A 144,179-nucleotide genomic window follows, 5' to 3' on the forward strand; every position below is an offset into this window, starting at 1 on the left:
TATTTTGCCCCTACATATCCTATTTTGGGTCACCTCTGTAAAGGGTTAGAGAAGAAGTTAAGTCACCTTACTAGATGACTTCTCTCATCTTGGACACTGAGCAGTTGTGATTTCTATTTCCGTGAAGACTAGAAGAGATTTAGCACATTGTAATGACAGAGTAAATACTGCTTACAGTGTTTTTACTTGCTCCCAAGTTTTCTACTTATTTGAGCAAAAGCCACTTTAAATTTTCACCTGAGATTTTTGGAGCATCTGTTTCAATAGAATCCAGTATTATTAATGGGATTTACGCTCTGGCTCTCCCAATAGGATGCTTGAGGAATTAGTGCTCGAGGAATATGTTTGCAATTTTTTTTAATAATCATTTTTAAAAGTTAGGCGAACTGATAACATTAGAATATGTTTATATCATTAAATAAGTAATGCATCTACTTCATAAAAACAGTACAGATTAAATTCCTTTTTTGCCTCAGTTTTTCCACCTTCCTTTTCTTCTTTTATTCTCTTTGATGTCTGCAGCTGTTGTCTGCCAAATAAGGCCAGCAGCTGCCTGCAGTGCTGCTGTTTTATCAGCTGCTAAAGGTCTACCCATTCACCAGGCAGCCAGTTCTCTCTGTCCCTCTGCAGAAAGTGCATGTTTATCAGCTTGGTGTCACAGCCTTCGAGCTGACAATCCGGTCTTGTCACAAGCTCTCAACCTGGAAGTACTCAGCAGCTAGTCTGCTCGTGTTGAATTCCTTGTTAAACAAAGTGTCCAAAGTGTCGGAAGAATGATATCAACCACATTACGCTGCTATAACCAAATGACAATATTTCTCTTTATTTTAGCTCCTTAGTATCGTCTTTGGCTGAGTAGGAAAGAACACAAATTGCCTGAGCCTGGGGAACCTTGTTTCAACATTTTTTATTGGAAGAATATATGGCTTGCGAAAGATAAAATGTATTTCAAATATCAAATCTCTCCCTATGCTGAGCGTAAATGCTGCCTTGATGTATGCCTTGTACATAGAAGCACAGCAGAATTGTACAGCAGAATTTGACCAGGTAAATTTAACATAATAGGATGATAAATACCACAAGGGCAAAGGATTTTCTAAACATCAAATGCTACAGAACAGCTGATTTCTGTGTTTAGATTTAGTCCTAGATAGCCTGGTTATAGGGGTATACAGTAATGAACTCACCAAGGAGTATCTTTATGTTATAGTAGTGATCTAAAGTGTACTGTGTTTAGAATAATGGCTGTTCAGTGATGTACTGGGAAGGATTTATTTGAATGTAAGTTTACCTTAATGTTCTTAGCCTTTTTATCTTTTTGTTCTTTTTTCCTTTCAAATATTTGGACCATATTTTTTAGCTTAGAATATATTTGGGAAAATGTTCAAAGTACTAGTATTATTTAAAGTAGTAATAGTTTCAAATTCTGCATTACAACAAAAGTCAGTTTTCTGCTGAATTCTGGGGGAGGCTTTAATGATGTTAATAAAAGCTTTTTATTTAATAGTGTTTACAAATGCAGAGCACGTTGTACACCTGGAACTTTTGCAGGTAACTGGGACATAGCTGTATGGTAGTGACCCACTGTCATGGCTTTGTCTTTACTGCTCTTACTAGAGAACAATCAGAGTCACACAAATTGCCACACAATCTTGTGCACCATAATTTTTTCAGCAGCTCTACACAATAAAAGAACTTTCTATTGCTGTGCAAAATGACCACTCACAGTGGAGGAAACTGAGTATTTTTCAGTGAAATGGACCCCTATCAAACTTTTCTCAGTTTCAGTAAAATTGGACAGCAAAAATGACAGTGAAAGACCTTCTCTGCAACAGAAAGATAGTAGCCCAGTAGTAAGTGCTTATCAGGTTGTAATGTGAGGTATTCAATCAGATATGGATTTTTCAGAAAGGCCAAGGAGTTTTAGCACTCAATTAGCACTGGTTAACAGAGTATGCTTCCCCATGATGTATCACAGTCATTCATCCTTCATTCTTAACTTTTGGGTTCACCTGCCCCTGCAAATGGTTTGTGGAAAAGCAAAGTTCAGGGGATATTTCCATTACACATTTTGCAAAAGCTCAGAGAAGGAACATTGAGACAGAAGTGTCCAAAACTGAATTCCTGGGTGGTCCAGGCACTTGTCTGGGGCGTGAATGATATGAGTTCAAACTTTTGGCATATTTTACCAGAGCAAAAAACTGACTTTCGGTTTCTTCCATTACCAGCCGAGTGAGCAAATTGCTGGGATGTTGGCTCTTCTGGGTACTTCTGAAGGTCTTTTCTCACCTTCTCTTTGAAAGGTTTTGTATCAATATAAGTAAAACAAAAAATTGACTTGCTAAAACTCTTTTCTGCCAAGCTCTAATTATCAGGGTTTGTTCACAGCTCGAGCCATTCTTTTCATATACTATGATGTGAAAATAATATGTAGTCTACATCCAGAAAAGTCTCCTTTATAATAGTCAATACATCACTGTAACTCTGTGCTGTTTCACAAAAATTAGATTTTTGGGTTGAAGATAAATTTTGAAGTTTACAATAGCTCTTATTACTAAGGAAGGAAGCAAAACAGCTGCAACTTCATTCCTCGAATAAAATCAAATCTTTCTGGAAGACTGCAAAAATTTATTGAACAAAGCCACTCGCATTTCCTCTTTCCCAGTAATGGCATTAGCTTAGTCCATATGACCTCTCTGCCAGGTTCCTGCAAGTCTACTTTCTGATTCAGTTTCTTCTCAGACAGCTGCCCCATCTCCTCTCCATCTTTTTCCAGGGACTCTCCTGTTCCCCTTCATGTTGAGCCCCACAGTCACCATGTCTTGGGATATCATAAAGGAGTGTTTTTAGGGGCAATTTAGGTAAAGATTGCTGGGGGTCTGTTTATATATTTTGTTGTAGATGGGTATGTTTTTTTTTTTCTTTATCTGTCTTTCTAGAAGTGAGTAGATACTGGCATAACATCTTAAAAACTTAACAACTGGCTTAACAACTGGCTTGATGTTTTTCTCTAGTCAGAATGAAATCATTGCCATGTATAAAACAGTTTCACTTACGATCAGGCTTCCTGGCTATCCGGTGGCCCTATAAAAGCCTGTTTATGCAGCTCAAGTCAGTCAGAAATGTATTGCCTGAACCCCTGTTTGTCAGAGAAAGCAAAGAAGATTATTGTCAAAATCAAAAGGCTTCACAAAATCAGTTACTTCCCCTTGAGCGTTTTCTTGAAAGGGGAGAAACAGAAGAAATTGACAGTTTCAATATATGCAGGATAAGATGCTTATATTTTTCCTTCTTAGATACCTCCTTTTCATCATTTTTTACTTTATATTTACACATCTGTGGTGGAACTGATTCCCTACTGATACTGGGCAGGAAAGTAGTAAGGAAAGCCAGGACCTGTGCACCTCGTTAGCCTAATGAGGAAGGGCTGTGAAGTAAAACAGAAGGCGATTGGCTCAAAGAAGGTGCCATTTTTGAGCCTGGTCAGAAAGAAATGATTTCTGAGCCTGTGCAGCTTGGGGTTTGAGGGCAGTGTGGTGTGTGGGAGGATGCCCCAGAGGACGGACGGATGGACTGACTGACTGGCTGTGAGTGAGGGGGGCTGTGCTGTGGGGAGGGGAAGGTGCTGGGAGGAGGGTGGGCCTGTGCTCCCCTGGCTCCAGAGGCTCTGTGGAGTGGAGTGGGCTGCTTGTTGGCACTGGGCACATCCTCCAATTTCAGATTAAAGCACAGAGGTTTTATCTTTTTATCAAGAGAAGGAATTCTCGGACAAAACAAACACTGCCTAAGACTAAAAAGATGTGAAATTTTGGTTGCTTGTTCTTAATCAAATGAAAATCATTGCCTACACAAGCTCTTAGAGTATGTGGAGTGTTGTCTGGATTTTTATCCTGTAGAAAGTACCTATATGCTAAAGAAAAATCAGCTTGTTCTTCTATAGACACATTTTATGTAGGCACCATGCTGCCCAGGGTGAAAAGAGGGCTTGCTAGAGCACTCCCATGTGCTGGATATTTGCAGTCTGAGTGTTTAGGGAAGTGTGAACAGAGGAATAGGAAATGCTTTTTGTTTTTTTTTCCAAAGTCTTTACACACTAAATACCCCTCCTCTTGTGAGGAAGGATGTACTGCAGTATCACCCTCGATTGCATGGGGATTGCACGTCCAGTAAGTTAATGCATAAGAGTTATCCTGGGTTTGCCAGTGACTTACTGCATGGAGCCTTACTTGGGCAAGTGTCTTCCCTTCTCTGTCTCTTTCTCTTTCTTCCAGTGACCTAACCGTAAAGCACTGTTCACAGTGTATATTGTAGTCTAACACAAGCTCACGCTACCCTTTCAGGAGGGTTTATACCTTTGCCTTAGGCCTGCGTTAACATCATCATTTGGCTTTTTTCAGCTCTGTGCACTGAGGGGGGTGAGCTTCCCTCTGCCTATAGTATATAGCTTAAAAATACCTGTGTGTTAAAGCACTATGCAGTCCTGGCTGGTGCCTTGAGGTTATACTGAAATATAAGCAAGAATTAATCACTAGTGCAACTCACAAACATCAAAAGGTGAGTCTTGTACCATGAAGAGGAGGAGAGCATGTATTCCTGACAACAAACACTTTATTTGGGTATTAATGGCACTACTAAAAAATACAAAGGCAGCTGGGGCATGGAGGGGAAAAGTTGTAAAATAGGACTGTCCCTGAAGTAAGACCAGACATTCAGCTGTTACAAACTGGCAATGATCCACTGGCTTCAGCACAGCTATGCTGATCATGCCAGCTGAAAAACTGACCCTGAATATTATCAAAGTTTTCTTGGAGGTGACAGGAAAAGAAATCCTTTACAATTTCCTCTTTAAGAACTTAGGATTTCCTTTTTTCTAACTGCAAACTTCTGAACAATTCAGAATGAAATGTGGAGCGTAGAGACAGGCAACACCACACTGACTGTATTTGATTAGGGTAATCCTTTTTTTCCTTCTATGTGGTTACTACAGCCAAGCAATTATTTATCATACTATCAGTTGCTTGAAGCACTGTAGACTACAGGTTAAGTATTCTTATGTCAATGTGAGCTTCTGCTTGAAGTTTTCATTGAAATCTAATGAGTTTCATCTTCAAAAGAAATATTAATGAGCTCGAAGTATCTACTCTTCTGTTTGATTGTTGTACTTCATACACTTCACATTCTGCAGATCAAAACCACCTATTTTTCTTTTTTTTTTGACCTGAAAATACTGTTGACAAGCTCTTTCCGGAGCCCTCTTTTTCTGTCCACTTTTTATTACAGTCAAATCCATGTAAGATATAAATCCAGAAATATGCAACACATGCACTCTGAAGACTCATAACAGATATTGGTGTTACTACTGAAGAAGTTAATGTGGGCCAGCCACTGTTACTTTGATTAGCCTGAAAACAGATATGTTGCAGATGCCAATGTCTGTAACAGTCAACCCCCCCCATGAAGTTAGTGGTGGCACCAATATTGTGGTACACATGCTTGATACAAGAGCCCATTGATTTCTTCTAGACTACATGTAGAAAAAGCACACAAAAGAGTATTCCTTGCTTTGCCTATATGTGTAGGCAGCTACATATATATTGTTGTCCTATCTTCACTTTCTCACATCCGTGTGCCTGCCAGGTATATGTCTTAGGTGCCATTCATTCAGTCCAACTGGCATCTTCACATGGTCTTCTTAACTTTTTGGTATGAGCATCCTTCTTTCACTCATGTCATCAATATAAATATTGAATGCTATGGTCTGGATGAACTCAGTACAGATAGACAACTTTGTACGTGGATGGGTATCACAGTTTTTCTAAGAAGCTGTAACTCTAGACTTGAATTCAAAGTTCTGTCAATATTTAGAATGTAAATGAAACATGGGAGTGACCCATGATTGGCTGCCAGCAATTGTAAGGGTTGGAGCTTTCTGAAATATCTAGACTTAACAGTTAAATTTCCAGTATTATTAACACGTAGTACTTGATTTGTTCTGTTCGGTTCACCCTTACTTTAGAGAGAATTATTTCCTTCTTTGTTTCCTACAAAATTGTATAGTACTTAACAGTGTATTATCTTTCATCAAAATGTGAAATGTTGTACTGAAGCATGTGAGACTGGTAAGTCAGTGGCATTGCACAATATATCAGATGGCTATAGACTGACTGGTTCTTTAACCAGATCTATAGATATCATTAAAATCCTTTCTTTGATTTTTTTTCTTTCCTATCACACTTAGCAGATTGTTTACTAGATCATAATCCAGAAAGTCATATGACACTGCTCCAATAGCAATAGCTAGCAGACAATTGAAATGTTGACCTCCATTCATTAATAAAGGTGGGCCAGATCTTTTAAGTTGTTGAGTGCCATATGTGATATACCAGGAGCAGAACTTATTGTGGTTGACTTATTTTTTTTTTCCTCGCAGTTGTGACCATAAGGAAGCATTAAGAGTCTACGTAGTCCGCTAGACCAAGCTTTACCCTGGTACCTCGAGAGCGACCAAACCCAAGCACCACATCCAGGTACAAGCTATTAACATATATTAGCAAAAAGTCCAGTATTAATATTGCCACACATTTTTTGTTACTGCATAAAACTTTCTTGGGAGAATGCAAAGGAAGGACACAATCTGGTATTTGTTTTATCATGTGAAACTAGGGATGCTGGACAAAAACGCACAGCATTTAAAATGCTTTTTTTAAATGCAATGCATTTAAAGAAGGTGTAAAGTGTATCTGCTGTGGAAGATTAGACTGGATGTATGTTGCATTCAAGAACAGTTGCAGGTCCTTGAAATTCTTCAAATTCTATGTGTTGTTCAGAATAGGGATTAAATCTATTTTCAGGATTCCTGAAGTACAGCAATGAGACACAATCTTACTGTAGATCTATTATTTTTAGAAAATAAATAACGAATCAACACTTGCTCTCATCTCCTTATCTGATGGTCCAGCTTTAGAGCTTGGTTACTAGTTATCATGGAATTTTAAAAATTGCCCTTTTTGAGCTACTAATTTACCATCAGCCATCCAAAGACAGATTGGTAGGATATAAATGAAATGCTATAATTATACAAGGGAGTGGGTCACTGACCTTTGGATTGCAATATCTTGTCTCTTTTGTCCTTTCCTTATACCACCCAGTCTATAGGATAAAATTGCATCTTTTTCTTTGGTTGTCTCAAGAATGAGGTGGTATTGGAAACTAGTGAGGCATAGCACAATGTAGGTGTTCATAGCTTGCAGTAATTTACCCATTTTCATTTTGTTTGATTTTATTAACACCTGGGTCTCCAGGGAACACAGGGAGGAGGGGAAGAAAGGAGAGAATACTTCATCTATAATCTAATGATCAGCACTTACGCTTTCCCCCCCAGCCCTGCTGTTGTGTCAAGTGTCAAGATACCTCATAGCCAAACAATTTATAATACAAAGTGTATATATATATATAAAGGAAGAGGTATAGATGGTAGAAAGCTGTATGTCATGACATACATACATATGTGGAGGATGGCAAGAGAGTCATTAAAAATACGAATTTTTTTTTTTAATGTAGTGGCTGATTATCAGTTGGTGTAATTGGCACACATCAATGGAAGTACTCAGAAATATACCATCTAAGGAATTAGTTGCTTCATAGAAATTAGTCAGAATTCTTGATAGGAGTAGCATAAAATTCTTGGATAGTGTTTGGGGCCAAAGAAAAAAGCATGTAAGAGAATAGGATTTTGTGATTTGCTGAGAAATTGCAGAATCTGGGAATTTCTCTCTTGAGTATCTCTGAGGGTGCTGGTGTTCTAGTCAGTAGAATGCAAAGATTTGCTGTCAAGTTGGACAAAACACACTGAGATTTGAGAAAATGCAGTAAGGTTTGGTTATAAAGCTGATTTAAACTTAATCAGATAAATTCAAAAGCAAACTTTCAAAGTCGGAAGAAAAAAGAAGAGTTTTAGTAATGGTATTTCCTTTTCTCCCCATGTGTTTTTTAATTGTTAGAAGACTTTTTCAGTATACTATGAACCTAGCATGGTTGGCCTAACTCTCATCATTATTGTGGTTTTTTTTTTAATTATAAAATGAAATAAATCAGTCCAGATTTCTGTGGGAGTATTCCTGTTTGCTCATAAGTGTGATTAATTGGTTTTGTTTTTTAACAAAGCTACTTCTTGTTTTGTTATCAAATAATTCAAATGAGAAATCTCTATATTCAGGTAAACACCCTACATTTAACAAAGCCTTTCTTAAAAATCCTATTTGCTTTTCATTCTTGAATATGGTTCCCTCTGTGTGTTGTATTCATCAGACTGGTATCAGTACCCATTTGAAAAATTTGGAAAGGCATAAAATAGTTCCATCTTATAGTCTCTTTTAATAGGGACTTAATATCTGCAGTATCTGACTGCTGTAATCAAATTCTTATAATTAGATACTCTGATTCTTCAGATTTGAATTCTATGTTCACAATCTGGATGGCAGCTTTTGTTCTTTCTTTGCTTCTGCTTGATTTATGTATGTAGGAATCTGGGAGGGGGGACTGAAAGAGAGAAAAGGAAGGGTAAGAATTGTTTCCAGTAACTTGCCAAAAATACACAGATAATTCCTGACTGTCACCTGTCTTGTCCTAGGGGAAACTGAAGTAACACAATTTTGAAGATAATGATACTTCCACAGTTTAAAGTGTGGAGAGAACAAATTGGGCCCACTGCCTAGCTCTCATTTCTGCTTGTGTATACACATCCTCATTATTTGTTCTCTTTAGGTACAAGAATAAAAAATTGTAACAGTAACAATTTTGGTATTTAGCAAAACAAAATATTGTTGAGGTGAGTGTCTCACTCTGCAAGTACCATTTTTTCATCTTAATAAGACTACTCAGGATGTAAAGTACTACATTGAAAAAAGCATACTTAAGTCAAAGGCATAGAGCAAGGACCTAAATAGTTGGATAGGTTCCAAGAGAAAGGTGACTTTAAAACATATATGTAAATTGAAAAGCCTGTATTCTATTCTGAATGACTTGTCTTTCATGGGCTTGACCTTACAGGTTTTCAGCAAAATATGTAAGGGTGTGCTGCGCAGTGTGGTGATCCCTGAGCTAACATGGGATAAACCACCTCCTCAGTCAGAAGCAGGGTAGCAAGATGATAGTGTACCTATACTATATTCAGTTTGATTAGTTTTCTGGAGCCTGAGCTAGTGTTTCTCAGTACATTATTGCAGTCTAGAGATGGCAGCTTATTCTGAGTTAGCACAAGGATTTATATACCATGGCAATACATCAGAAAGGTAAACATTGTCTAAAATTGAAAAGATAAATGATATTTTTCCTTAAAACATTACAAGAAACAGCCAGCTGTAATGAAGTTTGCGGAATTAAATTCAAACTTGCAAACTTTCTCAACTGAGCGAGAGGGAGTATGGTCGGAATGAAAGATAAGTTTGCACAGCAGTAAAATGAAAACTGAAGACATGCTGAAATGGTTGCTTGGATTTGCTATGATTGCCAATACTCTCAAGGGCAGCTTTTTTTTCATTCTGAAATGTCTAGTTGTGTAGCAGGCAGTGGGAGCTGCAGCTATGGCAGTGCTATATTGCTTACTACTCATGCTTTAGTGTTGTAGGGGCACACTTCTGGGAAAAATGAAAGTTGGTCAGCAGCTGCATGAACAGGCGAACTCTGATGTTGGCTCCCTCCCTCGTCTTGATCTCAGTCTATCATCTGTCACATGTTGCTGCTGTATAAATGTGTGACATGAAATGAAGTCGGTGGGGAGAGTCAGGGCCTGCTGTTCACTAAAGAGCCAGAGCCACGTGGCGTGCAGGTGGGCAAGATCCCTGACTATGTAGGAGGGAGGCAAGCATATTAATAGATTCAAGGATTTACGTCCACTTTTGTATGTGCACATACCATTACTTTTTGCATATTGATAATCCTGTCTGTTTTGTTCCTCTAAATTCCATCACCTCTACAGACAGTGAAGCTGTCTTTTCTTTCTGCAAGTGAAATGCTTAACACCACAGGTTCCTTCTGTTTGTGGATACTGGTCTAAAAAGTATTTCATACATACTGTTCCAGCCATCTGTGTGGTAAGTGTATTTGAATGGAGGGCACTTTAAACTCTCACAGAATCATACCTCAGTCCATCTAGATGACTTGCATAAAACTGCAATCTGCCTCTGGTGAGGAACTGGTTATAATAAAATGTTACACTTCTGGGTTTTGTCTCCTCCTTTCCCTACTGCATATTTCTTTGAAACAAGTCAAGATTCCTAGTAAACTTCAATCAGAGGACTATCAGGAGTGTTCAGAATCTAACAACCTCAAAGCTAACGGTTACTGCATAGTGACAGGAGACAAACTGAATCTATAAATAGGTCAGCAATGGTACCTCTCTGACCCAAACCGCTTTTTGATGAGTGAGGGGACATGCTGGAAAACAGCTCCTCCTCTAGGGATGAGGTGAAATAACCCTGAGCTCATCTTCTGGGCAATGGTCTCCTCAGGATATTAAGAAAAGCATAAGGCGTGACACCTAACCAGAACCGTAAGCCTGTTTTCTCTAGCACCTTGTGATTCTAATCAAACATCAGAGCCAGTTGGCTTATGTTTTTGGGGGGTGCTGGCAATGAGGTTCGCAGGGAACAAAACTGTTTACTTTTGTATGATAGCTTTTTTATTATTCCTTTAAAAATTCCTAATGGGAGAAACACAGAAACTGGAAGCTTTGAAGGTGTTGCAAGAAACAAACGGGTGCACGACGCCCAGATTGACTGATGCTGATGGCTTGTGGCCTTTTTTACTCACACCATTATCAATAATGCTATGACTGATCATGCTAATGTCTACCTAATAACCTAAGTATAGCAGCTTGTATGAGGACTGATAACAGATGATGATACCTCACAGTAGGTAGTCTAGAAGCAAGGACAGATTCCTATTTGCATGGCTTGGCAGTAACATTCAACATGATGCTCTAGCTGTCCTTCTGTATCCATTCTCTATTTCTACCACTGTCATTTCTTCTTTCCAAATCCTGAGTCTTAGCATGTTAGAAGAGCAGCTTTGGAGAGTATTTGCTTAACTTCTACTTTTTCATTTTTAAATTGCTCTCTATTTGCTCCTATTTACCACCCTCCTTTAATCTAATTAAGTGTCAAACTGATGACCTTTTGTAAGCATAATGCTCACATGCTTTCCATTCTTTATGCATTTGAGGTGAACGCTACACTAGAATTAGAAATATAGGAAGTCCATATGCATCTGGTACATCTGAAGTCATGGTATGTCAGCAACGTAAGCACAGGACAATTCTAAAGATCTAATTTGAAGATTAAAATAGTGAGAAAACTGGAACTTACATGAAAAGGATTGGTTGGGTAGTGCTCTTGGAATTCTGTCCAAGAAAGGGCTTTCTGAAGCTGTTCCTTAGAAGTCATTGATAATTACATTGTCTTGTACCAAGTTATCTGGTGTACATGGAAACTTTATTTTGGCATTAGACTCTATATATGCTTTCCACTAGCATAGTTAATTCTTTTCAGCCCTATGAACAGATGACGATTTGGGAGGGCTTATGTTTCTTTGGCATTAATGCTTGATCTATTGTATACTTGGGACCAAATCATTTGCTTAAGTCTTTTTCTCCTCCTTATGCATTTCTCCTTACCACTTTGATCTACTCTGAATCACACAGATTAGATCAAATATCCAGCTCAGTTACTTCATTTATCTGTGCAATTGCAGCAAACATTTGCACACATGACCATTTAGTTTTCCATCTAGACGCAGGTATGCAATATTGCAATCTTTATATGCACATTTTTTAGCTGTGGCTCTTCCTGTGATTGTGTATGCGAGTAACTTTTGCCTGAGAAAGTGTCTATTTTAACTGTAAAACTGGCCACCTAAACATAAATATGTACATGTGCAATTTTACCTCTTGCTTATGGTAAAAAGCTGCTGCTTCTTCCCCCAGGGCTTCACTAAATGCTGTGTTGATCAGAAGAGGCACAGTAAGGCTCAGACAGACATGAGTGACATGCCAAACTAAGCATGAACTTTGACCTTCTTCCACACCTGTATTTTTTTGTGCATCAGCAACATGCTGCCAGCATTTTAACCCGTAATTCCCACAATATCTTCCTTTTGCTTATGATGAATAGTATTTCCCAGGATTTGTTTGTTCAGCTAAGTCAGGGACCCCATTATTTCCCTCAGACAAAGAAATGGAATGAAATGGGATGAAGTCTGTTCAGACTGACATCAGCAAAGCATCTGAACTAAAAGTTTCCTTACAAGGAGGGGCAGAAAGCATCGTTTGAATTTACTTTTGGCTACATCGAGGGTCCTTCGTTCTAAAAGTTTATAATTTGTTCTTTAAAAGGTCAGAGAGTTTGGTGCTAAAATAAGTCAATGTTCAAATTTTATATAAACCCAGTAGAAAGTTTTAGCCTCTCTTCTTCCAGGAACAGTCATCGTTTCTATACCCTCCCCAAATTTGGACATCACACAGCCACTTAATACTGTAGTTTAAAACACAATAAGAATAATTTAGTCAGATAGGGTGCAATTATCTGTGTCTTATATTTGATCAGGACACTAGGATTAACATCCTGATGAATAGAGAAAGGGCGATTGAGCCAGTAGTGGCTACAGAATTTCAAAATTCAAAACTCTGATTTTATATCTTATCTGAATGTATTAGCTGCAGCAGAAAAAAATCCTCACACTACATAGGGAAAGCCTTCTATTCTAATCCTGAGGGAGAAACTCCATATACCACATCGTCAGTACCGATTTCTGCAGCAGGCGTCTTTTTCGAAGTGTTGCGCAACCTTGCCTGAACACGTGAGATCTGATGCACCTTGGTGTGTGTCCTAACCAAAATGCTGATTTTGGCAGGGCATTTACTTTCTTGCAAGAGGCCTAGCTGCCACTAATATGTTAAAAGGGACATCATTAAATCACTATATATAAACCCTACAATTATGGTTCATGAAAGATTTTTAAAAAAACATTTTAACTTATCAGTTTGTTTTAACCTATTTCTCAGAAACTGATAGGCAACATATTCCAAGGAATTTAATTGGATGCTGTTTCTAAACTCACTGTACCTAAACTGGATTGCTTCCAAGACTGCTATTATTATGCTAAACTGAACAATGAGAACCCAGTTTTACTGACAATTATGATTATAATGTACATGATGCATGGATAGTTTTCTTGTATAAATTTTTGGTTTGCTGTGCCATGGGAGGATAACCTAAGCTGCCACTTATCCCACTGCAATACTGTAGAAATGTAGTTTTCTTTGATAGCTGGTTGCAATAACTAACTATTTGTACAATATTTTGCTGATAAGAACTCCTTTTTGAGTGACTTTGAGTTCTAGGTAATTTAACCTCTCGCTTATTCAGAAGCTCAGTGCTACAAATACCATTCTTCAAGAAATAATGCCCTGGTAGTTACTTACTGGGGACACGCAGAAAGTTCCAGTACCCAGTCAGCAAGCACCCGTCTCCCCCAGGAAAGAAGTTCGGTTGTCTGTCTAGCTGATCAGCCAAATATGGTGCTCAGTCTACCGTGCTAACTGCTTTCTCATTTGAGGCATTCCATGTACCACAAGCTCTACTCAGCTTATAAAAATGCTTACCCTCTAAACTCCCTTTAGAAGATATTTACAAGTTCTCTTTATTTCACCCTTGCTACCACAGACTACATTTTTCAGTCTAGATTTTTGGTCTGCGTCAACCATTTTCATGGGTTGACCTATCACTGAATTGGTCTGCTTCCTTGACTGGGTGCTTATAATCCATCCCACCCAGCTTCATCTTTGAATAAGTCGAACAGTCTAATCCACACTGTTCATCTAGTCCTTCTCTACTCAACAGTCAACGGAGAGAAAAAGATTCCTCTCCAGAGGACATTTCAGATGTTTTATTTTTTCATTCCCTGGAAAAAATAAGTAGGCTAAGAGATTAGCATAAGGAAGTCCCTCATCAACAATACTTCTATATTCTGATTAATAATGGAGATCATAGAAAGTAGATATGCAGATTTTTAGCTAGTTTGGTTGGTTTCCAAAATAGTTACCTAATCTGGAAGAAAAATTTCAGAGCAGCAAAGCTGGTGGCCAAGCTCCTATTTCATAGTTAATGGATATGGAATAAAAATACCTATGCTTTCCTCAAAAATGCTAAGAAGCAAGGTACTTGTTGCTCCGTTGAATGGTTGAATGCAGGTTGAATGGTTATAGAATTGTTAGATCCTTGAAATTTGCATGCAAGAAAAGAGTTTTCATGGCCCATTTTTAGGCACCTGTTGTAGGCAAACCTAAATATAAAGAGTGTGTAGGCCAGGGACAGTCTGGTCTGAGATAACACGCATACAGTTAAAGGGATGTACTATTGAACTGTAACTTTCAAATATTAAAGAACTGCCCTGACTATAAAGGTCAACTAGAACTGTCTGTAATGAAACAAAGTGTTCCAAGAGAGACAAAACAGGTGACGCTTCTGATATAACTGGTAAATTAAAATGATCACAGCAGACTCTTTCTTGGACTTCAGTTAATGCATTTAAGTGATAAAAACATAAATGCAAATTAATAAATATTTTCTAGCATTGACAAGTTTTAGCTGGTTTTCAGCTGGTTTTTCATCTGCACTTGAATTGGCTGTTTTGTCTATATGCATCAGCACAATGACTAATCTTCAAGCTACTACCCCAACTGCTCAAAGTACTCAAAACTGAGAATAAAGATTTTACTGATGGCTACTTGTGGTTGTATTTTAGGGGTTGCTCACCACTGAAATAGCTTAAACATCTTGTTTGTCACTATATCTCAGTCAAGGAAGAAAACCTTCCTGCTAGAACAAGAACACATAGCTAGCATTTTAGTTATTTTGTTCCCACTGCGTTAACTTCCTGTAACAGCATGAAAACCTGAAATGGGCCTTTGAAGCCACAAATCTAAAAGCTGACATTCAAACTAGCCTTAGTTCACCAAAAATGTAGATTTTTCCCTTAATACACACCATAAATATTTTCATATGACAAACATTTTGTGTACCCAACTATCTTTGCTCAACTAAACAACATGTGTCCTTTATGTGCAAAGTAATCTCTTCATTATTCCTGTCCTTAAGTAGCCTTTCTTATAAAACAACAGTTTTTTGTCTCTAAGGGCTCTGTGTAACAAAACTGCTTGCTTTTTCCTTTTCTTTTAACAAGTTACTAAAGAACAAAATAAGCCCTGTTGAAGTGTATTCATTCTACCACTGCTTTCTTTCAAAAAGTAACAGAACTCAATGGAGATGGGGAGGCAACATGTGAACTGCCTTGGTATAAATAACAGAAACTAAAATGTATCTTTTTAAAAATGATTGTGCATATTAACTGCAAAACTTTATTTTTGCAGGATTTCAAAAGCAATTTGTTTATATATCTCAGTCACAGTGACAAAGAATTGACAGGCACGGATAGTATTGAAACATCCTTAGAAAATCATTACTGGTTTTTGAAAATGTAGGTAATATCTATGTAGCATGTTGTGAAATAATCCTCCCAAATTTAGGCTTATCATGAGAATCCACTTATTTCCTGATCATATTTGAATACCTAAATCTACACAATTCCAAATTAATTTAATACCTTTCTTCTGAAGGGTATTTATCAAACAGTTATGTTTTCAATCTGTGCAGAGTCAAGATACTTGAAAGGCTTACTCCAATATAATGTTTGGTGTTTTTGCGATTGGAGAAAATCCTGAAGAGACATACCAAACAAACGTTAGTGGAAGCTGCTCGTTCTGAGGGCTAGCGCTGACAACTGTTACATATTGATCATTATATATTTATGCAGCTTGATTTCTTTTGAACCAGAAGTGATTGCAAAGACATAGAAATTTCCTCACATTCTTTATTCTCCTTAGTGGGTTTGGAGACCCACACCCACAGAGTGCATCAGTGAGATGGCAAGGATCTCTATTTATAAATGCAGTAAATGCACATACATTTGAGGCAGCAAAACAGCAAGTTGCTTAACTCAGTTTTAAGAACTTGCATAGTTATTAACTGCTTGCATCCTAAGAGCTGCATATGTTTGACAGATGTTGATTCAGCAAGGTTTTTGAAGGTTTCAGCATATAAAAGATGGGGGAAAAAAGTCATTGCTATGAACTGAATAATATTGACAGAACAACTGCATCTTTTCCAGCTGCTGTCAAGACTGGCCTTTACACAGAGAAAGTAAGTTGTTAGGCCTCTTAAGAAGAAAGTTCACTGAAAGATTTATAACAAAATAATCTGTACGTATTTAGAACAACAACAACAAAAAACCTTAGCTTACCACTCATGTCTCTGCTGGGCTGCTAAATAAGGACAAACAAATCATTTCCTAGTATCAGATGTTCTCCTTCTTGCAATATTTTTTTATTGTGTTCAGTAGAAGCCCCTTAGTGCAGTACAATAAAGTAAAGAGAACAAAGATGAGATTATAGTCAACTTTGGAAGTCTATTTGCAGAAAGGAGATTTCTGGCAGATGAAATGTCATAAATTTTGACACTTTATATAATGACAAACCTTCCTTCCAATGGAAGTGTCTCTTCCTAGGCATAATGGCAGTATTTCAATTTTAGCATGTTACAAATAAATTGAGATATTTACCCTGAGAAGCACAGAGCATAACTGAGGCACCTGAGTGAGGAAGCTTATTCACCTAAGTAGCACCTACACAGGTTGGCCGATTACACAGAGAACCTCCATCAACTGTACAGAAAGCCTTGAGACAAAAGCTACCAAATTTGGCTTCCCAGTACTGCACACCAAATTTCCTCCTTGAGGAGGAGACTCTTAGGAGAGACATGCAATAAATAAGAGCAAGCTGTAGTTACTGAAACAAATTTGCAGTCTATCATCCAATATAACACACTACTGAACCCAGATTTTCAAATGACCTAGCAGAGATCTCTGCAGGAGACACTGCAATGTGAACCTTTCAAGAGCTCAGTGGCTGGTGCCCTGAAATCCGCCTGGCAGGCAATGACCCACTAGGATGGCACAAAGCTTTCCATCAACCTAGTCAGACAAAAAATTTGCTCCCCTCTCCTTTTTTGCTCCCCAAAGTAATGTTTACATATAAGTGATCGCTTACTCAGCCAGCTGTTTTGGCTGAGCAAGCTGGAAGTTTCTTATGGCATCTTGCTTTCTCAAAGCGAAATGTTTCTGTTCCTCCCTTCACGTTGGTAGTGTTCTGCCTAGTCGCTGATCTGCTTAAGTAGCCCAGCGTAGCCATGACTAACAAGCCATTTTTATTTACAGCACCAGCTTCAGAGGAAAGACTCATGGGACTATCAAGGGGTTTGAACACTGAACAAAACACAAACACTCAACCATTTTTAAACAAATAGTCTTTCTTGCTTTAAAAAAGTTTGAAGCACTGTGCTGCAGCCTGCTCTGAAAGGCCCTTCTCTGACATGCTGAGTTGTTTTTTTTCACTGTAAGCAACCACGTCCTACCTAGCAGCTAGAGTAATCAATAAACTGGATCCTGATTACTGAAAGTGCTGATTTAAGTGGGTGAGAGAAAGAGAGAGAGAGAGAGAAAGAGTGGGTTTTGTTCCATGGCATTTGTAGCTTTTGAGTGTATTTTGCATGTGTAAAAAGGAATGAACTCATTCCAAACACCTTTGCGATTCTTAGTGATACTTTAGAATCCTGATTTCCTTTCGAATATTAAGCTTGCTATCTGCCTCACCAAATCCATCATTGCTGGCATATTTTGGCATATTTTACTGGTCAGTCATATAGAAATCTTCTAGCCTCATTTGTACGTCCTACAGTATCACATCAGCCCCAAATCAGCTTTCCTTATTCACTTGCATAATACTATTGAAATCAAAGGTATATAAAAAGAAGCAGGTTTGAGCATTTTTTTAAGGCTGTTTCTTCTACTCACTGAGTAAAAGGTCACTCTTTAAGCCCGCTGACCTCCCATATATACCCATTGCCAGAGTCTAAATAGGTAAGCTCACCCTGTTGGCTATGTATATCAAATGCTCCTGTTAAAGCCAATGGAAGGTTGAGGAGAGCAAACTTTTTTTTCTAAAGGTTATTTTGTTTTTATTTTTAAAGGCCTCTTTTTTTTAGATGAGGAAAATGTTAATTCTGTGAACTAAAATTATCACTAATATCAGAGAAAATTGGGGTTTGTGATCTCAAAAACAATTTGTTAGAACTCTGTTAATATCTACGCAACAGGCTTCTTTTTGTTGCTTTAATGCTCTGTTAGGCTATATTCTTTAAGGCATAGAATTTATCGAAGAAAAATTGGTTGATAGAATAGGGTACAAGTGCAGCACTTCACACATACTGTTGCCCAACAGAGTAGTTTGCACTGAGACTGAGCCTGTAATGTGCACTGAAGTTCTTCACATGTCAGCTGGGTGTTAAAGCATGTGTTTTATGAGCACGGTACATTAATTGATAGATATGAGGTAGCAATCAAAATGTAAATAGAAATTGGTTTACATTAATGCCTAAGTTTACTGTATAGATATATTACACTTGCTTTTAGGAAGCTGGATTCAATTTCAAAGCATATCTTTAATTCATGATTTTTTAAAATGAATTCCATTTGTGGCTTAAAAAATATTATGATTAAAAAATTATGCTTTCTCTGAGTTGAATCAACTTCATAATTTCACATTATTCCTCTATTGAAAGCTGGACCAAAAAGGAGTCCTCTTATTTGTTCCAGAAGCATTGCTACCTTTTTAAATGTAAAATAATATTCAGTTGACCAATTACTTTCAGCATGACAGCTGCACCTTCAGTAGATTCTAATAAACCCAATTTACATTAAAAGCCATATTTTATTATTATTATTGGTATACGCTTCACATATTTAAAGGACTATATGCTGAAGCACATGTTGTAATGTACCGTTTCTAGTTATGCATTTATGGGAGGTATGTGATAGCTATACAGTAGGATAAAAGTTTTAAGCTGCTCTGCCTTCCACTAACAGTAAATAAAGGAAAGGGGAGGTCTACCCATAGGGATGATTTTTACCCTTATCCTTCTGTTAAACTGTTCTATAAGTGTCATTCTTTTGGGTTTATAAAATGAAGCCATTTGTAGCATCCCGAGGTGACATGATAATGGCAGTGTCTGTTGTGTGTGATGAAGAAGGGTACAAGCTTGTTCTTTCTCACAGCAGTGATAGTTTAACATGAGCAGTCTCCACACAGGGATGAGTGAGTGAGTGGCCAATTCTCATCCCTGATGGAAAGTTCTCCTGGGGATAGCTTTTATGTGGTGACCTACAAACCTCCCATTCAGGAGGCAATTAGGTGACTATCTGGATTATGCCCTTTTATTCTAGGATTGCATTCAGTTAATAACCCATCTACTAACATGTGAGAGATGCATACTGTTTCCCCTCATTTGCAGCCTGTATTAGGTCTGTTATTCAAAACCAAATATTTACATTCAAATCAATGCGTGAACCTTAAATACATTAATGGAACTATGACTGCAGGCAGGTTTCTTTCATTTTTTGGAACTGAACTGACTACTATCAAAATACTGACAAAATTGTAAACTTGTCTCAAAAGTCTTGTGGGAAAACTCTAAATAACAAAATGCTTAATTATTTTGTAGCTAGGCATACTGTTACTAATGGCTGCATTTAGTGATGGAGGCTATAAACTGTAAATCATACCAGTGTTTCCCATGGCAGAGCAAGCTGCAATAGTGATCTGACAGTGGCCTTTGACCTCTCTAAGGAAGGCATAGTGGGAAGTATGTGAGGACATTATGCTTGATTAGTCTCTCCCTAGTTTGCCTGGGTAGGAAGATAATTGAAAACACAATGGACTTGGGAAATTGAAGGTTCTGAAATGCGCTTTGCAAACACATGCAATTTTAAATCTATAACATGTCATCTATATCAGCAGTGGACATTGTCTTCATTACATAAATACAATTCTTCTGCTAATACAGTGCAAATAGGGGTTAGGCAGCATCTGCAGCTATTGTAATCCACACTTCAAAGAGCAGTATCCATTTTATATTCTTAAGGTCTGAGAATTAAATAGAAGCTTTAAACATAAGAACTGATTGTCTAGTTTATTTCACATTCTCTAATTTGTATCATTCAACAAATAAAGTTGAATTTTATCCACTAAGTAAGCTTATAGAAAAATTAGCAGTGTAGCTTATACTTGAAGACAATTGGAGATTGGGGGGCAGAAGGAATTCGGTTTAGCTATTTTAATACACTGCCTCTGTAAGCTGGGACCAAGACTATTATTCTGGATGTTTTCTGGTCTGTTGAGTCCTAATGTAGCTAATCTCCAACAGATAGTGCTGCCCAGGGTTCCTGTAAAACAATCATCAGCAAACATATTTATTAACCTTTGTTATTTAGTTTTCTGCAAAGTGCAGGCCACCCTGCTGAACAGTCTACAGCATTTATTTACAATGCTGACTCCTATTAGATATCATTAGGTACACAATAATTATAATAATTATGTGCATTGCTTAGGCTACCCTGCTAAATAACAACCACTTTTATTCAGAAGTCATAATTGCAGCATCTAGACTTAAAATGAAATCTAATTAGGTGTCAGTTCACCCCTTCACACATAATCTATATCCATTGTATAGCTATGAAATTTGTCCAGCAAAGATTAATTCATTTAGACTGAAAAGTACCATTTGTATGGTCCATCAGGTAAAAGTTATAAAATAGTAAATATTTTGTAAAAACAGTTTGAACTATTGCAATATAACTTTAGGGGGGTTGTATGGCTCTTTTTTTTTTAAGGGGATACAATGCTTTTTCATGAGCATATTTCAGTGGTAAGTGCATTGTATTCAAGATAGGCTACAATAGCTGCATTAAAGAACTTAATAATTCTGTAACTGGATAGCAGGATATAGCCTTAAACTTAACAGTTCCAAGTTTTGCAGATTTGAATCTGATCTTAGTGCTAAGCTATAGTTGTCTTTGTGTGAAATTAAGGAAGCCTGCAATCTTAAGTCAAGGAAAAATGGAAACACAAACTTATGAAGTGAAGGAAGTGTGGAAGTGAACTAATCTTTAAAACTATATGATGATTCATTTACTAAACCTAGTTTCTTTCTAAGGGGAGAGTTAGGAGTTTGCTCATACATTGTCAACATTAAACCATTTCCCTGGCACATGACCCCATCTGCAGATCCATCTAATCTTTTTTCAGGGCAATAGCTGTCACTGTCCTTATTCAACCTGTGACCATGGAGCATTTTTTATAAATAAGGAGTATTATACACTGTATAAGGAGTCCAATGAATTGATTGCAGTACAAGTTTAAAAACCTTGCATGCACCCAAGAAGGTGAACAAAGTAACTGTAGTGGTGAAGGGAATAAACATAAGGAACAGATTCAGTTCTGAATATTTAACAGGTTAGAAGCAGCATGGATCAGGATGATCAACAGATTGCTTTCTTTCTCCAGACATTTTGGTGAAGGGGGCAGGTTCTTTAAAAAAGGCTGTAAATGAATCTGCTTGAATACCCACTGCAAGGTGTTCAGTGCAGGATCTTTGTCAGGTAGACTAAATGTGACTGGGAACAGTAATTAGTGCAGTAAAAACTGTGCTTGTATATTTGGAAACTGCCAACTCTACTGTTTAGTAGGAGTTGGACTAAATGGAGCATTAAGGAGACGGTCCAGTGCGGGAAGGGGGTAGGTGTATTCATACCAATCCTGAGGTTGTCTCCACTCTGACATCCATCTTTTAGGGTCTTCTGTGAGGGCAAGAAGTGGCCTGTGGTGACCTTAGTCTCGCCTGGAGTTCCTCAATCTTAATTTATTCCATTCCCACTTAAAGGCCACCTAAAGGCCACCTGATACTTCCCAACACTTAGCTGCTTTCACCTCGCCCTTTCGTATTCCCAAGCCATTTCTTCCTCTTTCCCAAGAGTCCCTGTGCTCCTTTCAGATCTATCTACCTTTCTGCCATGAATTTCCACCTACTTCATGTAACTAAGTTTGAAGTTATGAACTTGGAAAACCTCTCTTCAGGGACTGTCTCGGTTTGGCAGTCTCTAGACCCTGCAGGTGCTGCAGTGACATTTCCTAAGTACTAAGACTTTGACTGGCTGCCTTGATTGCTCTGCTCAGTTGTGTGCTGTGTATGTCATCTTTGGGTAGCTCCCTGCTCAGTAGAGTGATGTTTTATTTTTCCCCTGAGGCCTAACACTTCCCTTCACCGCTTCCACTGTATCGTACATTTTCCTGGGGTTTCTGTGGGGTTAGTCACCTGCAAGTTGTGTGTGAAGCTGTTTGGTACTGGATTAGGCCAATGGTTTCCCCAATTGCCTGACACAGTATTGACCTCTGTGCCATCACTACAAAACTTTTACCAGTTTAATTCTAGCTTGTGGCCATTAATTCTAGTCTTGTAATGTCTGTACTACCCTTCTCTGGAGTAATAACCTATCCTTCCTTACCCCATGAGAGAGTGGTGCTGAGGAGGCATTTGATTGTAATGAACTGCAGCATCAGTAATAGACCTTACAATGGCCTAGACAAGTTGGTCGGTCTGTGGGCAGTGCTGAATACATACCTCCTGGGAAACCATTTAAGTATCTATTATTTTCACTGAAATTATTGTCGTGTATGGTAGTGATATCTGATTTAGCTTTAAACTGTATCGTTTGATTTCTGTTAGGGATCCAGCTGATCTAAAAAATTTACTTACTTTTGTTGCAGCAACATAGACAAAGCCCCATATGAATGTGTATTCATACATACACACACATATCTGCATATATATGTATATGTATATGTGTGTGTGTTCCCTGAGAGACTGCCTTCTAAAGTTTTCAGCTGGAATTTTAGAATCTTTCACCTTGGATTATCACTGAAACAATGACATCAACCTTTTGTGTAAGATACTCATTTCTGTGCTTTAGACTGGTCTGTCAATTCTCCCATCTTTTTGTGATTCTGAGCATGCATAGCTCTTTAATGCATGTGCATATCCACAGGCATTTCATTTATCTCAGTTGTACTGATTGAGACATATTCATCTAGGAAAAGATGGGTGACAGGTATTGACAGGCACAAGATATTAGGAAGGGTGCAAAAGTAAATCTGCTTCAGGAGCTTTGGAATAGTTAACTAATGAACTTTGTATTCCTTGAAAGTTCAGCTTACATATACTCTGCAATGCAATGTTCTGCACTGATACATTTGTTCTTGCAGCACAAGAAATACTTTCTTTTTCATAATTCCCAGATTGATGAATCAGGAGTTACATGCATTTGGAATGATCTGAAAATGTTATATGGACTGTGAGATAAATGAATATTGTGGGTTGGGGCGAAACAAATTCTTATGATAGTTATAACAGTCAGATTTAGCCATCCCTATGTGAGTAAGGTGGACACTCAGTTTTTAAGACCACATGAAAATCTCTGGCATTTACAGATCTTTAAAATGTACTGCTCTGAACCCTTAGTTACGTTATTGTGGACAATGACTCTCCAGTTACAGTTACATGGCTGGAACAGGTCACCCAGGGATGTTGTGGAATCTCCATCCTTGCAGGTTTTCAAGTCATCCACGCAAAGTCATGTCTGTCTGGTCTAGTGCTGACAACAGTTCTTCTCTGAATAGAAGCTTGGACTAACTAACCTCCAGTGTTTCCTCCCAGCCAACACTTCTGTTATTCTGTGATTGTCTGGCAAATTATAATAGTAATTTGGGCTGGAGAATAACTCTTGTAAATTAACTTGAAAGCTTTAAACCTGCATACAACTGTTTTGGCATTCTAATACCTCTTGGATTTTATAAGATAAACTAGTTGGGACCAGAATATGAAAAGAGGTCTAAATATTGGCCATGAAGTATCAGAATTAGAGTTTCTGCATGCTAAGAAGTTTGGAAAATCTGCAGTAATGACTTAACCTTTGTGGGCTTTTTATTCCAGTGCTAGCTTTTGTTGGTTGTGTTTTGGGGTTGCTTCTTGTTTGTTTGCTTGGTTTGGGACTTCCAGTCAAGAAAGGGTCAGGACTGTACTGATTTCAAAAGTACAAAGGGAGATCCTTGAGAAAAGGAAAAGGATCTAGAGAGAAATATGTTTGATACAGGCAATATCATGTTATATGTTCATTCTTAAATTACATTCTAATTAATGGGCTTGTCAGCAGGGAAACTGATTAAGTGTCATTTATACATTATTATGCAATATTAAGTACACAGATAAGAAGCAGTTCTGAATTTCTCTTAAACAATTAAGGATTGTAATTGCTTGTTAATAATAAATTTGATCATAGTTGTTACTGAACCCTAGTGGTAAGACTTGCATGATTGAGAAATTACAACAGCTAGCTGATAATAACTTATTTAGGAAAGTCTGAATGGATGAAAAGGAAGAGGATAGCAATCTATTTTTACAGGTTTACTTGTTTCAGTGTCACTCGTAGTTTGGAAATGTTTGTTCTCGTGTAGAAGAAGATCAGTGTTATCGCAGGCAAATTTTATGATAGAAATTCATAGGTGTCTTCTATAAAAAAATAGAACCAAGTAGATAGTCAAGCACATGAATGAATATGAGTGGAAATAAATGTCGTCAGGATTAGAAACTTAAATAGCATTGGTACATAATAATGATACAAATAATAAAGATCTAAATTAGATAAGGATTTTCTGTTTTTAATAGGAATGTTCATAGGTTAACTGCTTGAATTATTTTATTAAATACTTAGAAATCACAGGCAAGGAAGCAATGGGATTTGTAGGTGTGATTCATTACTCTTGTTTGGAGAGAAAGTGAGAGCAACTATTAAAATGCATGTAAAAGTATGTAACAAAATTATTTTATATAAAAATAAGACCAAAGAAAGGATAGATTTGTGTTGATGACTAGAAACTAGGAACTGTAGAAAAATGCTTAAGGGTATCAAAAGGTACAAGAAGAAATTTATTTCCAGTAGGGTTAAAAACAGTTCAAAGCTTTTATTTGTAAAGCATCAAGAATGAAAGAACATCAGCTAGTGGTATTACTATACTATGTGGAAACAATAAAATTGAGCATAATAGTAAATAATGGTAGAAATGTTCAATAAACATATCTTCTGGAAAAGCTGCTTCATGTATGTGCGTCATATGGTACTGATGATGAAATATTTTCACTCTAGTTTACCTAAGAGAAATCTAGGGGGTTCTTTTATGTCTCTGCATTGAGGAAAAAGGTTTTCTAAGGAATCTTTAGTCTACAAGCAACAAATTCAGTGACTGGAATCTCAGATTAGACAAGTTTAGGAGATGGAAAATGCAGGTTTCCAAAGTGGGGATGATGAACCCTGGTTTCATGGGTTCTCTAGCACTAAAAACAGTGAGAGCAGAATGTGAATATTTTAAAATGTCCTAGTTCAACCCTAGCTAAGGGCGTTCACCTGCCTCTGATCTCTGCTGTGCAGGTGATCAAAATTTTTCACTAAGGCCGTAAGTTAAAGGCTATGCCTTTGTGCTTGAGAGGAGTTAAGAAGAGATCTGAAAGTACAAGCTTGTTCTGTGAAAAGGCATCACACTTGCAGGCCAGATTTTCTAAAGTGCCTCAGTACCTTTTTCGCTAGGGTAATTGTGCCATTAGCTTGCTGGAAGAGTCTTCGAAGGCTCACTGATTTCAGTAGAAGCTTGTGCAGACTCAGGGAGACACCCGGAAGGATCTAGGAACAGTGTCTGCAATTGCAGATGCCAGTGCTCTGCAGCCGTATATGTGACTGTGAAAGCCTTTGCATGGACAAATCCATACAGTGGCACAAACCTGAGACGGTTTTATTTGTTATTTACAGTTGGGATTTTTGCTGAGCATGGATACCCTCCTCCTTCTCCTCCCCCAAATTTTCTTGTCCACTGAATTTTGATCTCTTATCTTTGAATCACAAGGCTCTTCTGTATGGTTTGAGACTCATAGGTGGTTGCACAGAGCAGAGTGAACCTGATATAGCTGGCATGGCTATAATCAGTATGAGAGGCTGCTGATTCAGCAGGAGGCAGTTACAAAAGCACTTACGAGGGAAACCACAGCATTAGGCAATGCTGTCTAAAACAAGAAAAAGGAAGGATTGAAACAATCTGTAAAAAAAATACAGAGCCTGACACTAGTCTTGCTTGCAACTGGAATAAGTCAGGCTGCTGAGATGAGCAGTGATAACAATAGTGTAAATAAGGCCAGAATCAGGTCCAACTTGTAGCTGGTAAGGTGCCATTGAGGCTAAAACAAAGGTGGTAAAACACCCTTGGGAGAGAGTTTTCATTCCTTTCACTACCAGCATAAATTAAGATGGGTTTTCTACAGCTAAATTCACTGGCAATTCTTAGTAGAAAAAATACCTGAGTAAATCCCAGCTATACTCTCCTGCATGCATAAAAAGAGCACTGCTATCAGCCTCCTTGTCTTTAGCCATATTCTGGTAGTCTTACTCAGTAAATATTGTGCTGCTTGACTTAAGCCAGCGGGAGCAGAAGGTGGCACTTTCTGGAGATGAGTCCTGCCCAAGCAGCCCCTGTGCACTTCCTCTGACAAATGCTGAAAAGAAGAAACTGCAAAACTGGGGGGGGGGGGTTGGTCCTTTTGATATATTGTTTCTGTATTATGAAACTCTGACCATGACTGGGGTATGTATCAAAATAATTCAGTTTTAATAAAGGAAAGTAAGGGATAAAGTGTCTGGGGACTGCAAAATGTCATTAACAGGACATCAATAAATACATGATAAGCCTGGAAGCTTGGAGAGGCAGCGCTCTCCTTTTCATCTTATTTCTATGCCATTGTCTCTATAAAAGATTTGGGACTTAAGTTTTAAAATAAGAGTTTTTTTAAATATGTATGTTAAGAGTAGAAATCCAATGAGAATGTTTTTAGAAATCTACAAAATCTTTTGTGTTCATTTGTTAAATCAGTCTAAGCTTTTGTAGTTCACTTGATTACAGGGGGTAACATAAATACTAGAGCAGGTCCTGTCACAGGGAGCTTTGCCTTCATTTTAGCAGTAGTATCATCTTGGAGTGAATAACTTTTAGTCCCATATGCTGCACTGCCCCAGAGTTGCATCAGTCCCGGGAACTTTTTTTGAACTGTGTCTGGAATTTATTGAATACATTTTTGAATACTCCTTCACTAAATGATATGATCCTTTTACGGAATGAAGAGTACAAAGGTAGTATATTTATCCTTTTATTTTTGCATTAATTGAATGTGTATAGTGATGGCTTAAAGAATGACTTTTTCTACAAGTAGAGTTAAAATGCTTGCTTTAAGCATTAAAAAGGGAGAGGGAAATTACTCAAACTGGGTTAAAAACTATAATCGATATCATCACCACCACCATACTCTGTTATATAAGATACAGTGAAATATGGTCAAAAAGAGAAAATGAGCTTGATTTTAAGGAACTGTCCCTGACATCTGGCACTGATGTATTTCATATTAGTGAAGTACAGATCTTGCTCACAGTATTCGTAAGGTCACTGTATTTAGATATATTTCTTTTTGTAGAGTTATTGTGGAAGAGTACTCTGATCATTAAATACCTAATAGGGATGTGATGATACTAAACTAAAATGATAACAAAATAATCTCAGTTTCTTTTATTTTCTGTCCAGCTCTCTATGTATTAAACCAACAACAGAAGCAACTCACACTGAAATGTGGTTGTTGCTGAAACAGTTAAAAAATACAGTAGCAATCATACCTCATAGAAAACATGTCCAAAAAAGCATATTAATTTGGATGTCTGCACTGTGACAGTTCTGTTCCTGCTCATGTCATTAATTAAAAATGGCCTGATTTTTTTCTTCTGTTCTTTAGTATGCTGTGACCATAGGCGGTGAAAGGTGCCTACAGGAACTCAGGCACTGTGCAAATCCATCTTTTTTTGCAAGCTATATGCCTGAGATCTTATGTGCTTAAGCTTACAAACATTTTTGAAGTTGATGTAAATCATCCCAGGGGACATATGCTGAGATATATGTCCCTCACTTAAAACCCTTGGTGATCCACAAACCACACATGTTTTAGACCTGAACAATTATAGCTTTTGGGAAATCTGATGCTTTTTCCCTTTTAAAGGTATGTAACTAATCAGTATCATTGTTTCCCACAACAGTGACTCAGAGCAGATGAAATATATCCACGTTTGTTCCTCTCTTCTACACACACAGTGTGTCAGTCCTCAAGATATCACAATATTTACAAGCTCATGCTCTGTTAAGTGGACCATGCTGCCACATAGTGGAAGTCTGATACACTCTGTCTTCATCCGTCGTGTTAAGTTGCATAAATATAAGGATAAAATAATGGGGTTTGTTCATTTGTGTAATAATTAACAGCACATTTACACTCTGAGCATATCACTGTTGATGTTTACTATTTGATCAAGTATGATGGATGCCTTGTGGTTGCAAATTCAGATTAGCATAATTTCATCACCAAGGGACCCATGAAAAGGTTCAATTATAGAGCAATCTCATTAATACCAGGGCTTGTTAAACTAATAGAAATAGACATCCCAACAGCTCTGATACGTATACATGTGCTTGGAATATAATTAATGGAAAAGGAACCCATACCTGAAACAAGCTTGAATGATATGATTACGTGGTGTACTAGAGTGACTGAGATAAACGCTGTTACAGTATAGAGAATGTTTTCATAGAAGTGCTCAGAGAAAAATTGTCAGCAAAAATCTAGGCAAACCTTTCTTGCAAAATGTTAACAAAGGTTTATTCTTCATGTGTGAGTGGTGCATACTGTCTGTTTTTACCTGTGGATGAAAAACTGTTTAGCTCATGCTTTCCATTTATAGGGGTAGCTTGAGAAGCATCCCCTACCCCTTTAGCTTGATTTTTAAGCAGCCATTTTTCAATACTTGAAATGTGCGAATTCATCTCCAAACATGAATTGTGGTAAGACAGTTTGTAAAAGTTCTTTTTATTGTAGCTGTGAATGTGGGTGGGCAGCCAGCTGTTTCTTTGGGGGAGCACAATTCAAATTTTCCAGAATGGAAAATAAAGAACTACTGCAACTGGCACCTGTCATTCATGCTTAACAGGAAGGAGTTTGAAGTCCAAGCAACAATCTTACTTGTGCAGGTTTTCTAGTGACAGACAAACTCTTTCCCTCAGTTTCCTCATCATTTAATGGAGAAAAACTGGAGCTGTGTGGGAATCTCTTATTCCAAAGTTAATTTTTCTGTGTCAGCACAACTTGAGATCTTATGCAATGTTTCATGAAAAAATAGTTTGTATGATTGTTGTGCTAGTATTTACTTATAAATACACCTGATTTACACCCTGTGATATATCACCATATCAGACAGATGAGGATGATGATGTAGAGATATTCTTTTTTGAATGGTTCTCTACTTTGAACAGACCAGAGTTCCCATTGCACAGCTGAGTACTTAGCCCTAGCTCTCTTCCTCTTGTTTGAACTGAGAACCTATTCCCCCGGTTAATGATTAGGATGCTAAATGTTTTTATATAAAAAAAATTCATTGACAAATCAGAGTATTTTGGCCAAATATTTTATTTCAAAAATGCTTCACTGGTGCTAATAATACCTGTCTTCTTAGGAGAGGTGGCAGTGTCAGTGCACTAAAAGCTGAATGGCCAGTCTCATGAGCTCTGTGCTCCCAAAGGCTTCCCTCTGTATGCAGCACTCCTAACAGTATGGAAGGAGAGGTCCATCACTTGCATGGTGCTCTTTGTCAGCAGCAGATTGGGGCATATGCAATAGGAAAGGATGTTGAAACTGGTCGGGACAGGTTAGATGTAAGTTACTGTCTTTTCCATACTATCATGTTAGATGAAGCAGATCCCTCATCTTCTAATCTCTCTGAGACTTGATAACAGTGAAGGGCAATTGGAACCAGCTTGATTGTTATCTCTTGCTCCAATGTAGATGATGTCCAAATGAGCAAGTTTTCCTTTGAGAACTGGTTATGATCTTGTGTATTCAGGAAGGCTTGTTCAGAATTCACTAAAGTGTAAACTTGTTAGTTCCATCCAAAGAAGCCCCATGAGCCCATTCTTATTTGACTTGGTTTATATTACTTAGTAAGAGGTTTCCAAAAAAACCCATGAAAAGCTACTTTCAAGCAAGAATAAGAGTGTCAACACAGTCAGGCATCTAAGAAAACTTTCTCTTTCAGGCAAAGCCTTGTGACACAAGAACATTGGCTCTCAATAGAGGAAAAACTTCCAGATTTTGACACAATCCTTTCCATTATTTTTCCAATCCAAATGGCCTCTGTTCAGCCTTTCTAGAAAGCCAAAACTGTTGTCTGCCCAAGAGAACCATGACTAAATGTCATTGAGCTTGAACCTGTGTGAAAGGCAGTGTTGGATAATCCTCATGAACGCAAGGCTGTGAGCTTTGAGCTCTGCCACTGCTCTTCATGTGTGCCGCGTAAAGCTTTGTTCATTATTTTCCCTATCTTCTAGTAATGCTGATGATTCAGGGCCTTATGCTGATGCCTTTGCTTATGGAATGTAGCAGTTTGTGCACTATTTAAAATAAAAAAAGAAAAAGAACAAGAAAACGATGTGTAAGTTTAGGAATAACCACTTTTTAATACTAGGAAATAGTTCTTTGTATCCTAGGCTGCAGTAGGACTGACTCTTTTCAATGGGATTTTTTTCTTTGCTGACTTCACTGACCTAAATTAGCTGTGGATCATGCACTTTGTATATTATCTGTTCTTCCTAGGATCGTGTCCTTAATCAGTTAGCAGTCATAAAGATCATGAATGTCTGTAGAATGTTGTAGAAAGGGTAAAATGTAGCAGAGTATGGAAATAAGTATTGTAAGCACGGACAACATCTGAGGCAAGAACTTTTTGGCAACCATAACTAGCTCCAGTAAAATGAGTCCTGTTCAGAATACAATAACTCTCTAACAATTCATTGTTGAATCCCTCGTTTCCTTCCTAAACCTAATTTTTGTTTAAATTAATTTTTATGCTGATGTGTATATGCTCTGATTCCATCACATGATCTTATTAAATCTACAATGCTGCATTTTTTATCACTTCTGCTATTTGATTTTTCTGCAATTTTAAGCAAAATAACACAATTCCAAAAATACTTGAAAGCTGATGAATGACTCATACTGTAATTCATTGAACACCATAAAATATTCAGTGACTCAGAGTCCTAGCATAAACCAAGGGTCCAAAAAAGACTCTATTGTTCACAATACAGGGGTACAAAATCAAAAGACTTCTAAATCAGGTATTTGGAGCTATTTCTGCTTTTGCGGTTGTCACTTGTCAAAATTCCAGCTAATCCCTGTGTGGATTTTTAAAACAGTGTAATGGAACCTAATAATTTTATAATAAGAAACAGTCTGTTTGCTAGATTAATTTCAATTTGTAATGTTGATTAGTTTCATGCAAGAGTGTAATGATCTGGAGTGGAGGAAAATATGACACTGGAACACTGGAAATGGTTTTCAAAGCATAAAGCAGCTGTGTTATATAGTTCTACCACTTAGAATTACAATAGCAGTCTAGCTCACTTTCTGAATGATTGAGCTTTTATGGTTTGTGCACCAAAAGCTTTTATTCTCTAGGGCGAACTGATCCCTGGATATTTTCGCCCTTCTCTTTGCTCAGTCTTTGCATAACTGCCTCATACACATTGCTACCAATTTCTTTCCATACAAAGATGTTTTTCTTGGGCAGACTTTCCCCCCACTGTTACCAAATAAGTCAGTTTCTGTCCATGACCTTGACTGATTAAAAATAAAAAGTGAAATTCTCTCTTATTAAAGAATCTAGCTAGATCGTGTTCCCTAAACATATCTTAGATACTTGTTTTCTTTCTGAATGCTTTTGCATAGTGTTTGCCAGCTGTTTAAAAGCTGGTGTAGACTTATCCTAGAGGTAGCCACACTTTATCTGTAAGTCATTCTCTGAGTGTGTTTCTTAATGATGAACACTTCTCAGTACCGTGGCTTAAAAGGTCCCAGTCACCTTTAGAAGCCATTTTCTGTTGAAAAATCATGTGGTTGAAGTTCAGGAAACCTTTGCATGAACACCTGTGAGTGGAGAGAAGGTTCTTCCCTTGTTTTGTCTTCCTTTGCACAATCAGCAACGATTCTGAGTGACATGGCGGTTTGTGATTCTCTCGTCATTGTCGCCTGTGACTCCAGGCACTGTGCAATTACCCTCTCATTGCCACACTTTTGCCCTCTGTGGTTTGTTTTGTCTTTTACTGGTTGCAAAGAATGTTCCATGTTGAGCATCAGAAACATTTGCAATAGATATATTTAATTTCTAATGAGACTTAGCACCAAAAATCGACTTTCTGTGTGGTAGAATGGATCAAAATTATTGTTAAACCACTAACCTTTCTGTCAAAGCAGTGACTTCCCGTGTTTCTACAGAAGTCCAATGGCCATGGGTGTGGCAAAATGGGTAGATTAGGAAATGACTTAGGAATATGCTGATCTAGAGCTACGAATATTCTAGAAACAGCATTTGCTCAGGTTTATTTCCTGTCTGAAAATGGCACTCCTATAGGGATTGTGCACAGTAATGTCAGTTACATATATGAGTATCTTTATTAAATTTCATGATTCATGAGCTGCTTTTCATCTAATACCATTTTACACTAGCATACATCTCCTGATGTGACTAGACCAACATCCGTGTAATGGTGCCATAACGGAAACGAGAGCCAGTCTGCCATTTCTGACAATTGTAAACTTACTTTCAAACACAGCCATTTGAGGTGTGATCATTCCTCTATGTAGCTTTGATGGATAATGTCCTTTTTGAAATAGCATTGTCACACGACTTAGTAAGTGCAGTGACAGTTAAGCTAGGGTGTAGGTGGTAATTGCGTTTGGTCTGGGCTGAAGTTTTGTTAATGTTATGACAAGGGTTTTGAGAATCATCTGACTGTTCTCCCTTGGAAATACCTTTGGAGAAGAATAGGTGAATCCAAGTATCTTTCTATGAGTACTGAACAAAAGTGGGATTTGAGAATTTCATTGGTGGACTGAGTTTCTGTTTAAAGGTAGTCTCTGGAGCAGATAGAAAATGGTAAATATGAGGGTAAGTGAGTATCACAGGAAACAGTAGAACTATAATACTGTATTACTGCACCCAGTAGAGTTAGAAATGTCAGTCTAATACAACAGACATATTTCTTATGTGTAGATTTTTAAAATAAAAAATCAGCAGCCTTGTTCAGATGACTTTTAAATGAATCCATAAGCATCGATACATTCCCTGCCAAGGTGCAATATCTGGGGCTCATTGTTATTAAGGTTTCAACAACATTTGTATTAACAAGTCACCTTTGTATCGTAAAAAGGCAGAGGGTTGATAGGCATTAAAAAAACAGCTGCATCATAGCGAGCAGCCAAGAGCACAATGGGTGTCAATAGGAGGTAAAACTACTCCCGCTGAGACAAGTGAAGAAGAAAAATGAAACAGGAGGATTTGTTCCAGCAGCCCTGTCTAATTGTTTATTCCCTTCTCATTCCATCCTAGTCACTCAAGGGCTACGGCTTCTGTCATGTAAAAAACAAAAAACAAAGCTTGGACTGCTCGGGGTTTGTTTCACTGTAAATGAGTGGAATTTGGGTGCTGGGGAGCTGTGGGCAGGGTGACGGCGTGTTACCTTTTCCTGATTAGTTACAAGGCATTCACTTCCGATAAGTGCTGTGTGAGTGTATGACCTCATAAGTGGCTCCAACCAACACTAATAGTCTACTTCAGAGAGGAGATTAGGTTCCACTAATGGTGTCACAGCATGAAATAAGATGTAACATATTAACTGGGGGAGAGGGAACAGGAGGTGGGAGAGAAGTGAGGAAAAAAAACTTGGAAAGGAAAAGAGCAACTTAAAGGGACAAAAGCACCCAGTGATATTGTGGGAAATCTGCAGCTCCAGGATATAAACGGATTTTGCAGGCTTCTTGTGGGCGAAAGGAAATTTTAACACAATATGGGTACTAGCTTTCCTTCACTGGAAGAGATGCAAATGAAACACAGGAGTTTGGCTATCCTGAGTATGCTTGTCCAGTGCAGGAAAACTCATGCACACCTCTGTCATAGCTGAGCTCCACTGAGTTACACTAGTAGGAATATTTCCAATGTAGATGGGATTTTTCCTGTAAAGTGTTTGGTAATTCACAGAGCTCAACAAAACTACAATGCTGAGAGAAAATGAAGCTTCTAGTAGCAGCAGACTAAAACATTTTTACTGGGAAGTCTCATTCAAACGCAAGTTGACTTGGGCCTTCTCTCCTCAGAGGCATCAGTCTTTCCCCTCATCAGGGTTATATGAGAAGCTGTCAAAATGTAAACTGTCTGATCACTGGTAGCATTGAAGCTACTGTGCTTCCCTGGACGAACAAGTCAGGCATTTCCTATAATCCCAAACAAAACTGTTGAAGTCAAAGGCTTGCTGTCAGGTGAAATGTACCTGGTAAATTGTATTATATTAATCACTGTTATTTTATCCACTTGAGCTGGAAGAAGTGGAGCAACTTTTAATAAATTTTTCAACAATGTTTTGTTCAAATATTCTTTTTAGGGTCTAAAATTAGTAAAAGCTGGTGGCAAAATTTCTACTCTGATTTACAAGTTTTTTAAATTTTGGCGCTGTGGGCACTGACCACATTCTGTAGTTGGCTGAGGGTAGATGGTTGGCTCATGCATGTGAAAAATATTTTGGCCCTTGTTATTTTTCAGATTTTGCCATACATGGCAAATGGGGTCTAGCACATGAACAGATGGGAAAAACTACTGCTCCAAGACTACATATACATGCTCACTTTCAAGTCTGTGACACTCCCATTAGAAGCTGGTTTGTTTAACAGAAATCTTGAAACACTGTAAAGAATTTTTTAACCTACAAAATGTATATGTGGTTTTGCAATCCAAGCACAATGTACAGTCCAGATATAGTTTAACAGTTTTTTACTGTAGTTTACAAGGTGAGAGCATGTGATGAAGAACACTGGCTTTGAGTAATAGAACACTGGGCTTGTCTCTAGAAGATATATTATATCTACTCTTGAAGAAGTAGCAGTGCAGTTTTGCTACAGATCTGGGGAAGATCAAGAGTGATCTGGTCCTTCAGCAGCTGATATTTTGGGGAAGGTGAAAAGTAGAAATGTTAAACTGAAGCATAGATGCCAATATCTGTCCCCTTCTCCCATATACATACACACATACATACAAAACTGTATGTTGACAAATAATTTAATCAGATGACAAATAGATTTTTTAAAAGAGCACCTTAAGAGCATTTTGGGGTTGGGTCTGAGACAGAGCGGATGACCTAAATGCATCCTATGCCAGCATGCACCTACTGAAAACATTCATCTCTTCATAGAGGTAAATAGTTGCAGCTTTGGTTGTTTTTGACGTAGTGGTAAGATAAAATTCAGATGTACCCTATTTGGAGAGGGTACTAGTCAGCCAGGCTCCTAAGTCCAGAGAATTCACTGTTGCCTGCACAAAAAGTTGAAGAGTAGTTGTCAAATTTTCATTAGAAAAGTGCCTTCTCCTGCAGGATGATGTACCTGGTTATTTCCAGCTCGATTAAAGAATCTGTGGTTGTCTGCAGTTAATACTATGGAGAAGCTGCGTGCACTTAACTGTAGACTTGGTTGCTGCTAATGGAACACAGGGCAAGATCCAAAAAGGAGAGAGGTGCCTAAATCTCCATAAAATTTCACCTAATTTAGTCATTCAATATCTCATATTTCTCTAAGGTTTCACTTGTAAAGCTACTAAAAGATACAGTTGTACATGCCTAGAATAGCTGCCATCTTGTCTGAGCTGTGTATTTTAATGTGTCCCATACCCAGACTTGTTAGGATTCACAGACCTGGCTGACACAGGCCTAAATTTCCTGAGAAGCACGTGTTGCTAGGTGTACTCAGAGAAATACAGAAATAAATGCAGAACTTCAGCTTGTTTCATTTTATCTCACAAGTCACAAGGTGTGAGCAAGAAGGAGAATACACTGAGCTCAGTGATGCAGTCCTTTGGGAGCAGAGAATTTTCGATTTGTGCACTGTAGTCCCAGTACCACCTAGGTTACTTATCTACTCACTCTTCAGAGGAAAAAAAAGAAAAGCAGAATTGGTTCCTGCAGCAGAGCCAGAACTAAGACCCAGAGATCATCCTGCAGAGTGGCACCTCTGACTGTCTCACTCCAGCCTTCCTCTAAGGGAGGGATGTATGCAAACACCCTCGAGCCAAGGAGGGGAGGGAGTATGTCACTTCATGGATGAGCGCCTCAGCCACTGGACTGCAGTATGAAACACAGTCAAGAGCACAATCTGCTCTGGCAGCTGTCCTTGCAGAAGTGAGTTCTCTCTCCATCTAATCATAATGCTGAGTTCATAAGAGAGACCGGCTTTCAGGCATGTCTCATCTTCAGCACTGCCTGTAGACTGGTTTAGCTGGCTGTAGTTTAGGGCAGTTAGTGCACTGTGTTGCAGGCATAGCAGTCTGAGTCTTGGTGCCGTTTGATAAGGTATCTGCTACTCAGCAGTAGTTTCTCTGGATAGATTTCTGTTGTAGGTGAGGATGCTTCTCAAAGTTCTCTGCTGACTTGAATAGAGATGTTTTGCAGTCTAAAGGCAGTGAATTTGGTCATCTCTACACTTATTGTACTGGTGTTCATATACTAGCTTTCTTGACAAGGTACCACTGCATAGTTAGAGCAGAGACTAAGGATGGGGATCTCAGCCCTCACTGATTTGCTGCATGACCTTGAGCAGCACATTTAAATGCTGTGGTTCACTGCCTCCTTTACTAAATTGTGATAATGTTCCATAGTTCCTGAAATGTTATGAAATACAATTTTATATGAGATGTATTAATTCATATTTTATGATATGAACTATACTATAGACATTTGCCACATTTTCCACATTATTTTCAGTCTCAGGAAGGCATTGCAAGAGCAGTGTGGGGAAGCCCACACCTAATTCTACTGATACAGATTTTTGCCACCTTTACCTCTCTTTGGGATATTGAAACTCCATTCACTATATCTGCTGCAGGTTAAGAACTGATCACTGCTCCCAAGACTATTTGAAACACTCTGGCCACTGACCTTAGTTGTTACCACCCTCATTTCCCAATATGCCACAGATTTGTACTTACAATCTCTCTGGGAGCTCTTGAAGCTGCAGGAGGCTGGACATGACATTGGCTCTGATCCCAGTGCCCTCACACATGACCCCAATCAGCTTCACTACAATTCTCATGATACCCACAGGGTTTCCAGATGGAAAGAGAAAAATAAATGTTATCAGCAAAATGCAAATGGAAAAGGCTTTTTTTTTTTTTTTTTTTTAACCATAGACAGTCTCTACTTTGATGCTAATATGCAGAGGTTATTAATTCATCTTTTTGCATCAGAATATCTCACTTTATTAGAGCAAGGGAAATATAACAGGCTTACTTTGATTGTCAGATTCTTTTTTCCCCCCCTTTTAGATGGGAAATAATGCTAAAAGGGCTCATCTTTTATTATAAATACAGCTTATGCTTCTCATCAGAACTGACAGTTTATGATATGGAAAGAATTAGTCATAAAATCTATGGCTAACCTGTGCCTAATAGTAAACATTTGTTTCAACTAAGCTAAAATGACAGTTGTAGTTATAAGTGACTCCAAGTCTCAAGTCAAGTAACAGTGAATGATATTTTCTCCCTAGAAACAGCCACATGAGGCTACAGAGGCATCTTTTAATAAAATAGGAAAGGGTATTTCATAATTTTTAACTGTCTTTTACAACAACTTCTGCAGAAATCAATTGGCCATATTCTGTGTTTGCATTCACAAGTATGAGTTGTCATCCTGCCTTAAGGGTGTAGATGTGCCTGGACTTCCTCTGTAATCAGCCATGACTGAAGAGAAACTTTTTGAATGAAGCTATAAAAAAACCTTTGGTTTCTCACAAAATGTTACAGTAACTTAAAGCACTTCGAGCTTTGGAGGAATTTTGATTTACTTTTTTTTTTTTTTTTTTTGTTATATGATCTTTAGAGGCAGGTGAGACCACAAGTAAAATGTAATTAAATTTATTCATTATAATACCATTTTCCTGTTTCCTTTGATGTGGAAATATATACCATGGTAATTCTAATAAAATATGCTTTCAAAATGGGCAGGTATTTGCCATACCCTGAAATAATATCATGTGAAGTGTCTAGTTATTGCTCACCTACAATCATTAGGCAATGTCTTCATCTCATGAAAACATTTGAATATAGTCATTTCTGCATTTACAAAAAGTGATGTTTTTTCCCTGTCTCTTTCCCCTCACAGAACATCTCACTTCTGTAGTATCTTATTAAAAGATGGAAACTGCCTTATATTGAACAAGTTGAGCACAGTAAAACCAGTATAACTTCACAGGAATAAGTGAGCAGGGTGGCAATTCACACCTTCTCTGCAAAAAGGCAACTTTATTAAATGGCAAACAGGAAAATTTGGATAGTGCTGTATTGCACTGATAGCCCCTGCACCTGAGTCTTCTGTGTTTTAATGAAATATAAAATTCATCCTTGTGCAGAGAATCAGCAAAAGACCAATTGGAGTGAAGTAGCATATCTGCCCTACATCATACACCAGCCTGGTCATTAGCAAGACAGGTTTCTCATCAGCACAGGTCCCATCCCTCCTGTGATAGGACCCCTTTGAGGGGATCATGAGGATGTCTTTTCTCCATGCCAATTCAATTCTTACCTTGCCTGCTAGAATTACCAAAAATGCCTTGAATTACTAAACACTGTGACGAATTGTTAATCTAATTAACCACAATTTTTTTAATCAGCTAAGCTAACATCAAACATGCCTTGTAAATGTACTAACAGCACCTTCAGAACAAATTTGTTTTATAGGTAGCAATTAAAATAAATATTTAATCTGTCGTCGCACAAATCGTGGCTGGCTGAGCACAGTACAACTGTATTAATCATCTCAAAACCATGATGTAAGTAACTAATCAGCTCAAAAACTAAAGCTGCTTCAGCTTCCCTATAAATTATGTAGTAGCAATCTCACTAACATCTTACCAGCCGCTCTGTTCCCTCCTTACCGACTAGTGACTGTTGTGGACACAATGAGAGAGAGTCTCTTCAGGATACAAATGATATAGGACACTGGTGAAGACTTTCTTTGATTCACTGCTTTTCACAAGTTCCATTAAAAATAACAATTTTTGGAGCTGTTAACAAAGCAGAGCTTCTCGATGGTCACTCTGTTTGTTGTGTGCAATTTTGGTAGGATAAACAAATAAACAAACAAGGTGGGCGGCAATTGAAATTGGATGCTTAGAAAGGAGGTGCATGTCTTCGCTGGCACAACCCAACATCTTTATATGCAAGTAGGCATTCACTTCTACTAAAGCAAAGGCTTATTGTTATGTATGTCTATTCGCGAGAGAACTTGAAGTTTTGGCCTGTTGCTTCATTAGAATAATCTCTGCTGAGGGAATCTATCTTGGTTATATGAATCTTCAGCAGAATTCCAATTTTGTGGTTGTAACTATGCCATCCTGAGACAAAGCTGTATGCCAACTAGGCAATTTACTGAGTAAATATTTAGTGCCTGAGTTCACACATAGCTGTCCATATATGTAATTTGTTCATGCAAGTTCTTCTGTTAAGTAAGACTAAGGTATAAAAGCTTTTAGAATTAGGGCCTGAAATGAACATTTCCTCCCTGTTCCTACTCCTCCCAGCCCCAAACAAGTGACACATGAAATAAGCAATGTGCTGAACTATAGAAAACTATCATCACCTCACTTTTTTAATAACCACCAGGTATTTTTACTGCCAGATACATGCTGGGCTTTTGATGACATTTATATGACATACAATGGCCAGTGAGATTAATCACAGATCTGTATTCTTTAAAGATACCCGTGAGGATAGACTTCTGTGCCTGCTCTCGATGTAAAGATGGTTTTCTCAACTGCAGCTCACCACACTGCATGTTCTTGCAAACCTTTCACTTTTAACATGTCTGCTTAATAAAAATGCTTTCCCTGACAGTGAAAAATTGGACCTATCAATGTGTTACCAGTCCACGTTTCCATTGCGACCATCTAGACTTCAGAGAGCCACTAGACTCAGTGAGAGGCAATGATGCTATTACAGCCTGACAAGGGCATATTGAGATACTTGGGCATATATATCACAAATTCTCTTATAATTTTATCTTTTAGAATGGGCATTGCAGTAGAATAATTAGAAAGTGATGGCTAACAGGGCATAACAGGGAAGAGTTTGAGAGCTCAGAGAAAGAGCAGAAATTAAGAATAAGTGACCAAAAGATAGATGTGTGTGCTTCCAATCAGGATAAAAGAAGCAACAAGTAAATGCACTGCCAAAACCAAACAGATTATATTTCAAGCGGTGTTTTTAAAAGACAAAAAAAAGTAAATCACTCTTACTTTCAGATGTGGCAACCCTTAATAGCTCTGCCAGGGATGTCAGCAGTGCTACCATTTAACTGTTACAGTTATATGGTTCATCTCAAACACTTTGCAAGCTGTCCTAGCCTACTGTTCTAGCCAAAAACAACTATCCCAGTGGTGAAAGCGGCAGTCCCAAGGAATGGGCAAATACTGTTCTGCACAGCATCCTGCTTAAGTGGGAGCTGTCTAGTCACTGCTGCTGAAACAAACTATGCACTTGCAGGAAGTGCCCCGGGCTCCTTCGTGCCTGTGCAATAGAGATGAGCTTCAGCACATTAAGATCTCACTGAGGAAACTTGCATGGAGTGCTAGACAGAAACACTAAATATAGTCCTTGGGCATGTGCGGAAGCCACAGCAAGATAAGGCTATCTGCTCGTCCTACTCCTTCACAGAGGGTATGGCTTTACTGCAGTCCAAATATCAAACATTTGAATTTGGGAAATATATTGGAGGATTGAGGCTTTTGTGTCAGTGCAGAATGGGGGAGGGGAGGAGGAGGAATCAGAAGATCAGAAGAGCATTAAGTCAACAGAATCCACCTCTGTTTTGCCTCCGCTGAACTGCCACTGGTTTGGGTGCATGCCTGGCATACAGAAGATGCAGATTCAGAACTGAGCAGTGCAGGGAACTGCATATGCATCTCCAAACAGTTGCTTATATCACCAGAGACTTGACTGTTCCAGTGTGAGCCTGACTCATGTCGTGCCCCAAGAATCAGGAACGCAATCCTTTGCCAGCAGCAGCTCATGACACTGGCTTCCCTATGCTGACCAGGTACATGGGAGGGGGCACCCGTTCTCTGCACAGTCCTCGCCCACATGCTGCAGAATCCAGAATCTCCCTGGCCTAGAGCACTAGGTAACAGTATTGGCAAAGTTTGTGTCCTGCTTTGACTGCATAGCCTAAATCATTACCTGACACACAAGTTATAATATAGCAATGATATATTCAGAGTTGTCTCAGTCTTTTAAAATGCAAATTAATAGTCAAGTGATAATCAGATGCATTTGACCCTGCATGAGAATAGCCAAATATTGAGTCTGTTCTTCCAAAGCTGGAGATCTGCTGTGTACATTACAATACCATTTAACAGTGCACACACAATAGTCATATAGCTTAGCCAAGCAACACTGCTGAGTCAACTGTGCACTATAAGGCCTTGCTTCCTTTCTCATGGCTCTCTTGCCTTTGAAGTTAAGCTGCAGCAGGCTCAGCTGTGCTCAGCAGGAGGGCTGAAGGTTTGAATATTCAGATTTCATCTCTGTTTATAGAGTGGCCCTTTGAGATGTAGGAATTCTGTTACAATGTCCAGTTTCTGGGGGAAGGGTTGCTGAGGTTGTTAATGTGTCTCAAGGAGCTTCAGCCATTATGCTAACCACTGCAGGCCCCTTCTGCTCCTGGCAGACGTTAATGGCCGCATGGAGCCAGCAGCATAAGATCAGGTACCTCTAACAGACCTTTTTGATGGCTCCTCTGATTCTACTTCTGGTTGTTCCGTAGTGGCTGCATGCTGCAACAGGCAATATTTAGTCTGCTTAATTTAATTAGGGTTGGTTTAAAGTTCATTTCAGTGCACTGTTGCTCTCTGCAGTAGCTGACTCACTTGCACATGAAGTCTGCTTAGTTTCCACAAGGAAGAAAGGTGTGAAACAATAATTTAACATGGAGACCATGGATTTCCTAAGCTCCAGGTGCTCCTTAGCCACATGCAACATTCTTATGTAGACGTGTGTAATAGCCCAATTAAAGAGTGCCCAGGAAGGGAAAGCTGATGAGTATCTGCCTGAGCCATCCTTTCAGTTGAAGTCCAGACAACCAGAAAAGAACTATTATAATCCTACCAAATGATTTGGGAAGGACACGTTTCAGTCTCATAAAGCAGATGCCTGGAAACTCTTCTATAATCCAGAAGACTGCTGCATGGCTCTGTGAGATATGCAACAGTAGATGGGACTAAGATTGGGGTTGCTGCTTCTTATAGAAGATGTGCTGTGTAGCTCTATTATAGCAAAGTATGCAGTGATAAAAGAATGCATTGCTGTCCTGTTTGCCTCATGAAGGCCCCCCCCCATCCCTTTTCCAATTACAGAAGAAATTAGCAGCTTTCAAGTACTATCTGACAGTTAGTGGAGAGCTGTGTATGCAGCCAGAGGAGAGGCAGGCTTGCCAAGCTGCTTGTTTGCTGTCAGCAGAGAATGTCACTTGCTGGAGTTTAGCTAGGGTGGTCCTGGGACTCTCTTCTGTCTCTGGCCCCCGTGGCACGTCACAGTCCTCCCCACAGTTGTTCATGCCCATTTTCCTTCTCTTGTCGGCAGTTGTTTCCTATGACTGGACCAGCTGTTCTAGCACTGGATAATTCAAGGGTATATGCTGGGTAATTAAGGGGTAATATGCTACTTATTATTTAAGGCTGTGCTATATGTTTAAAGCTGCCAGCTTAGACTTCTCCCAGTAGAGTCAGCAGAGGTTCATAAACAAGTGAACAGACTTAGGCTACCTCATCATACCCATCTACCTGTAAATTGTGGGTACTACCCATAAGGAAGTGCTGCACAGGACTACATATAGCTACAGTGCTATATAGAGCAATTTAATGTATTTGCATAGAGCTGTGGGTGTTTCCTTGTTTCTGTGCATTTTCTTTGCCTCTTTTGTCCTACGCAAAATAACTAAGCAGCCTAACATAGAAGTCACAATATAGGTGTCATTTACTGAACATTACAGTACTGTACCTTCAGTCTCTGACAGAGGGGACTCAGTATTGAGCCAACGGTGAATCAAAGCACCTGCTATTAAAGTCAACACATTTAAGCAGGATCCCATTGATCCGCTGTTTGGGTTTCTTAATATTCATAAAAACACATTTCTTGAGGCAGCAGGGGTATCAGTGAAAGGAAGGACAACTAACATCCGCATCTTCTCCATGTGATTGGAGTATTTGCATCAAATACTTTATTATGAAGGCTGGAGAACAAGAAAAGCACATTCAGCGTCATATGTTATGGCACAGTCCCTCTCTGGTGGAGCAAACAATGGGACCATTATACAAGCTGACATATTTTTTGTTTCTAATATATTCTGCTTCTTTGTGTCTGTGTGTACTTAAATAGCAGGCACAGATGTACTGTTTCCAAAGGTCTTTGACTTGTCATGAGAATACTGTCTTTACCAGTAAAATAAATTGATTACTAGTGACAATGTTAACTATTATACAAAGAACCCAGCTCTGGTGGCCTTTGTTGGATTTGAAAGAAAAGGTGATTATTTCTTCCTTATGACAGTTTGAAAGGTTTGCCATGTGGATATGGAAAGATTTTACTCATGAATATGCAGAAGTATGGCAGCAGGCTGGGTAGCCAGATCTTCAAATTGACCGTTGGCTGTGATTGAGTGAGAAGACGAGGAAAAACCATGAGACAAACACAAAATGTACAAAACCAGCATGGGAGATGGTTGCTAAAATAGTCAATTGTGAGGGTATTGTGAAATACCAGATTTTTTTGTGTAATATCAGATTGATGACATGATTACAGGAAAAACAGTGCCAACTGGGAAGAGGCACAGCACATCAGGTTCATGGTATGGCCACCAAATTCTTTAATAATATTTGTGCCTAGGGATTATTACTTTATTCTATATTCTTTAAGCACTCTGAGCAGTGACATCAGGAAACTAACCTGTGACATTTCAAGACAATATACCTTTCTTACCAACAGCATGTGTTGCTATTTTTCTGGGAAGCATTATAGTTGTAGAAAAAAAACTCCACAACCCATACAGGGAGTACAGCATGTTATAAAGCAAAGAAATTAATGAAGAGTAAAAACAAAAACAAAAACAAAAACAAAAACAAACTACTTGTTATATTAGAATGGCTTTTCACAAGTTTTTTCTTTTGAAACATAGAAAATTAGAAAACACTCATTTAGAGTGAAAATTGCACTAGAACCTTTGCATTTGTGCAGGTTGCTGCTCTGAAATGTATTCAGAAAGTTCTCTTTCTATAGATCTCATGTAAAAATAATTTGGGTTCTTTTCCAATCTAATTTAAACTGCTACAAATATTTTGTGTAATGAGATTGGAAACTATCCATTTGCTCCCCTTAGAAAATGCTCAGAGTTCTCCCTTGATTGCAGTTCAGATCATGCTGCTAAACACCAATTTAGAACACAAATCAGGCTGCTTGTTGATTGCAGTTCAATTCATGCTGCTAAATACCAGTTCTCTGATCAGCAAGATGCTGTTCTATAGGCTATGACCTGGGCCTCCCAAAGCCGTTGTTGCATTATTTTCACATAGGTTACATTACTAAATTAGATCCACCCTATCAAATCATAATTAAGGATATGGTGTTTACTTGATCACACAGCAAACCTGCCCTTTTTCATTCAAGAGGGTTTTGGTATGAGGTATGACAGCTATGCATTCCTTTGGCACATGTAAACTGCCCTTATTTTAAATCATTTACTCTTGAGCAAATGTCTATGACATCATTAATGCATTTAATTTCCTCTTGGTTAGAAGACTTCTTCCTGGATGAATTCCTTCTCAGGTTACTTAATGTTTTTTGATTTCCCTCGCTATCTTATTGCTACTAGTTGTCACAATTGTTCTTTGGGTCAGGGTGGAAGAAAGAGGGACATGCTCTTTCCTGAAATCTTAGCCCCCATTTCAACATCTCAATGATGAGGCATGTTTCTTCTCCTTTTGACCATTAAATCCCTCTGGGTGTTGCATGGTCACACCTACCCCATTTCACATCAGCACTCTGGGATCTGATTCCTATCATTGCCCCAGCACAGTTTGTCCCTTCCTTGTTTACTGTACAATGCCTCCTTCCTCAGCATCTTTGTAAGCAATTAGTAGCATTCTGTGTGAGTGCTCTGCAACTCTTGCTTGTGGCATACTCGCCTCTGAAAATGAGTTTGCCAGGGAAATTTGCCCCTGGTCCACCACAGAAATTTCCAGGAGAGAACATGGCATATTTCCCATATTCATTCTGTGATTATTGGGTGGAATGTGGTAAATAGCAGAAGTTGCTAGTCGTGGTTGGTTTCTTCTTGTCAGAAATACGTTGTACCTGACCAAATGACCACAGTCAGATATATTTCACTTTCACAGCCTCTTCCACCTTCTGGTAAGACAAGAATCGATAAATCGGAGCATGTTAGTTCTGCAGAGTCTCAGAATTATTTCAACAAGACCTACCACTTTCCCTAAAACAGTGTAAAGCTTGATTTTTGAAAATGTCGAGAATATATGCTCCCAATGGACAAATACTGAGGTTATGATTCTTTGCTCCCTTTGAAACAAATTCTTAGTCTATAAAAGGTTTGTTACATGTAGTAGATGTTCTTGAAAAACCTCTGTACATTTCAATCTAGAAAAACATCCAGAAATAAAACTTTATGAGGGTATTTCATTACTTACTCATATGTGCAGCACCAGTCATGGGGTCCCCCAAATACTTGCCACCTTCTGGAAAAGGTTTGATTACAAAGTTTCTAAAAGGGTGGGGGGGGGGGGCAGGTTATGCGTATAACTTACCTAATTCACAGACTGTCTTGTATTGTCACTCCTCTCACCTCCCACTTCCATGTTGCTTTTAAAACTTCATATGAATTCTGTTGCTTTTTATGGGCCACAGAAGTATCCCCATATATTTTGGGAAGATTGGAGGACTGCTTCTTCCAGTTGTCTTCATCATCACCCTCTGCTGCTTGCAGTTTCCCAACCTTCCTTAGGTGTTTCTCAACTTGATTCTTTTCTGACTTATAAATTTAAGTCAGCCAAATGCTTTCCCATGCTTCTGCCCTATTCCTAATCTGACGTCATATCTATGTCCGCTCTACTTCTGCTGACAGATGCTCTTGATCACATGGGCCAAAATCCTTTTGCTTAAAGTAGCCCATTAAACCCAGTTAATGCATAATTTATCATAAATAACAGCAATTAAAAAGGAATAGATATCCACCCAAAGCAAGAAAGTAAAAAATCTCTGATACATCCTCTCTGCACTACTCTGCTGCTTAATAAACCTGCTTTATTCTGTATGTTTTTGAATTGGTCAGAATTTATTATACAGAATATAAGAAGTGTCTTACTGAAATCCCACAGAGACTTGGATGGGACAGAACCTGAACTGCATGAAAAATGGAATATGGTATTAAAGGAGCATGAGACCAAGTTTGCTTTGTCATAGCAATTTCTAATCAGGGCTTATGTGTCATTTGGTTGTGTTAGTAATGAAAGTATTCTCATATGAAATAAGAGGAAGCATAAAATGTTCATTCAAAAGCATCCAGCAGGTGCATATACTGCATTAATATAAAGACTGATATACCTAATCAGGGGTTCACAATTCAAACCAGCAGGCCTAACAGCTTCTGAGATATAAGTAAATGAAAATTCATGATTCTGTATTGTGCCCAAGAGCCAACTTTACTGCTATTGCTATATAATTATTTATAGCTGCAAACTATCAAATGGAATTGCTTACCACCACCTTACTATATGTGGTAATTGATGTGAAGTGAGGCATTGCGTCCCCTGCTGACCCTAGCATACTGAAAGTCAGATGGATTATATCTAACTCAATTATGATTGATATTATCAAAATCTCTGAAGCACAACATGGTATAACAGGCTTTGTAAGTGTATCTATTGATTGTTTCTGTGTGTGTGTGTGTGTGTGTGTGTGTGTGTGCGCGCGCGCACGCATGTGGGTGTGTGTGGGTGTGTGTGGGTGTGCGCGTGTATGCATGTGTTTTCCAAGGTTATTGCAATGGAGCTGTCTCTAGGGAAAAAAGAGCAGTATTGTTAACAATTTCCATGTGTAAATATGTATTTCTGATGGCTTAACTCACCCTCATTGCCTCATAGGAATTGCTAGAATTTCTACCAGAAATGCCTAGTTTCAGTGGCTAAGAACCTTGTGACAAGAAAATTTGCCAGTGTGTTTGGTGGGATTCAAAAGCCAAAGCATTATGTGATTTGTACAGCTGTGATTAGAGTAGAACAAGTGCTCCTGTGTTCCAGTTCTTGATTTTGCTGCTGCTGGCACAGCAGCAGCTATGCTGTGTGCAAGCATCTAGCCTTACATCCTGTCTCCTGCAGATGTTTACGAAAAAGAGCATAAGGCTGGAGCAACCAAAGTGAAGCTTTCCCCATTGTATTCTCACCGTTTCCAGCAATCTGGAGTTCAGGGAGTGCTGTTTCCATTTACATTTTAGTGTTTAATAGTCCTTGATGGACATTTTTGGCCTGAATTTTCTCCAGTCACCTTCTGAACCCAGACACAATTTTAACATCCGAATCTGGTATGGAAGTCTGTTTCAATTAAATAACAACTGGGTAAAGAGAGGATGCTTTTAATTTCTATAAACCTGCCACCTGATAATTTTACTGGTTGGTCCTTATTTAATGTATTATGAGAAATGTTAACTATTTATTCCCAGTTCACCTTTTCCATGTTAAGGCATGTTTTTATAGACCCTCTCAAATCCTCCCTCAAACTTTCCTTTGCTAAGCAAAAGAATCCTGTCTATGTAATTTTTCAGAAACCATTCCAAAACTTTGTGTGTGCTTGCTGCTTTTCTCTATTCTGTGATATCATGTTTGAGATGGAACAACCACAAAGTGTTCAAGAACTGGGGGGTGCTGCGTATTATGTTTCCTCCATTCCTTGCCTAACATTTCCTAAGCCATTTTGACAACCTCTAAGCACCTGAGTTAATGTTTACTGACCATACTGACTCTGTCACTTTGCTAAGTGATAATAAATAATTTAGAGCCCCTTACTGTGTTTCTGGTTTGGTGTATTGTTTTCTCCTCCCTTCCCTCCACCTGTGCAATGGTTTCTTTTATCAGCATCCTATCTCTCCTTTAGCATCTTTTTCTTTTATCACTTTAGTGACCAGCATGCAGGATGGATGAATTTGTATGCTGGAAAAGAGCTTTTATTACTTTGCCTTTTTTCTGATTTCGTTTTAATATTTGTGGTGGCCTGGATGCAACATAACTCATTCAATATGGCCATGGAAGTCTACAAGGCATCTCTCTGGCTTATTCTGTAAAGTGGTTTTGCCAGTTGGCACACAAAGACTGAATTCTTGCAACATTATAAAGCTGCAACAACTGAAGGTCCAATTGCTGTGCAGGTGGAAGTTTGTTACTATTGTCCTCCAGGTATTTGGCAGCTGATAGGAAGACCTACAGGCAAGTTTTTAGTCAAGTTAAAAGGGGAAATCAGATGGCTTCATAGAAAATAATTAAAATTCCAGGTACTGATATTTTAGAGATTTTCATTAATCTAAATGAAAGTTCTTGTTATTCTCATTAGTAATATGTACATTCAATTTCCTTACAGAGTTTCCGAATGTTCCTCCTCCTCTTCTCAACCTCTCAGGACTTTCCCAGGACTGCACAAAGCAGCCAGGGAGCTGACCTAACTGACCTAGTTGTTGCATAAAGACAACATCTGGGCTACAGGAAGTTGGCTTTGTAATGTTACCCTGCTCCCTCTAAGAATATCCTTAGGAGATTGGGAATGTGTCCCAATCCAGGTATTGCCAACTGTCAGACATCTCTTTTGGGTCAGTTATAAATACAAGTAGTACTTAGCTATTTGTAGCTGTTTTATTATTAAAGTAGGTGAAAGTTTCCGTTGCTCTCCCATTCTACCAGACTGGCCATACACCAAACCTGTTGGACAGATAAAAATATCTGGGTCAATGCAAGCTCTTAGGTCCATGGAATTTCAAGACCACAGATCAGTTCAGATTAACTGTCAAAATATGAGATGACATAGAAAAATAATTTATTAATTTTCTCTGGAGTTATTTTGTTAATAGTAATAAGATAATCTCACTATCCTTTAATTATTACTTGACTGTATTTGTATGTATAAATAGGAGGAGTTGAAGAGGTTGCATTATAAGCAGTACCTCCAAATTGCCTCTTTCCATAGCCATCACTATTTAGTGACTTAAAGAAAAAAGCACCAGTGTTAGAAGAGTCAGTATCCATTGATGTACATTTTCCTGATACGTCTGGTTATAATAGAATACCAATCTGAAGACCGATGCTTATTTTATGCTCCTGTCCTTAGAGAAGGGATATGCTACTAACTTGATTGCTGTTACATTTTAAAGCTAAACTGAATAGTATTTACTTGGGCTGTATCCTCAATGCCTTCTGGGTTCTCTTATCTCCTCCACCAGGTCCTGCACTTTTCCTTTTCCCTTTTTTAAGGAAAAATGCCATTGTTCATTTTGCACTTTTAAATAATATCACCTAACCTAGGAAGCGGATGGAGTTTCATTTCTCAACTTCTGTCATTCAGGACAAAATTTTCCATCTTTGAATGAGCCAACAAAGGCAAGATGTCTGTACAGCACTTTATTTTCAACCCCAATGGCATCTAGCAAGTAGGTATCTAGCCATGGGATTCTCAAGTACTTTAGACCAGGTAACTTTCATGCTTCTATGGCATATGACATGGAGTGCACATGCTAGTGGCTGACCCAGTGTTTAACAGTGATTCACCACTGGAAATAGTCTTTGAAATTCATAAATTCAAGGCAAGCCTGTTTTACGGGGACTGATAGTGCTGTATTAGTTGCTGGAAGTTAATGAGGTCCTGTGTTTGAGTACAACCAGATTAAAATGAAAAACGAACCACATTACATTCTGTTTCAACAATTATTATCAGTTGGTTGTAATATAAATATGCAAATTTTTCAGCTTGAACTTTAACATCCTCTGTAGAGACCATTCATCTCTTTAAAGTATTAATTTAAGTTGTAAAAGGATCCATACATCACTGCATGTCATTTTGAAAACAAATATTAATCAATTTTACACTCTGAATTGCCACTGTGCAAGTGTAATGTCCATTATTTTGGAGCAAGTCAGTGGCAAGAAATTTACATATTCATCCTTGCCTTAAGAAATCATATGATAATACAAGTACAACAGAAGAAATTCAAAAGACTTAAGACCTTATCATCGTCTATTCAATGGCAAAAAGCCTGCCTTTGCATTCTCAATGCATTGGTATGCAGATTAGGAATATATGTCTCATTCCTATCAGTTTAACCTTGAAAGCTGGTGACAGCTGAAGTGTAGTCATAAGTTTTCTCTCCCACCAAAAAAAAAATAGAAAGAGAAAAGGTAACAAAATGAGTGTAAAGGATATAGTAGTTTCAAGTTTTATGATAAGCTTTTTGATACTGTTTCTGATCACTTACTTAAGTAGACTGTACTTTATAAGTACATAGCTTCAAAGTATGTTACCTCTAGATTTAACTAGAGTCATAGTTGCAATATCATCTTTGCTACTAAATTTGAGTTTGCATTTGTAATATGACAGAGCTAAATCTGTTTTTTATTAGGATGATATTGTAGCAAATACTTGAAGGTGTTTGCTTTATAAATATTTTGAAAGACACCAAATTTTGTATCAACTCCCTCCTACAGAAGGGAGACATTCTGGCTTCCCACTGAAGGCAGGCCGTCCCATCCAAAGACTATGCTCAAAGCCTTCTGTCTTTCTTAAATAAGGAGGCAGTGACTGTGATTGACTTGTTCCTCTGTTTCTTATGAGGGAATCAGAGTTAAAATATGAGGACAGAAGACAGGGAAAGTTAAACCTTGCTAATATTTTTCCGCTACAAGTGTATATCCACCCTTCAACAGCAACTGCTGTTTCTCTGATTCTTGAGTCTGTCGATGATGAAGATGAATCCCAGCTAATTCCAATCAGATCACTGTTTCCGCTTGAGAAAAGCAAGTAGCTATTCTGGTTGGAACTGGAGGTGCCAAAAATGCCATTACTGAGCTCCAAGAAGACTGACTGAGAAAAGAATAGCAGTGCAGGTATCCCCCCTCATAACTACCTCATCTTTGTTAATTATGCAAAACCAAACTCTCTTTAATATTATTGGCCTAGCAGAGGTTATACATAAGCTCCCTCTAGTGGATTATTAAGCAAGAATTTAAAAGAATACATATCTTTTCTCCAAATATTTTCTGTCACTGAATGTGAACATGAGAATAATACAAACACTATCCTGTTCCCGTGTAGCTATCTGTTGTTATCTGTGTCCTCCTGCTTTCTACCACAGGAAAGTCTGCGAAGGATTGCTGGCCATAAACCTGCAGTTGTAAAGTGAGATGACTGCACCATTTCTTGGCTGGGCTTGGGCTTGTCGTTCTCCATCACTCCTTGGCTGGGTCAGTTTGATTGCTGCTTCAGAATCCTGATGTTTCTTAATCATCTCCCTTTGTTTTCTGGTTAAGTGACTGAGTGAATAATTTACCGCACATTCTCTGTCAATCCAATATGCTGTGAAAGGACAGTTGAAACAATACACATGCTCTTACTTTCATAAATTTGTCATTACAGCATGATCCGATCGTTTGCACTTATCCTGTTTTTGCATAGATTAATTCTGTATTCTTGGGGTGGGGGGAGTGCTCAGTTATAGTTCTCTGTCTTTCTATTTCCCTGGGTGTTTACTTACGCCAAAACTGCAAGGGAAATGCACAGCACTTGTGTTCCTTCTTTGCACAGTTCATGCAGGTCTGAGGAAAATCATAAAGAGTGCTTGTGCAATTGCCCAGATAAAAACACAACAGTGCATCAGATATGTCAACTGGATTTAGGATTATAACAGACATGTAAGCAATTATGGTATTTGCTAGTTCAAAATACTCACATGAATGAACCCACATTATCTTCTGAAAAGCATAATAATATGTAATTGCAGTAACAATTCCTCTTCCATTATCTCCTAGACATCAACAGTGCGTATGTTCTATAATATCCCACACAATTGATAGCGGGCAGGCTCCTCTGTAAGAGAAATGCTCCCAGATGTGATAATGTCCCAACGCTGTGGCCGCTACCTAATATTAAGGAATTACAGTAGAAATGTTTCAATAACAAAGTAGAAGCACTTCAGTTTTTATGTGGCATAGATTGCCACAGACATTGCCAAGCAGTTTTATAGAGTTCTAAATCTTCATTCAATGCCCCTTTACATCATTTGAATGAAGATTTAAACCTCAATAAAACTTTCTGAGTGCTTGTGGCCATCTTTGCTGTATACTAATCAAAGTGGGGTACAAGCAGATGAATGCACTGTAGCACACCTAATGATGAACACTATATCTAGTGACATTTTCCTTTGTAAGATGAGTTGTCTTAAAGGCTCTTTTCATGGATGGTGCTGCAGTGCACTTAGAAACAGGCATTTATATCCAGCTTTTATACAACCCTTTAAAAAGATTGCTTGTTTTTTTTTCCCCTCTCATGTTTATTTGCCCCATAACTGTTTTGAATTAATTTCTTCTAAGGAAGATATTTGGAAGAGAATAATAAGAAAGGAATGAAAGCTAATATTTACAGGGAAAGATCTTCCAGAGCATTCTAGATCCATTTCCTTGTTTGCTTATCAACCTACAACAGTTAAGATACTACAGTGCAGTGAGTTTTGGCATTGAAATAGAAGTGTAAATGAAATTCAAACTCTAGTTAAGATATTGGCTGGGAAATTCAACACATGCCAGTGCACAAATGCTCACACAAGATATGATTGAGTGGAATCTGAAAGAAACTGTACTGTGAAAATATGCTGTTGATTGATAAAGTGCATGTATTCTTTCAGAATACAATCACTTGTTCCATAAACAATCTTTAAAAAAAAAAAAAGAAAAAGAGAGAGAGAGAGAGCGCTAGTAAGTGAATTCTGAAGTGGATTTGGTGTTTGGATTCTCTTGTGTCTGAAGAGGAAGGTTTGGGGCCAGCGTGCAGCTCTGGGACCATACAAACTTCCACAAACGCAAAGGAAAGCAGAAGTTCCCAAAGCAATTTCCCTCTTTGAAGATTAGGCTCCCATCATATATTATTTCTTTACTTTTCTTTTGGGGTTTTCTGTACAGCAAGATCTTTTAATGATGGATTTTGCAATGCCTCATCTGTCTGTGAAATGACTTCCTTTAAACAATTACCTGAAAAGAGGTTTCTGTCTGGACACAAATAATTTTATATTAAGGCTTTTCATTCAGAGCTGTCTCTGTCATGTACATTTCTGTGATATCTTAAAAACATCATTCTTCCTACTGAAAACAAACAGTGAAAAGCAAAGCTTCTTTGGTAGGGCTACTAACAATGTAGTGAGGGGACTACCTTCAATGAAGCATACAGATGTTTCTGTCTAGTCCTTAAAAGATAGAAAATAAAGACTATAAGAAGTGTGAGCATCTTATTTATAGTAATTGATGCTGCCAGTAGATTTTAGAAAATCAAACTCTGATTTTTCTTTTCCTTGCTCTTTAATGAGAATTTGACAGAAGACCAAATGTTGAAACTGCTTAGCTCCTCTCCCCTTCAAAGTCAAGCTGGTTCTGCAAAAGCCAACTTCTAAGCTGCAGGGTGAACATGTTAGCCACTAGGGTACTCTAAGGTGGGATCTCTCAATACCCTGTTCGAGCTGTTCCACTTCTTACAAAACATCTCAGGATGTTTTAAGCCAAATAGAGACCAAGGTTGATTCTATGGCCTCGTGTTGAGGGAAGTCATCCCATTTCCAGTTCCTGTGTCAACATGTGTAATACTGGATTAGCTGCATAGAAGAGGGACCACCTCAGAGTGGGAGATGTCCATCCAAATTCTCTTGCCAGAAACACCCTGGGTGCTCACTTTCTGGGTGCATGCCTCCATTGTGGAAGAAAGGCCAGCAGTAGCACATCCTTCTTCTGACTGATTTCTAGCTTAAAACGTTAGTGTGTGACCTTAGGTCAAATTTATGGTTTCAGATTGACTGAAACTATATTGTTCAGCAGATAGATAAACTGTTTGCCCACAAGGTTTGCCTCACTGGCCTACTAATGTTCCTGAATGCCACAGGAGGAGCCGCTTTTCTAACCATGCTCCCATCCAAGGAGCCTGACTATTGCCCACTTCCCAGTCCCAGCTGTCTGTCAGTCCTGCCTCTCCTGCCAACAGAGCACTCTCACCTAAAAGAACTGTTAAGGGAATCTCAAAGAGATATTGGAACAATGTCTCAGATTTGCCGCAGTGATGAGCCAGAAGCCTAGGGGCTGAAAGTGTTTCAAATTGTGTTCTCGGTGTGGTATTAGGGAGAAATTACAGTATTTTATCGCTTGTGTTGGTTCCCATTAAAACCTGGCAAGAGAATGTCCAGCATTGCCCACTGAGGTGAAAAGTTTTGGAGGAAAATCCCATTATGTAAAGAAAAGGTTGGTGGCAGCAGCTGCACACAGCTGAAGAAAAGAGAACCAAAAATATAAAATACGCGGTTTGTGATGAAAGATCTTGGTTGCAGACTTTTAGAGCATGTTGCAAAAAATCCAGAATCAAAACAATCCCCCAGAATAAATCAAGACAAGCCCAGACTCCCACAGACTTCTTCTAGGGGCAAGAGCTTGGATGAACAAGTGAAGGTCTTGATTGCCAAAGCACCACAGCCTCATTGAAATCTATGGCATTATCTCAACCTTCACCAATGGAAAATCAGGCCTGAGGATTCTGTGTAAATATTTTCGGCTAAAAGATTAGAAAGCAGAACTCAGATCTCATTCTAAACCCAAAAGGGAAGCATACTTTTCTGCTGAGTTTAACATCATTTCCAGATGATTGATACCAAGCAGTAGGTTAGGAGGATGATGTTTTAAGCAATATTGTCCTTTCTTTTCCCTTGTATTTCTTGATAAGTAACATATTACCTATATTAAGGTAAACTGAATCTATTAGACAATTACCTAAGGGAATTGTGAAACTGGGGTCTGCATTATAAAGCAAGTGAAGTTATGACAGCTGTGACCCCAGAGGAATCAAGGCTGAATAAAGACTGTCTCCATAGCAGACAAATGATGATAAAGTGATCCTTTTAGCCAACAGTCAATGGAACCTGACAAGGCCAAACCTCCAACTAATGAACAGCCCAACCTTTGCTACCAGGGAGATGTACTGAAAGTTTAATCTCAATAAGGATCAAAATACATTTGCCCAAACATTTTTAACAAAAGAGTGGCATGTATCATTAAATGGTCGCAAAGTTAGATGAGTGAGAAGGAAAACAGGAGAGGGCGGGAGGGTGTATATTCCTACTGTATCACAGGTGCACAATATTGTCTTGATAGAACAATATCTTATTTTTCTTCTAAAATTGAATTTCAGATGGTACCTACGTCACACAGACCTAATAATACAGAAAGCAATTGTCTCAATGATTCCTATTAAATCTGTGCATTTCCAGATCCGTATAGAGTAATGTCAGTAACAGAACAATGTCAGGCTGACGGACGAAGCGCAGCGTTAAAGAAAAAAATCATGCACACAATAGGCCAGCTGCACATTAATAAATATGTAATGTTTGATTAAAAATATGGATCGTATTTTTCCCCCCAATTGCTGACTACCCCTAAGGCAGAAGATGTGATCTGGCTCCCACTGATGGGTTTATTTCTTGCTTGCTTTGAAAATACAAACTAAAATGTTTTCCTGTCCCAGCTGTTTCCCATTGTTCATGTTTATCAGCTCAAAGGGTGAACGGAGGAATAAAAAATACGCTCGCATTTCAAATGTGCCAGTCAGTCAATCTATTGTTAAAAGAAGAAAGCCTAATTGTCTGTGCTGGCAAACTTCTTTTTGGTGAATGTCCAGTTTTTAAGAAAAGCTATTCAGCTGTGCCATTTGTTTAATACATGCATAAAAAAGCACATAAAATCACAAGTTTTCTGTGGGATGGGATGGGATGGGGGGGTGGGGGAAAGCATATCTATAAGTTATAGCCTTGAAACACTCAAGGGATGGCTTAAATAATAGTCCATGTACTGCTTTTTTGATTCTTCATTGGACTGAATAAGTGGCTAAAAGGAAATTTCATAGAATAAGACCTAACGATGTCCTAAAACTGATATTGGCCCACTTTCCTAAGCCTTATACTTAACTTTGCACCTCTGAGAGGCAGCACTCAGTTCAAATAACTTCATCAATGCAGTGATTAAAGTCTTTCCTGGTTATATTAACAGGAATTTTGTCTTTTCTACTACTGTTCTTCATTTCTTCCCAAAATGTAGTCCTTCAGAGCCTCATCCTAACAAATAGTGGGAAGCAGATGAGGCAGAGAGCAGGGGCAACACACACACTTTTCTTTGTAGGAGAATCTTCTATTTATTTCCTACCTTTGTAATAAGTAAACAGCTACATCCTCTCTTTGACTTCAGCTCCAACTCGCATTGGCAGTGGTACTCTTCCAGCTTTCGAAACAAGCTGGAACGAACTGGAACAGACACTCATTTTATGCTATGAAAATGAGCAAAACATTAAGTCATGGGCTACCGTATTGCCCAGTATTGCTTTACCCCATCTTCTTATTGATAGCGCTGTTTGTCTTTGGAAAGCTTTCCGAAAAAGGAATCATCTTTAGCTGCTCAGTTGTACAGAAGTGAGTGCAATAGACTCCTAAAGTCTGAGAAATACTAAATAATCATCAACATAATAAATGACAGTGCTGCTTTACTGGGAGCTTTCCTGAATCTCTAGGCTTTGCTTCTTTTTTGATGGGGGAATAAGAAAGTAAGTGGCATTATCAGCCACCTATCACCCACTTGTGACACTAAGATGAGATGTCACTCACAGCAAAATGTACAGATCTTTCTTACCTGAGGTGTTCAATAATTCCTCAAGACATCTAAATTACCATCCCTGGGTGTCTGGTTTAAGACCTGACAGAAATTAATAAGGCCATAAGGTAATTGTCCCAAGTGCTCTGCAGATCAAAGTAGCTGCCTTGGTCACCCTGAGCTCACACTTCCCTGGAAGTTTAAGAGCTAGATGCTGCCTAAAATTGGAAACTGGTAGCCTGAGGGATGAGTTAACCGCTACCACACTATATATGCTGAGGGCTTGGGTTCTTTTTAAGTCTACCCTTGGTAAGAGTTACTGACATAAATGAAGACATTTCATACTGGAAAGCAGCATAAACCTGCTTCAGAACAAGTCAGCCCAAAGGTGGTACGGGCTGAACATTATTTGCAACACATTACTGAGCAAGTCTTTACTTTTTTACAGGCATCGACTTGGTCCTGAAATTGGCTGTTCGTAGGTCTATCTAAGAACAACCATGAATCTATCCATACTCTAAAGCTGCACCTCACTATTTGGCTTTCAGCGGCTTGCAGAGCTCTGTGCATACGCATCAGCAGACTTGTAAAACTGACATATTCTTTAGTATCCCTTGCAAGTAAATTAACACAATTTCATGGACCATCAGTGGTCTGTGGATCACAGTTTGAGAATCACATTGTTGAAATACTGCTTGTATAACTGCTAAACCTACATGTCATGCTAAAAATCTATTGATGTGGATTTCTGTGCCCAACACATGATGTTTCATGCCTTTTTTTGGTCTTCTATTTGCTGAGCTATAGATTATGTATGCCAAATATATAATAGTCAAGCCAGTATAAAAACCAAGCCATCATTTCCAGATGAGCCATATTAAGCTAAGGAACATGAATGGTTATGGGGAAAAAATATATATGTAAACAAAGACTTTTTAACAGTAGTAGATAGATTTTAGGTTACTTTTTCCCTTCTCTATTTCTATTTTTACAGTCTGATCAGCAAATGGAGTTGCCTTCTTTTCTAGAAAGTGTCCTTCTGGTCTCTACAAGGAAGCTTAGTGCATTTGACAGTTCTGCCCCTTTTCGACAAGTGGTGTCAGGCAGTTTTGGCTGTGTACTGGAGAGATCCAGCTCCCCTCATGGCTAGGCATTTCAGGAACTATACTGACCAGTAATTTACTGACTTTGGAGAGTATAAATGATATGGATGTGTTTCAAAGAAGCTAAAACCAAAAAGAAGACTTACCAGAATATTCTAAGATCTTGCAGGCGGAAGGGAGGCAATCAGGAAGAAAGGACTGTGTGGCTGAATTTTAGTTATTTATTTGGACGATTTTTGCCACTGCCTTAGAGCCATCTTAGGCAAAGTACCAGTTACACAGCTGCAGATGAAGGGTGCACACTGTGCAAGGTGCAGGTGAGGGTTTCGCCGGGGGGGTTGCTGGAGGCCAGAGAAGAGAACAGCCACCATGGGGCAAGTTGGGTGGCCCCGAGCTGTGCTGGAGAGGGGTGTGAGAGCAGCCTGCAGCCCTCTCAGGGGACGCAAGCTTGCCTTAGTGTCAGGAGCCCAAGGGCTGGAGCTGCTGTGAAGTGATTCAGTTGTTGTTATTATCATTATTTATCGACAAGGAAAGGCATTCTTAGAGGAAATATGAAACACAATGCCTTCCTCCCTCCCTCGCCCTCTCTCTTTAATCTATTTTTAAAAATGATGAAGAACTGTGTTCCCTTCTATAAAGCGTTCAAATTGCCACAGCTGGACAACATGGAACAGTGAATTCTGTAGCTGTTCAGAGCAATTTCTAAAAACCCACTATTAATATTCTGCAGCATCCTTATTAAATTGTATCAGACTTCTCCATTAAGGATGAAGAAAAATTTTGGCTTAAATTCAGTAATTGATGAATTGCTTAGAAGGCTTCAGTTAGTAGTTTATGAGTTTTTCTACAGCCACATCACATCAGATCTACCAGATATGGGCAGATTTTGAAAAAAATCAGCTTTCATTTTTTTTGCAGGAAAGCAAATGGAGTTTAAAAAAAACAAACAAACAACTCAGTGCCATGGTGCTGAATTGACATTTAGGGCCTAATCTAGTATTCATTCTTAGGATTTCTCTGTGCTTATACAGTGATGTAACAAAAGTAGTATTTCTTGAGATCTGATACAGCCCCAAATAATTGTTCTTCTGAAAACTCTAGCTTATAATTATACTAATTTACAGTAGCTAAAAGTCTAAGTAGTGCTAACTGGTGGTGGTCACAAGTCTCCACTGCCCTGTGATTTGTGTAGCCATTTATCCCAATCACTAGAGACATAAAATAAGAACAGATCAAAATGGAGCACAGCTCTCTATGTATGCTCAGCCCAAGTTCAAAGCAGTAGCAAATTGAGTCCCATGTAAGTGTCAGTCAATAACATATGTATGAACATGAATTCACAAAACCAATACACAGCAACCTTTCAATGATCTGAAAGAGCAGTTCAACAAGCATAGCAAGTGTTGGAAATTGCTGCTTCCCAAGAGCCATTCTGACATATTCCAGGTACAAATAGGAAATGGTATGCATAAGTCATCACTGGCCTTCCAGAACAGAGAGAATTTTGCAAAAGGATTGAACAGTAATTATTAGTGAGAAGCTATTGTTAAAACTTGGCTTTTCCAAAAATAATCCATGGGTTAAAGTCCTACTCCTACTGTAAGCATGGTTAGGGTAAATCCCCATCTGAATAACCTCTAACTTATTTCAGCCAGACACCAAATTTTTCTAGCAGAGGAAAAAATTCCCGTCCCTAGTTTAAAAGAATATTCCTTCATGCTAGTTTTTCCTTTAATTTTTTGTAAAAAGCTGATTTTCTCAGTATGAAGCTGTTCTGTATTCTTTGCCCTTTGGGAGACAGAATAATTGGCAAGACTTAGCAAAATTACTGATATTATTGAACTTGTAATTGTCTAACGTCTTAGCTTCCTAGATGGAAAGCCAATACAATATGATGTCCCTCAAGCCAAATTAATATAATGTTTAATGTGGTGATTTGAAACTGTTTGAGCTGCTTGAAACTGTTTGAAATCCTGCATATCCTACATCTAGTGATTCAGGTGCCAGTAGCTGAGGGTGTTTAGGTGCTTTACCTCTTAAGATTAATCTGTCTCTTCCTGTCTGTTTTCTGTCTTCACTCTGTCAGACCTAATGGCAAGAATTTCTGCTGTGACGAGTTTTCCCTCAGTGCCTTAGAGCCTTTCCAAGAACTCTGAAGGAGACATAGAACCCTAATGTACTGGTGCACAGACTACATTTTGTATGACATTTTTTTGATTATTTTTAACATTTTCTTTTGTAACCTAAACTTCTTTTAAAGGTAGCTCTCAGTACCGAACAGTGTATTGGGCTGGATTAGTAATGCATTATTTTATGCCCTCTGTTTAATATACTTTCCATTACAGTGTGCATGTCATCCACTGTGGAAATTATGCTCTGGAGCAAAAATTTGGCCTGAACTGTAATTTACTATAAATAAAACACTGTCACAGATTGTTTTTAAATTTAAACTATAGGGTGCGGCATAGCATGAGATTTTCGAAAGTAATTAGCACTAACTCTGCTCTCTTTGAAGTCAAGAAAGTCTGTTTTCCCATGGATCTGTGTGACTTCTGCTTGGAAAGACAAATTCATAGACTTTTTATAAAATGCAGTGAATGAAACCCAAGTTTTGTTTGACATAATTTACCATCAGAAAGGACAGATTTCCTATAGACAACCTGGACCATCTGTTACATGCAAAATGCACTTAGGTAGGGCTAAAGATCGCTATCTTTTCTTTGCCTATATAGTATTTTCCTTGCAACTATCATGTACTATTTTGGTTTGTGCAATATACTATAACATCTTGCAATTAATGTTCTCAGAAGTCATGGCCACCCAGAGCAATAACTTTTGACACAACATAATGGGTGTTATGTATGGTTGGTGTCAACAGTTGCCTGGATAAGCTGATAATGAGCCATACTTTTTAAAAGTCATAATCAATCGTTCTGAATTTAGAAAGTCAGATCCATCAGCCTGACATCAAAATGTCATAACCCATTGATCTCACATCGCAGTCATGGATTCTTGACTCTTTTATTAATGGCATTCAGCTGTGCCAGTTACATGAGCAATCCTAAAGTTACCATTTCAGTGGCATCATTTAAAGCACTGAGTTAGTGGCTAAATCCCTTCATTCTTTTCTTAATCCTTATTAATAGTTTCCATTAATTCTAACATAGTTGTTTTAAACTTCAAACAACCGTAAATCCAATATTATCTATGTAAAGAAATAAATAAGGAAAAACACCTGTGTGTTAGAAAGAGCTGAGCGGATTGGGTTCCCTTCTGGCGGTCATTCTCCCTCCGCTCTCATAGTTTGTGATGTCAACACAGTCTGTTAAAGAAGTTACTTCCTGATATCTCACTGCCGCCCATCTGTTATTTTCTGTATCTCCCGATGACATGTCAGCGGCAGTAGTGACAATTTCTTATCCACTGCTGTCAGAAAAAGAATAGCTTAGCAGCTTGGAAACAAATTTCAAACTAAAAGTTCCTTTGAAGTTTGATCTGCTATTCAGTGAAGCACAGTGTAGAAGAAATAGTAAACATGTCAAGATAAAGGGAGGGAGAAAAGGGAGCAAGAATGGTGGAGCATGAGTGAGATGAGTTGCATTTGCATACATATCCTGTGTGCCTTTTAGGCACAGCTACTTAAGTACGTGCATAGCTCTGCTGAAATACCCATTTCCTGTTGCTGTAAGGGATTTAAATCTGTGCCTTAGGCTCAGGGAATATACAGCGTCTTGTTGAGGTAACTGTTTAAGATAAGAGTTTAATTTTTTGCTTAGTGGGGCATTTTCTGTGACAGAGAATTTTATAGCAAAATTGTTCCAATACCATTGAACATTCAGGACTCTTTTTATAATGTTTAAAGGTTTTTCTCTGATTTTCAGTTTAAACTTTACAAATTTTAAATGATAATGAAACTATTTAAAGTAATTCTGAGACAAAAACCAAGTGACATCAGAACACAAGGCATCAGCGTCTACATGCTCTGTTCCAATTTTTTCAAATGCATTTTCAGCAAAATCAAGCATGTCACCATGAAAGGTTTCATGTTTTACAAACAGTGTTCTCCTAATAGGAAAATATCCAAATAAAACATTTTGACCTGGTCTAATAATCACAAATTAACTGAGCTAAACAAACAATAGCTTGCTAAATCCTGCGAGCCCAATCTTGCCGGCCAGCTCCCTGCAAGACTCTCCCTCATATCAACAAGTTTGTGGAATCAGGCCCTCTATTTGGATCAATGCTCATCCCTTCAGGCAGAGCTAATTGACTAATTCAATCACACTAGCTATTTAATTAATAAGGAAGGCCAAAATTCCACAGGAGTTGGAAGGATGAAGAGCCCAGGAATGACCCTTGATAATAATAAAAGATAATTACAACCAAGAATTGCATTATTCAGACTTTGTTATTGACGTGATAAGCACTGCCATATGCCGTGCAAGCTGTGATGTGCACCCTGGTGATCCTAGGTATAACAAAAGATCCTAGGTATAACTGCTTGCTGTATTCCAGTACAAATGAGACTTTTCTGGCAAAAGATTAAACACTATATTTAAAATCAGAAAAAGAGAAACTCTCCAGCAGTAATGATGGAGCAGCAGCTTGGCCAATTCATTGGCTGTATTCAGGTAGGGCAGTAATACTTCTAAGATCAAAGATTCATTTTTCTATGTATAAAGATTAAGTTCCAAGGCAGGAGGGATTTGAATTACCCAACCCAGCTCCAGAGAAATAGTGGGCTGAAGAGGTGCAGAGCCACCTCAGCTGGTGAAGGCAACTAGAACTGAGTGCCCCAAAAGCTGGAGAGCACAGTCTAACAACCCAAGTCCTGAGTGAGGGCACTGGGGTGGTGTGTGGAAAAGAACAAAAATAATTTTTATACAACAAAAATAGATGCTTGTATGGAAAATTGCCAGGTTTTCTTGCAAAAACAAGCAAATCCTGAAAACAAGAACTATTAGGAAAGAGGAAGGGAACTACACTGATTTTGAAAGCAAATTCCCAAAATGTAAAAGAGAAATGTCTACAAGAATGGAGAACTTCTACAGAAATTTTGGTCTTATTTTTTATATATAGGGTGGAAGCATCTCTTGATTCCACTGAAGCAAAGCCTAGGAGTTCCCCAAAAGAAACTGGGCATAAGAATGACAAGAGCAGGTCATTTGTGACACCACTTACCTTACAATTCCTTCAGTAAATTATATGCTAACTTTGAAAGACAAACTAAGCTGATGGGAATGAGACTTAGAAGATGAAGATTTGGGCTTAATTTTTGGTTCTGCCCCAAACTCCTTGTGAACCTAGGGCAAGCTGGGTGTAGCAGTAGGTCCATTTCTTTCTCCCATGCTTTGTCTTACCTATTCAGACTATAAATTCCTGAAGGTGGGGACCATATCTTCAGGTGGGCATAGCACAGAAAGTCCCCAATCTCATTAGGGTTTCTTAAGCAAAATTAAAAAATTTATAAAATCTTCCCCAATTTGCTAAAGAGTTCCTGAATTGTATTGCTTATTAAAAGCCTGAATCTGAGAAGCCAATGTATTTGATTTGTAATGAATGTAACTCTTCAGTAAGATCACAGCTGTAATGTTACAGAATCAGTCATGTAAAGAATAGTCCCTGCAAGAAAACCTGCCTGCTCTTTTTTCTCTTTAACCTCAATAGAGCAGTTCTTTTGTTAATTACAGTTACTGCACACTGAGATATTGAAGTGCTCTGTTCTCAAACATATTCTTATTTATTTTAGTCCTTTTTTCCCAGGTAATGAAATGTCAGAACCCTACTTTTTCTGGTTTTGTAGTATGTTGATCAAAGTGACCTTTGCTTTGCGGCAGACACAAATCAATATAGCGCTCTGCAGTATTTGACAGATAAAGGTGCAACATATAATAAATGGCAATCACTGACGAGGAGAGCAAGAAAATACCTGCCAACTTCAGTTCATACCAGCAATTTTCAGACAATGCCACATGTTATGTTCAAAGTAAAATTCATTTGTCCATCTAATAACAGAGATGGGGGATATTAAAGGACTCAGTTTTGTTAAAGAAATGTTTCATCTCACAGTAATAATTCAGAGTCCAGTCAGGGTCTACAGTGGTTGGCTGCAAGTAAAGTTATTACATTTTGAAGACAGGTTAGAAGAACAATTTTCCTCACTGTAAAGGAAAGGGGGGAGGGAACTTTTACCAAAGAAATGAAAGAGTAATTATATATACACATACAAACACAGGCTCTCATTCTTTCTCACATATACATGGACACACACAAAAAAATTCCGAAGCAGCCATCTAGTAGCCCTCCAGTATATTGTTTAGCAGCTGATGGTTCTATTTTCTCAAATTTTCCCCAGCCTGTTCATAAATTATGTGCAAATGTAGCCCATTTTTTATTTAAATGTTTAATTGCAAGTAGTATCTGCAAAATATCAGCCAGTGATTTGAAGTCAAGGGGCAGCTTCAGCTGTCTGTGTGCGCTAAGGATGAATTTCTCTCTTACTGTGGCTTGATGTTTTATTCTCAGTAACTCAAACTGAACGTAAGAGCTTTGTCCAAATAGTGAGCAAAACTTGATTTTACCCACTCTGATGAGCTGTGCTAAACTGTGTCAAAGATGGTGGCCGAGCAGCTGCTTTTCACAGCACAAACACAGGCGAGCCGCCCCGCGGAGCAGACTCATGGCAAAGCCTGAGGGAAGCTGGACTGTGCGACCCAAACCGTTTCCCAGGGTGGAAAGTGAACGTGGGCTTGGGGCCTTTGAGTGCGTTTAGCCTCTGTGAGAGAGGCAGCAGAAATGAGGGCATCTGTCCTACATGGGTGTAGTTCTGTGTGCTTCCTAGAGTGTCTAATCCTGTCAGATGACCTGTAGTTCTGAGCCTGTTTTTCATTCCTTCCTTACTAAAACATGAGTGTCTGCCCATCAAATGATGCAAAGAAAATCCTGCTGGTGGGGACCTCAACTGAATGTGTTCTACCTTGCTTGGGCACCCAGAAAGCATTTGCATTTTCTTCTTTTCATAGGAGGCTATATGTTATTTGTCCATGTTATTACTGAAGGGCCTTTTTAATGTATCTGTTGTTCATAATATGTGTAACCCTACAACCTGCATTTGAGTACTTCCCATTTTCACAACTACTTTTTTTAAGAACCTATTGACGTACTTCAGGCAGAAGAGGCCAACTCACAAGACGTTTGTGGCTGATAAGTGCCATTTGATGTGGCCCACTGAAGACACATACCTAATTTATGACAGCCCGCACTTTGGTTCCACAACGTTTGTCATGTACATGCAGTGCAGTGTGTACCAGCTAGTGCACTGTACCTCCCTTGTGCAAAATCTAAGACTGCATAGGGTATATTAACTTTTGATTATGCCTGTCAGACCATGACCATTTACTAGTACAGTTCAGGGCTTATGGTCCAATTTATTGATGTAGCTTATAGTTTAGTCTGAAACTGAAAAAACAGCAAATGTTCCAAACAGGAGGATAATTATTCCATTGCAAACACAATGCCATTTCAACATGATGACCAGACCATGGTATCTTGCATCAACATGCAATGATGATAGGCCTAGAGAATAAATAAAACACCCAAAAATAAGGGTTGCAGTCTTTCAGAACTGCATCAGAGTCTTTTGAATTTAGTGAGCTTTCCATTGCTCATCCTGCTCCTTTTCCTTGTCTTTATATAGATAGGCTGCACTGCTTCTACTCAGTCATGCTGGTTCTACTATGATCTGTTCAATATAAGACAATTCATACTGAGCATATAATACTATACAAGTGAGAATTTCTCTCTCTCTGCTTACTGCTGTGCTATTTGTTGTATTATTTTCTCACTCTTCCTTCATGAAAATTTGGTTTACTTTTGCTTTTTTTGGACAAAATATTGAACAGAGAACAGATGTTTTGTGTCATTTGTCCACAATAATGTCAGACTTTTTCCAGAGTTGCTGAATGTATGATTAACTTTAAACTGATCCTACCTCTGTGCATCATTTTTCCTTCATCCTGCCTGCATTAAACTGTACCCATCATTGCCTGTGAAATGTCATGTAGCCTAGTTCGTGTTAACTCATTCTGAATTTCTCACACTATCAAGCTTGTGCCAGACTATTATTTCTTTAATCATTATACATTTTGCCACTCAATAATTTACTGCACCCCAATCACTAACAATAGTGTCCTGTAAGGGACTGTTAACAGCTTTTGACCTCTCCAGCCTGGGAAACGTTGTTATACATTTCAGCAAAAATTTTTCATCACAGTACATCCCTTTTATTCAAAATGACTAGTCAGAGAAATGCTTCATCCTAAATTATTAGAGTTTGTCATGTTTGCAGGTGATTGGGAATTACGGAAATGTACCAAGTTCATCCTCTTAAGGTTGGATGTTGTTTTGCTATAGTAAAGTGTGGGTTTGGGGGAGGAGGAGATGCAGGACTGGGGTGGAAGAAGAGTCTCTAAACATCATAAACTTGCTGAGGGGATTGTCACCCCAACTGGCAAATGCTCAACTGCAAGCAACAGATTTATTACCTGACATAATTAATTGCCTAGATAGTGACATTTCCCATATTATAGACAATCGTGAATTATGAGCCCAGCTGCTAGCCTTCTCATTCACTGAAATCGGTTGATAAATATGTTTATTCGAGGTCAGCTTGGCCTCATCCATTAGAAATATTGTTTTTCTAAACATTACATTGATTTAATTTACCTCTAATCAATTTAAAATGGTTCTGACAATTAACAAAAGCTTCAAATATGACCTTAAAGTAATAGGATTCATTAGCTATGTTTAGGATTAAACTTATCCTAATAGGGCTATTTTTCTTCTGAGGGCATGTAGTAGGCCGACTGGTGGTCAGTCAAAATGAAATCAATTATTATAAATTATACAGTTTGGGTTGATTATGTCGTGCCTGATAATTTGTACAAATAAGGACCTCAAACAATAGAAGCCATTTATTAATAACTATCTGTATCCCAACCTGTATCACACTTTATGTTACAGCTGCAGGATCATCTGTTACCCATGAAGTATTATATTCTCTACTGCTAGGCATATATGCTAATTAAACCCATAATTAATTGCAACAGTTATAGTTAAAGTCAAAATGCTGACAGCCTTTTTGGCCTATTATTCATGGTAATCAACTGATTCAAAAGGCAATGTAATCAACAATTCCTGCACTAGCCAGGGGATCATAATACAGCGACAGCACCAGTGACAGCTGGCACCCACAGGTCTTTGGATACAATAGGAAATATAAACCCCTAGAACTGAAAAGCTTCAGTATGAAGAGTGCCTATTGTTTTTCTGAGACAAAATACAAGGATAAGTTGTGTTTAAGAAGTGAATCCCTAATGCAATGGTTAACAGAAATGCACAAGAGCCATGCTCCAGGAAATATGCCCTGCCTTCCCCAATAGCTGGGCTCTGTAACAGCAGAACCAAAGATTCAGGACCACTACTGAGTGTCTTCTGGTTAGAAGACTTCACAGATCCCTCCACCTGCAGCGGGGCGCTCTCAGATTAGGCAAGAGAGTTCTGGAGAGGGTTTGTGTAATGCAAGAGCAGGTTTTATCTGCTTTGTTCTCATCGAATGCCTGGGTGCTGAAAGGTGGACAGTGCCCAGAAGGCATGTGCTTTGTCTGGGTACTTGCTTAGGAAGCAGGAGAGGAGCATTAGGCTGTGCAGGAGAAATCACATTTCCAACACACATCTGGCTGTACATCAGCCTTTGAACTTGTGGGAAATTCCCCTTGTTTTGTTCTTGGACACAGTGGTGGATTACACACACACGCTATGGCTTTTGCATGTCCCTGACATAGCAGCCCTGAGCGGATAGGGTGGAGGGAGAGGAAGAAGAAGGGGACAGTCTGGGCCATCATCAGCAAGGATCCCACAAATACCCTGCTGGATCTGAAGCAGGCCTTCCCCATGGGCACAATTTAGGGTGCCTACACCATGGCCATAGCTCTTCAGCAGCCCACCAAGAGTGGAAGAGGGAGTAAAGGCAGACTCAGTTGCCACTTTCAGCTCTCACACTTTGCAGTCCAGATGAGGTGCAAGGCCAGAGAAGCTATCCGAATCTGCAGCATGCACTTGGTAAATGTCTCTACACCAGTCCCTTCATGCTTTCTTCACCAATTAAAGCCAATCTTGTTATCAGCCATTGCACATGGCCTCAGATTACAATCTGAGTCTTGCCTTCTTTAGTCAGGCACGCTCATGGCCCATAGCACCACTAAACTACCAAGTTTTATATACACAGTCAGCTTCAGATGTGCTGCTTTTTGAACAAGGTTAGCCATTAGTTTCATTTTTAAGATTTACATTGTCCATTACAGAGATGCCTATCAAAGCCTGTAACACAAAAATTTATGGGCATCACAAAGAAATTGTTATCGTTAGAGCTCATATACAATGTGTGCCCTTAGTGACACATTTTTAAATAAAAAATATTGTAGTAGTGATTTCTAATGCTTAAAATAAAATAAAATAATAATCAACTTTTAGCTGCAGTTTCCCCCTGGTTATTGAGCTGAACTTAATGACTGGCTGAAAAGTATTTGTCAACACAACAGCTGGAGAGCAACACTTTCTTGTAGCTTTATGTCACAGCATATGCCAGCCACTCAGAACATGTGATAATTCAACTGGAGCTGGTACTACAATAGCAGATGGGTTGAAGCATTGTTATTCTCACTCTAGCTCCCAGCCCTTGAGGGATCACTAAATAAAATCAAAGCAGATGGACCATTACAAGCTCATTTGTGTTCACTACAAGCACCTCAACCTCCAGTTGTGATATACTGCACCTTTGTATAAAATGACATGTATGGTAACATGACCTAATGAAAATAGCATCAGACTTGGCAAGTGAGGAATGAGGCTGGGAAATATGCACAGATCTATTTATCACTGAGTTCTTACCTTGCAGAAAGGGTTCATTTTTTTCCACCCTCGCTCCATATTTATCATTTTATTTCTATCCATGTTTAGCTTTAAATTTCCGCACACTTGTTGCAAGAACTAAAAGAGTCGGCTGTGATTCTGGCTGTAGACAGTCTATCAGGTTTCCTGGCCTCTGCAGGGATAGGACCCATGCTGCTAACCACAGTGCAAAGCTGCTGTTACTCACCCATTTCTACACTGTTGATAAATATGTTATTCTGGGTCTCCCTCAAGTAGCAAGGCTTTGGCCACCCATCGAAACCAGTATCTGTGGGGTTCAGGGCTTCTGCCTGCATTTCTCAGCCTCCTTGTATGGTGAGGTCTTTCACAAGTCTGCAGTGTTGCTCTTCTGTGGGTTTGGCATAAAATCAATTGCTCCACGAAGCGCCAAGATTCTTGACTGTGAGGCCAGAACCAGCATCGCCAACCAACTGTGGGTGTCTCAGGGCTTGCAAGGTAACAGCATCTGGAGGGCAAAACATTAATAAAACTATCAGTCGGTCAGAGAGGGAGCCTTAGCATGCTGCTGGCAAAGTTGGGGGTTGAAAAAATTCTTCATGCCAGCCACAGGGACCCAGCATAAAGTTACGGACACCTAGTAGCACTTCTTTAAAATGCATGCCTAGGAATATTATGCTGATTTAATGTATTCTGAACTCCTTGTATGGCAATAAACCAGCGAAGTCACCTGAAGGCTTTTGTCCCAGGTTCCCCATCCTGGCTATCATGCTCCAGGTAGCAATGGCAAGATAAGTGAGTGGCAGGGCAGTGAATGGCCCTCTCCACAACCACCTGGACACATACACCCACACAAATGTGGCTAATGACCATTCCCAAATGAAATTCCTTTCTAATCTGAGCTTTTCATATCTGCCTGTATCTATTTTTCTGTTTGGTTTTAAACAGCTTCTGCACACTACCCCAGAGACAGCTGCATCAGTGCTGAACAACGTATACTGTGAACTCATTAAAGGCTTTGGGATTTTTTTTGCCATTGCTTCCTGTGTAAGCAGGTGAAGTGGTAGCAGTCAGTTGGTAAAGTGTTGAGGTTTGGAGAGTTAGATGCTTTTGGATTTATTTGGATGAAAGATCCTATATAAGACTATGTATGGTTAGTAAAAAACCTCCATAGGTCGACTGACTGCCATAGGTCCCCATCATGCCAGCTGCTGCTAAATTTTAAAGAGCCAGACAGGTGCAGCAATGGAAAGCCAAAGAATTGCTTCATTAGGGTTGATAAATACAGTTGAACTTCCGTGACTGGAATGAGCAAGCTGAAAAATACCTCGTCTAGCCTCCTCTGTGAAACAGCCTCCTGCTCACTGTTTGAATTGCATAAAAATCATGACTGGCTCAGCTAATACTTCTCACCTTAGCTGGAAACTTCAGGGCAGCAGGACATTCTCAAGGGTACAGCTCCCAGGTAGCGTACTGCATGCGGGTCACAGTCACGTTCATGGCTCGTTTGTTTGTTCTTCCCAATCATTTTCTGTGAAGTTGTAGGGACACATCCTCAGCTGTGGGTCAGCATAACCCCATCAGAAGCACTTGCAGGTCAGGTTCACCATCAGCCTTGCATCTTATCTGCTGGCCAGCTTTCCTGTCAGCAAAACTAATTTGCGAAGATAATTCTGTTTCCTGCCGTCTATTACAATAAATCAACCACTGTAGCTTCATTGAAGTCTCTGCTAACTAATGAGCTGGCCTTGTAATTCTCAGCCAGTATACAATGGATGTGGGGCAGGAAAACCCTTATTCTTCTAAATATAGGAAAGTTTTAGATCAACAACTTGATGTGTTGAACAATGCTGCCCCCCCCGCCAATGGATCACTCTTGCCAGAGTCTGATCAAACTGGGGCAAGAACAGTTAATGGCTCACCCATTCCCTTGCAAATAAAGTTCTCTGCATACTGTGAGCTCATGTGATGGAGCAGACATGCAAGTAAGCACATGCCACCGCTGTGGGGAGCATGAGCTTTCAGAAAAAGGTGGGAGTAAAATGGCAAGTGATCCATGGTTGCAGCTAATGAAGAAAGAAAGATGTTCTTATGATAGGTTAACTCTGTGGCACTTCATTTTGAATAGGGAAAAGAGAATGAAGATAGATAGACTACTAGCAAGAGTGAAACATCCTGGAGCATACCTATTTCAGCAGCAAGACCTTGGAGGCAAAGAAAAAGTATTAAGATCATTCTGCTATTTCCTTTTGACAGTATCAAACTCCTGAGAACGTATGAGTAATGTTATAATTTATATCCATATTTAAAATTAAAATATGTGCTAGTTTATATCCTGCTTATATTGCTTTGTCCAGGTTTGATATTTATTAATGCTGAATGTTTGGGGTTTTTTTTTAAAGGAATTTCCATTCCTTACAAAAAACCTCAGAATTTCAGCATTTTCTTTTGCTTTTCCTGGAGAACAACACTGTTTTCAGAATAGCTGTGCTGGGCTAAAACTCAGGTGTACTGCACTGGTTAGGTTACCAAAGTGAGACACTTCACAGCACTGTCAGGCTCATTCAGCCAGTCAGAGGCAGAGGAATGTTTAAAAATAACTGCATATTTATCCTCCCCCCCCCCCATCTTTAAATATGCAGGGGAAAAGTCACAGAAGAACTGATAATGTGATGATAATAATGAGGCTGAAGAGCAGTATTACAGTGCGAACTCATACCTCTTGGTTTCATTTACATGTTTAGCAGCTGGTTGTTTTTCCATCATAGAAATATCATTACATGGCTTGTAAGAAGAGAGGGGAAGTCTGTTCACCTTTGGGCAACTATCTCTGCATTTATTAATAGTTGTTGCCCATCTCATTATACTTTTAATTGCTGCATTATAATTTATTTATTCATTGATTTATTGTAATAGATGGGTAGAAAAAAATTATCTTTGCAAATTATTTGGTAGGTGGGAAAGCTGCATGGTTAAAGAAAAAACATAGTGTGGTTTGTGAGATACTATCGCTCTAGTGAATAGCATCTTAACGTCTGAGGGCTAGCATACAAACTGGTCGTGTTAGAAAGCAAAGGGGAATCCAGGCAAGCACTATACCATCTCAAAAGAAATTAATATACGTACCTTACTTACAGCTTATACTTATGTTCCTGGATGGCTTATTTCCTCAAGGAAAGGGGAGAGACAGCTGAAAAGGAGTGATAAAATGGATGGGGAGAGAAGAGGACTCAAAAATCAGAAAAATAAAGGTAGGAACTTTGCAAAGCATTTGGATACGTTAGGGCTGACCTTCTGTTAGCATGGCTTTCTTTTTTTTTTGCAAAGTGAGTATTTATGTGGCTCCTGCCTGCAGAATTTACTGGTTCTAACTGCCTTGCAGCTGGAGCATAGGCCAGGGCCGCTGCCTGGCTCGTTGCTGCCTTGCAAAGGAGACAGTATGGCTTTGCAGAGCTGGGCTTTACACAGGGGCAAAATTCATAGGAGGACTCATGGTCATATCCGCCCCAAAAAAGGAGGGACGATTTGGTTAGCAAGTACCTTCCCCCCTCGCCCCCCCAGTAATGTAGCTACCACCCAAAGCCATCAGCTGCCTCCGTTTGAGCTGGCGGTTCCCACCGAGCAGCCCCGAGGGGTGGCGTGGGCCCGGGGCCCAGCCCCCAGCCCGTACCCTCACAACACCGCAGCCTCACCTACCAGCGGAGCAGCGACCCTGGCTGGGGGAGCTGCGGCTTCACGGCTGTCTGGTCATCGGCAGGCCAGCATCGACAATACCTGATTAGTAATTGGGGCTGTGAAGAGTCATGCTTATAGGGAGAGATAAAAATACACATATGCAGCGTATTATTTTAGTTTTCAGTTATTAATGCATACAAATACTAGTCACACCAAAAAAAAAATCCAAATGCTTCCTTCAAATATGCAAAAATTAATGGTAATAACATCCACTGTCAAATTACTGTATCACCAGGTCAATCAGCTGCAAAACTTGGTTGCTAGGTCCAGAAAAATGGCTTCTTCCCCTCCCCCCTCCCACTGCCCATTTTTTGTAAATGATTTTGCTGCACTGTAAGCTCAGTTACAGAAGGCATCACGTATATGCCACAGCGCCTGGGCAGCCGCAGTGCTGCCGCTGGCCCAAGGCCGCCCATGCCGGCCTGGGGCTTGTCCTGCCGGCGGCCCCCTGCCACGCTGCGGGGAGCCCTGCTCGCCCGCGCCCTCGCCCTGCTGCCCTGCGCGCGCAGAACCCTCGCGGGGCCTCCAGCCGGGCTGCCGGCGGGGACCCCGGCACGGGCACGTGCCTGTGGCTTGCGGTCGTCACCCAGAGGCCCGTGCGTGCACGCACCTACCCCTTGATTTAGGGCTCATTCTCTTTGAAAGTAATGGCTTTTCTGAAGGTCACAAAATATGTCTGCACTGATCACAAGCATTTTCTCTAAAAAGCTTCAATGGGTTAGTAGTATTTATGAAACCGGCTGCTGTCATCGCCAGTTGCCAATGCTGCCACTATGTTCTTGCAGTTCCCTAAACTTCAAGAGACATTTCCAAAGCATTTTGGGGGGGGGGGGGGGGGAATGCATGAGGCTCTCAGAGACAGTGGGGTGAGAACGACACCCCACCCCCCCACCCCCATTTTTTGTCCCTGGATCACATTATTTTCTATCTTGGTACCTATTAGAGATTGGTCCCTTCCCAGTATTTGCAGCCTAGTGTCTGTTTAAGGCAGGAGGCGGTGGCGTAGGTGTCTAGCACTGCTCTGGGACCAGCCTCGCGCCCGGGCGCTGCCGGGGCCTGCGCCTGCTCCTGCGCCGTGCACAGCCTCCCCCTCCCCAGGCTGGCTCCAAACACCCGGCATGGCCCTGGCACAAAAGTAAGGGAGGGGCGGGGGGGGGGGGGAAGGGCTGTCGTTGTTGTTATTGTCACCAAATTACTTTTCAGCGTGCATACCACAGCTTTTCCCCCTCTCCCCGCAAAAGGCACAACATCTAGTTGTACTGCTAAAAAACGGGGTGGGGGTGGGGGTGGTAAGTGGCTGTGGCAACAGCAAAATACACTTTCAAACAGCCAGTGCCCACCGCTGGCTGTACCCAGGGCAGGGACGCAGGCTTTCCTCGGCAGCTCGCAGGCGCACTGCACAGCTGGGGATGTCTCAGGACAGGTAACTAATGAACCAGCACCCTTCATCAAACATCAACACGCCTCGCCCCTCGCCCCTCGCCGTCCTCAGGCCTTGAGGAACTTGGTGACCAAGGAGGGAATAGTCAGCAGTAATACAGGGACAGTCCTGTTTTGGCCACCACCACCACCACCACCACCACCACCCCGCGTCCCGCCGCTGGCCATTTCTAAAGCCTGAGGAGAAGGGCGGGGGCTGCGGCTGCCCCAGCTGCGGCAGGGCCTGCTGGGCGCGGGGCCCCGGCCACCAACCCCAGCGCCAAGCAGAAGTCAGCTTCAAGAGGAAACCGGTGACAGTGCCTGCGAGGCGCTCGCTAACTCGAGCCTCAGTGATGCTGTGTCTGAAAGCGCATACGCTAGTCTGGCTTCCTTCTGTGCCCCAAGAGCCCCGACGACTGCGCTGGCTCGTACAGAAGATGGGCTAGCCGAGAGCAGGTACCTTCCGGCCAAGCCTCAGGCAGCGCTGCAGCTGGCAGCCTTTCTGCCTGGCGCTGTGCTTTCTCATTCTGTCACGTTTTGTTTTGCCTCAAGGTTTCTGGTTTAAGCCTATTGCATGCAAATTGCTTACAATTTCCATTAGCCTCTACGGTCCCTCAAGATACCTTAGTACTGGGAGGTATAAAATAATCTATCTGCTTCAATCATTCACATTTAGATTTCCTTTGGATCAGGCCTTCCCTCAGCAGAGCTTTTGCCCTGCATGGTGCCAGCCTTGGCCCAGGGAAAGGCGCGCTGCACTAAGTACCTGACAGCGGCTTTCCTAGACTGCTGCTGCTCCAGCCCCGCTAGTCCGGGAGGACGCGGAGAAGCAGGCCCCCGGCCTGGCTGACACCCAGCACCGGCCACTAACTCCACTTGCAGCACTTCATTTCTGAGCTGCCGTCCATCCGACTATGGGGAGAGTTAAGCATATTCACATTTTCGATCTAAACAATGTTGCAATAGATTTTTTTTGCAGGTTTGAAATTCATAAACCTGTGAAGGTAATGAAGTAGCTAAAGCTCCTTTTGAGTTAAAATTTTATAAAGGTAACACTATAAAAATAAGCTCATAATATCTGTATAGACACACATGAATATAAAAGTTCATTTTTTTTATAGACAATGGTTTAGGATCAGGCACAGTTTTCAGCAACTACAAGCAGTGCCCTCTTGTGACTGCACACTGGAAGTGCAGCGGCAAGCTTCCAGCCACGGTTGCTCAGCAGGGCTCAGCTCTGGTGAGGATGAACATGAATGCCCCTGCTGCCAAATAGGTAAGATGTTCTGAGCATTTTGCCCATACTGATTTTCATGCTTTTAGAGGAATCAAACAACGATCTTATTGCAAATGAAAACCTCAGTTAAAAAAAAAAACTATTCCCCAAAAATATCTTTTGCAAGTATTCAAGACGTATTTGCACTAAGATGAAGATTTTAAAAATATTTAAACTAACCCCATCCCCTTAGCAATTGTTAAGCTTCCTGGAAATGTTAAGAGACTTTTTAAATAAAGTCATACAAAAAGGGGAAAAAACCCTATAAGTACACCAAACAAGCTAGCTCAACATTGTATTCATCATTGCTTCTGACACCCCAAAAAATCTGAGCCCCAAAGAAATAAAGAGATCCATAAGAATGATAAGTTTAATTAATATTAATAGAGAGAGCACACAGTACATTCCTTTCCAGCAGCAGCTCATTTCTCTAACATTATTGAAAAGAAAAGAAAAAAATTAAGGCTAGTCCAGGGCAACCTGATACAATTGTTTCCCTAACCAATTCTTTGAGATAGCATCTTTAAGTTTAAGAAACTACTGGTGCACAAAACATGGGATGTTTATTTAGCAAAATATCAAGAGCACAGCAAAACATGCTTTGTTACAATGGTAAAAATACACTCCACCTTCAAGGCTGCCTTTTAACACCAGCTCAGTTCTGAAACCATGAAGTTCTTATCTGCAGCATGTTGTGCCTTAACATTGTATTAAACAGGCTATCATTAGGGACATGGTTACCAAGTTCATCTAATCAGCAGAGTATAAAGTGCACAAAAAAAATAAGTGCATTGAAATAAACCAAACAGTTACGATTATGAGTAATTCCTGTTACAGACAGTACTTGCTTAAATTGGAAATCTCTCAGCCTATTTAGTAAAACACAGTACTATGCTTTTAAGCGCACAGAATCAGTGTCTCAGATATATTAGAAAGACCTTAACTGAACGTAGGGATTTTTTCCTCCAGTCATCTCCCACACCAGAGGATGGCAGCACTCTCGACATAGCCTACACCGTTCTGAACAATGTGCAAGGCAGCTCCTCTAATTAATACCCTTTCTCTTTATCCCCTAGGTTCAAAATAAGTACTGCAGTGATTTGTTCAGTTTTCCATTGACTTTGGCCCTCTATTTCTACAGTTGATCAGTGGAGTGGGGGCTGAGAGTTAAGTATAGGGGTGCAGTTTTTCTTCCTGATTATCAAAAGGTACTTTACATTTCTGCAGGCTGTCAGGAACTTTGTTTCCCTACTCATAGGTTAAGGCCATTGTTAGCAATGTTGAAGAGCTGAACAATGAAGTAATACTCTAAATGCTATTAATTTATGGTTACATCTACCATTAAAAAAAAACAAAACAAAACAGAGGAGGAAGGTTCCCAGATAGACTAAACATAGAAGTTGGGTGCTTGGTCATGGGAATCTTTGGGCATTACATTTAAGAGCAGTGGATGCTTTAAAATGCAGGCTGTTTCTTCAAAAATAACTTTTTCAATTCCCCTACAATATATTCTGAAGCCTGAAGAGTTAATATTACTCTTGTATACAACTTATTTTACAGGTTTCCTGTCACAGTGAAATAGTTTTCTGCCTGTATAACCCCTTCCAAGAAAGGAAACCAGAATTAGGGTTAGTTTCCATAGCATTTTGCATACACTGTCAATCTCTGGTCTGATACAGAAGCACACCATAAAGCAATACTTAGAAGCTTTTTGGATTAAAAGGAAAAAAAGATTCTTTGTCAAAACCAACATTTTTTACCCTATAGAAGACATCTCTGCCTTCTTAATAATAAACTAATCATATAACCATATACTGTTTGCAAAACTATGTACTGTTTTGCAATAATATAAAGTAATACAAAATGCAGGACTGCCTGCATTTCAAAACACAGTATTAGTCACCAAAAAGCGTATGCAATACTACATTTAAACTCCCTCAGTTTTTTCTGTGTGTAAGTTCTGTATGTATACCACAGCAAGAGTTCAAATATCTTCTTTTCCATTTTCAATCAAAGGCCAAAAGCTTAGAGGCCAGGAGCCAAAAAGTCCATTTACACCTCTGCATTGTAATTCACTTCTACTAATAGAATATGCATTCTGAAAAACTGGAGTCATCAAATATTTGCAGTTGTGAAAAAGGGTGGATTATATTTTACTACAGGATTATTCATCTAGAAAACTTTAAAATGGTTGCCAAGCCCAACTCTCCCCCTCTGGTCATAGCAGCTCAAAGACTGCACCTCTGAACTGAGAACTGGCAAGAAGAGGCAAGTACACCTATAACTTAAGGTGACGCCTGTGAAACTGTGGGGAGGAGAGGGTACAAGAGCTGAAGCCAGCCCATACAAAAGTTAACGCATAGAGGAAAATTACACAAATCTAGAGGGAAGAAAGAAAAATTCCAGATATTCAAAGTTGGTCTTGTTTTTACACAGCTTTGTGCTTGTTCATTTTCTAAATCCTTTATGCTTGCTTCCTGTTCGTAAGAGGACACTACTTTCAACCACTGTATAGTGGAGAGTCATGATGGGGCTAGAGGGATTAAGGTATTGAACAAGGCAACCTTGTAGGTAATGAGTTAGAAGTTTATTTCATATTTGAATTATTCTTGCCTTTTTTGCAAGGCCCCTTTTGCCTGTTTGCTTTATTTAAAAAGTTCACTTACGATACCTGGAAACTGTGGCCAGACTTCCTCTTCAGTATCATCATCCTCAACCCATCAATAGGATGAGTTACCACACCATCTGCTCAGGTTACACAGATGTTCTCTAGCCCACAAACTGGCCTAGACAAGATGCACCCTTTACAGATTAGTCTTTTTTGGTTAATTTTCCCTAGGAGATGCTTCCATGGCATCTCTGTCAACAGACCTGAGCATCAGCAGCTTCTGTCCCAGAGCAGGATGGTACGTAGCCAAGGAGGAGCCAATGGACAATAACCTCTTCCACTGACACAAACATTTACAGAATCCATCACCTAAAGCCTTTCTGAAATTTTTCAAGAGGAGTCAGGAGCTCTAAGTGATAGTGAAACTAAAGATTCAGCTTTACTGAGGAGCACGGACTATATAAATGAGGAAAGTGACCATGGAAGCCAAGAGACTGTTAGAGGCAAAGCAACAGCAATACTTACTTTAGAAAGCTTCCTGGCTCTTGAGAGTGAAAAATTAAGAGCACACTTCATCCAGCAGCCAATGCAAGAGACTAGTTCTCTCAGTACAGCTTTGCTGTCTTACAGCTCACAGGTTTAGTCCTTCAAGTGTAATTTTCAAATCTTGCTCTACGCTGCCCTAGGGTAAAGCATGTCCCAAAGAAGTATTTTAGGTTTCTCAAGAACCACAAAGTAACCGCATTTTCTACAATGCGGAATCAGTCTCCATTGTCTTTAAAACAGCAGATCAAAGTGGGTTTTCCTGTGTTACATTTTATGACCTTTCCTTCTACAGACTTGATCCCAAAGAGGAAGTTTTCAACACAAAACATCTTAGAGTCGAAAATGTACAGCTCATATATGCAATGTTATTTGTACAACCAGATTTTACTGTCTGCACATATATATATATGTGTGTTGCATGTTTGCTAATCAGTGTAGACAGAAGTAGTTAAAAAGCAACTAAAACAGCATTTCATTGCAAACTGGAACCAATAGACTTCCAAGTATAATATTTTACATTGATACAGTTTTTGTAGCTTTTCTGGTGAGTTTTCATTAGCTACTTGGTATCCAGTAAAGCTCTAACTACTTTCATTTCTGGTTTCATTGTTCCAGGCAAAGGTTTTGAATATTCATTAGTAATCCCCCAAATGAGGGAAATATGTAATATCTGTGTATTTTTTCTTCCCAGTAGCTTAACATACTGTAAAAAAGTCAACTTTGTTTTACTAAGGACTACAGTCCACTTCAGTAACATTCCCTGAGGCAATCTATATTTTGTTGTTTTGTTCTCCAATCATTTGTACCTATTTGCTGTTCTGTTCCAGTCTGCTTTGTTTCTTTAAAAATAGACAATTAGAAAAAGACATCTGTTAACTTGCATTTCTGTTTCAGCAATTATGCTTCCCCTCAATACCCTCTTCTCCTCTCTCCCCTCCAAAAATCCTAACTTAACAGATATCAAATCTGTGTGCTTGATTTTCACAAGAAAGGAATTATATCTTTAAATGGATATTAGTTTTTAAAAATGTGAATGTGTGAACTGAAAATAATGTAGGAGTAGACTGCTAACAGAACTAATATGCAATGAACAATTTAAAATGTGTTCTATTAAAGCAGAAATTATTCTCTCTTGAAGGCAGTTAATCTATGGTGTTAAAAGGATGGAGGAAGGGATGGTGGTGGCAGGGCACAGGTGTTGGGGGGGACCAGAAGAGATTCATCATCCTTGGTCCACAGAAATAAACTGAGTGAGAACACGGTATCTTTACATTCTCAAAGGACAAAGGAGGTTTCTCCTGATACAATTCCGCTTCTAATTTTCAAAAAAAGTCTGTATATAATCAATGCACTTAACTTAAAGCTTTAAGTTTTAGTAACTTCATTTAGACTTTGTTTATAAAACAAACACACACAAGCACACTTCCTAGAGTGCAAAATGCTTAAATACTTCAATGACAGAACTCCACGTGTAGTTTTTGGAACATTAATCCTTTTTTCTCAGAGTCAGCTTCTTTCTTGTCGTCGCATCCATTGCCAGCAACGGCTGCATTACAACTAACCAAGGAGTGCAGCAAATGCAACAGCAGAAGTCTCTGCACTGTTTCTTCAGTTTTCCAGAGAACATTGTTCATTTGTATAAACTCATGGTTGGACTCTGATACATGCACATATAAGCATCACAAAGCAGTCTTCGTGCACAGCCTTGAATTTTCCTGGAATCCAGTGAATGCAGTTCTTCTAGAGACATCTTCAGGTATTCAACAACTTCTGGACATGGGGTAACTTGTGGAATGTTAAAACCATTCTGACCTCCTTTTATACACAGAGAGAAAAAAAAGTAGATTAGAATAGCATGTGCATGTATGTACTCTTTATATTGTACTTCAATCATGACAACATCACCAGCTCTTGAAAATACCTTCTAAGAAATCTGCACCTGTCATTCTGCACTACTGCAGGGTAAATTTGTAAAAACTATCATTCAACAGAAACTGCAGTTGCCATCAGAGTATCTTGTAGTGTCTAAAAAACTCAAACCAGTTAAGTCTGATATTAAGCTTAGCCTTTAAATAACTACTTCATGTGTTCTAAATGGCACAAGGACTTCAAAGTATAAGAAAGTAACGTCAAGCATAATTATTTGCTTTTCTAAAGAACATCATTTCTCTGAAATATCCAATTGAGTAAGAAAAAACAGAGAAGGTATTTAACCTCTTATTCAGAAGGTTTGCTCTGCAAGTTTGCATATTCTACTAGCTAAAAACAAACAAAAAAAATCCACCAGAACAAGAACTTTTGGTTTTTTTTGTTAACACTAAAGTACAACTTTAGGAGACTGACCTGAATACACACTCCCGCTCAAATAACAGACTTTTTAATAAAGTGACAACTGGTAACAGTAGATGATTATTATATGCCATGACCATCTGTACCTGACTTGCAAGACTACGACAGAATTTGCTCCTGGCTATTTTCCATGTAAAAAAATGAGCAAATTCAAAAGGCAGTATGGATATCCATGATACTGCTCCCCAGCAGACATTTATTTTAGCTTGTAGTATCTCACCAGCTGGAGAAAAGTACTTGTGACACAAAAAACTGAGATCAGAAGGAGACGTATCCACTGAGCATCTCATGTGATCTACAGTCTTGAAATCAAATAGTTTAATAGGCTTAAGTCATACATATTTCAAGCACTTCAAAACAAAGCTTGATAGCCTTCTGGGTATATGGAGATGACAGAGACCTTAATCCTGCGGCAGTTTCATCTTCAGCAGGAGGCAAGGTTCTTCTCCATGCCCCAAAGAAATCACACCACAACAGAGGGGCTCAAGAATTCTCCATGCAAACAACTCTTACTATGAGTGACACTTGCATCTATTACTGTTTTTCTCAGGCACTAGAATTGAACATAGTGTCCTTATTTCAACAGTGTTTAATGCAATAGTAAGAGAACACTTGATTTACTGACAGTCCTATTATTACAGGGTAACAGTTTCCCACTGCTAACTCTAGAGAGAGCCAAAGGAGTGGCATTGATTTTGTTATTTCTTTCTTTTATTCCAAAGACAACTGAGTCATTTAAGCAAAGCTGTAGAAATAATATTTGCATGCCATCTGATAATTGTGTACATCCACTTAAGTGTAGACTGAAAGAAGGTTCCTGCAGCTCTGTATTTAAAATAAAATCTCTGCCAAACTTGCAAGGTATAGAAGAATGCACAAACAATACTTCTGGAAAACTTCTGCAGTTACTTCTGTACTTACTGAGGCATCTAATCTAGGTGGAATTCAGACCATGCAAATTAGGGGCTCCTATGAGATCAATATACTGAGGAAAGGCCGAGTCAGATTAGTGTCCCTACATCAAATACTTAACTTTAAGTGATGATAACATCCCCAAATTAGTTAAAAAATAGGCACTGAAGTTTAAAATAGTAATACAGGTAAAACTTTAAAAGAAAATTAATAAGAGAATAATTAATGATCTACCATCCCGATCTGCCATGCTGTCAAAGAAAAGCCAGGCGGAGTCATCCCTCCCATATTTAACAAAAGCAACATAGTGGCTTGTTTCTATGCAGAGAACAGCGAACAACTCCATCTTCTGGTATGGGATGCAACCATGTCGCCAATCCCAGTCTGGCAGATCTTTAGGAAGTGACAATGGATTGAATTTATGACTCTGTCTCTTGGGATGAAGATGAACCTACAATTGAAGCGATATTTCAGAAGAAAAAAAACGCACAAGATTATTTGTTTCAGTGGCAGACAAAGCTAAAGAGAAGGATTAAAGATTAACAGCATTAGAGAAGGAACTGCAACAACAGTAACATTTCTCCCCCTCCACCAGCGTAGTTCAATACTGCCCAGAAAAGTCAAATCTAAGGTCAGAAGGGAGGTCAGACTTAATGCAGCAATTTTCTGCCATGCTCCGACTTCAAAACAAGCCACAACTATGATTGCTTCATGCAATTTACCAAACAGCTCTAAACGTTAAATGTTTGTATATCATAAATTTATTGATTCAAACAAGGTAGCATGTGTGTAAAATGGTGATTTAAAGTAAGGCACATGGAACACATTCCAAGCTGCTTGCTATTACTACCTCTCCACTGTATTCAGTGCTAGATACAGCAGTTGCTATGTCTACAGTGAGAAACTGTTGATGAATGCATTGCAGCGTCAAGTGGAAATCGTGATTTGTCACTGACGGCTACACTTTACTTGGCAGAGGCAATTATAGTAGCACTGGTGAGAAAGTCTCGCTACAACTCTTATATCTTCTTTTTGATTATTACAGTATACACCACTTATGTTAAACCCAAAGAGACTAACAAAGACAGCTTACTTGGGTGTTGCAGGTTTTGCAGAACTGCTTGATTTTCCCAGCAGAAATCTCAGTATCTTCATAACATTCTCTGCATTCATACATAGCAAGCCCTCCGCATATACGGCACTGCCTGGGAGCTGCATTTTTAAACAGGGTATTAGTCTCCAGCTTTGGGGGCCTTTTTTGTTTAAAGACAGTAATATGGAAAGGAGTGCAAATTATTATTTTAAATGTAGGAAAAAATCCTAGATTAGAAAAGCTTAAAACTAGATTGCCCAGCAAAGCAGAAATAGACCATCATATGACCTAATTTCTAATGAGTGAAAGAGAGAAGATGATAAACATTAAGGTGCATTAACTAGATGTAACAAGTAAAAATAGGCTTTTCAAATCAAGTTAGTTCTCTCTCAACATACTGGCATAGCTAGCTTAGCTTTTAAGTCTGTCAACACTAGCAAGTAAATAAAGAGCATAAACTGGTGAAAAGGTCACAACAGTGTTCCATGCCAAAGCTTAGATGATTATTTTAATTTTAACAGTTCTATTAACTCTTATTTCAAATTGAAAACCAGGTATTTTTTCCTTAGGTAATACAATGAAAGAAATAGAACTAGGCACTAATCAATTTTGTTCAATGGACAATTACGAGTGCTAGAAATTTAGGTCTGCCAATATAAACAAAGATGACATTTATAGTTCAAAACTATCACTACATGCTGAATTCACACAATCTCAGTTCTCTTCTGCTTTAAAATAGTATTTTTTTTAAACTAATGACAAAAAAGCTTAGAGAAACGCAATGCAAACTGAAGACGACTAATGAAATTGAGTCAACACTAAATTCCTGTTAACCAGCCTTGGTGCTAACCCCTGCCTTTAAGTTTACTTATCCTCATTTAATGAATCATTTTGCTCAATTTTAACAACCCTATGTCTTGAAATAACAAGTATAGTTTTATACAGACACAAAAATTAGAGAAAATAATAATCAAGCAAATTACATTCTATACATTATTTTGAATCACAGCTTTTAATTGACATGAGGAAGAAAAAGGGGAGTTTACTGGTTAGAATAATTCCTCCTCAGTTTGAGACTCTCATTTAGCAGCACCACTAGTTAAATATAAAAGAAAATGCAGCAGTACTTACTTTCACTGTGTAAGTCACTTTCAGTAACTCACTTTCATTACACATTACAATGTTATACTTACTATCTTCAAGTAAATCTGTTATATTTAATTCCAGAGAGGGAAAAATTTTGTTGAACATTTTGAAGTCTTTTCCAAATCGAGGCATCTGAATAATCAGGCAAGAAGGTGCCTACATAAAATGCCAGAATATAATGTAATGAGATGGATAGTTATCTGAAGTTACAGAGCTTTACAGGTAATACTATGACCACCTTCATGCTACTTAGACTTTGTGGCCCATTGACTTTAAAATTGAGACAGTAACCAAAACAAATTTAGATCTTTGAAACTGTAACTAAAAAAAAACAGGAAACAAGCATCCAAATCATTGTCAAATACAATAACATCCAGTCATGCTTAAACTAAATTACTTCTGTCTGTTTAGCCAAAGGATACATGTCATTAAGCCAACCTTAAAATATTTTTATAATATAAGCAACCTGCACCACTGACCTAGTACTTTCATTAACAACATGTCTGCATTCTCTCTTCACACCAAATCCCATTTTCATCCCACTGACAAATGGGTAAAAATCTAGGTATCATCACTTCTGGAAGTAAGCTGTAAGATGCAAAGCAACAGCTGTCACCAACCTCTGCAAACTTCAAGTTGCTGTTAATGAAAGACCATTCCAGTAACTGCTGAATCGTTGGGACTCCAACTTTTTCATTTTTGTCCATGAAAATTTGATAGAAGTAACAGTCTTGTACTTTCTGACCTGCTGATCTAAAAACAGATTAAAAATTCAGATTCTGAAAATCTACTGTAACAGCTGTATTTTACTGGGAGAATAGTATTATCTACCAGAAAATCTACTATACATCCTCTACACCCTACATGCTATCCTCTCTACTTTGAAATATCTCCATTAGCCGCAATGGTTTTTCAGCTCATTGCAGTTCACAGAACTGAAATGATGAAGTAACAACTGTATCATGATATGGCAAGTTATTTTCTTTAACAAACAAACAAAAAAACAAAAAAAACCCCACATACTTTCCTATATAGGCTAAATTATATGCTTGAAGTTTTTGGGGTTGTTTTCATAAAATTAACAGTGGCCAAAAAATGCAGACATCTGTCTAGGCAGAAATGGGAATAGAGTTCTCAATTCACGATATGCCTTGAACTCTTACCCCTTCAAGCGTTTTCAAAGTTTCCCTACAGAAATACCACAGAAGATAGCCACAGTAGACGTAAATTACATCTACACAGCAGACTACAGTACCGTGTAAACATGCTAGTTAGTTCTGAGCACTTCTTCTGGTGTCCAAGTTCCCGTATCTCTCTGCAGCTTTGCACACTTTGTGAACACTTCGCACACACTACAGCAACATATAATTAATGCAATTCCTATCATGACAAAAGGACCAAAAAACTACTGGGAAATCACTTGCAACAATGCTGCTGTCATTGAGTATGTCAGGAACATGGGCATAGCAGGTCCCAGCAAGCGGAATAAGAGCAGTGGGCACCAATCCCCACCTCTGTTACAGCTCCATTACGGGAGTTTAAGGGGTTGAACCTTTTTAGCACTACAGTCAGAACAAAGGCATATATAAATGCCATAATCTCTTATTTTTCAGAAAGAAAGAAAAACAAAGCTTGATTACAGCAAACCATTCAAATATTTTCATAAGCCTTGAGGAAATACAAGTCAGAGTCCATGACTTAAACACTGTTTCTGCAATCTCTGCAGTTTGCCCCAAAATAAATAGCTACAAACTGTAGGCCACAATAAAAAGTCCTCTTACACTAGCCCCTCTGCAGCATAGCTAATAGGGAAAAACTAAGGCTCTCAGGTAGACAGCACTAGGGTAGGGGATCTTTGTCCAGTCCTCATGACCATTTTCACAAGCTTTCACAACGGACAACTAGCAGGGCAAAGCCACCAACAGTAAGCAAAATCATCAGGTTTGTCGATACAACTTTACTACATCAAATCTTATTGGCAATATGAATCACAAGTCAAAGGTGCTTTAAGGTCTGTCTCAGCATGGAAGGCAGCAGCCCCTCACTCCCCATCAGCCTCTATAGATAGATAAATTCACTTCTAAGAGTTCAACAACAACAAAAATTCACCTTATTTTCAACAGGGGCTCAACTCTTAGAATATGGTGAAATAAAATATTCAAAAATTCCTCTGGATCTGGGAAAAAATAAAGTCTTGTTAGCATGTAAAAACAGACAGCGTTCAATACTGATTTAAAATGATAATTTATTTTAATGACAAGTTTTATGTTAACAGGAAAAATAATTTATTTTTACAGCTTCAGCAGCACTGTAAGGTTACGACAAACTATGAATGCTTCCATGACAAACCTCCATTTAGTCTTTTAGCATCAAATAGCCCTAATAAAAGATATAGGCTTAACTGGGTAACATGGCTTGCTAGTAAAGGTTAAAAAGATGTTCTGTATTGCAGAGGAATCACTTGGCACCACAGAATCTTTCCAGAAGAAAGAGCATTCAAAATAAAACAGTAAAATTGCAGAGGAGACGTAAGGAGTAGTGACAGTAGCACTTACAGGAAAATATGCTGTATTACAAAATTTATCTAGAGACTGAGCTCTCTGATCAAGGTGTAGCAAACACTAGCTTTCCAGAGGTCTATTCTCCCCCAACACTGAAAGTTTTCTGGCATATTTCTCTTTGTCACTAACCGCAATAAATATTGGTTTCTAGCATTTAGCATTTACAAAGAACCTAGTGTTCTCCCAGACAAAAAAGAAACAGCTACATAACACAATGATAATTAATCATATGCAGCAGAAAATCAAAAGGTTGGGATTTAATTTTTCTAGTGCGACTTGCACTTAAACTACATAGACATTGTAATGATGAAATGTGGTGGTGGAAAATTCATTCCTCAGAGAAAGTGACATTCTGAAAGAGGACAAAGTCCCCAACTTTATCAGTCTTCATTTCTGAAGAGAAGCCTTAGATCTCCCCTACATACTAGAAGGGAGTTTCTCTTTGCAGGGACAGTGACAGGCTGTCACTGCAGAAACTGTTAGGCTATAGGGTTCCTCACACACCTAAGGTAGTAGAAAAGAGCTTTTTACTACCCAGCGTTCGCTCAGGTCTCTAGTAAGGAGATTACTGCTACAAAGAAATATTCGTATGTTTTGTACTGGAAAAACATAGCAAGGTACTTAAGTTCCTTGTTAGTACAATTCTTACAAATCTCAAAGAAAGGAAAATCTCCCAGTTACCTTTTTCTTCTGAAGTGAATCCTGATGCAGCCTCAACTTTTTCAAGTATTTTCCTCAGTTTCATTATTTTTGTAGCACAGACATATCCATATCTAAAATAAATGGTTTAATAAGGTATTAAATAGTTTCTAATCAAGTCAGGAGAGCAGGAGAAAAACAAAAACTTAATCGAATGTTGAAACAGGTTCTCAGATCCTTCTTTAACTGTGAACAGTAGCTATGTATTGACTCCTCCTATTCAACCTGACTCATGGTTTTCTAAGTGCACCACGAATTAAGTGTAGCATTCAGTTTTCTTGCAAAAATTTCAAAAGCTTTTTTTAAAACATTAAGTTACCAGAAGGACAACTGTTTTCTGATTAGTCAACTACACAATTACTCATTTCTGTGTTGTTTCCACACAAACATGCACTGCTTAATACATCATTTTCAGAATGACACATATTATAGTACAACCGCTGAAGTCATTAAAAAAGTCAACATTTGAGAAAGAGATACAGAACCGTACTGGTGACGTGAGAAGCTGAAGCTTTAGCATTCAGTCTTTTCCTCTAAAACTTTAGAGAAACGGCAGAGAAAGTTTTAAACATGGCAGAAAGGTAGGAAAAGTAAGACTTTTGTCTTCTCAGCCACTTGAGATTTCTGCTACTCTGTGTGTATCTTACTATCTATATCACAGAAACTTGGAACACAACAGGTAACGTATATACATCCTTATGAAGGGTTCAGAAACCAGAATTTATTCCAAGAATCAGAAGAGAAACTTGATAATGAACTGTTCATTGATAGCCTACAGTTTCAGAACTACAACTGTTAACCGCAGGTTTAAAAAAAAAATAAGCAGAAGACAAATAACATAATATATACTTTTGCCATATTTCCTTTGTTCACTGTGCCTAAAAAAAATAAAACTCATGTTAAGTTTAATAAAAATGTTTTGGCCACTTGCATTCCATATGCAAACATTAGTGAAAGTTTTCTTTAAATGCCCCTCCAAATCTAACGAACTGTGCAACTCCACATAAAATAACCCAAACTTTTCTTGTCAAGAACACTGAAAGCATGCTCCTTCACAACATTCAGATTTACATCATAACTTGTATTTAGCAGTGCTTTTGTACTCATACTTATAAAAATTTTACAATAGTTTCATGCTGATTCCATTCACAAATAACAAATGCTAATAAAAATATTTAAACATTAAAAATAATTACTTTCAATTACATTAAGTTTACCATTAAGAACAAGTAAAAATACTCCAAAAAATTAACAGTCGAGCAGCAGCAGATTTGTGACAAGAAAGCATAGCCAGCAGGATTTACCATAAAATTTATATTAGACCAGAGACTAGCCTTTTGTCTTTCACTTACATTCTAAGAGGATTCACAATCTCCGTCCGCAGCAGCTCTTGAGTCTCACTATAATACTCTACATCATTCTTTTCTTTGGGTCTGAGTAACACTGTGTCTAGAACAGAGCTAAAAGAAAACAGGCTACAACGAAAAAAGGAAAGAAAGGTTATTTTGATTCTGCAAGACAGAACCATTCAGGTGCCTGAGCAGTATAAGACAAACCAACTAAAGCCACAGGAAGAACCAAAGAATTAAATAAAGGCAAAAAGAGATAATTACAGACAGAGGACAACACAGCTGTATGAAACAGCAAAGATCCACTAAGTCAGTATCTTTTCTCCAACAGCAGACAAAAGCAAATGTCCAGGCAAGACTAAGAACAAGTATAAGAGACACTTCTTCCCCAGCACTCTTTCATCCTTCAACCATTTGCAGCTCAGGGACACCCTCAGTCAAAAGAGTACATAGACATAAGGCCAGTACAGCTTGGACACTGGGAAGGTTGACTAGCACTCCATGTTAAGCAGCACGTACCACAGAACTCCTTGAAACTGAAAAAACATAGTTATGTACCAAAGAGTACAATGCTTGACTTCGTAAGACACACAATAGTAATAAAGACTGTCGTTACAACTAAAGGTTCTGTGTTCTGCATTTCTACCATACCTCCCTCTCACCCATACCTTGGGATCTACTATACAAATAATAAACTTACCAGAATAAGGTGGAGTCTAAGTAACAGGAGTTGTAATGACCCTGGATACCCTTCTTCTTTCCAATCATTGTCTCTAAACCTTCTTTTTCCATTTTTGGAGGAGTGTTTTCTTCTACCACTTCACTTAAGTATCCTCCAAAGGCTGAAATATTTTTTTCAAAAGACACTTTAAAGCCTCAAACTTCATCCTCTAAGATTTTCCTATTAGTGTTTTATGGCTAAGTGTTGTCTTAGTGTAAAGCATTCCTTTTCTGGACTAGAATACCATTTATTGTAACTGAGACTCACTCTCTTTAAAAAAAAAAGAGGGCCTTAAATTCCACTGACAAGGCACATAAGAGTACTTTTGAAAGTCTGCAGCACTGATATAAGTTTTATTCAGCAGGAATTAAGTTCTCCTCCCATTTTAAGCACTCTGTTCAGATTACCTTACAAGTACGGAGAAACTTCTTTCTTTGCTGTTGACAAAGCAGTATGACAAGATCCCAAAAATCTAAAATGTTTCAAGTTAGAAACAATTCAAGTTTTCCATCACTGACCTTCACCACAAATATACACTTTTCTATTTTAATATTTAGGAAAAAAGATCATCTGACATTATAGAAAAATAACTGCCTCTGTCTGTGAAATTGCAGTCACATAATGCTGGAGTTGCAGTAGCATTTTTGGCAAAATTGCTTCACCCCTTCTAAAGTAAAAGACGCAGAGCATAAGAAACCCTTTAATTTTAGAAAATTTAAACATATGAATATTTTCTTGTTTTAAAGTATAAATAAGTAATTCAGCAAAGTGTTATGTTCTATACAGCCTGATCTACCCATTAATCTCATTTAAGCAATACCTGTACAGATTTCCAAGTGTTCAATATTATTAAGTACATATGGCAGGAATAATTGAAACTAAAATCCATGTCAGTTCCCAGCTGATAAATAAGTAAATAAGAAAAAACTCAATACCTAGAGAGTTGCAGCGTTCAATCTGGTTGGAAACTGGCTGCAGTGAGGCAAACCTGGAATCTGGCCTGCAGCTTTTGAGTTTAACAAAAAGGGCTTTCTTTGGAGCACAAGTGAAGTATCGAGTTCCTTTAAATGTTCCATCTGTACAACCTGCACATTCATCTTCCTGAAAATGAAAGTGAGAATTCATTATTTTTCTTCTTTCTAGAACTCTAATGAGATGTTTTATAAAGTAGCTGCCCATAAGTCATCCTTCAGTTATTCTGAAGTTTGATATACAGTGTTCCTGCAATTTACTATAAGGCTTCAGCTGAGGTGTTCTTCAACTTGATTTATTGAGAAGATTGAGACACTTTCTTCATGTGTATTTTTCTCTCCATACAAAATAAAAAACACTCATTTTTGCATAAGAGGAAACTTGTAGGGTGTGGGAGAGGACAGTGAGAATTAAACCTAGTCAATTTTAAGAATCTAAGCTAGCTAATTTCTCCAGATTCCCTCTATAGTTAGAAAGAACACGCACAACTGGACATCTTTTAGGGCTAAATTAAAAACATTAAGCTTTGGGCAGAGTATTTCCAGCATAATTTAGTCTGCACAGAAAAACTGCCTGCTTCAAAACATACAACACGTACACCAAGGAAAGACAACATAGCTTAAGTCTGAAAAATAAATAATTTAAGTATCTGTGATAACATCGTTTAAGATATATTATCTGCTTAATAACAATTATGAGATATTAAAACAGAAATTCAATATAGGCAAGTTCAAGGCCCAAATTTAACATATACCATCATCCATAAATACAATCTCAGAATGTCTGTGTCAAACTAAAGCTAGAGCTTCATCTTAAAACCACACATGAGTACATATCAGGATTCTTCGTACCAAGTGAAATCCCAGTCATATTTCACTTATTTTGCTAAAGATGTTGTTTTACATACAATTCTACAGAGCTCCATCTGAAATTTTACTGAAAGTTGCCCCAAAATAAAAAGAATTCTATATCCCTAATTGCATACAAAGGAAATTAATATAATTGATAGCCATTCACAACTAGGGAAGGAGTCACCATAAAGTAAATTTCAGTACATTACAGCAATTCATATCTGTAGCAACTGTGAATTTACAAGCAGCCTGTAAAAACACAAACACACATCTGTCAGTACCAAGACTGCTACCATCGATTACTGAGATCGCTGTTATCACGCTGACAGTCTGCACATTTGCTATGTGCAAAAGCAGGGGGGGCTGGCAAGATGCCTCATACTCTAAGGGCTGTTAGAGCAGGGGCATCTTATACAGATCCACAGCTCACAGAGCCTTTATAAGAGAACGCAATGGATATGCTTGAATAGTTTTTCAAGAAACATCTTTATAAGCTGAGCAAAGGACACTTCTTTAAAGCGACTAAAAGTGACTAATTCTACAAATTCAATTATTCTTTGTGACACAAACCCATCTTAGAATATGGCCTGATGCAGCCACAAAAGTTTAAGCTTAAAGTTTTACCTAGGTTATAAGCAGATCATAGGACAATTTGTTTAGACAAACTCCTCCAGACTTCTGCAGAGTATACAGACTCCATTTCTCAGCTACAAAACTAATGATACAGGTAATTAATAAAACTATGATTTTTCATATTATATTTACCAGTTCCAGTCCAGCTAATACTTCGTTTACTCCAGGGGGCTGGCCAATCCAGCGGATTACTCCATAGAAAGGAGGATTTTCTTTAACCTCAGCCAGGGAACCCGCTTCAAGACCATGCGAGTTACTGATAGGACCTGCTGCTGATGGACTCTCCTGGTTAGCTGTAGTATTTACATCACCAATGACTGATTGAACAGATAAAGAGAGAGGACTGTGTCCAATAGTACCATTAGTACTCGAGGCTTTTGTCAAGCTAAAAGGGAGGGAGTGAAATCTGTTTTCTGTAGAGACAGAGCTGGTTAAAGGTGGCTGCAGAGGTGGTGAGGAATGCCCAAATCCCGGAGAAGAATCAGTGAGTGATTTTACAGGGTCTTCAGCAACTGTTAAGAAACAAACAAGATGTTAACTAAATTTTTTTCCCCCTCTAGCAAAGAGAAGACTCAGCTGTCAAACAATAAATGTGTCTGCAACTACAAGCTAGATCAAATGTAATGGGTGTCCTGGCTAGGATGTAGTAACACTGGGAAACATAAATGAACATGCTTGCACAGGGCAACACTGGAGAGACCACCTGGCTGAGGCAACACCATGTAGCCCTGGTGCTTTCACTACAACCGATGGAAACAAGCTTGCTGGGAGACTCTCTAGGCATGAGACTTCCCTGAGAAATATCTTCTGTTCCCTCAGGTGGAACAGGGGAACTCTCACCCACCCACCTTTGAGACAGTTCCTTTTTTTTAAGCTCAGTCAAAATCACAGATCTAAGTGAAGATGCAAGCACCTCCTGTTGAACAGCTATCCTGAGGAAGCATAATTCTACTGGTGGTTATTTGGGAAACCAAGAAGCAAGGAGAACAGTTTTTCTAACGCAAGTTGTGAGATGCTAGCCAGAAACTATGGGAAGGTTTAGATTGAAAACAGATTTTTCTTTTTTCTTTAACCCCATGCTAAAACTTGTGTTTGAACACAAGCTAATAACCCCCAAAGATTATTACTGTAATGGGCAAAAGTAGTGAAAAATCAGTGGTCAGTGTGATTCAAGAAAGGACTTGGCTCACAGCTTATATAGAGATGAGTAATTGCTTGCAGACTTGAGATGAAATTGGAAGAGTGCTTATTCCCCTGGCTGTATCACAGAATACTTTGGTTCTAGCACAAGGAATCTGTCAGTACCCATAGTGAATAAAGGATTTAAATAAGTCATGACTAATACAGTGCTTGATAAATGAGATCACAACTAGATGTACTAGCACAACTTTTTTTTTTTTTTTTTTAATCTTCTCTCATCTCTCTAGATGGTCTATAACAAACAACCAGTATTTACAGAGCAAGTAGCTGCTACTTCATTACCTTCTCTCCCCATACTGCTTTATAAATTGAACTTAGTATCTAAAAATTAAAAAAGGAAAAAAACCCAAAAAACTCTTCACTTTCACATTCCTTTCTAGAAAGAATACTTTCCTTGTTCAGTTTAAGTATTATTATAACAAGCTAATTTTTAAATGAGTTCCAAGCTTAACATTTTTTTTAGGCAACCAAGACCAATTTTAACCCATTTTATTTTATGGCTCCTGGAATTCAGGGACTACTACCACTATGTTTCCATACTAAATTAATATTACAATTTAGTATTTGCTCCCCTCAATCACTGAGCCAAAGAGCCACACTTTGGAAAAGTTAACCAGCAGAAAGAAACACTGCACTGGATCTGGAAGCAAATCAAGGCTTACTGATGCTTTGGGTACATGTGCCTGTGCTTCCACATAAGAATTCAGTTACTCAAAGTTATTTTCAGAAATGCCTTTAAAAAAAGCTACTGAATATGTATGTTTAGTCATATTTTTCTTCCGTCCAGACTGATCAGCTGGCATGGCACAATATTAAAATTCCCTTAGATCTGTAACATTAACTACAAGACAGTCAAAATAAAAATCACACTATACGCTTGGAAGGAAGACTTATACTCCTTGTAGCTAAGTAGTGTGCTTTAGCTTTTGTTTTGCCTGCAAGACATACACATCCCCACAGAGCTACGCACATTTCCAAGAATGTAATCTACATGCAGGATAAAACCGACGGGTCTGTCAAATAAGACAAAGAGTACGTTTTCATGGGGTTTCACGATACAGCATGTCTTCTGCTAAGAAGCTACATTCCAACTGTTTTTAATTTAAACTACTACTTGTTTTATTTAAAGAACATAAATACTATTTTTTTTGAAATAAAGTGCATGCCTACATAAAAGACTATCATCTCTTATTACCTTCATCAATATACCATGGAGGTTTTGTTTTCATTTGAGGTTGAGAATCAACTGATGAGCCATTTAATGTGTAGAAGACTTCAGATCTGTTTCTATTCCCAGGTTCAGAGGTAGAGCCTAGAAAACAAAGCATGTTTTACTGAAGATATACATCTCCATTTATAAAATGCTAGTTAGGGTCGTATTTCATAATATAAATTTGTTAATGTACTTTGAATCAGACAGAACTGCCTTTCCACAGGACAGCAAGCCTTACACCAAAGCTAACAGTTCTAAGCTTGCAACAAGGTAGCAGTTTATCCTAAAACTAGTTAATTCTCCAATCTGACATTTTAAGTCAGGAATCTGAAAAACAAGGCAGAGAATACCCTTTGAATGTTAAATTCTTCATTAGTATAAATTATGGACATAAAGCAGTTTGAAATACAGCTGACAGTAAACATTTTTAACTTTGTTTTTAAGACAAATTGTTTCAGAGTAATCAAACTACAGACTCAATTCCACACAGCTACGTGTGCCAACACGTAACCACAGTTACTTCAGCAAAGATGACCTCTGTCAACACTCAATACCAGAACAAAGGTTTACAGAATATTACTGTCATTAGTATTCTATAACCCAAAATAGTCACTAGTAAAAGGAGAACACACTGAAGTTTGTTTTTTTGTTGGTGGTGGTGGTTTTTTTTTTTTTTTTTTTTTTTTTTTTTTTTTTAATATTCTTTCCCTTCCAATCCCATCCCATGAATCTGGGAAATTCAATTTTGGTTTTGAATCAGAGCAAGATTAACAATTTCACTATTAAGTACATCTGCTCCAGGGTTAAAAACTTGAAAGTTTCTAGTGCTGCAGAGGTAAGACCAACACCCCACACTTTCAGAAATGCAGAATGAGGCCCTGAACTGGATATACTAGACAACCAGGTATTATGTCCTTGAATATTCACTAAACTTCAAACCGGTTTTCATAAACATGAAGGTATTTTGAGTAGTCTTGACTTCTGCTTGTACTTTAATGGAATCTGAAAACTGCCTACCAGATTCATAATGAAAAAAGGGGGTGCTTGCTAATATTCTGTGCTTTCACTACCTCAGAGGAAATTAACTTGATATGTTACAGAAGGAATAAATAAAGTGATAGAAAATACAAGGCCACATTTTTTCTTCAAACAGAAAACTAATCTGACATGTCTAAAGAAAGTTACTTCACATACGTACCTGTACCTTTTGGTTTACTATGATTGAACAAGCTTTTGTCACCACCACCTCTTGAGGTATAGGCAAGCTTGGGAGGTCTCCTGTCCTGCGACACAGTTTCTAAGATGTGGTATATGAATAACATATTAGTTTTTCTTTTCTTTGCTTCACTATGTCAGAGAAACTTTACTTGAAATTTAACTGGATCTGGTATGGCAAGTTTCAAAACTGGGTAGGGCAAAACCCTATCTGGTACGTAACCAACATCTTCTGTCTCTAAGCAGGAAATGCTTCTATCACATCAGCAGCTACTTTACTTTGAAGTCTACCTGTGTTTCTTGAAATGAAGAAACTAAATAGACTGACTACAGGTTCTTCGATGTATGTGCATGCTTCCAATACTGGAAACAAAAGTGTGAAGTTCTGAAAAATTTTTTTCCACCCAACACAATTATAGCAAATGTTCTTTTCCCCAATAATGGAGGAACCCCATGAATTCTCCAGAGAAAAGAGAACCTAAAAATACGCATCTGAGCTAAAAGAAAGAAGTGAGAGATACACAAACTGGCAATCTTAGAAGCACTGAGCATATGTAACATTTCACACTGCATCCTTCTCAGTCCGAACGTATTCAGAAAGAAAAGTTGGCCAGACTGAAGAGAGACAGAGCAATGATTTCAGATTACACACGCTACAAAGCTGCGCTCAGCATTAGCCCATGACTCCAGATAGAGTGCAAACAAAAATGCTTACATGAATTTTTTTTCTTCAAAAAAGAATCACAGAATTGCATATTTTATAGCCACCTAAGGACTTTGTTTGAGCCAAATAACCTAAACAAACCTTTACAGCTGTGCCCTTCTTGAAACACCCTCATGTAATAGAGAAAGAAGAACTGTAGTAGATAAGAGTTAACATGACTCGGTGAATATTTCTGAATAGAGAATTTGTGCACAGTCTTGCTACAGATATCTCAGAAACATCTTTCAAGTGTTTACTCTTTCAAATGGGTAGTATCACTAAGCTGCATAGAATGCATAAATAATATTATCAAAATGTTTATATCTCAACCACAGAAAGGACAGCTTTCCAAGCCAAGATATGTAAATTCCTTGAATAAATGGAACAACATTCAAGAGTAAGATTCCTGCTGCAGACACGCACATATTCAGGCACACTGGTATTCTGAATACTATATGACACTGCACTAATACTGTTCTATATTAAATCCTTTCCCCTAGTAAGATTGTGACTGAGAAAAAGAAGAAACCAAAGAGAAATATCAAAAACAAAAGGTGAAACTAATTCAAGTGAATTTAAGATACTGTAATACCACAGTATTCTTTTAGCCATGTAACTATGCCTAGGCTATGTTCATTATCAAAGCATGCTTTCTGGTCAAGAAAGTAGAGAATACCTGGTATAACATCATTAATATGCAAAAGGAGTGTACTTTCAACACTTGCAAAACTGCACAGCTGTATTCCATTATATCTTCCATCCCAGTTTCCAATAGGATTATCCTAAAAATAAATAAAAGAAATCTCGCATGTTTCCCAAGAAAAGATTTGCCTCTTACAGAATGTACATATACCACTTGAGGAACATGTTTAACCATTTATGGTAAGAAATAGGAAATGAAAGGTTTAACAGTGACGACTTTTCCCTGTAACAAACTTTGTATTTAGAATAGAGTCAAACATTATAATCCTTTAAAAATGCAAAAATATAAACTTATTTTTTTTAAAAAAATACTTCCTACTTTAACAAAATACATCATTTATATGCAAGTCTGAACAGTTTGTGTGTTATCTAACTGCTACTACAATCAAGAAAATGAAAGCATCTATTCTACAAAAAACAAAAACAAACAAAAAACCCAACCTACACACCTTCAACTACCAAGAATTTGGAAGCAGTTCATTTTAAAAATTCCCAGGCTGCTAGAAATAATTTTAAATGACAATTAAATTTCACATTTTCTAGAAAGATCAGATGTTGTTCTTAAAAACTCAGTATCTTTACGACACAACAAAGTCATATGAACCAAACAGTTACATAAAAGCAAGTATAAATAAAAAAAAAAGCATTCCAGCCTTTTTAAAAAAAATAGGTAAGACAAAGCCAGTCTCACAAGACAAACATTCAACTCTGTTACTTGAAGACGGATATCTAACACTGCAAGTAGCTCAGTGGAGGCTCCTCAGAGTAACCAGAGTATTTCTCCTAAGCTGTTCAGCATCAAATAGGATACTATTTGCCTGAGGTCAAAAACAATTACCATGGGGCATTTTTGAACATAAGTGTTTATTTCCCATTTTTGTGTCAGCCTCCACTGAAGTAGCTTGTGAATAATGTCTCCTCTTCTATATTGCATGTAATTTACCAGCTAACACACATGCAAAAAATTATTAAAGTCAGATTATTTTCTTACCATGTCCACTCCAACAACGTATCCTAAACTTTCGTTTCCTGGTAAGACATCACAGAATATAACTGTCCCATACTCTATACTCTCTCCTATCTTCAGAGAAACCCTGGAGTTGATCTCCAGAGGAGGAAGTTCTACCTGCATTGCGTCAACTGGAGCTGCATAATCACTTTCCAGTTCATTGTCATCATCTTCCACCAGCTCCAGTTTGTCCAAAGCAACAAAAACCCCACAATCCTCATCACATCTGAAAAGCTGCTTGCCTTGGTACTGTCCATCAGTAAAGCCTTGGCCACGACCTTCTTCCTAAGTGTCAGAGGGAGAAGAAAAAACCCCAAACAGTATATTTTGTGCAAAAGCAGGCTAGTATAAAAAACAGTAGTATAATCCTTGGTTTTGGAACAATCACAGTAAGAATTTGCCTGACACACTATCATCAGAGAATAAGTCAGAATTTGTGGCAAAAATGCATGTTGTCCATCTTAGGTGAACAAATGGTAAGATACCATTAGATCAGAGAGCAGCTACAGGCAGAAGGATTTTCCCATCCTCACTTGGAGAAGCATGCTTTCTTTAGCTGCAAGTCTTGCTTCCATCATCTAATTATTGACAGATCAAGGCAAGACTACTTCATACTAGACATGAATCCTAAGCCTGCAAAAATCCCACTGAGATGCCAAATAAAGGGAAGAGATCTTCAGAAGTGCTCAGGCCTGATACTCCCTAAGGTTCTTAGTGGGAATTGCTGAGAATTTGCAAAAAGTTCAAACAGGACTTTGAAAAATATACTAACGCAAGAGTGGCACTCTCCTGAATCTAACCCTGTATACTAGAACAGATCAGGCATTAACCTTCACACTGGCAGCACACGACAGCCCCATTCTGTAATCTTAACTAGTTGTCATTTGACCTCCAAGGCCCTACAAAAAGCAGCAACCCTAAAATCTAAACCTACATTTACAGATAGTGTCCTGTACATGCATTGTTGCCACATGCGGGGAAAACCAAAATACTCAACCCCTTTGCTTAAGAGAGATCTGAGAGCTGGGTACTTGCCATGCTCAAAGGGATTTAGTAACAGAGAATATTTGTGAAAAGAATAAAGATTACACAATTTTAAGGTGTGGCAATGCTTCTACAACTTAACATGACTACCTATCTAAATAAAACTATTCTACTTTATCTTATAAAAGATTTCATGTTCCCCACAAGCAAGAAACTTACCAGCAGCTCTACTCCAAAGTATATCCCTGTTAGGGACCTTTCTTGCAACAAGGGTCCTCTGAAGCGAACAACTCCAGGAAATTTATCATCTCCTGATCTCAGCTGTACTCTAACAGTTGAGCCAATATCTATTTGGACACCTTTAGTTAATCTGTTTTTGCTTTTAAACAGGCTGTATCTTTCCTCACAGTTAGTAATGGCCAAAAGCAACTCAGCTAATTTTTCATTTATTTCTATAACATCCTTCTCATCCACAAACAGGATTGCATGAGGTTGTTCCAGAATCTTTAATCCAATCTGTAATTTCTTGCCTTTACAAGGAATATTTCTGGAGTGCCCTACAGAAGAACGGTCTTGAAAAAACTGCCCTATGCTACCTTTCGGCACTTTCAAGAGCTTTTGAGTCTGCTTGTCTATGACACTGCATTCTTGGAGAAGCAAGTAAAAGATCCGCTCTTCCCAATAGGATGAACTTGCTTTTTCTTGACTCCATAAACCCGAATTCATTGTGATCAAAACTTTAAAAGTTGCGTAGATGCTTCCAAGAAGAAGGAGCAGAAAAGGAGCTGTTGACCTATTTGCACTGAATTTTAAAAAATTCTACTGGAGGGTCCAATCTTTGTTTAATGATTCAGTATTCATTTTGAAAAGAACCAAATCCAGAGCAGAAAGCCTAGGATAAACAAAAATAAAGTTAATATTAAGTTGGGGGAACTACAGTTAGATCTAAGTAGAACAGCAAATTACTTAAACCTATGACCAGCCCCACTCATATACAGTAAAAATACTTCAGTGAGATCTGGGACAGCAAATACAGTCTCAAACAGCCTGTGTTCTGTGGATCATAACAGCCTGTGTTCTGTGGATCATGCCCACACCCATTCCTACTTATTATTGCTGTATTTTTCTTAAAATTTTCCATTTCTAGTTCCTTGAAGCAAGGGGCTATGGAAAAACTGTAATGAACTGTAATGAAATAGAGCAACCATATATAAGTAAAAAGGAAAGAAAACTTAATTTCAGAGGAACAGGAAAAATATTCTCCTTGAGTTTACAAACAGTATTTTATGGAAGCTTCCTGCTATGAAGATCTTTTCCCATCTTTAATGACTGACTATTTCTGCTGAAGCATACCGCATCTCTCATCCTTGGCATAACATTTTAGTGCACTAAAGTAGAAAACTGTGTCAATGTAATAGAGGATCAGAAAATGGAAAGTTAGGCATTTGAAATAGTCATTTCTTTAAATAACAGAAATAGGTTGTTCCAGTTCGCAATAAACAAAGTATGAAAAAAAATGCGCATCTGCACTGCAACATCCAATTCTGAAAACAAGTCCAGAAGCTTTCCTTTTTATCATTTTAGAATGATAAATCACTTCAGCAAAGTAGGAAATATATCAACTTCAGTTATATAAATACTCTGGAAGAAATTATCTTAGTAAGTCAGTCATATTGTAATTATTTTCACCTCCTGTTTAAAAGAGTATTTAACAAAACTCTTTCTCCAAAGAAAAACAGTAACACCGTCAGAGGATTTAGAATTTAAGAAAAGTTACATTTTTCAACCATTAGGAATTCAAACATTTCTATGCTGAACTGCTAAGCCTCCTACTTGACCCTCTTGTACAACGTAGCCATTCGAATCCTGAAAGTGCACGAGTTTCATCTTCACCAACATTATACATGGGTGTCAGTGTCATCACACTAATGCTGCAACAATTTGTAGAATCGATGTGTTTTAAAGTGTTTGCATTTTCAAAATAATTCACATCTGAGGCACAGCATCTGGACTGTTTCACACCTCCTTAATATAAAGTCTGGTAAACAGACTGTCAAGCTGTTTCCAAGTTTAAAAATATTTACTGTCTTCGTTTTTATTTTAGAGAGACAATCATCAAGAAATATAAAGCCCATACAACAGACTGTCCACCAGCAGTATCAGATTGAAATAATATTTTATACTGGAGTTGAGAAGAACACAACAGATATATTTATTTTTCCATCTAAAGGAAACATGAATAAGTGACTGTAAGCTTTCATATGTCTACTCAGACATTAAGAATCAAGTTTTATCTATTATTTTCCCCCCCTTGCTTTTTCCAGACACTGAGGGGCTGGGACAGGCAGCAAGATACTGTCCTGTTCTTCACAGTTGCCTTTTATGCTCTCACCTTTCAAAGGCACTTAACTTTCCTTTTTGCAAGCTATTCCACAAAGTTAACCAACTCCCAATACACTGCAAATGTAAATACATCTGACATTACAGGGGTCACAGCCTTACACATTTCCCTTGTGGAAACAATTCATTTACATCTGAGAAAGTACGTATGGAAGCAAGATATTAATAGGGAAGTCTGTTCAAGAGTTTAAGCAAAAAGAAAGATGAATGCATCAAGTGAAGCTTTCTTTGCAGCTATTAAAAAAATTATAGTCTGCTTGCTGGTCCACTGCTGCAATGTTACATAATCTTAAAGGGCTTAGTAGTAATAAATTCAGTGGGAAAATGTTAACAGCTGCAATTAGATTATATAATAACTTTAGAAAATCTGTGGTCAGCTTTTCAAAACTCTAGTCATCCACAGTGACATTAAGTCACTAAATGCAGCAGCAAAAGTTTTTCCATTACAACAGCAAGGTTCACTACTGCTATATAAAAAGCCTTCCCTTATGAACTTATTTACTACCAGTTTCCACCCCCCAAAGACAAGTATGTTAGTTACTTTACACTGATCTAACTAAAAACTTAATCTCTTTTTTAATCATACAACAAATAAATTAGTATCTTAACAGTAGAAAACCTTGCTGAAAAGGATGCTAACTTCTATCAATATGTCAGAAATATATATGCACAAAAAGCTTCACTGATTAAGATTTTTTTTTACATTTTTAATGGAACTCGTTATGCTGCAAGTAAAGTACATTCACATCCCTGAATAAACAGTACATATTTGTCAGATAAAGACCAGAAAACACTATCAGGCCCCAGTACGAACTAATTTGGGAACTAGACAAATTATGGTTAGCAACAAGTTATGGTTACACTGCACAACATAACAGTGACTATTAAAGCCTCCTGCGTACCAGAGAGTGCACAACCATCATCACAGACCTGCAAGTGTTAGTTTGGGAAACAACAGGCAAAACACTTAGAACTATGACTGCAACACTGGATATTTTGAAAAGTGTCAGAGGTAGGCCACGATAAACTGCCTGACTTCAAAGTTCCCTAGCTTCCTTTTTTTCCCTGCTTGAGTCACTGCCACCACTACCGGGGGTCATCTCACCATGAAGAGGTTTGTTCTGAAACACGAGAACTTGGTCTCTATGCTGCAATAGCCTTGTATGAACCAAACAGATGTTTGAACTGGCTATCAGGTTTCAACATGAACATGCAATGCTGTAGCCTGAATTCAGAGCATAAAACAAAGAGGCTAGTATAAGCTGTTCAAATTGTTTCTTATAAACTTTTCACTTTAAATGCCAAGTTTTAAACAACTGAAGAGCAAAGCAATATTCTTGAACAGTCCAAAAAAACATTTTCAAGAGGAGGAAGGTAAACTAGCAGTAAGCAGAGTTGCAGCTTAAGCTATACAGAATTAGATGACTGCAATACAAGTCAAAGGTGGAAAAAAAACAGAAATTCTTTCTTTAAGTACAGGTTAAAATATTACCTAATATAAACGTGTGTGTATTGGTATTATAATTTTAAAAAGAAAAATTCAGTTAGAAATTCTACAAATGGCAGTTAACTTTGGATTTTTCAAGGTTTTATCATTTTGATAAAAATACTCTATTTTACAGGAAAAATGAAAACAATTACCAACTGCCAGAAGATTAACTCTGGCATCACTAGATTTTGCCAGGTACACGCAATCAGCACTCGTTCTGCTGACAACCCTTCCGTCAACACTACACCAAGCCCTCTAACTAAAACAAACCGCACGTATCCATACTACGAAACGAAAAACCAAACTGTATTCAGCTTTGCTCAGTAACGAGTGGCAGCGTTCAATGAAAAGACTGATATATCTCTTCGTTGCCTAACGAGGTAAAATGCAACATACAATTTACCTGCAAGACAGCGGTCAACGTAAAGCTAAGTTTTTGGAAACACTAATTCCCCGCCCCCCCCCCATTTTCAGCGTTTCCCGTACTCCTCTAGCCGGTCCTGAGCAGGGCAGTAAAGCTCCGAGTCGCTTCTCAAGCGAGAATAGCGGGAGTTAACGCGGCACCGCAGGGAATTCACGGCAGGGCCCGAGCTGGGGCCGCCGCCGCCGCCGCCCCCCCCCCGGCCCGGCCCGGCCGCACCTCGTCGCGGGCCGCGGGCCCCCTCCGCCCGGCACGGCGCGGGGAAGGCCCGGGGCGGCGCGGGCCGGTCCGGCTACCGCGGAGGGCCTCTCCCGCCGCCGCGGGCCCCGGACGGCCGCCTCGCTCCTACCCGACGCCACCGAGCAAGGCGCCGCGGCAGCACTCACCTCCGCATCGCCGGCCCGGCTCCCGGCTCGGCCCGGCCCTCCCGCGGGACTTCCCGGCGCTGCCTCACGCCCCCGCGGCGCCCGGCGCAGCGGCCCGGCCCGCACCCCCCTCCCTCATCGTCGTCACAGCAGCCCGCCGCTCCGGCCTGCGAAACGCACCCTGCTGCGCCCCCGAGCCCGCCCCTTTCTGCCCTCGGGCCCGCCCTGCCGCCAATCACAAGGCGGGAACTCAACCGCCTCGCAGCGCTATTGGCGAAGAGCGCCTCCGAGTGACGCGGGGATCGAGGGGGTTTCCGCTTCATCAGGTTTGCATGAGAAGCAGAGGCGGGGGGGAAGGGAGGGGAGGGTCAGAACGGCGCGGTTGGCGGAGTGCTCCCCGTCGAGAGCGCGGATTGGCTACCCAGAGCGCGAAGGCGGGGGGGCGGGACGACAGGGGCTGCGCAGGGGACGATTGGACGGCTGGCGTGTGTTGCTGCCGGCCCATTGGCGGTAGGGCAGGCCTCAGCGCGAGGGCCGCAGGGTGGGTGCGGGGCGTGTGCGGCGCGCGGCGTCGGCCGGGGCCGTTAACGGTTGCTGGCGGCGAGCGCAGCGCGGCAGGGCCGGGCCGGGCCGGGCCGGGCCCTGCCCTGCTCTGCTGGCGCGTCCTGCCTCGGCCTCTCGGCGCTAGCTGTGGGGCTGCGGGGGGATGTGGCAGATTCTCCCGGGCGCTTTTTTGCTTACAGGTGCGTGTCGCGCTTGGGAACTGCGACGGCAGCTGCGCTTCGCAGTTGGCAGCGGACGGGCAGCTGGTTTGCGGTGAGCCCGCAGCTGGGCTGCCCTGATGAACCAGAGTCTAGTGAGTCCAGTCTGTTGGTTAACACGTTCTCCATCCCGTTATGGGGGAAGAGATGAAACCCCTCAATTTTATGCGATAGGGAAAGTATTTGAGGACATACTTTGGATAATGCGTTAGCTCATACAGAATCCGTATTGCTTCTCACAGTGCGTGTCAGCATAGCTGCAGACCTGCGAGATGACTCCCACCGTGTTCAGCAGGCTTCGGAGACATAAATCCGTTTGATACTGTGTGATACAACCCTCAGTTCAGCAGATCTGCAGCCCACAAAACACAGCACCTGTGAAAAGAAAAAAAAGACTTTTCAGGACTTTACCACAGCATAGTTTACAGTAAAAAAACTTCTCTAAGTTGAAAACTATTGACAATGAATTTAATTAACCTCTAATGTTTCCTGTGGAAGCTTGTAACGGTCATTATTGCAATGCTATGCAAAATGCTATTTCCCCAGTATATAGCTTTGCCAGCCACTTACTGAACTCATGGCGTTACTTTAAATGATGCCTCATGAATTACTCAGTGGTAGAGTTACCTAGAGAATGGTAATGAATATTAAACTTGATCTTACCTCAGAATCTAGTTTTGAAGTATTTTTACTCTCAAGAAATGTAAGTAATGCTACTGAATATTTAATTTAATACAAGGCAAATGTAGCTCCTCTTTAACTGACCTACTTTTCAATGCGACTGTCATCTGAATGCTGTTCTATTTTATCCACTTAGCATCAGTTTTTTATATGTATAGTGAACTCTTCTTAAATAATGAATGAGAGAATGAACTTCAGAATAGGAAAGAGTGGCTCAACACGAAGGTTATGTTTAAAGGCCCTACTCACACATGAAGCATTTGCAGATGACAACATTTATTTTTAAACAAATGTATTTTCTTAAATCACATCATACTTTAAAGTACTGGTGAAATAATTTAATAATTATTTCATTTTAAAAACACCAGTGATTATAATAACGTTGCCATACAAATAAACACTTTTGTATCTTATTAGCATCGTTAACATTCCTTTAATATCTATTTTTTACATAGTTAAGTCAACTTTAGCCAAAATAAGGGCTGTTCCAGTTAATCCCACTCCTCATGGGTCTCCAGAATCTAATCGAGAGACAGCGAACAAGCGGCTGCGGTGCAGCCCTGGTCCGGGGCTACAGACCCCGCTTCGGAGCTGAAGTGTGGTGCTACCGGTACTTCCGGTAGGAAGTTGGGAAGCATGACACAGACTTTTGTTACTGGTAGTTACATGCAAGATGAAAATGACATAGTCTGAACGTCAGAAACCAGGAGTTTGTTGGTTGGCCTGAGGAAACTATGTGTTTGCATATGTTATGGCACAGTGTTCATATTTATCATTTTATTTAGTCACTTAAGAGTAGAATTCCATTTTAAAATCATACTTAATTTATAAAGAATAAATAGCACTGAAAAGATACTAAGATTTATCCATTACACTTCCTTTATTTTGCAGAAGGGCACACAATGAAACACAGTTATACTCTGCTAATCCTCAAGGTGGCTATCTATACAAAGCAGCTGCATTTTCCTCCATTTGTAGAGCTGCCTTTTATGCTGCTACAAAAGGCATTAATATGTCTGCTGTAAATCCTATTATCCCAAATTTCATGATGTTTACATTTTGAGTATAAATAAATCAGATGTGGAACTTGACATACAAATATTAGCCTAAGTATACTATTATCATATTCAAGAAGAAATGTGGACAGGCAAGTTATAAGAATAAAATATCAAAATATTAGCTAGGAATGACTACATATGCTTTACCTAGTAACCCAAAAACAAATATTTAAAACATATTTCTCTAGTCCATGCTATTATGTATTTAACCCTCTATTATTTCAGCATATGCCATTTAGAAAATCTGCCGTTCTATCAACAGAATAGTGCTTGTGAAATTTAACATGAGTTAATATGCTGTTGACCCATTGGGCTTGCATTGCAGCTCTGTGTCACTGACAGACCACAGATGAAAGAAAGGCCAAGGCTGTTATTTACGCTAAAGCTCCTTCATACTGCTTTAGAAGTATAAAGGAATTGCAAAGTGATAACAGGGCTTTGGCAGTGTAAAATGGGCCTGTCACATTTCTTTCATGTTGAAAACCCTGTCTGTAACACCAATACAAGGAGGTGTTTGCCATTAAACTGCAAATTATTTTTTAGACCACACTCTTGATAAAAGAAACATCTTTTTTAATAAAGGAAGTATGGTAAACAAATTCCACTTTCAAATGACACAACACTCTACAATTAAATATTATATGGATAACATGGAACAAAGTTTTGTGCTGTGCCAGGATAGTAGTGATATTCATTTATCACAGCATCATCCCAAAAGTGCAGAATATTCGTGAAGAACAGCTGAATTTTTCTGCTACTTCAAACATGGAAATAGCAACTATTTATCCAGCTGCATTAAAAAGGAGAGGAAAAGTTCTTACAGAAGCATCAAAGACAGCATTGTAGTATTTCTAAATATTAGTTATGTGATAAAAGAGGACTTGGATAAATATGTTACATATTTCTGCCTCCTGTTGTTTTTCCTTATCATCCACAGTTCCAATAAATGATGAGATAAAATAAGTAAGTATTAGTTACATAGTTTGGGGGCTGAGAGGGAAAAGCAGCACAGACCCTATCAGGTCGTATTGATTGGGGCAGAAGCTGAAGAGTATTTTGTAAAAGGCATATTGCAACTACAGCTGAGACATGATAGTCTCTAATTAGCATAAGCAACACTTCAGTGTCTTCTGTCTTTCACCAGAATAGGAGATTGCTGTGCCCATTACAATGGTAAAAATCCATCAGCAAACTGCAGTTTGTGTATAGCACTGGTTTCTCTCACAATTTTTCAAGATGATACCAGCTTTGTATTCTATGATTAAATATTGTGTCTATTTGGGTTTGTGTAATCTATCTGATTGGAAAAATCTTAATTGCCCAAGTCAGATTTATGTTATTGTAGTCGCCAGAGAAAATAGGCAAAAAAAGTTAACAGGAAGCAGAATTATCTATCTGAACAATTTCTCGAACATTGCTGTGGGTTTTTCATCAGGGTATAAATCAAACATAGAGTATAACTGAACAGTAAAAATCGGGTATAAATCAAGACAGGGTATTTTACATTATTGCTGCAGTCCCTTCTGGCCCTTTAACCAGTCAAAAGCATGTACATCATCTTTTGATACAGACATGCTTAACATAGCATCACAGGACTAGCTCATGTGGTGGTTGATTACTAGGTGTTAGAAGTAAACTTTCAGGTTACTCTTCCTAAAACAGACTTTCCTAAAGTGAGTACTTCCATCCTAAATTGGTAAGGAGGACCTAGCAAAATGCCTATGACAACCATTTTCATGCACTGCAATGTTAGAGTTTCAGCCTTGCCTGACTCCAGCGTTACAGCAGAGTACTCTTTCCATATCCCTTGCTGAATGCATTTTAACACTGTGCATTTTTTATGTGTACCAGGTAAAGTCAGTGCTTTCCATCAGTGAATGTGACAGAACATGCTCTTCCATTAAAATTTACCATAGTTTTCTGAGTAGTCAGATGCATTGACAGTGTGGGTGCACTTCTTCATCCCTCAGAATGTTATGCTGCCTTTGTTAAAATTCCCCTTTTCTAGTATTTAATCCTTTACATATGCTGTATTTGACTGTTGGATGTGAAACTGAGGATATAAAGAGAAAGATATTAGTTCTGCATTCTGCTAGCAAGCACCACTGTATATTGTTGACTTTTTTGTATGTGCTAATCCAGTAGACATGTAGAATAGTAAAATGCTGCCAGATTAACAACAGTTGGTCCCAGTGAAGGGCCAGGGGGCTATCTGGACCAAACCTGGACACGTGGGAGGAGGTTGAGGAGCAGCAGCCTCATAAATCCACTATGGATATCAAGGGATGACTCTTGGGAATGAGTTTAGCAATAGTCCTGCAGATGTTTTCTACAACCTGTTCAGGAACCGGCTGTGGCTGTAACAGCTGGTTCTACTGAGGCAGTCGGAATTCTTGCAGAGCACCTTTGATCTGTAAATTAAATTTATATCAGTCAGCCATACCCATAATAAGAGATTTCTCATTTTTTACTCATTCAGGTCAATTTAACTAGAAATTACTTCTTTTGAAATAATTGACCATAAAGGTTGTGCTTAACATACTGAAAAATATACTTTCCTCTTGCCTTCAGCTGTATCAAGGGCAGGACAATAGCACTAAGCATCACAAAATAATATATTGCTTTTTGGCTACACATAAATTAACAAATTCAAAATAAAAGGCTTGGATACATCTGTGAACTGTCAGCATGAGTGAAGTCCCCCTTGGTTTTTGTTCAGAATTGTAACCAAAAACATAAATCTAACTTTAAAGGGATGAGACTTGAGCCAGAAACCCATGCCTTGTCTACACTTAAAAGGGTTGGCTGGTATAGCTACACCTTAGAGCTGTATTGGCAAACACACATTTGTGGAGACACATCTTACACTAGCAAAAGAATTCTTTTCTGGTGTAACTTAAATCCATTTCCCGAATGGAACATGCTATTCTGGCTAGAGGACTCTGCCAATATAATGGTATCTACACGAGGGGTCTTGCCAGTATGGCTGTGGCTGTAGAGAAGTGATTTTTCATCATTCTGACAGCTATTTTGGCAAAACTTCTACATTTAGACTGAGTCCAAGTTAAAATTGGCATTGTTTTATGCTGTGAATAAAGCAGAAGAGAGGCATTGCCAGTTTATGGTCCCAATTTTGCATTACTTGAAATTGTTTGTTTTAAAGGAATGTGTGGGGCAGGATCCATGTGGTCCTTTGGATGTTTTCCTCTGACATTTGTGCTACATTAAAATCTCTTGGTTTTTCAGTGAGTGAGCTTTGGCGACTGAGAAACTTACATTACTATAAAAGATAGTATCTGTATTATTTACCCCAGAAACAACTATACTTTAAGCAATTTTCCAAAGTAAAGTCAACTGCAAAAGAAAGCCTCTGGGCACTGGACGTGTGGATTAATATGTCATTTTCCTTCACTTTGTCTTCCGTTCAACAAAGGATTTAAGCCTGGGATTAGTTTTAGGCACACACGAGTCCATTTCAAGTTTAGTAGTCATGTCAGATATAATAATGCTCCTTTCTGAACTTTAATTAAGCAGATACTTTAAATTAATCATATGCTTAAGCACAGTATGGAATCAGGATTTCTGACAAAAATGTAAGTTTATATAGAATGAGGCTATATATTGTGGAACTATCTGCATTTTTTTTCCTAAACTGCATGGTAAGTCTGTATTTTAAAGATGTCGTACAGGGTCTACTTTTCCACAGAAATACATTTACATATTTGATTCTTTTTTTTCCTCCTCTCTCCTTTGCTAATTGTATTTTTTTAGTTTCTGACATCCATGTGGAGAAGTTTTCATCAATTTTGTAATTACTGTTAACTCTTTCCTCTGCCACATTTTGTGTTTGCATGTGTATTACTGACACTCCCTCGTTGCTGGAGCTGCGTTGCTGACACCAGGCCCTATCTTGCTTGCAGACAGCACAAGAACTGTTCACGGCAGATGGGAAACTTCATGCGTAATCAGTCACCGCTGAAACAGTGAGCCAATTGGATGAGGAAGTCTGATTTAATCAAGACTTCTTCCTTCCTTTTTGTAAAACACAGAATGCGCCTCTTACAAGAAAATACAGACATATTTTTCTGCATTTTGAAAATGAAAAGCAAGCCTTCCATGAACCTACACAGACTATAAATGCACCACAACTAGAATCTCTTCCAAAGTTCCCAGGTGAGTATTTTGTGTACTACAGTTTCTGATGTTACTTACACCTCAGGGAAGCAGTTTGAGGGGCGTTTATCAGGAAAAAGAACAGGCTGAATGTATCTTCAAAGTATAACTGTATAATTTGTTGCAGGTTTCTTTGTGTTGTCTAGATTTTTTGAAGTGTAGAAATAAGTAGTAGCTTAGTTAAAACAGCTTACAATGACTTTTAGATGTGAAAATGAAACAAAATTTTGATATAAAGTATAGATACTTTTCAAGGCAAATACACGAAGACTTGTATGTAATACCATTCACTTCTGCATCCTTCTATTTACAATCATGTTGTATTTTTGTGGTAAATTATGTTTTTAAGCAATATTTATAGATAGATAGATTATGTATATTATGTATATTCTATATAAACTATATATATCTAATTTTATATCTACAAATGAATAAGACATTTATAAAGATAGGTATCTTGAACATAAGTGTAATTTTGCTTATGTAGTTGTACCAACTCACAACTCATAGAAAAGTTCTCATTTAAATTATTTGGCCATTTTCAGATTCCTTATTTAATCTAGTATAATCAAGATAATCTTCTTTTATCATTAAAAACAAGTATTTTCAAGTTTAAAGCCATGGCATAAACTGTCATGATTATTAAAAGGTCTGAGCATCTGGAAATTAAGTAACTGTCTACTCTTAATGTCCAAAAAGCAGATGTTAAGGAAGGCTAGAAGAACAGGGAGAACTTCCACATCCTGGAAGACCTAGTACAAAGTCCAAATGTAAGGGCTTCCATGATGCTTCTGCTAAGGAGGAGGGGGACGTGTGTGTATTGCTTATCTGAGCCACACAAAGGAAAGGTGTCTGTTAGAAAAAAGTGATTTGCACTTCCATTATTTCCAGAGGGGAAAGTAAGTGCTTTTCTCTTTATAGCCTTGCAACTTGCCAGAAATTAATAGGTCTCCTGAAGGAGAGAGGACCTACTTCTGTATCCAGCATTGCATAACTGCAGGGCAGACAATAGGAAGCAAAATGACATGTAGTAACACCCTTGTCCTAAGCCTCTTCATTACTTAATAACCTGTCCTTTGATATTATCTTTACATATGTGCAAAGAAGACTAGAACATTTTAAAGTAGTGTTTTATGTTATTTGATTTTCTCCCCTGTTGTCTGAATTGTGAGCAAAGTTTCTCTGTCGTGGTAACTAGCTGAACACAGCACCCTGGCAAAGTTTTTAAGATGCTCTCAAAACTTTTTCAACTGCTAGTATAATATAATCATGTTATAATTAGTTATTAAAAAAATCCATCCCAGGCAGACATATATGTGGCAAAATGACCAATCCAATCTATTGTATTAGGTCTTTTATGAACACGTGGTAAAATAACAGTCCTAGCATAAGACAGACATACAGATCTGTTACACGCATAGTATATGGGTGAAAAAAGACAAGTAAAGGGAGAATGCTTCTGCATAGTAATTAGAAAACTCAGTTTTCCTTCTGCCTAGCCATTGTGAGATTCAGTTATTTTGTTCTCACAGATCAGAGACAAGTCTCTGGAGGGAAAATGAAACAGAAATATGACAAAAGTATTATTTTAGCAATCACCTTGTTTTGCCCTACAAGCCAACATAGTGGTCAAGAACAGATGCCAAATTCTGGAGTCTTAAGAAGAGTAAATTCTAGCAATATGAGAGAATCAGACTGCTAGTCATACTAATTATCTCTAAGATTTGAGTTCATCCATACTACTACTTCAAGGTCGAGGGCAAAATACAAGGAGCAAAAATCTGTCCCCAGTGAAGTTTCTGACAAAGATCTCACTGACAAAAATGGAGTCAAAGTTCTCCATCTAATCTTATTTAGCATAACTTCTTATTATGGTTTCCACATTTGATTTTAATCTGACAAAAAGACTTCCAAACACTTTCAGTGGCAATAGTAATAGTTATTCACTAATAACTACGTGTGTATTTCTATTTATTACTCTAGTTTTTGTGAAAGAAACTATAGACGACCTGAAATTTGTTCACAGAGATCAATGAGTAAGTCAATAAAAAAGAAAATTACCAGACTGGATCCTCTAAAGGCCTGCTATTAAGAAATGTCATACTTATTGTAATCTTTCAGTGATAGCTTTGCAATGGACCAGGACCCACACGACACAGCCGAAAGAGAGCTGTTGGAGGCTGTAAACAGGATTACTCCATTCTCTGCCACAACTCCATCTGATGAAGAACAAAATGAACCCAAAGCTGAAATTTCATGTCAAGTGAGCAAAGAAAACCCAGGAAAAGATGACCTTCAAGGTTGATGCTATCCTTTCATTCTGTTTTCCATGTAGCTATTGGTGCTATTGACCCTTTACATAAAAACTTTTGCTTTATTTACTGCTGCAATACTCCAGATTTATACTGCTATTACTCCACTGAAGATAAGCCTTGATTAAACCTGTAATAATAATGTATCAATAGTAAAATAGATGCACATCCAGGTATACATGTATGTAAAGTTTTCCTTTTAAATCCTTGCTGCCAAAATGTTGTGCAGATTTTGTTTACACACCAGGGACCAAAACAGTGGCCATCTGATGGCCTGTCTTGTGAATGCGCTTTCTGTACATCACAAAATCTGAATTTCTTGGCAGTATTAGTGAGTACACCAAGAACTGGATTAAAACTAAACTCAAGCAGTGGTCTGTCACATCCCTTGGGAAGAAGCTACACCAAACTTTTACTACACCTAAAATTGCTCTCATCTGTTATTAAAAAAATGTTAAATATAATCCATAATATATACAATTTCTTCAAGAAATTCCTTCTGCAAAGCTGTTCTAAACAGCACATTGCTCATAAGAAATAGATGCTTTCCAGAGATTGAGCCAAACCCCCATGAGGACACTGAAGGAATTTTACAATGCCTTTACAGTTCTATTTCTGTATCAAGCAGTTGTCTTCCTATTCATTTATGATCATTCACTACCATTGTCTGAATGCTAAATACATTGCAGACAATGACTTCAGCTGACTACACTGACAGAAACATCGTTTTAGGAAATGGAGACCTGATGTGCCCGCTGAAATACAAATATTCCATTCATAGTACCTGTTCTGCTATCTTATATGCCACCTGATGAAAACTGTTGTCACTAGGTTTCAAAGACAGAGAAAACAGCCTTGTGAAAAGCTGCACCACATTCTCCTTTAAGCTAACTCTTCAATCTGTTGACCTCCATTTACATATATATATATATATACACACATATGTATATATGTGTGTGGGTGGGGGCATGCATCTGTGGGTGTGTGCAGAGAGAGAAAGAGGTATATAAATAAGTATCACTGTAGCATCAGCTCAGCTATGAAAGAAAAAGAGGAAGTGTGAATTCCCCCTTTGGCTCTGCTGCTTATCTGAGTTTCTCCTTTAAGGTCAGGATATGCACATTGTCTCAGCTTTCACCTGTTACTGCGCAGCCCCAACATTTGAATTGGGTCAGGATTTGAATATGTGTCTGAATATGCAGCTGCATTGTATTATCTCCTCCTCTTAGCAACAAAGAAGCCTGGAGAAATGTCTGATTCACAAGACTCCCTGAGTCAGGGTTTCCTAGGGCTACTTCTGGGGTGGTGAAGCTTACCTCTTGTTCAGGCTGTGCCTGAGGTTATAACCTAGACATATGATACTTCTTGTCAGTACTTTTTCCTACTTCAGGCAATTGCCATCATGTGGGTAAGTTTATATTCCGCAGCTGATTTAGTTTCTTTCAAATTTCAGAGCACTATAGCCTTCTCAGAGAATCTGGAGCTGTCCTTATTAGCAGTGGAATGACTTATCACTTTTCAGATATTCCTGTTATAGGATTAGAAATTCTAGGCTCTGCTTTCACAATAAATATGTAAGAGTTTTCTTTCCAAATGCAAAGGTTACAGTCTGAACTATTAAATATATTGTTTTTAGATTCCAATGCATCGCTAAGTTCCAATTCTTCAATGACCACTAAGGAGCTTCAGGAATACTGGAGGAATGAAAAACGCCAGTGCAGACAAGTCAAACTCCTTTTTGAAATCCCATCAACCAGAATTGTAGAGCACCACTTATCTAAATATGTGGTAAGCTAAAAATGAATATGTAAGAAGATCATTAATTTTTATTCACTCTACAGGGGTCTGCACAGCATGGTTCACTACATGAAAGTCTCACCAAAGGCCAAGTTTTGCAAGCCTTGATCATACAGAGTAGAACCTATTCTCAGAGTAAGACAGTGTTCATATGGGCAGAACTGGTGGAATCTTCCCCTAAAAAAACCATTGACAGCCAGTTTCTGAAAGCTGCAGCAGTGGAAAAGAGATATCAAGTAAAATAGCAGCTTGAGCATCCTTAACATGCAGAGGTTTGTCAACATTAAGAAAATTCACGCAGGTATAAAAATATCAATATAGTTATACTTGTTGTAAGCTAGGCTGGTATAACAGCTGCATTGTATTTGTATAACTTCCATACCAGAGATTTGTGTTAGCACAAGTGCAAAATTCTTTGATGTAGACAAAGTCTAAGACTCATCCTCCAGCTAGATCTCCTTTGAGATGGTTCCTCTTCCCTACCTAGAGCACCACTGGATGGCATATTTCTGTCAGATTTTTTACGGTGAAACATAAACATGAGAGACAGGAACAACAGAACAGGTTGGATTTTTATATATTTTCTCACAGTACTGAGACTTGTTTTTTGTTTCTGATTTTGCTCCTGGCCTTCGGGAGGACTCATCTAGAGAAAGTTACCCCACGTCTCTTTGCTTCTGTACTGCTTTTGGTGAAATTCAGATAGGGATGTTTTCCTCCTTTGTAAAGCCTTTGAGATCTGTAGATGAAAAGTGCTAAGAATCATACTAGTGTTGCTCGTACTGAGTGTCTAAACTCAGTAGGATTTGAAGCAAGTAAACATTTCAGAGACTGTCCTAACATCTCATTGCATGCTATACACAGCTAATTAGATGCTGCCATTCTTACATGCACTGAATAGTTGTTGAATAAATAAAATTTATTTTAGTAAAACTGTATCAGGACAAGGGTATTACTTGTAGTGTGCAGTAGTTAAACTTTGTCACAAGTTAAATGCCTAGGCAAAAAGATTTACCTTACAACAAAACTGTGCCAGCTTGACTATTAATTTGATGAAATGATATTTCTTTCCCTTCTCATGAACATTCCACAAACAAAAAACTTGTAAATTATTTACTTAGCTGCCCTTGACAAAATGATAGCTTTAAAAATTGCTCTTATTGTTTTAGATATGCATTAGGAGTACATACATTTTTCAGCAGGGAGTGGGGGAAAGTATAGGAAAATGTCATAGTGCTTACAATAAAAGCAATCAGTGAAGTCAGCTCAGATGTAAAAATCTTTAAAAGAAATGGTTTGTGAAGATTAAAACTAAGAATTTCTCTGAAGGAAAAACAAAGAAGAAAACCAGGAAGGTACCTGTGCTAGTATTGGTTGACATGTTCCAATACCAGCAAAGAGAACAGGGGACATAAGGAAGCCTGCTCCAGTTCCTGTTTAATTCAGTGGGAACACAGCGAAGCTGAGTGTGAACGTTGTCATCATCCAAAAGCCATCAAGGTCAATAGTCCCTGTCCTTAGCTGGTGTACAATGACGTAGCTAAGATGGCCTCAGTGAAGCTCTGCTGGTTTACACACGTTAAGGATTTGGCCTGGCAAGGAGAATTCCTCAACATTACTGTTCTTGGGTTAGGACCAAAAGAGAATCTATTTGTACAAAACATAACACTCAATTTTATTTTGCAATTATTTTTCTAACATCACATTCATTATAGTCACTTCCTTTCTGAGGCCAGTGAAGAGCTGAGGAAAACCTACTCTTAAGCACTGTTAAAGTGGGAGAGTGTTGCTGCTAACTGTTAGTGAAGGATTTTGGACAGCAAACACAGATTTTTTTTTAGAAATGTCACTTTTTTTGCATTAATTACATGCCAAGTAAGTTTGAGTAACAGGACAATGATTTAGAGGGGAAAAAGTCTTTGGAGTCATTCCATCTAATTTTAGCATACACTGAATATTCCTGCCAACTATTCCCTCTTTTTTCACAGCATTAATAACCCCCCCCCCCCCAATCCTGAGAAATGTCTGATAAAAACAGCATTTCTGAGTATTACAGCTAATGTAAAAACACTGCACTCAATATTAAATCTGGGAAATCTATTCTGTTCACTGAAGATGATTGATTGCAGCAGCCATGGCTGTTATAAACCAAATGCAGTTACAGAAATGCTCTGCAAGGAATCTTGTGTGCTTCAGTCTTTGCTAGATCACCAGTCTAGCATCTTGCAGGACAGGATCGGTTGGTGCTTTGTTTATCTACAAACTTGTTTATATATGCCAAGACAAAGTCTGGAAGGTTTCAGCAGTAGAATATGCAAGCATGAAGTCTTTTTGAAGTAGTTACAAACTCCAGCTGCACCGAGGCAAGAACGATCATTTTCATGCTTCTTTTTCTGTGTTGTTGTGTTAGATGTATAAAATCATCATTCTGCAAACCGGAAGTTTTGACTGCAACAAATCTGTAATTGAACGACGCTATTCAGATTTTGAGAAACTGCACAGAAATCTTCTGGAGGACTTCAGTGAAGAAATGGAAGATGTGACCTTCCCCAAAAAAACTCTGACCGGGAACTTCACAGAAGAAATAATCAATGAGAGGAAATTAGCCTTTAAGGACTATCTGAGACTTCTATATTCTATGAAATGTATCCGAAGATCAAAAAAATTTATTGACTTTTTAACAAGGCCAGAGCTGGAGGAAGCATATGGTTGCCTGCGGGGTGGCCAGTACACCAAAGCTTTGGAAATTCTGTTAGAAGTCATCGGTCTGCAGGAAAGGCTAACAAGAGGCAACCCTGTTTCAATCATCCCGACTCTGTGTGCTATCATGGTGTGTCACAAGGACCTGGAGAACCCAGCAAGTGCCTTTGAATATGGAGAAAAGGCTCTGTTACGCCTTCAGGTACACACCAGTCACAGGTATTATATTCCATTGTTAGAAACAATGATCACTTTGGCATATGAACTTGGCAAGGATTTTCTGTCTTTACAAGAGAAACTGGAAGAATGGAAGGCAAAAAAACACCCAATAAAGATTTTTACTCTGAAAGAACTTGCGGTTCGGGAGTATGTACAGTGAACACAAGAAAGGATTTGGATTTCATTAAAGAATAAAGCCACCAGCTCCTCGTCCTGAACACAAACTCCTGACAGAGTAGAAACTGGAAATCACCTGTTTGGATAACATAACTTTATACTTAGCAAAACTTAAATAAAATATCTTTCATGTTTAAAAGGGACACTAACATTTATGTTGGACAATATTATATTTACCCTATAGATACAAGTAACAACTAAGCTTATCAAAACTTTTGGAAAGAAATTTGTAACAAAAAATTCTTAATGATTTGCTTATTTTGACAATATTTTGAACATAGTCCATTTCACATGTATCATCAGAACAGGAAAATATAATGAATAAAATACTTGGGAATCTGCAGAATCATAGGCATTGCTTGCTCATGTGGAAATCACTTCCTTTCAGGAAGAGAAATATCTTTTCAGTCCCTGCAATCTAAAGGATGCATTTTCAGAAACACAGTGTAATTTTTACTCCTCCAGCTGAAGCAGTGTCAAGGAGCACTTTGCCATTTCTGAGGATGAGGGGATTGCTCCTGTTCCCACTGAAGTCAACTGGTCTGAGGGGAGGGTTTGGAAGGAAGGTTTACAGTCAACTTTGGTAGAAGCAAAAAATAAAGTGATGATGGTTCCATTAGCGATGAGGGAGACTGCTTCATTTCCTTTTTGTAGCTGATACACTTTCATTACTTGTATTGAAGCCACATTCTTGTTTGGGGTGATTTTTAAACAGTACTTTGACCGAAGTAGAAAATTCATACCACATGCAATATATACATCATGAAAAGGAACCACAGAAGGATGCTGTGGAGGGGAACATCTGGCGAATATAATGGTGGTATTTAATTCTGATTATCAAGCTGTGAGACACATGGTTAACAGACAATCTGTGCTAAGCATGTGCTTCTCTGTTGTCTTTCAGAGGTTTCTGTAAATGGGGTGTTGCCTTAGGTTTATAGCCTGGTACACATAATGGAGATACCATCTTGCAGGCATTGCAGTGATGCAGTTGATTCTTTCAGGGACCTCGTCCACAGATATGAATACTGAGCTTGTCTTGGCCCTAATGCTTCTGTGAAAGCTTCCTAACTGCTGGAAAAGTCAGTATTTACCTGCTGCCTGGAATTCTCAACTCTATTTTTTCTCCCACACCAGTGTTTTAATAACTCTACAAATTAATTCTCAAAAATATTGTAATTAACAAGATCATGCTTACGTGGGCCGTTACTCTCCGCTGAACACAGTCCACTGGGTACTTCCAGGCCTGTCCTCCAGGTACAAGTCCTGCATTCACTACTGTGACTCAATCTATAAATTAGGAATAACTGTATTAATTTACCTCACAGACACATAAAGGAACCAGCTAATTGAAAATGCACTCAGCCTCAGAAACTTTGCTATGTAGTGTTACAAGGAGGCAGCTTGGAAAGAATACAAAATAATAGAAGGGTCTAGAACAGAAGGTTAATATTTTAAGTGGTAATTAAGAGCTAGGCATTAAACTCTAAACATGTGGATAATTTATTTGTTATTTGACATACATTATTATTTTTTCTAGTTATACCAAAAGTAAGAGAATTAAGAGTATTTAGTTAAGAGACTTGAGGACTAATCTTCCCACAACATAGCATGTTGTAGGACAATTACGACTGATCAAAGGTAACATCTTCTTAGAGGAACATGAGTGAATCAGTAACGAACCGGTGAAGAAGAAAGCATGTCTGCAGCCTGCATCGCAGACTCAGGCAAAGGGGAGTTAAGGCAGAAAGGAAGCACAGCCATGACCCTGCTCCATCTCCACAGCAATTTATGGTGAAAGATTGAAATAACAGGGAAAAAAATTATCACCCCTTTTGCCTCCTCCCCTTATCGTATACCATGTCTCAGCTGTGTTGGATACTCCTCAGCTTCCTATGGGACTGGGCTTGAATAGCTAATTGTGTCCACAGACCTTCATCCTAGATTGACTACAAGATTACAGGGGTCCACAAGTACATGCTCTCTAGAGAAGACAAGCACCAGGAAAGTGGCACATCGGAGACAAGAAACAGCAGATCTCACTTAATCTTTACTTGTGGTAGTGCTATAACTTTCCATCTCTGAAGGATTAAATGATCTAGTGCTAACCAATTTTTGTTGGCATGGCTGTGCACATTAGGAATGCAAGGAGGAGCAATTTGGCTAACAGTAAAATTTATTTCACTCAGAAGGCCCTAAAGTAAACAGTGCCAAAAAAACACTGTTTCATTGGTATAAGCCAAGTTTCTTCTGAGAACACTTTTCCTCATAAAGTACTGGCAGAGATATGTCAGCAAAATGCTCCTAGAATAGGCCAGTTTGTCCCTGTGCATCAGCAAGTGCCTCAGAACACAGAGAGACATCAGTTTCCTTGTATTACGGGGGAAAAATGGACTAAACAAACACAGCAATGGTGTGAAGAAAAAGCAACGTGTCTGTTGGGTAATTCCCCCGTACTAAACTTCTTTAATGGAAAGCCTTTTCAATGATGCATCTGTGGCAACCACTCAGCCACAATTTTTTAGCATTCCTCAGAACCGGAGTCATTCATCTTGAGAGCTGTTCGAGGAGAACGTATCAGCTGCCTCACTTAGAGAGCTGATTTCATTTTCTGCTGCATTGAGATTTCCAGGCAGGCAGCTTCAGATATGAATCCACACAGCCAACAGTGTATGTCAGCAAAGGGTCAAGTGCAGTGTCCATAAAAGGCTTCAAATCAGCCTGTTATTTCATTACTATTAGAATATATCGTATAAAAGTCTCTCCGAATGCAACAATTCAGTTCCCCTCAAATCACCTATGTATCCCCTTCCTAAAAAAGGCTGAGCCTGTGAACTTCTGATCACTGCAGATGCTGTTTATTAACCAGTTCAGAGCTGATACTGAAAATAAAGACTTGAGAAGAGAAGGCTAGTGTAATGATGGCACTGAACGGGGACTCAAGGGGCCGGATTCCCCCTGCAGCTCTGCCACAGGCTTCATCTGAACTCTGCACAAGTCGCTCAAGCCTCTGCGCCCTATTTCCTCACCCAGGACTTCCCCAGTAGCATTTCCTCATTCAGGTTTTTACTGTAGTGATCAGTGAATAGAAAAGCTGTGAAACAAGACAAGAAAGGTAACACTGACATTTAACTTAGAAATGTGCATTAAGAGGAAGGTAATTTTAATCTGTAGAGGCCTATTTAATTTCTGTCAAGATATTCTTGGAATGGAAAAGAACATAGAGGCAGTAAGCTGCCAAACCTGGATGCTTCTTGTTGATTGCATGGTTAACCATTTCTTATTAATGCAATCTTATGTTAGAGCCAGACAATACTTTACTTATACATTCAAGGAGTTACAAAACTATCTATTTGTTGCACTGGACTGTAGTTAGGCCACGCTGCCTCATCAGGCCCATAGAGAAGAGGCTAGCTCTAACTCTGGAGCTATGTGCACTCAGAGCCTGGTGGAACCTGCTAAAAGAATTTTGTTTTCATTTACTCACATTTCAAAACTAATCACCTGCTCAACTTCTGTGTACTCTTTTCTGTTTGATTTTTAGAGCAAAGTGAGTATTCAGCCGTTATATGTCAGTAAACTAAAAGGTAAAGGTATTCCAGCTCCCATACTGACCCTACTATCTTTCACTTGGAATGACAGCCTGAAAGGTCCAGGTTTCCCCAGCTGTACATGTGACATTATTTTCCACAATTAAAAACGTGTAACCAGGTACAGCAGATTTCCTGCAGGGAGTCTACAAAGGTTAACCTCTTTCCACATAAACTTTGCCCCATGCGGTATACCATAGTGGCTGCAGAGCCCCCATTCATGAATTGCATCTGCCCTGGCTTTTTCGTGAGGTGTATGGAAATTAAACAGTTGTTCTCCACCTGCTACAGCATCTTGTTTTTAGTGTGGGTAACGTTTTAGGAAAGGCTCACAAAAGTATGTTTAACATTTTCTTTCAAATCTCCCTGTCTTGCCTATCTGTTGCCCTCTCCTTCAACTCTCGTTTCTCCGACAGCTTCTTAGCAACTAGTTAGATCCTCCTGCCAGGCCAGCAGCGGTGAATGGTATAGCATCAGTGAAGCCAGTCTGGAAGAAGAAAACTCTGGCATTACTGCAAATGTGTAAACAAAATGTGAAACGGAGTGAGCAGGTAGTTCCTGCTTCCAGCAGCCATTTTACTTCTACTTTTCATTGGTGCACAATATCTAAGTGATAAAAGCCACTAAATTCATTCCAGTAAGAAAAACTCTGTCTCCCAAAACAACATGTGCTTTTTACAAAGATTTTTATCAGCTTAAATAAATACATGGAAATGATCAGTTGCTGGCATTTCTACTGTTCGCATTGCGAACATTTGTCACTCAATCTCCACACCCGGCAGGCAGTTTGATTCAATGCACAGAAAGTCTGGAGACCCAAGCTGTGTTCTTGGCAATGTCACAGGCCTACTGAGTGACCTTGATTAAGTCTAATGATATCTCAGATTTCCTTTAAATACTGATAACGCTTTGCCCTCTTTTACAAAGCTATGTTTTACTTGCATTTTAGCCCTAGATTCCAAAGCTCCTTATAAACAACATCGGTACCATTTTCCCCACTTCACAGCTGTGAGAATTGTGGTGTGAATAAGAGAAGCAATCTTCTCTAATACAGTCATCTGGAGATGACATTAATTGTCTGGAGACAATTCCAAAACAGAGCCTTATCATGGGTGCATGTTTTTAAATTCATCTTGCATGGTCAAATACAACACAGCTTAATTTTTGCCTGATTTCAGATACCTGGGACAATTGCATGTGATGTCTATGGAAGAAAAAAATGGTTGTTAATCTGACTAATTAAAACATTTGAAAAAGTAATAAGTGGCCAAATAGGGAAAATATTTTTATCTGCTATTTTACACAAATAACAGAAGAGAAAGTACAGTGTTAGCATTCTTAGAACATTTAAAAAAAATCCCCAGGTTTCAATATCATTTTCCAGAAGAAGGAACAGAAAAATATTTTCAAATACATTTTTCCATTTTTAAGCAATTCTCCTTAGAACTCTGGTATTTCTTTCCCCTGCTCCTGTATTTTAAAGTACCCTAAATATTAGCAATCTGTTACTATCCACTTTGTTCAACCTTCACCTGAGAGACACATCACACTATGGATCAGAACACAACAGAAAACAATCCAAATATATATTCACACTCAAAATCTTCTTTTAAAAAGTCAAAAAAAAGAAAATATTGCCCATGCAACAGCTGCCTAGCATGTCTAACAAACCACAGACTGCATGCTCACCAGCTAGAAGAAAATTTAAATAAAATCTGGGCAGATAATCTCCAAGAGTCCATGGAGAGCTGTACTACAATCTATTGAGCTTTGCCCCATTTCCATATCAATTATTATATCATTTGGGGCATTAAGTAGATAATACTGTTTACACAACTTTCTAAAATAACTAAAGAAGCCCATGAGGATGCCTAGTTACTTATGAAACATATGCAGACAAGATGCTCTCTGTGCAATGCAGCGTCGTGTTTACAGGGAATCCTGTGATCTTTATCACATTCTTGTTATTAACTCTTGTTATCTGCTCCATCACTGGAGGATAATATTTGCTTTCCCGCATCTTAATAAGGCTAAATACATTTACTGAATTCAACAGAGTTGTACAAGCAGCATGGGAGTCCAGTTCAGGACATAAGTTGAAATCTAGAAAGGTTTTGTGCCTCAGACAGCAGCTGAGCAAATCAAGACAAGAATGTTTATTTTCTGATTAGATCAAAGGCAGGGGCAAGATGTGTTGAAAAACTAAACACAGTTGTAACGGTGTAAAATACTGACTGTCAACTCCCATCTGGATGAGGTGAGAACCCCAAAGAACCAACCTGTTTACATTAAGATCACGTTACAACATATGTTCATCACACTTTGTGAGTATATATTTGCTGTATATACAGATACACAAGACGCTAATTTTCATGTCAGACCAGTGAGAGTTGAGAGTAACTACACTAAAATAAATAAGGTTTAAATGAAAATGAGAGCAGAATCAGGTCTGCTGTGTATATAAACATGCGTGCAATCTCTGTACATGATGGATGGATGGGCAGACAGATAGATGCATGGGCAGACGGATTTGGATGTTTTGATGCTTAATATATGTTTGCCAAGTGTTTTAAGAGATTTAGATGAAAGGTACTATTATAAGGGCCGCATGGTTTTTTTTTACACACACACACACACACACACACACACACACACACACACACACACACAGAGTTTTTAAACCTACTATCTCATTTTATTGGAAATAGGAATACATCTATAAGTCTATGACTATGTAGGCAAGAAAACTACTAAAGAGAAGCAGACTGGATGGACAGTCATATAGTAATCTCTCTAAACTAATATTGTTTAAATATTGTTTCATTCCAACCAATGGGCAAGTAGACTTTAACACTGATATCTGAAAGGCGATCCTAAAGAATTTTCCTGAAAATACAGAGTTTTAACTCCGACCATTTTTCTTCGTTATTAGCATTTCTGAAATATTTGCCTCCACTGTGACAAACAGCTACAGTTCCACTAGATGGAGCTGCAGCATTTGCGGGAACTCAGAGCCTCAACAAGCTGAAATGGATGGAAAATAAACTTTTTTAAAAAACAAAAAAGATTGAAGTATTTGAAACAACAAAAAAAAACTTTAAAGTCTAACACTTAAATTTTCATATGTTTAAACTAAATATATATACATATATATAGATATATGTCAATTCCTTTGCGTGTTTTAGACTGTAGCACCTAGCTCTCCAGTTGTCCTTCAGGACAATTTAACACAGACCTTTATCAGCCAGCTATATGAGCTGGCGAGAAAGCTGAAAGAGAAAATGTTCTTGCAGGCTTTTAGACCTGGTGAGTTCAAAGCCAGAGCCACTGCAGCATCTCAGTTCCCGCAGTACCTTTTCCTTCTGATCAAAAGGAACCGAGTAAAACTTGCAGCTCTTAAAAGAACTATCAAATAATGGGGGGAGGGAAGGAAAAATAAATGAACCCATAATGCCTTCTGAACAGCTGGGGAAACTTTATTGACTCCATTTTAGGGAGCTGCATGCCCAAGTGTGAAAATGAGGGCTGGGCAAGTCTTGAGCCTGACTAGTTTAAAATATTTTAAAGTTCCATTAATTATATAGAAACAAAAATATACTCCAAACACCACACACACACACACATTATTTGGTTTGAGCTTAGTTTCTTTGTCGATAAGCTGGAAGGGGAAGGCATGATGACTAAATTCAGACTGAAGTCACCAGTCACATCTTTCATCTGTACTTTAAGTAAGAAAACATAGAAATGTTTTTGTGAGCAGCCACCGAAAAGCAAGGCCGATTTGGCTAGCGTGGGCCTGAATTTGCACAAGTTGTGCTAGTGATTGTTATCAAGGGGCTGCAATGGCCTAGATTTGGAGGCTGCCTTCTCCCCCCACTGTGTGCCAGCTGCAGACAAGAGTTTGAAAGCAGCCTCCCCCTGCATCAAGATTTTTTTTCCCAAAGGTTTCTGAAGAGGCTGCCAGCTTTCAAAAGTGCTTAGGAAACAGCATGAGGGAACTGGGCAGTCCAGCGGCAGCAAAAAGCAGGAAGACTGTGCCAAAGTCTTTAAAAGCATACTCTCAGGACGGGAAAGCTTTGAAGGGGGTCTCCTCCTTTCTATTCAGTTTCTTCCAGAAATCCTGGAAGGAAGAGAAAAAAAGGAGACAGAGAAAGGAAGAAAGAAAAAGAGAGAGAGATACAATCTCAGAAGACGAGACATGGATTTGGTTGCTGCTGTCACTGCACCTCCTCTCCAGGAGCTTAGCGTGTGCTGAGTTGGCAGCGGGGAACTTCTGTGAGTAATAATATACAGTGCTTTTATAGTGCTTCACATGTTTAGAACATTTTATAAATACCAGGCCCGATTAATCCAGGCTTTAAATCTTCATAAACCTTGGCAGAGGGCTCTGGTGCCCGTGAGATTATAAAGTCTGCCATGAAACTCAATTGTGATGATCTAAAGAGAAGGCTCAAAGAGGGCACAGCCAGGAAGAAAAGTTTGTTATCTGGGAATCATGAAGACAGAAAAGAAATCTGGGAAGAAGTAAACAAATGGCTGGGCAAGGGAAGAGGAACTCAATCGCATAACAGATGGCTGCATTTTCAGGGCTCATGTTAGAAACCTTTGGGAAAGGAAGGGCATAAATTTCCGTTCATTTCATCTCCTCTGGAGAACAAAGGGTTGTGTTTTTAAGGAAAAAACAAAAACCGAGAGAGACTGAAAGGAAGATTAGGGGTTTGGGTTTTTGTACTTCTATTTTACTTATCCTGAGGAGGGAGGAGATAGCAGTGAGGACACTTCGTTGTAAGCAAGCACGAACAGCAGCATAAATTATGTAGTCTTAACGAGCAGCAGTGGACCCAGCTAACTTGTTCCTCAACTAACATGTTCCATGTTCATCTGACTGGTCCTCAGAACAACTGTAAGAGGCTCGATTTGTACTGCACCACCAGAACGTATTTAAAATGTACTTACATTTTAAATGTATTTAAAATTATGATTTGCCCTGCTGTGAGGCAGCTTAATGATAACTGACCTCATTTGCCATATAAATCTTTTGTGTAGGATATCTTGTCCTTGAATTCATTTCACTTTTGGAAGACAGTCCACTCTGCAACACCCTTTGTCCCCTGCTTCTATCCCCAAAACCCTTCAATACCCAAGTTAAGAGGCAGAGCCTCAAGATAGCGTGCATCTGATCTCAACATGTTTTCCCTGTTTCTGCCACTTCATAGCATGCCATTGAGTCTGACCATAGAAAAGAGGAGGGAGAAGTAAGCACAATAAACAAACAAAAAAGGAATGCTGAGCCCAAGAACAATTATGTAACTAATCACAGCCATCAGAGGAAGCATATGGTAGAGTTGGGCAACTTTTTTGTATGTCAATCCAGATGGACATCTTTCTGCTGAATGTATTTATAGTTATTATTTTGCATCTCTCTCTCACCATGTGGCTCCACATATCTTCACTCTGCTGCTTCCTCTTTACTTCCTCCTGTCCCATTCTCTCTGCCTCAGACACTGCAATTATATTTGGAGCAAAACAGATTACAGCTCCTGTGGCTGGATTTAGTAGCTATCTAAAGGCCTCTAAATTGGAAACAAAGTACGTGAGATACCATCTCTCACCTCACTGTTGCACATTTGAAAATGATCCTTAGGTGGATTTGCTGCAACGTGAAGTGGCGCTGGCAGCAGGACCTTCTCCAGAGGTGCCTTGGCCTTTGTACTGATTGACCTCTTGTGTTGGTCTTTCCTCGCACTCAGATGGGGACTCTGTGAGTTGGGATTTATTCACTGAGCACTGTAGCCCGAATGTACACAGTCTCCACATTTTGTCTTCCTATTTTGGTAAAATTCTTAATTTAACAAATGCACCTTAGCCTTAGAGATCTAAAAAGCTCAACCTGAGATAAAGTTTTCAGACACACACACTAACTTACGGCCCTTCCTGCGATACTGCAGTACAGCTGGGGTGCATCCTGGAGTATATTTTCAGCTACACCCAGAGGCCATTGAGCATTAGAAGGCATTCAGCACTTCTCCACAAAACCACAGAAATTGCATCTTCATTGCATAATCAAATAGCAATGGTTACAAGCACTAACGTCTTCTTGTACAGTTGTATTTTAAAATCTGACTTTTCTCTAAGGACGTTTTTTCTTTTTTATAACAAATACCAGACTTCAAATACTGACTTTCCTAATCATGTGGTTATAAAACTTCTGTTCCTTTTGCTTACTGCCACGTGAGGCTTTCCTACCTGTTCCAGACCACCCTCAAGCGTCTGCCCTGGTGACATGGTTGCCATGATCCAAGGCATGATCCTAATATACTGATGGGCTTTGTCTCACTGCTCGCAAGCAATGGAGGTGGACTTCTACCAGCCTGACTACTGTCTTTGGTACAGGCAAGACTCTTTACAAACATGCATGACCACTAATAAGAGCACTGAGCTATGTTCTATTCCCTGCTGGGTCCTTGGCTTTGTTGCTAGTTCAGACCTCTAACCATCACCTGGCTCATGCTGCAATCTCTGTCCTGATTTCTTCAGCTGTGTTGATATATCTTCAGGCCCTACAGTTCTCTTCCATGAAGGAGCAATAGTGGTGATCAAACTGCATCCTTAAAGAAAGGTTTTATTTATTTAGAACGAAAGGTTTAAAAGAAAGTCTCACAACAACGAAAGAGATCATATGCTAGTCTGTTTTTCATAACGATCTCTAAATCTGAGGAAAGATCTAACTCTTTTAGCCTCCCTCCTCAGAGTCTCTCCCTGTGTCAGCCTGTACCTCCTGACAGCTTCTGGCAACAATCTTTTTTTATTCTTGAGAAACCAACTGGAGTTTGTTTTATCTCCAGGCCCCTTGCTCTGGCAAAATGAGATTTGTATCACTCTGGATCCATGATTCAGGTCCCTCAAAGCTATCTGTTTATCCCTCCACTGTCTTCCTAGTGCATGACGGAGGCCATGTATCAGAACAGACTGTGTGGCTTTCCTGCCTGCTTATCAGAAACAGCATGTTAGAACAATATGCACATACAGGGAGATCAGATAACCCACCTATATATTACTTCACCTGCCACCTCCAGGTCATTTGCAGTACTTGTGCTATTCATTCTGCTCAGTATTGCTGGAGTAGTGGCATCCATCACGCAGACGCAATCATACTCCAGGTCTGTTAAAATGAAATACACTGATCCAGTTTCTCCTCTCTGTCACTCTGGTGTAACAGAGCAGAACTTGGCCTCCTCCCTGTTGTAAGTTTGAACTGTATGCATATGTTTCTACCTCCTATTTACCAGCTTTTTAAATGAATCTTTTAGGAATTTGTATGCAGTTCAGAGCTAATTTTAGCTTGATCAGAAAGTGCTCTGGGGATGCTTGCATAAAAGGTGCTATAGAAATATACTACACTGCATCATATCCATATCAAGTTCAACATAGTTAAAAATTAGCTATGGTAGTAAAGAATACTGCAAGGACAAGGCTGGTACAGAGTCTACGCTGGAAGAGAATAGCTAAATAATTATGGCCTCCATACTTTTACAGGTTAAGAAAAGGGCGTTCAAGGGCAATCCAAATCTGATGCTTTGAGGTATGAGCTGATGACCTGCAGAAATCAAGAACTTATTTATAAATAGTGGATAATCGAGCTGTAAAAATACAGAAAAGCACTAGTGGATCTAGACTACAGAAGACATGAAAGCTGTGGTTCGGAGGGTATATTTTGTTGCTTTTCTCCCTACCTCACTGTTAATAACACAAGACACATGATGAGGGCAGCATGCTACGTGAATCAATGCTCAGAACCACTGAGACAAATCTTTATTTTCCCACAGAAAGAAGAAGAAACCGCACGCTGAGGTCAGAGTTAGGCAGTTGGGTATACCCGGATAATTGCAAGCATCGCAGTTCCTATATGCAGTCTTCACAAACATATATTGATTCACCACAGAATGCCTCCAAAAGAAAAGGAATTCTTAAGATTTTTCAACATTCTCCCATGAGAACATTTTTTTTCAATCCATTGTGCGACCAGTTCAACCTTATTTTTATTTCCAACAATTTTCATTGAATACAGAATTCCTCTCTGACACAGCTCACCTTTTAGAGATATTTTCCAATTGATCTAGTCCATTCATTCTACCTAAGAACTGCTTTACCTGTTTTTTTAAAAAAATAAAAACCTAAGGATGCATGTAAAATGTAGCATCATTAACAATTCTTTAATATATACAAGCAAATCTGGCAACTTTAAATCAAGTTACTTCTTTGAAACATGCCACAGACTGTCTTTTCCACTTTCTACTTAGTGAATCTTCATAGGGTTTTTAATACTCTTTCTACTTTTGCCATGATCAAAGGAATTGCTCTCCGTTTGCTTGTTCCTCTGATAAGTGATAAAAGATGTCAGTGAGACTAATGAGAACTGCCTCCAGCTTCCTTCATAAAGCCCTGTAGAAAAGAAATCACAATGCATCGTCAAACCTGCTAGTCTTTTAGGAAATAAAGTGTGGAAAAATACTAGGCACAAAGACAACAGGGGGATGGGAGTGGGGGAGGAAGGAAAGAAAGCTTTTACAAAAGAAACAAAACAGGATAATGATGAGTAAGTAGAAATATTATTCCCATCAAGTACCTGTACTGGGGTAAATCGTGAAAAACTGCACTCTCAAACTGCGTATGAAAATGTGAAGTTTCATTGCTTTGTGTAATACTATTTGCTTTCTTTTTCTGCCACATTACAGATGCTGAAAAGGTAACACAGGGCTTTTTTTCCCCTATGAAACAGCAGTGTCAAGACCAGAATCCAAATCCAGATTAGGCCTTTACCCTTGAGTGCTGAATGACACTAAATTACCTTTTCAGGACCTGCCAGAACAAAACTGTCTTCAGCTTCAAAGCTAATTTTGCCCCGTAGTGCTACGGCCCTCCTTGCAGCCAGGACTGAAGGCAGTCAGCACCTCCTCAGGCCCTAAATTCATGGATGTGGCACCAGTTACCTGCACTGCAAATGGCTAGAATAAACCTCATAGATCAAATGAAGAGACATGTGGCTGTGTTGAGACCAGTCCAAAACAGGGGAAAAGATTTTAGTTTCTGCTATGAAGAGCTGCCCAGCTTTCTGAGTGAATTCGTCTTTCCAATTGCTTTTTCTAGTTTGCTTCTGCACATTTGCTGACCATATCTCATCATCAGGGGCTGCTTGCTTATGTTTTCTCTAACCCAAAAGATGATGAAATGCTTATTAGATAAATACCTCACTGAGGTAGGGCAGGCAATTTCAGCTCTTTGAATTAAACAGCAAGAATGAAGATATATGCAAATCATACAGCAGGCTCATTTCCTATGCGGCCTCCTAACACCACCACACACCCATCAGCACCTCCCTCATGACAACGTGCTCCTCTTCTTCAAGAAAAAAAATGGACACGCCGAAAGGGCATAGCAGTATGGTGCTTCCTGTGAATAACCTGCGCCATGGCACACGCTTGCTCAATCCTGTATTCAACTGCGTTGCATTAGCCCTGGGGGTTTTTAGCCCCTTTTCGGAAGGCTCAAAAGAAGAACAACCTGGAAGAGAATCAGCGAGTGTGGAGGCGGACAGGCTGCAGAGTTTTCTTATTAGTGCAGATCCATAGAAAATGGAGACTTTCTGCCTTTCTAAATGCCTTTTCTGCTGTTTAGAGTGAACAGGTAAAGGATGGATAAATTTGATGGCCTGTAAGTCAGCAAGCAGAAAACTGATTTCTTTCTGTCTTGTTTTGCATTGAGGCTTTTCAGTTTTTTTCCTAAAGAAAGGCCAATTATCTCAGGTTAGTGACTTTTAAAACATATTGATTTATGATAAGTATAGCTATTTTATTATATCGGCATAACTATACACATTTATTACAGTAACTACAGAGTGTAATAATCTGCAAAAATGTGTATCAATATTTATAATATAAAATGCAGATTACTGTGAGGGGAAATACAAAGTTATCAAAATACATTTTGCACCTAAAACTAATTGCTTTCCTCCACAAAGAAAGGCCTATCAAAGGGAATTTCAATGGTTGTTTCTAACTATCACGTCTTTTGAGATTTTAAAACTAGTAGGTTTCATCTTAAATCTCATTTTTAATCATAGGTGGTGGGGAAAAAGAGGCATTCTGCTTTGTCAGAGACTCAGCTCTTCGAGTGCCAGATGTGGTGTAATGGATATATTTAATTACAAAGCAGAAGTTTTAATATTGCTTTCTCTTTGGGAAAATAACTGAAGAGTACACAGTGGAAACAAAAATATCTCAAGATTTTTCTATCTGTTGACCGTAGTCACTGAATGAAATTAAAAGAATAAATGGAATTTAGAGAACTATTTTCTCTGCACTACTAACAAGAGTAGTGGCTCACTGGCCTGACTTGATAACTTTGACTCAAAACATGGTTCTGGATTTTTTTCTTTCTTTAAACTTTGAATGATTTAATACATCAGAGTAAATTGGACTTAATATAGGCTTAAAACTTAATTTTAAATGGTTTGACTCAAGAAAGATTTTTTAAACTTAAATTAAAAACCCAATTTATTTTTTTAGCCATTGATTTTTATCCATCCTGCTGTTCCTCTTCATTAAGGAAAGAACGACCATGATGCCTCAACAGAACAGAGCTCTGATCTTTCTCCCGGGGCTCTGTTTCCCCTTTATACTAATATTAAATATGAAGGGTCTACAGAATCTTAAATAAGAAAATGAAAAGAGTTTCTAGGCTGGTGAGGGGGAGGGATTAAGCCGGGGAAGTAGCCTAGGGGAGAGCAGAGCTCCATGAGCAGACCGACACCCCGGGGCAGCTTCTGCTGCCATCAGCTTCACTGGGCTGAACCACCAATTAACACCAGCCCTGGCTTTGGTCCATGCCTCCAAAGTCACAACAGCACGTATTCTCAGTCCTGTGTTCCTCTTGTAAAACAGTACTATTTGTAATAAATGAAGCACAAGGTTAACTACCAAATAGCAACAGACTGGCTTTTGGCTTTGCTTTTGATTGCGGTACTGTTATCTCGTGAGAAAGCGAGTCAGAGAGTACATTCACATTTTAGCATGGGACTGAATTGATGTTTGAGCCTAAATTTCCATCGTGACCGTATTCCCTGGAAGAATCATTGGCTGGGGAAGTTACAGTATGTGACACAGTTCTCTGCCCCTTATTTAAAGCTCCCAAATGCTGTTCTTACAGCTTTCCCTAGTGCAAAATACCTATGGAGAAACAGTGCCTCTTGGATTCAAAATGAGAGACCTTTGTTTTGCCACCGGAGCTGGCCATTTCATGCTTTTTACTAAAGAAACAGGATGGTCTTCAGAACAGCAGGGCACATTTTTGGCCAATGATGCTTACAAATCTCAAAGTTAGGAATGGTCGAGGGCATTTAGCAGGGACCTGCCAGAGGAGTTCAACACTCACAAAAGGGTTTTAGCAACACAAGCTGATTCAACTAACCAATCCTGCTCCGGGAATAAGTTCTCAGAGGAAAACAGAATAATTTCTCAGGGATTCAAAAGGTACACCTGTATGAGAGTGAGTGGTGACTTAAAGGTTTGTCACCTCAAAAGACTAAAAATGGAAGCTCTAAGCTGTAGAAAACAGGTTCTTCTTCCATCCTTATCATTGTGGGAAAAAACACTGATTCTGTTTTAGGGTCATCTCAAGAAGATACAAGTTTTCACTTGATATTTAGCTGTTATTTGGCAAAATTTCCAGGGCATATCAAGTGAGCCCTGATGCTCTTTGATGAAAATGTATGTATAATTTCCATACCTATAGAGCAAAACTGACTGTCAGCGAGGCATCAGAGAGGAAAGAGAATCTGCAAATGAAGAAAGGAAATGGCAAAAGCAGGAATATTGTTCTGCAGAGAATGAAGGCAGACCAGCTACTGAACTGGCTTGCTAAGCATGTTAAGCCTGTCAAGCACTCAGAGAGACAGCTAAGTGCTTTTGATGCTCGCAAGTTGACCTTGTGTTAGTCCCCTGACTTCCAGCCCCTCCACACCTCCACAATTCTGCAGTACTCGGAAATACGCAATTTCAAAAACTTGCCACAAAAAGGGAGAACCCAACCCTCGATATCTGTTAGCAGAGATGCTGGGATAGCTGCTTTGCTCTGTGCAGGCTAACTGCAGCCTGCATTTTGATATTCCCACTGCCATCCATCAGCACTCTCTTTCCCCAGCGAGCAGTTTCCCATGATACTACCAGGAGAACAGCTCTCTCCTGGCTACCTTGACTAGCAGCCTTCCACTGGGAAAGAAAAGCATATGAGAAACGGGAAGGCAGCAGAATTTAAAAACAGGAGCTAATGTGAAAAATAGATGGAAGAAGAAATGAAAGAAAAGGATAATGAAAAGAAGAAGAGTAAAGGAAAGTCGTCAAACAAATCTAGAGAAGTTTAAAATTATGAGGGAGGAGGGAGAGAGGAAGGAAGGAAGGAAAGGACTTAAAAGAATAATGAAATGGTGTCATGAAATTAAAATTTAGCAAATAAAGAGCTCAAAAAGGAAAAGGAAAAATAGCAAGGTAGTTGTAGAAATAATGAAAATAATCAAGTGGAAAAAAAGAAAAAATAAAGGAGAAGGCTCACTTAAGATGTATAAGTTGCAGTTATTGTAGCTTGCTAAGGGGGAATCAGGAACGGTCTTCCAAAGCTACACTGTCAATCAAAAAGGTCATGTAAAACTTTACTCATTATCAGCAAGAAAATTATTACTCTTTGCATTTTAATTTTCTTCCAAAAAAAAAAAAATCTGCCTGGAAACTTCCCACTTCCTCACAAACTGCAAGAATTTTCTGCTTGAAAATAATATTTTCAAGTAAAAAGTGTATTGCAGCTCCATGTCAAAAGATTTTAGAGAATTCTAAGAATAACACTGACTTTCTTCTGTTAAAAGAAAACAAAAAACCTCAGAGGTTTGCTCAGAAATTGCTCAAAGTTTATAGGGAGAGATGGGAGTTTTCAAAGAGCTCCTTTTGTTATCCTCACACAGGCGATCTACAGTCAGCTGAATGGCTGCATTCTAAATCTGTGGCAGAAATGAGATACTAGATCTCTGTACCACCTGCCTAGTGCATTTTTGTTACTCCTCATTCAGGTAACAGCTCCTTCCTTGGGTAATTTCTGTGGAAACCACTCCAAAAAGCTATTCCAGAAACTATATTACACTGAGAGAAACACGTTGAGAAATTGCTGCAGTGACATGTATTAGTGCTTTTCTAGGGAAATTATTTTTGATGTATCACTCCTGGGAAACATCTAAGCCAAGGTACATTTTTATATTTGATCTTTTATTATGTTATTTCTTTCACTTAGTAGGCTTTTCAGTATGCATGTAAGACTAGGGATTTTCCTATGCTATTTTCAGGATATAGAAGCAGGGAATTCAAGTAAAAATACTAGCGCTGAGGGCTTGTAATAGGAATGTCATAGAAATGCTTATTTTTGTGATACGTTCCATTTCAGGGCTGTTCACCAGACCTCTTGTAATAAATTTAGGCTTTCCTAAACAGAAAACCTCAGGAAAATTCATCTGAATGAACTGAAGTTGTGAACTGATGTTCCCAAGTATCTTTACACAGACAAGTACTTAGGGGTTTAACATGCCACCTTGCAGTACAGTTTGGGGATACTGAGGCTATAGCTTGGGGGTCACACAGCTTATGGGGGTCACTGGTTTTTAACAACATGGTTCAAGTTGGAAGACCCATACTGCTTTTAGTATCTTCAACACCTTCGTTTCACTTAAGTTTCACTCATTTTTAAGTTGCCTATGAAGGCTCAACCTTGAGAGACTCAAAGCAATGAAAGAGAGCTACAGTTTTGCTTAGTTGTGTACAAATGAGCAATAAGACTCAATTACCCTAAAAGCCAGAATGCCAAGCTGGGAAAATGGAATCGGTGTCCTTCCTCTGCCCCAAATGAACACAGCAAATCCTATCCGCATTTCACATGCATGGGCAGATATATGGACGCATACACCATGCAATGACACACTGCCTATAAGGACAGGGATCCGCTGAACCTACATATGGTGTCCCTTGCTGTTCAGTCCCTACATCTTGGTAGTTTTGAACACCAGTTTAGAAATTTGAGCAGTAGCACTGGATGCTGTAGCCCCGTATCCACCTCAGAGATGCTGTGCATGGAGGTGAACACCCTCACTAATGCCATTTCTCAGCTAGACTACTTACACTGCACATGCAGTTGCTTCTCCACTATGATACCCAAGCCCTTTTCATAGTGTCTGCTTTCAGCATGCTGCTCTTAATCCTCAGGAATACTTCATACTGTTACTTGATTCATAACTTTGCATTTGGGTATATCACAAAACATTTTATTCCTCTGGTTGCTATCCTACCTTGCAAACCCGCTCACTCCAAAATATCCATGCCTTAGGCTGGCATTCTGCATTTCTTACAGTGAAAAATACTGATTAATGCCAGGCCTCAGGTTGATACAGAACATCCCTGGACACACCTCTATTTGATGAAATTCTCTTTTTGACAGCTAGTGTAATACAAGTCCATCATCCAGTTCTTAGTCATTTAATACTTTCTATATTGACAGTGTATAATATTCTTTATGTAATAGTCATAAGATTTAGAGAAGCCTGAGTATATTCCTTATCTGGCTACCTTTATTAACTAAACTTTCAATTTTCTCAGAGAATGAAGTCAGGCTTGTTGAAAAGACCCATTTTCCATGTTGCTTACCGCTGATTTTATTCTCACCATTACAATTACTTTGTTAAAGAAATACTACGGTGCCTATTTTACTAGCTCACCAGAGTCACTAACAACTTTAGAATTATTTGAAGGTATGGAAGAGTCCCAACGCTAATTTTCAGGTCATGTGGAAACCTTATCGCTTCCTAGAAAAGTTAAGAATCTTGGTAAGAGTAAAAATGAAGATAATTTATAATCACCACAAGTTCTCCTGGGTTTATAAACAAAATTTTTGTGAAAGAAGTCACTGAATCTGAAATGAAACCCTGCAGGGTTTCATATACTGTCTATATGCATTCATCTTACCAGCTCCCATATATATCTTCAGATGTCTGGGAGACAAAAGTATGGTAAATCAATCAGTGCATTAAAATGATGTAATTAGACAAAGTATTATTAAATTAAAAACTCACTTGTCTTTACTGAATTGGACCTTTATGTAAAAAGCAACCTGTTCTTGACAAGATTCAATCTTTATGTAAATATGCATATTTCTATTCACTTCACTGGACTAGTATGTAGGTATAAGCAGATGCAGGAGGCGGCCTGCGATATATCTTCATTTCAAATATTTAAATTTCAGTGTATAACATCCTAAAAATAAAAACTTTTAAGACTGTGGCATAGATACCAGAGCCACAAAGTACAGAGGCCAGAAAGATATTCAGGTCAGCAGTTTCTTTTCTTCTTAGGGTGGCATGCAAGGCATGCAGTCTGCAGCTAGGAATACCTCTGACTCGCACAGAACGTGCACGGAGAGAGTGTTAGCTAAAATGTGGTACTATCACCATAACACCAGGGAGATTGTAATCTGCCACTTTTCTGGTACATGGACCCCAAAATATCCAGTATGTCTTTCATATCTATAGCATTTATGATCTGATATTTGAAAAGAAACCTTCCCTAAATTTTTTTAAAGTTGTTCTGACCCTATCTGAAGTCTCCTTTCGTTGTGTTCAGTGCTCTTCAGCTCAACAGCAAAGTTCTGGTTGGCTCCAACAGGGTGAGGACGATACGCAGCAAGTTTTTCAGAGGGAAGCTTTTCTCTGGTTAGTAGAACATTAGTCTCAGCTAAAAGAACCAGGATTTATTTCTCACTCTCCATCAATCTCAGAACAAGACCAAAAAGGATTTAGGTCCATCAGAATACTATTTTATTGCACAGAAGCTCTAGAGAAGAGAAACACATGCAGAACAACAAGGCAAACACTTGGTGTTCTACAAGTTGCATCTTGTCCATTTACACTTTAAACACAAATTCCTCCAGAAAAATTAATACCCTTGCATCTAGCAAAGGAGGGTGCTTTGAGCAATTTGGAGCAGAGAGACCATTATGGCTTTAAGCTCATTATATAAAATAAAACATATTTTTTAAATTTATAAATAAACTTAATATGCTCAGAGAAGAGAGCAAATTATTAAATATTGAGAACAGATGGGGAAATGTCAGACCATGGCTACTTGTATTTCCTGCATTTTACAGCTGGTTTGCAAGTATGAAGCATGCAAAGCTTTAAGCCACTCAGATCAAGTGATCACAGTGGACCAAATCCTGTGCCCTTCATGCAGACTAAATTCTTTCTGCCTTTGATTCACATGGCAGTTTAGCTGAAAGCTACACCTTCTTGAGCTAAGTGCTTTGACTTAGGACCTTAAAACCTGTTTAAGATGGTTCAGGAACTAACCCAAGTTTACTAACTCCCCCTGATCCTTTGCCTTCTCCTCTCCATCGAGGACAGTGAAGGACTGTCCAAACCATTCCTAACCTCACCTGCAATCCCTCATCTTTCCCTAGAGGAATTAGTATTTACAGCAGGTCCCTTCCTCTTCCCCTCAGCCTCTGATGTACCTTAACCTCTTCAGCATTTTCAACCTTAGAAAATATGAAAGGCATCTTTATTTCCTTGGAGAAGAAAAACAGGAGCTGTTTAGTACTAGGAGTATTTTCTCCTCGTTTAGGCTGTTGTAAACACAGTCCCTGTAGAAACAAAAACAAAAACAAAAACAAAAACCTCCCCAAGAACAAACTGCTGGTGTCATTACATTTAAAACAAAAAATCGAGTTGATAGATGCAGCCAAACACTGTGAGCGAGCTCCTTTTAACCTGAAACTCTGCCTGTGGGCCACATCAGCCTAAGAGCTCTTTGATACAAGATAGGAACTAATGCTAGGGGCGGATCCAGAACTGCACACAGGTACCTGCTGATTTGCCAACTCGTGGGTTTTGAAAGTCTCCTAGCCTGCTCCTGGCACCTCCTGTCAGTCACTGACAGGAAGATCTTCTTCTGTAAAGGGCGATTTGCACAGCAGGGGACCCGCAAAGCAGCTGCCGCAGGTACAGTAAAGAAAATATAAGAAGCAAATCATGTAAAAATGAGATGAAAGAAAGGAACAAGAGAGGGAGGGGAGAAATTTGCTCTCATAAAAAATGGGGCATGGAGCAACGGGGGCAGAAAAGAAGAAAGATATGGAAATGTAAAAATCTCAGAGTGGCCTGGATGTAGCTGGTGAAAGATGTCAAATGCCACAGAGCAAAGAAAGGTCTGATCACACACAGGAGGTCCTGACGTGCCTAAAAGCATCCTAGCTGTGCGGGAATGAGCTACCTCGTGTCCTACTTCGTGGCCAGCCTGGGCCCTAGCAGAGCATCCTCTGACTTCTCCCGGGCTACAGTGCATGGCTGGTGCTCTTGGCAGGGCGGCGGAGCCCTGGGCGCTGCAGTCTTGCCGGCTTACAACGCCGCAGGGCTTTCTATGGCAAGGAGAGGGACCATCTGCACGTCCGCCGAACTCCCCTCAGAGGCAGGGCTGAATTATTTAAAGGTACAAAAGGGATTACATTAGCTTCAGTTTGTCACAAATGGGAAGGAGAAAACAAAGTAGGACATTCAGTCTTTATAAGCCACAAATCTAAAACCGCACAGAGGATTAGTTTAGGTTTTCTGCTTTATAGAGCAATATTAGAAGTTTGGCCAGAACATGGCCCTCTCTTCCATTCCCAAACCTATTTATTTTTCCCTAACTAGCTATCAATTTCTTCAGTATTTATATCCCTTTCCTGCCTCTGTCCCCCCCTTCCCTAGATCTGCCAGCACAAAGAAGGCTCATCACAAGGAAAATGAAACCTGAAAAATCCATCCTAACAAAGTCTGCATGAAACATTGCTTCTTTCAAAGGTTTTAAAGATAGAAAAAGGTGCCTTTGTCATGCCAATGTAAGCAGAAGATGAACACAGTAAATCAAATAATAAAAAAATACACACAGAGATAAACAGCTGAGTAACCACACATTAAAAAAAAAAAAAAAAAAAAAGTGAATTAGGACCATTCAGTCTACAGGGTTGTAAAAGGTTTTCCTGCTCCGGCTAGCTGAGATGCTTGTAGCTATGACTTGTAGGGTGCCTGGGAATTTAATCAAAGCATATTTTCTGTGGATGAAGTAGTCTCCCACCAGCTCCAGGGAAAGCAGGTGCTGGCGTGTGAGCTCTGCAGGATGCTCAGACGGACGGATAGACAACACAGCCTAACTTTGTGCTTGAGATAATTATGTTCTGCAGTGATGAAGAAGATGAGTTAGATGATGACCTTGAGTAATGCCTCTGCAGGGGGAAGGTCCTCAGAAGAGGCGACCGAAAGGCATGCCAGTCTGCTACAACAAGGAGCTCACCGAGAAGGGGATGAAGCGGCAGTTGCACACCTCTCAGTCACAGCTACCTCTCCCTGCCTGAATAAGCACTCGAGACTGTTTTTAATTCCATCTGCTGAGTGAAAAAAGTACTGCTTGCCTCCCTCCTGAAAACCACTAGAAATATAACTAAATATGAGAACAACTTGTATCCAAAAGCATGACTCTAAGGAGAAGCTGAAGGTAAAGCAGCTCTTCAAATCTAACAACGCATAGATCTTGCTATATTTAAGACCTAGGGCCAGCCATGACATTTACATCTGCAAAATCCAAAATTCTGGCCCAGTTCAGACCCCCAACTCCAGGCATGCCAAATTTCAGGCAGATTCAAAAGAGAATTTTACAGCTTTTTCTGTTAATTTAAGTAAAGAACAAATTGCTAAGAATCAGAAGAGGAATCGGTGTGTACGAACTTGATATTTGAAGAATTCTTACTGACCAAGCTAGAGAGCCTGCCCCCTTTTTTTTCACATGGCTATTCCAAGCTGTCTCCAGAAATGTGTACAAACAGTACAAACTTCAGAATACGTAATTTCATACTACTGCAGCTGTGTGCCAGCTCCTTAAACAATTCACCTAAATAGTTACAGTTAAAATGCTCCAATTTTCTAAATCAGCAGGGAAAGATATTTCATAGCAATATGGAATTAATATTGTCCAACTTGTTAAAATAAGTCATAACTACAATTAAGAGCATGCACAGGAGTGACCATGGGAAAACCAGGCCTTTGAAAAGTATTTTTGGAGGTAAAAATACATACTGATCCCCAGTGATAATGGGATAATGCTTCAGGTTTGCAGGCAGTAGTACGAGGTTTTTGAACCATGAAAAATGAGCAAACCAGAAGCTAAATGAAAAAGCTAGTAAGTTACAGGTGAAGCGGGATATTTTTCTGGGTAGTAGAGGAAAAACTTCGCTGATACAAAGTTTAAGGAAAATAACAATATCAATATTTTTACGAAATTCTGGGTAGAACTATATCTGAGAGTCTTATGTCCTGTATAACATCCTGTCTTTGTGTTTGAGACTACAATTTCTACTGTCACACAAGACAACATAATTTCCTTTTAGTTTGGGAAATGTAGCTTGACTGACAATTTTGACCACAAGTGCAAAGACAAGGCATGTCCAAGCTGTCAAAAGCTCTTATAGAAAGGAATCAGAAACAGATACACCTATTTGCACCTCCTATTTGCATTTATTTTGCAGTAAACAAGTGACTGTAAAAGACACACAGATTCTAATACGGGTCATGCTGAGCTATTGGACTATCTGTTCGTAGGGAAAGGCGTGCTGGAACTGAAGTGCTTCTTTAAAATAGGGTTGATTGCTGAGCTCTGCGAAATGCTGAGCTCTACGAAATGCCTTAAACTTCAGCATTTAAAACTGACTTAGAGGAAAACAAGAAATAAAACAGAAATAGAGCACAGCATTTATCACTGGTTGTTGTCGTGACAAAAAAGAAAGAAAAAGAACAGGCACTCTATGAGAAAGAAGGTGGTTCCACACTGGTACAAGGTACCCTCTCCCTCCCCTCCAAAGAGTGGGATTACTCTAAAGCAGGAGTTTCAGTGCTGCCAGATGCATGTTTTCACCAGGGCCAAGAGAGCCTGGCTGCCTACATTTCAAACCCACTCAGCTCTGTGGGTTTAAAAAAGTGCTCCTGGAAGGGAGCCTTCTGCATTCCTCAGAGAAGCAGAGCTCTTCCACATCTCCAGCACCGCCAGAGGTGCAAGCTGGCATGGTGAACCCGCTTATTGCCAGCGCTGTGCACCAGAAGGTATGCGTGGCATTTCCCTGGGCCGGCATCGCTGGGTACCTCACGGCAGCGCGGATCAGCCACTCAGGAACAAAACATGCTGGTAAGGTACCGGATAGAAAAAGAGCAGGAAAAAAAGGGATGCTCGTGCTGGAAACATCCACAAGAAGAGCCTCATCTTTGAAAAAGGGAGAGAGGGAAGATCTGAAACACACTTGCCTGTTCTTCACCCAGGTCCCAACTGACTCCATATGTAGGGGGTGCAACAAAGTGAGGTGCTTTGTGTCCTAAACCCAAAATAATCTTTGCATCAGAATAGCGCTCATAGACTTCCCTTGCTGATAACGCCTCTTTGCAAGGGGAACTGACCTTCCCAAGGATAAAATATAGCAGAGGGATGACAAAGGATGTTGACTAGTTTCAGGCCAGATCCTCAACTGCTCTACGTTGACCTAGAGCTACTGATTAAATCGTTTGCAGCTCTTTCTATCACTGAATAAGAGAAACATTTGAGGAGACTGAGGTTAGCCACTAGAACAGCAGTAGTTAGCCCATAAAATCAATGAAAAATTTAATTAAAATAAGCAGTTTTGGTTTGGACTGAGAGGAGAAAAGGTCAATACAAGCCTGTAAAATGGAAAACCTTAAAGAATAGAATTCTCAGTTAATCCTCTAGAATTGGGCACCTTCTTTCATCACTATTTCCATTCCTTCCTTCCCTAAATCCTGGGAACAATTATGAGACATTATAAAACATCTGTACTTATCAGAATCATAGAAAAGGTATTTCTCATCTTTGTTTCACACAGTTTAGCCATGGACAGAAATGTCATGTCAGCTTTTCAGCTCTGACAAATCTGCCTTCAGAGATAGGCATTTTTCCCCAAAATGCCTCGGTGTCTTGGAGAAGATTTCCAGAAAATATGAAGCCATTTTCCCCCCACTTTGCCGATTTCATGAATCCCCCTGTCCTTACCTCATCTAAGTCAGAAAGGTACAAGTAACTAAGCATAGCTTACAGTTTTAATATGAACGATGAGTTAGCCAAAATTTCTTTTTCCATAGTTTAAGTGTCAGCACAGATTATGAAATGCACAAGACCCTCTGCAGAGCCCATTTGTCTCCAGGGGCAACTCAGACTTATCCTCAGGTGTTTCAGTTTTACACTCTTCTACATTGGCATGAATCAGTATTGCAGCAATAGCAGAACCAAAGCTTCCTTTCTTACCAGCATATAAACTTATGCACCAGTACAGATAAAATGCTGCAGAAAGCATTTTCTAAAGATGTTTTGCATTAGACTTTTGCTACTGGTAGCCATCTTGCTGGAAGGCCACGTTATGGAGAAGATCATCGTAGCCGGTGCCTTGGTACCACTGCTAAATTCATGCCTGCTTCCCATCTTCTTCCAGGCATTTGCATGAGATTATGTGTGAAATCCTGGACCCCTTAAGTCAATGGCAAAATTCCCACTGACTTCACTGGGGCCAGGATTTCTCCCTGTGAATGTCTGAATGAAGTCCCTTGATTTCATTCCAGGCTACAAAGTGCCTGGAACACAGTAGTTCTCTGCTAATTAACAAATGCATGACAATGGTGAACCTCCCCGGAACAAGGCTTCTCTAGTCTTCTATCCTTAATTCTGTCCTTAAGATGTTGGCCAAATCGTAAGGTATTGAACCTCCAGTACTTTGAGCTCAGATAGTATTAGCATTTCCAATGGATAGCCTACAGGACTACTCATGCTTAAAAATTAAATGTAAGCTTAAATGATGAAATGTTAGGATCATGTTATCTAGAATAGTTGTTTCATTAGGGTGTATTTGATAGCTTTCTACTGAAAGAATTGAGAATACTGTTGCCGTGAATAAGCTCTACTATAAATTAACAGAAATCAATAAAAATAACGAGGGAAGCAACCTTTGTGTTATAATTTATCATTCAACTGCTACAAGAATTTAAAAGAGAGTTGAATAAGCCTGAACAGGCACTTGAAAAATAGACCAGCATGAAAGCAGACACAAGGGACAGAAAAGCAGAAAAAACACAGGAAGCCACTCAGAGAGGAACCGTATCGGAAGACCCCCTACCAAGTTTCAATAAACGCGTACAAGTCCAACTCAAGATTACAAATGGTGTCACAGACTGTGAAGGGCCCGGTCCCTTTGTATACAAAAATCCATGGCCATGGAGATCCACGTTTCTTTCACAAGCCTTTTGAGAAATGTGACTGTGTGGCATCTCATTTGAGCCACCCAGCCAGGGAGCGTTAGCTCTCTCCAATACCACACTACGTGGAAGAGTGAGATATCACAATTTATGACTTCTGCTCTCGCCTCTCTGCAGTTATGCTAAACCTCACATTGAAAATCACAAAGTAAATGTTAAAACAAGTATTTGTAAGACTTTCTTCCTCTGCTCCTTGTTAGGCTATGTGGATTAAAAATTCTTTCAAGCAGACACTGTTTAATGGTTTGTCCAGAGCCCATAATGACATGGCTCTAGGAACTTCGAGGCTGCTGCTCCTCTTAACCAAATAGATGTACTACTGTTGAATATTGTAAATGTGATTTTAGGCCAAAATCTACAACTGCACAGACCAAAAAAGAAGGAAGATGGCTTATTTTGCCTTCTCTCCTTATCAGGTCAGAGCATGAGGACGCATACACTGGAAAAGAAGCATTTTCAAAGAACGCTCGTGTACACAGCTCAGTTATCCAAAGCAGTGATGC

At 39.0% G+C, this 144,179-nt stretch overlaps 2 protein-coding genes across 5 annotated transcripts; one reads left to right on the forward strand and one right to left on the reverse strand.

Moving 5' to 3' along the window:
• Positions 1 to 76,002: 76,002 nt before the first annotated feature.
• CYLD (CYLD lysine 63 deubiquitinase) lies at positions 76,003 to 104,001 on the reverse strand. Of its 2 annotated transcripts, none has more exons than XM_026102187.2 (17): positions 103,813 to 104,001; positions 99,336 to 100,008; positions 98,250 to 98,417; positions 97,098 to 97,203; positions 95,702 to 95,800; positions 94,486 to 94,602; positions 92,223 to 92,602; positions 90,570 to 90,735; positions 89,614 to 89,755; positions 88,917 to 89,039; positions 87,547 to 87,638; positions 86,414 to 86,480; positions 84,925 to 85,057; positions 84,352 to 84,460; positions 83,159 to 83,277; positions 82,300 to 82,516; positions 76,003 to 80,619 (listed from the first exon to the last, which is right to left on the reverse strand). In XM_026102187.2, exons 2-17 carry the CDS (start codon positions 99,840 to 99,842, stop codon positions 80,435 to 80,437), a joined length of 2,730 nt encoding a protein of 909 aa, XP_025957972.1. In that variant the 5' UTR covers positions 99,843 to 100,008; positions 103,813 to 104,001; the 3' UTR covers positions 76,003 to 80,434. The 2 variants fall into 2 exon arrangements, with proteins under 2 accessions (XP_025957972.1, XP_025957971.1); XM_026102186.2 differs by having other exon boundaries at positions 98,115 to 98,417.
• A 243-nt stretch (positions 104,002 to 104,244) lies between these two features.
• On the forward strand, positions 104,245 to 118,288 carry SNX20 (sorting nexin 20). 3 transcript variants are annotated; one of them, XM_064519560.1, is made up of 6 exons: positions 104,310 to 104,534; positions 110,212 to 110,464; positions 112,448 to 112,500; positions 112,586 to 112,764; positions 114,413 to 114,564; positions 116,984 to 118,288. In XM_064519560.1, the coding sequence occupies exons 4-6, from the start codon at positions 112,599 to 112,601 to the stop codon at positions 117,650 to 117,652; spliced, it is 987 nt and encodes a 328-aa protein (XP_064375630.1). In that variant the 5' UTR covers positions 104,310 to 104,534; positions 110,212 to 110,464; positions 112,448 to 112,500; positions 112,586 to 112,598; the 3' UTR covers positions 117,653 to 118,288. The 3 variants fall into 3 exon arrangements, with proteins under 3 accessions (XP_025958051.1, XP_064375630.1, XP_064375629.1); XM_026102266.2 differs by lacking the exons at positions 104,310 to 104,534; positions 112,448 to 112,500 and adding an exon at positions 104,245 to 104,301; XM_064519559.1 differs by lacking the exon at positions 112,448 to 112,500 and having other exon boundaries at positions 104,311 to 104,534.
• The last annotated feature ends 25,891 nt before the right edge of the window (positions 118,289 to 144,179 follow it).

The sequence above is a fragment of the Dromaius novaehollandiae genome, chromosome 13 (genome assembly GCF_036370855.1).
Source record: "Dromaius novaehollandiae isolate bDroNov1 chromosome 13, bDroNov1.hap1, whole genome shotgun sequence".
Lineage (NCBI taxonomy): Eukaryota > Metazoa > Chordata > Aves > Casuariiformes > Dromaiidae > Dromaius > Dromaius novaehollandiae.

Coding starts and splice junctions, on each gene's coding strand:
- SNX20 (XM_026102266.2), top strand. CDS start 112,599: ATGGACCAGGACCCACACGACACAGCCGAAAGAGAGCTGTTGGAGGCT. Junction 112,765..114,412: donor AGGAAAAGATGACCTTCAAG/GTTGATGCTATC, acceptor TATTGTTTTTAG/ATTCCAATGCATCGCTAAGT. Junction 114,565..116,983: donor ACCACTTATCTAAATATGTG/GTAAGCTAAAAA, acceptor TTGTTGTGTTAG/ATGTATAAAATCATCATTCT.
- CYLD (XM_026102186.2), bottom strand. CDS start 99,842: ATGAATTCGGGTTTATGGAGTCAAGAAAAAGCAAGTTCATCCTATTGG. Junction 89,756..90,569: donor TGAACGCTGCAACTCTCTAG/GTATTGAGTTTT, acceptor AAAATATTTCAG/CCTTTGGAGGATACTTAAGT. Junction 89,040..89,613: donor TTAGACTCCACCTTATTCTG/GTAAGTTTATTA, acceptor TTTTCGTTGTAG/CCTGTTTTCTTTTAGCTCTG.